The 144,179-nt window shown below is 43.7% G+C and overlaps 1 protein-coding gene across 9 annotated transcripts; it reads left to right on the forward strand.

The window, feature by feature from the left end:
- The first annotated feature begins 10,607 nt into the window (after positions 1-10,607).
- Positions 10,608-78,695, forward strand: LOC137371213 (P2Y purinoceptor 4-like). 9 transcript variants are annotated; one of them, XM_068033392.1, is made up of 5 exons: positions 10,608-10,800; positions 56,585-56,646; positions 57,838-57,967; positions 72,360-72,444; positions 74,318-78,695. In XM_068033392.1, exon 5 carries the CDS (start codon positions 74,413-74,415, stop codon positions 75,472-75,474), a length of 1,062 nt encoding a protein of 353 aa, XP_067889493.1. In that variant the 5' UTR covers positions 10,608-10,800; positions 56,585-56,646; positions 57,838-57,967; positions 72,360-72,444; positions 74,318-74,412; the 3' UTR covers positions 75,475-78,695. The 9 variants fall into 9 exon arrangements, with proteins under 9 accessions (XP_067889493.1, XP_067889494.1, XP_067889495.1 ...); XM_068033391.1 differs by lacking the exons at positions 10,608-10,800; positions 56,585-56,646 and adding exons at positions 38,441-38,665; positions 48,885-49,043; XM_068033390.1 differs by lacking the exon at positions 10,608-10,800 and adding an exon at positions 38,441-38,665.
- The last annotated feature ends 65,484 nt before the right edge of the window (positions 78,696-144,179 follow it).

The following is a 144,179-nucleotide window of genomic DNA, read 5'->3' on the forward strand; positions in this document are numbered from 1 at the left end:
TTGCTTTCATTGATCTCACCAAAGCCTTTGACCTCGTCAGCAGACGTGGTCTCTTCAGACTACTAGAAAAGATTGGATGTCCACCAAAGCTACTAAGTATCATCACCTCGTTCCATGACAATATGAAAGGCACAATTCAACATGGTGGTTCCTCATCAGAGCCCTTTCCTATCCTGAGTGGCGTGAAACAGGGCTGTGTTCTCGCACCAACACTGTTTGGGATTTTCTTCTCCCTGCTGCTTTCACATGCGTTCAAGTCCTCTGAAGAAGGAATTTTCTTCCACGCAAGATCAGGGGGCAGGTTGTTCAACCTTGTCTGTCTAAGAGCAAAGTCCAAAGTACGGAAAGTCCTCATCAGGGAACTCCTCTTTGCTGATGATGCTGCTTTAACATCCCACACTGAAGAGTGCCTGCAGAGTCTCATCGACAGGTTTGCGCTGCCTGCAATGAATTTGGCCTAACCATCAGCCTCAAGAAAACAAACATCATGGGGCAGGACGTCAGAAATGCTCCATCCATCAATATTGGCGACCACGCTCTCGAAGTGGTTCAAGAGTTCACCTACCTAGGCTCAAGTATCACCAGTAACCTGTCTCTAGATGCAGAAATCAACAAGCGCATGGGAAAGGCTTCCACTGCTATGTCCAGACTGGCCAAGAGAGTGTGGGAAAATGGCGCACTGACACGGAACACAAATGTCCGAGTGTATCAGGCCTGTGTCCTCAGTACCTTGCTCTATGGCAGTGAGGCCTGGACAACGTATGTCAGCCAAGAGCGATGTCTCAATTCATTCCATCTTCACTGCCTCCAGAGAATCCTTGGCATCAGGTGGCAGGACCGTATCTCCAACACAGAAGTCCTCGAGGCGGCCAAAATCCCCAGCTTATACACACTACTGAGTCAGCGGCGCTTGAGATGGCTTGGCCATGTGAGCCGCATGGAAGATGGCAGGATCCCCAAGGACACATTGTACAGCGAGCTCGCCACTGGTATCAGACCCACCGGCCGTCCATGTCTCCGCTTTAAAGACGTCTGCAAACGCGACATGAAATCCTGTGACATTGATCACAAGTCATGGGAGTCAGTTGCCAGTGTCCGTCAGAGCTGGCGGGCAGCCATATTGGCGGGGCTAAAGTGTGGCAAGTCGAAGAGACTTAGAAGTTGGCAGGAAAAAAGACAGAGGCGCAAGGGGAGAACCAACTGTGTAACAGCCACGACAAACAAATTTTTCTGCAGCACCTGTGGAAGAGTCTGTCACTCTCGAATTGGCCTTTCTAGCCACTCCAGGCGCTGGTTCACAAACCACTGACCACCTCCAGGCGCTTATCCATTGTCTCTCGAGATAAGGAGGCCAAAGAAGATAGTGGGAAAGGTTGTCATGCACTGTATCAATTAATAAAAGCAAAATACTGCGGATGCTGGAAATCTGAAACAAAAACAAGAAATGCTGGATTCACTCAGCAGGTCTGGCAGCATCTGTGGAAAGAGAAGCAGAGTTAACGTTTCGGGTCAGTGACCCTTCTTCGGAACTGACAAATATTAGAAAAGTCACAGATTATAAACAAGTGAGGTGGGGGTTGGGCAAGAGATAACAAAGGAGAAGGTGCAGATTGGACCAGGCCACATAGCTGACCAAAAGGTCACGGAGCAAAGGCAAACAATATGTTAATGGTGTGTTGAAAGACAAAGCATTAGTACAGACTAGGTGTGAATATACCGAATATTGAACAGCAGCAAGTGCAAACCTGAAGAAAAACAACCTGAAAAAAACAGTGGGTAAGCAAACTGAACAAACTAAGATGAAATGAAATAAATGCAAAAAAAGATTGTAAAAAATGTAAAAAGGAATGTAAAAAAAAAGAAGGAAGAAAAAATAACTAAAAATGACTAAAAATGAAAGTCAAGTGGGGGGCTGTCATGCTCTGAAATTATTGAACTCAATGTTCAGTCCGGCAGGCTGTCGTGTGCCTAATCGGTAGATGAGATGCTGTTCCTCGAGCTTGCGTTGATGTTCACTGGAACACTGCAGCAATCCCAGGACAGAGATGTGAGCATGAGAGCAGGGGGGAGTGTTGAAATGGCAAGCAACCGGAAGCTCAGGGTCCTGCTTGCGGACTGAGCGGAGATGTTCCGCAAAGCGGTCACCCAGTCTGCGCTTGGTCTCCCCAATGTAGAGGAGACCACACTGTGAGCAGCGAATACAGTATACTACATTGAAAGAAGTACAAGTAAATCGCTGCTTCACCTGAAAGGAGTGTTTGGGGCCTGGGATAGTGAGGAGAGAGGAGGTAAATGGGCAGGTATTACACCTCCTGCGAGGTGTATCAATTACCTACTTCATACATTTGTGGGCAGCATATTGGTTCATACTGCAAATGGCCCTGATGCCACGCTGAAAGGAACCAAACACATAAGGATAGTGCTAATCTGAACTATGCTGCAGGTTGCGACTTTAATGCCTTATAGTACAGCTTTGCAACTGCCTCCCTGCTGGCCTGCGAGATAGATGTGGCATGTACTATTGGTGACATAATGGTGCCAGCTGTTATGCTTCACATGTCTTTTTTCATCTTGTACCCTTTCAACATGAATTCTGTTGTTAGAGCATCTATAAAGCAATTCCCGTCATTAATTATTAAGTGTTCTGCTAACTGGCATGAGATTCTGTAGCTTAAGTTAGATGCCTTGCCACTTCCTGAACTGTCCCTCTTAATACCTCCTCACCTTGGTTAATCATCTTGCTGTCTACCAAACATCTGTAAATACAGTTGGGTCTAAGTGATGCTGCAGATAAAACTCAGCTGTTTTGATTCCACATAAACATTCCTGACACCCACACAAGAACAACATCGTAAAAATTAAAACCAAATGAATAAAAAAAATCAGCATTAAGCAAGGAAGAAAATGACAATAAAAACATTTTCTGAGTCCACATCATTTATGTATACGTGGAATTCTTTAGGCTAGGGGGGTGCAGATAAACATCCACCACAATGATTCTAATAATGTCATGATCGGGTGATCTTCTGTTCCTCTCACTAACAAAATCAAATTTCACTAAACTGTCCGCAGGAAAATTCCATTGAGCCGCCATTGTCCCCCTGCTCAGGCCTGGGTTAATATTGCAGTCAGGCCCCAATGATATCATATTGAGATGAGAACCCTGCCAGCTTCAGGCAGCTGCCCTTGTCAATTGGTCAGATCAGGATGGGCAGCCTGTTGTTTTAGTCCCATGCTCCATTTTAACTGACCCCCAACTTCAGACACTTTCTGGCCGAGTGGGGGGATTGCAGTTAAAATCCCCCACTGTATTTTTCATAAAGTGATATGAGCTCAGTGTTCTGTGCTGCTGTTTCTAAGTATAATTTGGCAGCAGCATAATTACATTTAGCATGCTTAACAGATAATTACAGAACATTTTCTGCTAAGGTCAGCCTGTTTTATATTTAACTGTTGCATGTGAATTAGGAATGGGATTAGAAGTTATAGGGGCAAGAATGGCAAGAGATTATCAAATACTCCATGAAATGTGATAGTTTCTGTGTCACAGTGTCAACAAAAAGTCACCTGTGGAAAGCCGCTAGTTAAGATGAGGTAACTATTGTAGAGTTTAGCTTGATTACCTCTTGGGACACAGAAAGGCAGTTTATCCCAGCTAGCTATTTGTCTTCTGATTCATCCTGTAGCTCTATGTGTCCCACAATCGCCCAGTTGAACTGCCTATCAAGCCAGTAAAAAACTTCCAAGTGTGGTTCCCATGGAGTAACCTCCTGCTGGGCTCATATAAATGAAACTAGTCAAACATTACACAGTTTCTTCTCTGGAATATGTTAATGAACCATCTTGTCTCAAACTGATGGGTATTTGGGAAATAGCATTCTGAACAGATGCCTTGACTGGAACTAATTTGTATTCTTAAAATGTAGAATTACCTTTTGTGAGCTTGTTATGATCATCTGGATTATGGTTTGTATTAATTTTCTAGAGGTAATTTTTAATTTTGCATTGAATTTTTAATGCAAGACAAATGAAAACACCTGGTTTGAGAAGCTGGCAAACAAACCTAGGGTGGTTACAAATCAAAGGGTTACCCATGTTTATTTATTAATGTCATAATGGGAAGCGTGTAGACCCTAAAAAATGGAACCTTCTCTGAACTTCTTGACGGAGATGGTGTGTCTGCAGCTACCTCAATCAGGGATTTAGATTATTCATATGATTTCCCAGAACAAAGAGAAGATTTAAAGTTCAAAATTCTCTCCATGAGTGCTTTCAGAGATAGAGTTAGAGAGGTGAAAGCCATAAAACCACAGATGGACTCATTTAGTTGGGCAGTTGGAACCGGAAAGTTTAGAATAAATTGCTCTGTCATTGTTAGTAATATCAATTATTCATATGGATATCAGAAATCAAAGAGATGTTTTGGGAGTTGGGGAGGTAATTAGCTTAAATTGCTATCTGGGACTTCCCGTATGTACCACTTCTTAAGGAAATAGATATTGCTTGGGAAATACCTTTTGGGTTAGGCTTTTTTTGGCTGCTTGCTAACACAGACAGGCAGTTGGCTTTTGGAAAGCTGTTGGCTCCAGACAAGCAGTTGGTATTTGGAAATGCAAGTTGGCTTTTGGAAAGCTGTTGGCTTTGGGAGCAGCTCGACTCAGGAACAAAGAGACCATCAGGAACCAGGGGTGTTTCTGTTTTGAGGTTAGCCTGTGCTCAAGCTGGCAAGTCCCAATCTAGGAGATCTGATATCTCAGAAGACAGCTGAGAAATTAAGGAAATTGAAGTGAATTCCTAAGAGCCGTGGTATACTTTGAATTGGTTCCAGGAGAAGTGAACAAATCGGCAAGATCCTGTAACTAATAAGGGACTCTTGGGGTGGAAGTAACAGTGAAATAGGGATGTTCTGTTGATAATTAGAATTTAAAGTATTTGTCTTTGTGCTCTGTTAAGGTTTTAAGTTTAAAATATAACTGTTTCCAAATTGTAGTGTTGTGTTTTGCTTTGTTTAACTCTTTTACAGTAAAGTTTTTTGTTTAAAACATGAAATCTTGTGGTGAAATTCTTTCAGTAATAACAAGGAATTCAGCTTTCTCTTTTTAGAAGTTAATGGTCCCTAATGAAATCGTAACAAATTAGGGGCTCTTGGCAGGATTTCGGATCCATAGACTGAGACCGGTACACTGGGATTTCTTTAAGTGAACAAGATTTCACAGTGACTTTTACTGTATTTATTGAGAAACAGAATGGCTTGGTCAATTGCTAAGACTTTTCTGGGATAGAAAGATATATTCCTGAGTGTTTTGCAACAATCAATGAACCTAAATTGATGACGTTAGCAGAAGAGTTGAAGACAGGGTTAAAAGCAGGAGCTAAAAAAGTGGAAATAGTGGCAGCTTTTGCACAGCATTTGGAATTTGAAGAGGAAAAGGTTGACCCATATAAAACTGAGTTAGCTAGGATTCGGTTGTAAATGAAGCAACTTGAATTGGAAAAAGAAATGAAGCAACTCAAATTGGAAAGAGATAGAGAAAAGCAAAAACTTGAATTAGAGGTTCAAAGAGAAAGGGAAGTGAGACAATTTGAATTGGAAAGAGAAAGGCTTTGTTTACATGGACAAGGAATAACTGGTAGTTTGGATGATGATTTAAGTTCAATTCTGGGTTTTGATTTAACAAGGAATATTTGCCTAGTGCCTAAAGTCAATGAAGAAGGGGTCGGAAGGAATTTTGACTCATTTGAGAAAATAGTTACCAAGTTAGCTTGGCCATGAGAAACATTGCCCATTCTTTTGCAAAGTGTCTTAATGAGAAAAGCATTGGACATTGATTCAAGTCTTGGACGAACAGTCTTCAGATTATGAGAGTTAAAAATGCAGTACTTGACGCATATGAATTGGTTCCAGAAGCTTATAGATTAAAATTTTGAAATTTGAAGAAGAGGCAGAATCAAATTTTTGTAGAATTTGCTGGAGAAAAAGAAATGATTTTTGATCGTTGGTATTGTTCAATGAAATTTGAACAAAATTTTGAAAGTGTGAGAGAGGTGTTGTTAATGGAGGAATTTTAAAGCAGTTTCCTAGTATTCCAGCAAGTATTAGGACGCACTTAGAAGACTGCAAAGCTTCTAATATAAGAGAAGCTGCTGTTTTAGCTGATGGTTATGATTTATACCATAAACAGCTAAGGGGCAGAAAATCTCCATTTGCAAATCCACGCAGGAGTTGGAAGGATAGGCAGAATAATATTGAACCAGTTTCTGAGTACAAAGAAGGAGATAGCAGATATGAGAAGACGTATGTTTTCCAAAGTGGTAAGAAACATTGTATGGAGATTAGGAGCAAGTCAAAAAGACCAACATGTTTTCATTGTCATGAGGTCAGACACGAGTGTTGGAAGTTAAAGCTGAAAGCTGTGCCTCAGTGAGCATGGGTAATGTTTCTTCAAAGTATACTGCATTAAGAAGTGAGGCTGGTGAGAAATAATGTACTTACAGTAGGTGTAAATAGGAGCATTAAAGATTTATGAGGGCTTTATATTTGAAGGAGAAGTCACTCCATTTTTGTCTAAGACCCAGAAAGGTTGTTATCCTGTGAGTCATAGAATCATAGAGTTATACAGCACAGAAACAAGCCCTTCTGCCCATCGTGTCCATGCCGGCCATCAAGCACCTATCTATTCTAATCCCATTTTCCAGCACTTGGCCTGTAGCCTTGTATGCTATGGCGTTTCAAGTACTCATCTAGATACTTCTTAAATGTTGTGAGGGTTCCTGCCTCTACCACCCCTTCAGGCAATGTGTTCCAGATTCTAATCACCCTCTGGGTGAAAAATGTTTTCCTCAAATCCTCTCTAAATCTCCTGCCCCTTACCTTAAATCTATGCCCCCTGGTTATTGACCCCTCCGCTAAGGGAAAAAGTTTCTTCCTATCTACCCTAAAAATACGGGTTCAGCTCAGAGCTTAATGTTAGAAAAAGATTTAGACTTTTCCTCAAAGGGTTAGCTGAATAAAAATGTATTGCTATGAGGTATGGATGGGGGTTGTGTGCCCATCCATTGTATAGAGTGAATTTACACTGTGATTTGATAAAGGGATCTGTTATTGTTTGTGTTGTGTCTAAACTACCTATTAATCAAGTTGATTTTATATTAGGAAATTATCTTGTGGGAGATTTTTTTTCGTTTTCTTGAATGGAGGGCAAGAGTATGAGAACTGTTCCTTTGGGTAAAGACCCCTCACCTATTTATAATCCCTTTGGGCCAGAGAGATACTGTTGTATCTACCCCATTAATGGACTTTGCAGAGGCTTCGAAAGTATCTAAAGAATTTCAAATTAAAAGTTCTCCCCAAGAAGGACTGAAACTTCAGGCTAACCCTGACAGGTTTAATGAGATCTGACACTAAATCAAAGGTACCTGCCAATGCTGAGACAACACAAGGTACAGCAGCAGGAATCCAAGAAAATGGGCAGGTTACAAAAAAGCCATTTGAAACCCCAGAGTGATTGGGATGATATTATTCAGGAGTTACATGAAAGGATCACAGTGTTGGAACAGAAAGTGGAAGTCCAAAATAAAGAAGCTATTGACGACAATCGCAGCGTTTGAAACTCGGCTTGTTCTGAGTGGGATCAAGAAAAACTAAAGGACTACAAAAATTTTAAGGACCAAATCAAACAGGATAGCAAGCATTTTTACTTAAACATCAGGACAATTTGAACAACCTTCTTAAAGTGACTGAAGAAAATTTTTTGACAAAAGAATGAATTGTTAACATATAGAAAGAAGCAATTTTAAACATGCTATCTCAAAAAGAGAATTCAAAAAATGAGCCTAGAGAATGGACTTAAAGGTAGAAATATGCTGGCAGTTAAGCAGGAGTTTAACGGTGGAATTAATTGGGACATTCTTTTTAAGCTTAAACAATGAAGAACCTGGAGAAATGGAAGAGAATAAAGTTCAGAAGATGAAATCTGAACTGGCTGATACAAAGACTGAGTTTGAAAATGAACATGTGGATAACAATGAGGAATTTTCACTTACAGAATTCACAATTACTGGTATGCAAAAGCCACAGGGACTATCCGAATCATCGTTTACCCAGGGACATGGTAAACATTTGAATTTTCATACAGTGAAGAAGACAACTTTCCGAAAACACCATGAAAAGAAACATTAAGTCTTAATTGGATCAAGGTTTCTGTTTATGAATTTGGTAAAGGAATATTATCAAGATGGACTATCTGGTGGACAATGGGGAGACTGTTATGGGTATTGCATGTGATAAGGTAGTTGTTTATGTGTATAGCATGTTATGTATGTTATTTTGTTCTTTTTGGTGTAAATGAAAACACATCACTATGGTGATGAATTTTCATTTTTCCCTGGGGGAATATGTTACCAACCAAGAACCAGGTGATTGTATTAATTTTCTAGAAGTAATTTTTAATTTGGGAATTGATTTTGTTAATGCAAGACAAATGAAAACACCTGGTTTGAGAAGCCGGAAAACAAACCTAGGGTGGCTGCAAATCAAAGGGTGGCCTATGTTTAGTAAGGTCATAATGGGAAGTGTGTAAACCCTAAACAGTGGGAACCTCTCTGAACTTCTTGAAGGAGATGGTGTGTCTTCAGGTACCTGAATCAGGGGTTTAAATTATTCAAATAATTTCCCAGAACAAAGAGAAGATCTAAAGTTCAAAATCTCTCAATGTGTGCTTTCAGAGATAGAGTTAGAGAAGTGAAAGCCATAAAACCGCAGGTGGGCTCGTTTAGTTGGGCCGTTGGAACCAGAACATTTAGAAGAAATTGCTCTGTCGTTGTTAGCAATATCAATTATTCATATGGATGTCAGAAATCAAAAAGATGTTTTGGGAGTTGGGGAGGTAATTAGCTTAAATTGCTATCTGGGACATCCCACATGTACCACCATGCTATGGAGATAGGTGTTGCTAGGGAGATACCTTTTGGGTCAGGTGTTTTTTTGGCTGCTTGCTGACACAGACAATCAGTTAGCTTTTAGAAAGCTCTTGGCTTCAGACAAGCAGTTGGCTTTTGGAAAAGCATGGTGGCTTTTGGAAAGCTGTTGACTTTGGGAGCAGCCAGACTCAGGAGCAAAGAGGCCATCAGGAACCAGAGGGGTATCTGTTTTGAGGCAGGCCTGTGCTCAAGCTGAGAACTCCAGATCCAGGAGATCTGATACCTCAGAAACAGCTGAGAAATTTAAAAAATCAAAGTGAATTCCTAAGAGCTCTGGTACTCTTTGGATTGGTCCCAGGAGAAGTGAACAAATCGGCAAAATCCTGTAATGTATAGGGGACTCTTGGGGTGGAAGTAACAGTCAAACAGGGATGTTCTGTTGAGATTTGTATTCATCTTCATGCTCTGTTAAGATTTTAAGTTTAAAATAAAAATGTTTCCAAATTATAGTGTTAAATTAACAGTGTTTTGCTTTGTTCAACTCTTGTACAGTAAAGATTTTTGTTTAAAACGTGAAATTTTGTGGCGTAATTCTTTCAGTAATTGGGAATTCAGCTTTCTCTTTTTAAAAGTTAATGGTCCCTAACAGGATCGTAACAAGCTGTATTTAACTAAATAGCAACATCTTAATATAAATTATCTGAAATTCCTCCTAGTTTAAATTGTTAAAAAAAAATCCCAAACCTTGACAGGCCATTGAGTACAACAGCAAAGAGGTCATGCTAAACATGTACAAATTGTTGGTTAGACTGCATTAGGATATTGTGTCCTGTTACGCACTAGTTTAGGAAGGCTGTCAAGGTTGTACAGAGATTGCAGAAGAGATTTATTGAGATGATACCAGGATTGATAAGCTTTATATATAAGGAGGGACTAGAGAAGGTGAGTCTCTTTCACTAGAAAGGGATGGTTAAGGGCAGATCTGATAGAAGGATTTTCATACAGCAAAAATTATTTCTACTGCTTAGTTAGCTGGTAATTGGTGTGGATAAATTTAAGGTCATAACCAAAAGAATAAAGGGAGTGGTTAGGAGAATGATTTTTCGACAGAGGGTTATTTGGACTTGAAATTTCCTATTCAAAACAGTGATGTGAGGAGAATTCAAAACAGCTTTCAAAAGGGAAGTGGAAAAATATTTGTAAAATAAAAATGGGAATGAAGAAAAGCACGATGAGCTGAATGGACTGCACCTGTGCCCGTAAAATTCTATGGGGTGAATTTTAAACCCTAAAAATGGGTGGGTAAGGATAGAGCTCAGATGTTAAAACTTTTAAATTCTTACACCTGACCTCAACCCACCCACTATAATAAAAGCAAAATACTGCGGATGCTGGAAATCTGAAATAAAAACAAGAAATGCTGGAACCACTCAGCAGGTCTGGCAGCATCTGTGAAAAGAGAAGCAGACTTAACGTTTCGGGTCAGTGACCCTTCATCAGAACTCTTATTTATCTCTTGCCCCACCCCCACCTCACTTGCTTATAACCTGTGACTTTTCTAATATTTGTCAGTTCCGATGAAGGGTCACTGACCCGAAACGTTAACTCTGCTTCTCTTTTCACAGATGCTGCCAGACCTGCTGAGTGGTTCCAGCATTTCTTGTTTTTATCTCAACCCACCCACTTCTTGGTTTAACTGAGGTGGAACAAGGGGCAGGCAGCTAACCTAATCCCAAGAAGCTGGTTGGCAATTCAAATCTTTTATTAAGGCTGGTACCTCTCTTCTAACTTGTTTTGCAGGTTTAACAGTGGCTGGCTGGTTTTCCCAGGCCTGGGGAAACTCAGTAGCTGAAAGGCGGTGAAAACAGCTTCAGGGAAAAGGTAGGTGCCTTGACAGCATTGCGTGTGGGACAGGAGGCGCAGGCATGCTTCCCCCAAGCTCCTCCCAATCAGACACCACCCCAGCCATAGAAAGAACACTGGGACCTTGGATCAGACCGTCTCACCCACCCCCCACCCCCCCACAAGGTTTGTACTCCCAACCCTCCCCCCTCCAGTCCCCATACTCCCAGTAGCAGCTACAGGCTCCATACTGTGGCGTACTCTGGAGTGCTGTTCACTCAACTGGAAGCCAAACCTGTCAATCAGGCTGACTTTTGGGCAGGGAATGTGTCAAGGTGAAAAGACACACACTGTGGAGTTAAAATTTTACGGCATGCAGGAAAACCCAGACTTTGGGTTTCCCATCCAAAACTCTCCACACCCCCACCCTACCCCCACTGCCTATGTAACCTGCCACTGTTAATATCCAGGCCTTTGGTTCAATGGCATAAGTTTTTGTCTGCACTGCTTGAGTTTAAAACACTACCTGGTATATGGAAAGCTGATCACATGCCCGTAATGGAGCCCTCCTGAGTTTCCTTCCACTTAAATTAATGGAAAGTGTTATATATTGTTATACTATCTGTAAAGTGCTAGGAACTAATTAGCTAGGAATTAGTTGTTATGTGCAAGTGTTCCAGTAGGGCCACATTTACGAGTGCACTGGAGAGTCATGTGATGTGTAACAGAAAACGAGTCTGGCCATTTCCTATCAGGCAGCATGGTGAGCTGTACTAAACACAAAGAGCTCCAGCCATTCCAAGTCCAAAGTGTGGTTATTTCTAACATCTGGGAACAGAAAACAACAAGAAGGTGTAACAGAAAAAAAATCAGTGATGCTATTTTGGGGGACATGAGATCATCTCTGGCCTATTTTCCTTTCTAAGCTCCTCACAGCAGGCCAATAGTTTACAGCTAGTGAGTACAGATAACCAGCTACCCCATGATTCTAGCTGTCATGATAGGATGATTTTCTATTGCTTCGATTTCCAAAATCAGGCTTCGCAACATTGTCCAGAAGAAAATTGGATTCAGCCACCATTTTGATAATCAGTCATTAAATTCTGTAATTAGTTTTATTAACAATTTATCTGGAAAACACGATGAAAGGGCACTGACTCATTGAGGTACTATTTTGATGGTCCAGACTGCTCACTTCTCTTTCTACACAGGAAGAAGAAACAAAAAAAAAACCTTTGCAGCAAGTGTTTAAAAACGTTACATGTTTGTTTAAACCCTTCAATGAAATGGAGTCATATCCTGCTTGACTGCCTCGTTCTTCTCATTGTGTTCTTCTCCAGCTGTTAAGATGTGGCTTGATTATTTTTTTACATAGATGTGATGGAAGTTGGAGTGCAAGTCTGTTTCTTACTCACCAAAATATTTAACAATTACACATAGGGTTGTCCAGGAGTCTCCAGGAATTAAAGATTAATCTCCGGGACACAAAAATGAGTGTTTTTTACATTTTCTTTGAACACTTTTGTTCATTATTATAAAAGTATTGGAGATGGGAGAAACGGCTATTTGAATGGCAGGGTGGTCGGAGGTGGATGGTCATGTAATGAATACATCCAACAAGAATTGGCACCCCTAGATAGCTAAGACAGGCTTTGAGTGTGTGGTGGGGGGAGGTGTCATTTAATGAACATTATTCTAACCATTGTGCTGATTTAAAATACATTGAATTCTGATGAATTGTAATTGGCTTGGTAGCATATTTTCAATAGTTTTCAAATTAAAGATTGACTCAGATATGAAGCTTCCTAAATTACAGATCAGGAACTAATACATTGTCTGTTCCAAGTTATGATGTTGTGATAGTTTGCACAATAGTTAGTAATTCAGGCCAAAAGGGACATAGGCTGGAATAAAACAAGAGTAACTGTATAATTCTCCTTCCTACCGCTTTCCCATTCAGCATTTTAGAGAGCGTTACTTTAAATAAGATTGTGAACTGGCGTACTTTCTTAATTATAGAACTAGACATTTCATTACAGCTTATCCTGTGATTTCCATCCTGATATTTCTCTCCTGAGGCTCTGAGCTTCGAGGCCACAGTTGGTTGTAAATTTTAAGAAAACACAACTATAATGGAGAGGACATAGTTTGAATTACTGTCTGAAAGCATTTTTAAAATATAATTTACAGTGCCTCCCTAAGACAGGAAACCATTCAGAGCAGCAGAATGAAAGAAAGACTTGCATTTTTATAGCGCTTTTCACTACCGCCATACGTCTCAAAGCTTTGTAGCCAATAACATACTTTTGTAATGTAGTCTGTTGTAATGTAGGAAACTCAGCAGCTAATTTGTGCACAGCAAACTCCCACAAACAGCAATGTGATAATGACCAGACAATCTGTTTTTATGATGTTGATTGAGGGATTAATATTGGCCAGGTCACTGGGGATAACTCCCCTGTTCTTCTTCAAAATAGTGCCAGGGGATCTTTTACATCCACCCAGGCAGATAGATGGGGCCTCGGTTTAACACCTCATCCGAAAGACAGCACCTCCAACAGTGCAGAATTCCCTCAGTACTGCACTGGAGTGTCAGCTTTGATTTTTGTGCTCAAGCCCTGGAGTGGGATGTGAATCCAGAATCTTCCGATTTGAGAAGTGAGATTGCTTCCAAATGAGCCACAGCTAATATTTACTGCCATTAAAAACTGTTGACAACAATCTCAGAAGAATATTTAACATATGACATTCCTCTGCTATTAATGAGTCTCCTGCAGTCGTTTCTCTTCCAGCTCCTGCACCATTACCTCTAGAATCCCTCAAGGATCTATACTTGGTCCCCTCCTATTTCTCATATATTTCTCATATGTTGCCCCTTGCAACATCATCGAAAAACGTAATGTATATGCTGGAGATACCTAGCTCTATCTCACTCCCACCTCTCTCAAACCCTCCACTGCCTCTGATTTGTTAAACTGCTTCTCTGAAATCTTTATTTGGATGAACAGCAATTTCCTCCATCTAAATAACAGGAAGACAAAAGCCATGATCTTCGATCCCCATCACAGACTCCATTCTCAACCATTGATTCCATCCCTCTCCCTGAGGCTGAATGAGACCATTTTCAGCCTTGGTGTCTTATTTGACCCTGATATGAGCTTTTAACCACATATATACTCCATAAGCAAGACCACCTACTTGCATCTCTATAACATTATGAAACTCTGCTCCTGCATCTGCTGCTGAAACCCTCATCCGTGCCTTTGTTATCTCTAGTTTCGACAATTCCAATGCTGCTCTAGTGGCCTCCCATCTTCCACCCTACATAAAATTGAACTCATCCTAAACTCTGTTGCCTATATTCTAACTCACACCAAGTCCTGTTCAACTATGATCCCTGTGCTCACTGACCTACATTGGCTTCTGGTCTGGAATGCCTCAATTTTAAAATTCTCATTTTTCCTTTCAAATCTTGAGTATCTCCTCTAATTCTGTCCTGTTGCCCATCTCTAAACTTAATCGCTTTAACATTGGCGGACCTGCCTTCAGCTGCCTAAGCCCTACGTTCTGGAATTCCCTCCCTAAACCTCTCTGCCTGTCCACTACTCTACCGCTCTCTCCTTTAAGATGCTCTTTAAAACCTACCTCTTTAACCAAGCTTGTGTTACTTGGTGTCACATTTTGTTTAATAACGCTCCTGTGAAGCACCTTGGGACATTCTACTACTTTAAACTTTGCTATATAAATGCAAGTTGTTGTTTTAATGGAGGGACGAAGCTGTTTAAAATAAATATGGTCACTCCCCTTATATAAGAGTTCCTTTAAAATACTCGGTAAATACATACCCATATCTATTGCTTCTACCAGTGCAAGTGTCTCAGCATCGAAGGCGCTTTTAACTATCCTCTTTATTTTCTTCGATTCCCAGGCTAATGGACAACATTTCTTCCCACCAAAAATATAATGAACCCTGCTGTGCTTGAAAAATGATCAGGAAGATTAGCGTGTGGGGCATCACTAAAAATGACCAATTTCATCTCTTCTGGGTCACCCAATGCTGGAAACTTAAGTGTACATTTGTCTAAACTCAATTTCTTCAATGTCTTATTTGCTTTCAGCACTTCCCCATCAGTAACATTTTTCAGCATGGTGCTCAATTCTAATACATCATAGCAAGCATCCAACCTAGTTTGTTTGCACAACCAGTTTAATTGCCCTATTAAGCTCCTTAACTGGTCTGCTTCTTCCTTTGTTGCAGAGTCTTTTTGTGAGGATCTGGCCTAATTTATCAGGATCCTATTAACATTCTCTAGGTAGGACTGTTGATTTAGGATTACTCACAACTTAGTGTGCCTAACATCCAACCCTATATATTTAAAAGCTCTGGAAGCCCAACTTCCAATTTTAAATTCCTTTAGAACTTTACCACAAATTTCTCAAAGCCACCGATCCTCCCCACAGAAAATTGTCTTTGCGCATCAAAAAAATGCCTGCTAGTTTTTCTTCATAGTACCAATAAAACATTGCTGGATCTGCTTTTAGCTGAATACAGCCAGCTTTTAGTATGATGGACCTAACTGAAAAATACCACACCATGGATGCATGGTTTAGCCCATAAACACACTTGTTTAGCTTTCATAATTTCCCCTCTATATCTCCAGCTTCTTTTGGTGGCTTTAAAAATACTTCTCTTTGAAATTTCGCCCCTTGCAAAAATGCTGCTTTGATGTCAATAGCCTTACATTTCCTGCCTTTCCTATAATGGTGGCTTCCCTCCACTCACTATCCCCTTCTGGCATACAAGTCACTCTCGTCCCAACTTTCAGTAATTGACCTTTGGGATAAATGCCCTTATCTCGATCTTCACTATCACTTTGTCCACTCTCAGTTAGCCTGGTATCTGCCACAACCTGTTGCTCGTAAAGGTCTGACATATGCATGTGCGAAGTACATGGTGTATCATCAGTTTCCATCATTTGTTCAGATTCTGACAATGTATAATCAGTGCCAATAACCGCGAGGAATGTACTCTAACGGTTTGGTTGCCATGTTGCAAAATTACCATTTTGCCACCAGTGCCTATAACTTTTCCTGGGCCTCTCCATTCTTTCTGCCCTTCTCTTTTGTAAGACACCATGTCCTTGGTATAGACATTTTTTTCTGTTGGCCTGATCCGATACCTCAAAGCTCTGGTGATTTTTTTCTGAAACCTCTGCCTTAATAAATGCTCTTCTCCCTGCATTCAAATGTTTTGCAAAAATTGGTAATTGTAGTCCCCTCTAAAGCTGGGGGATGATCCCACATTACTGCAGGCGTTTTCAGGTTCCTGCCATAAACTAATTTATATGGGCCATAGCCCCCAACCATTTGAAGTGTGTTTTTCGCATGTAATGTCCACGTCAGAGCAGTTGTCAATTTACAATTTGGTTGGTCAGCTAAAATTTTTCCGAGCATTTCATCAATCATGGCCTGATTTCTCTCAAAATCCCACAAATCACAAATAAGTACAATATTCATATTTTCACACATACTCCTGAATTCATCATTGGCAAATTCTCCTCCATTGTCAGTTAGAAATCTAGCCGGTGCTCCCAATCCCGTTCCTATCCATCTTTCCATTATCTTGTTAAAAGGTAATTGTTAGTTCTGTGACATGCAAACTCACTTACATCAGGCATAAAGATGAAAGATTAAGTTCATGGGAGACTTAGAAAGCAATGTTTTGCCATGATTCGAGCTAAAAACTGTTGAGAGATAGCTTGAATTGTGCCAGTTTTTAAGACCTGCATCAAACTGGTCTGTATATCGTGGGAATCCAAAATCCAGTCAAGCACTTTAAAAGTAGTTAGAAGCTAATTAAAATTGACAAGGGATTCTAGGATGATGATAATAAAAAAAACTAAATGAGAATATGAGAAAATAGAACAGGAAAGCTAAGAAGAAGTATGAGGAAAAGAGTTCAAAAATATTATTAGTCTATCAGTAGAGAGAGAATTATTAATAGCAAAGAGAGGATTGTCAATTTGTAGATGATGAGCAAAAATGGCAGAGGTAATTAATAAGTACTAGTACTGTGTAACGATCTCCACTGAAGAGATATTGAAGAGGAGGTAAATCCTGAAGTGGTTGACAGTGAGATGAGCGATGATATGATTGAAATAGAAGTAAAATTTTAAATACGTTTGTTGGCCTATAGGAAGACAAAGTGTCAGGACTCGATGGGTTACATCCTAGGATCCTGAGGGAGGTAATTGCAGAGGCCCTAAACATTATACTTTAGAGCTCGGCTGAGTGTGGATGTGTGCCGAATAACCAGAGAGTGGCTACTGTAGTCTCCATTTTTCATAAGGAAGGGAGAACTAATCTGGGTAACTATAGGCCAGTTAGCTTATCTGTGGTAGGAAAAATATTAGCATTTAAATTTAAGGATGAAATTACTATGTATCTAGATGGAAAGGAAAGTAGCCATCATGGATTTCAAAAAGGACAATCTTGCTTGACAAACCTCATAGAATTCTTTAGTGGAAAAGCAGTGGTTGTAGTCTACATGAACTTCAGGAAAATCTTTAACAAGGTACTACATGGAAGATTATTAGAGAAAATTAAAGGGCTTGGAATTAGGGGAAGAATAACACACTGGATTAAAATTTGATTTGAAACAAGAAAACAGAGTAAGAGTTGAACAGATTTTCAAAGTTTTTGGATGTAGGTTCAGTTCTGGGACCACTTCAGTTTGTTGTGTACATGAATGCTTTGGGTATAAACCAAGGGCGGCACAGTGGTGCAGTGGTTATAGGGTGGCACAGTGGCGCAGTGGTTAGTACCGCAGCCTGCCAGCTCCAGGAACCCGGGTTCAATTCTGGGTACTGCCTGTGCGGAGTTTGCGAGTTCTCCCTGTGACCGCGTGGGTTTTCGCCGGGTGCTCCGGTTTCCTCTCACCGCCAAAGACTTGCAGGTGATAGGTAAATTGGCCATTGTAAATTGCCCCTCGTGTAGGTAGGTGGTAGGGAATATGGGGCTACTGTAGGGTTAGTATAAATGGGTAGTTCTTTGATGGCACAGACTCTGTGGGCCGAAGGGCCTGTTTCAGTGCTGTATCTCTAAATAAATAAATAAACCTAGAGAGACTGGTGTCGAAATTTGCAGATTATATCAAAATAGGAGGTGTAATTAATTCTTTAGAAGATCAAAGGAAACTGCAAAGGTATATTGATAAGATGGGGAAATGGGCTAAAAAGAGGCAGATGGAATTCAGCATCAGTATGAGGTGTTAAATTTTGGTTTAAAAAAGCTATAAATAAATATACTTTGAATGAAAGGAGGTTTGGTACTGTAGAAGAACAGAGAGATTTGGAGGTACAGGTTCACAGGACATAAAAGGAATTTATGGTATATTTTATCATTTTGATCTTTTACATGCTGGCTTGACATATTGTAGATTATGACTCATTTTACAACATTTAATTTTATTAATAAAAATGGACAGAAAAATATCATACAAGCACGTTAAGTATTCATTATAATTGGCAACAGTAATTTCTTGCCTTTACATCGCAGGAGGACTTAAAAAGTTAAAGAAAGGAATTATTCAGTGACTGATTCCATTGGCAGGACGCAATTGGTGTGAATCCACTGCTGGCCCAATTAAATGAGTCTGAGGCCCAGACAATTTTCCTGCTTGGGCCTCATTTCAATACTATCAGTAAGATGCTTACACATTTTGAGCAGCTTGTTGATCGGAGAGGGTCAAAAATATGGTGGCTCCAGTGTGGAGTCCAGGTAATTTGAGAGAGGAATGAAAAGCATCCCATGGGAGGGCCACGGAGGGTTGGGCATTGCAGGGGTTCACATTTGAGGGGCCGGGAGGAACATTGATACTCCTGCTAACCCTTCAAAAATCACTTTAAACTTACCTGTTTTTGAGCATCCTTTAAGGGCCGCTGGTTAGGCCTATCACTGCCTAGTACCAACGGGTAAAACACACCACAAGTTCGGCCTATTGGTACGCAAAAATTTCATTGGGGTCTTATAATCAAGGTAGGACCCTGATTTGAATATTGACCTAAGGTTCATGCTTGTTTCAGTTGGGAAAGCTGGCCACCCATTTTGATGCTTGCTTGAAAATCAAATTGGGTGGGTCTCAAGCAATGAAAGGGAAATCTTTTAGAAAGTTTTTACCTGCTGACCGCACTGTTTTTGAGCAAGGATAGTAGGCAGAGGGAAATCACCTCCAAGAAATCTAAGTGGACCAGAATGTTACTGAGTGAGACCGATCGAGTAAATGGATCACTGTGTATTGGAAGAGTTTAGTAATGAGAAGGAAACATCTTACACTTTTAGTGATACAATGATTCGTTCTTGTAATATTACTAATCAGGTTACGATACTTGTGTCTCTTTTACTTTCGCTGAGTTACAAATCCGCCCACTTTTGTGCACCTACAAGTGGTAAGGATCAGAGTTTATAGAATGGCGAAATTTATTTCGTCTAATGTTGAAACTTAATAAAGGTGAACCAATTAATGTCACCAGCAAGGTGTTGAAGTGACTGATTTGTAAATGTGGTAAAATTTCTTAAGAATTGCGATAATAACTTGGATTGGAAAGCCTGAAAATTTGGCAAAATTGTTTGAGGTGGCAGAAGTGCACTGGAGCTTCTATGCATTTTTGACTCTGTACTGAACCCCAGAGACACTTCCAAAACTGGATGGGCAGGTGGGGTGGTGGGAGGTTGTGCAACTAACCTGTGATGGCAATAAACCTCCAACTCTGAAAGGGGCAGCTTCAGGCCTGGAAAGGACCAAAAAATTATAATTTTTTAATTGTGATTCCTTGCAGGGAACATAAGGCAAATGGGTGACAGTAATCGATCCTTCTGGAATTATTTGCCATTCACTTTTTCTTCACTGGGGCTTTCACCAGGATGCCTGCTCTAGCAGACAGATCCTGCTGGACTTGTTAGGGGTCCTTTGCTAGGAATATCTAGGGTATCACAGGAATTGCACCAGCCACCCCACCAAGAGGCTCTGTGATATAACAGGAATGGGTGTAAGAAGTGTCCATATCCCATGAAGTGCAATTTTTTGGTGATTTATTAATGAGGTGGAAAGCCTGTGGTTCTGAGTTATGTACTAAATTGCAGAAATAATATCCCATTTGTGTTCCCTCCCCTGATTCTCATAATTTCTAGGCTGGAATATTTTTCTGCTGATCATAGGTGGATAACATTGCACTTGTTGGAAGCTAGTGCAGAGAGGGGTGACTTGCATTTCTCCTCCTTTGCTAGTTCTTAGCAGAAAATATAATCCTTAATAGAGTATTGGAACGGTTATTTCTCTATTTAATTGCCATGGATTTTAACAGACCTCCACTGAGTTGCACACCTTACTGTGTAGCATGCTATTTGGCTGGGTCCCAGGTATTGCATCATAGTTATGGTCTGCTGTGCATTAAGGTTATAAATGGCAACATTACTTCTGACCAGTCAGTAATGAAGGCTGGTGATGCGAGACACAGATTTCAAATCGCTTCCACAATAAAGAAAATACACAGCTTTAATGTAATTGGCTACACATTTTGTTACTTAGCAACCTTCAGATCCTGCCTCAGCGTCTACAGATTTAAAAAGATTTTTTTTGTCTTACCCAGGGGGTGGCAATACTGATGGTGATTATTCTCTTTCTCTAAATTGCTGGGTAATTGATAGAAAAAGGAGGTACAGAGTCTCAGTACAAATGTAAAATGATTGTCAAGCGAGTTCTCTTCTTTTTGAGAATGTTGTTAAAGGATTCCTTTGCAAACTACAGAGCAATAGGGGATGAGGTGAGTCAATCATCCCGTGTGAAAAGGCTGAAAAATGATTTGCTTAGTAATCAAAGAATTCCTTTAACAAAGTGCAGGACATTACAGAAAACCTATTTCGTTTCCCAATAGCTTTCCTTCAAATTTACTCCTGAAGATAGCAATTTGCATTGAGGTACAGTTTCACAGACACCGACAGCCCTCTGATATCTCACTCAAGTAGCCATTCATGGTCTGCAAACCTAAACAGTGAAGCTATTGGACTGAGGATTTCAATGCGCTCAAATCCAATCCTGCCCTCGCCTGATCTCCATGTGCATGCACATTCCAATAGGAATCATCGGACATTGATTAGAAATTACACCTCTAGTTGATTTATTTATTCACTCCCTTGCCTAAAGACAATGAGACCAATTACAGTGTCCCCATTGCTGCCATAACTCACCATAGACAAAGAGCAAACCTTTTCTGGCTTTGAATGAATCAATATTGTGAGAGTGAATATCCCCTGTAGTTCTCCCACTTGTTCGTTGTCACTTTGGCAGAAAAACCGCAGAACTCTGTATATGTCGTTTTTCAGGGGTTTCTGCGAATGTAACTATGGCAGACCAGTGAGAACTGCCATGGAAATTTACCACCTCTGCCTCAAAGAGACACTTACCCACCAAGCCTTCTCCTGCCCCCCTTATATGCACATTTGAAATTTCTTGAAACTCAGCAGAATTGTACTTTCTGCCATAAGGATTGCAGAAGATGCTGTTTGATGTGCTTAAATACTTCATTACTTATTATCAAATGGAACAGAAATCAGCCAAGAAGCAGTGCTCACTTACAATTAGCTCCATGGTCTGAGGGAGGGTGGGACCATTAGCCTTGATAGTTGCAAACAATTTCAAGTTGTTCCAGTGCCTTTATACTAGTATGCTAGTGCTGGGGTAATATTGAACGTGGGACAACAAATCAAAAAAATGAATCGGATCCTCAGAATAGTAAGCTAAGTTAAATAAGATCATCCTTGGGAGTGAAATGCACTTTTTTCAAAGCTCCAAGTCTGATACTGAGGAAGTCAAAAGAGAAATTTTAAAAAGGGGGTGAAATTCAAATTCAACGGGAGCAAAACTGGCAGTAGCGGATCAATTCTCCTAGTCACCCTTTCCATTGAATTCAATGGTCATAGCGTCATAGTCATAGAGTTATACAGCACAGAAACAGGCCATTTGGCCCATCGTGTTTGTGCCGGCCATCAAGCACCTAACTATTCTAATCCCATTTTCCAGCACTTGGTCCATAGCCTTGTATGCTATGGCGTTTCAAGTGCTCATCTAAATACTTCTTAAATGTTGTGAGGGTTCCTGCCTCTACCACCTCTTCAGGTAGGATTTATAATGGGTGGTTTCCATCCATCTACACTCCACCAAAGTTGAATTTCACCCTGAATGAGTGATTAAAGGAGTTTTATTCTGAGCAATTTCATTGGGTTGAATATGTAAACATAGGATTGATTTGTGGGTGACGGTATCTTAAATGGTGTTGATAATGGAATCAGTGGGAATGTTCAGAATAAGATTTTGCACAGATAGAAATATGAGAACCAGTTTGAGAAGTCATTATTGTGAACATTTCAGCAGATTCTATTGCCATCATCGTTTTCGATGCTCCCACAGGAACATTGGAGCAGGAGTAGGCCATTCAACCCATCGAGCCTGCCCCACTATTCAATATGATCATGGCTGATCTTCCACTTCAATGTCTTTTTCCCACACTATCCTAATATCCACTTATGTCATTTGTATTTAGAAATCTGTCAATCTCTGCTTTAAACATACTCAATGACTTCCACAGCCCTCTTGGGTAGAGAATTCCAAAGATTCACAACTCTCTGAGTAAAGAAATTTCTCTTCAATTCTGTCCTAAGTGGCTTCCCTCTTATTTTGAAATTGTGTCCCCTGGTTCCAGACTCTTCAACCAGGGGAAACATCTTAACTGCTTCTACCCTGTCTATCCCTTTAAGTACTTTGTAGGTTTCAATGAGATCACCTCTCATTCTTCGAAACTTTAGAGAATACAGGCCAGTTTCCCCAATCTCTCTTCATAGGACAGTCCCGCCATTCCGGGAACAAGTCTGGTGAACCTTCCTTGCACTCCCTCTATGGCAATAATATCCTTCCTAAGGTAAGGGGACCAAAACTGCACACAGTACTCCAGGTGCGGTCTAACCAAAGTTCTATACAATTGAAGCAAGACTTCACTACTCCTGTACTCAAATCCTCTTGCAATAAAGGCTAACAAGTCATGTTCACATAAAGATTTCTCTTCTTAATAGGTGACAGTGCACTGTTAACAGAATACAGTGGCAAAGTAATTGTAAAGAAAAGTGAATCAGGTTTAACCCTGATTATGACAAGTGATTGTTGGCTAAAGGAACAAATAGGTAGCATGCTATTTAGCTTAAATAAAAGCAAAATACTGCTGATGCTGGAAATCTGAAATATAAACAAGAAATGCTGGAAATACTCAGCTATTTAGCTTGTTCAGTCTGTGTTTGATTACGGTAAATTATGTTTCCGATATTAACTGAATTCCTAAGTGGGTTACAATGCAATTGTTATTATAAGGCAATCAAACCTATGTTAATTTAACTGTGATTATTGGAACTAAACGTTCTGGATATATCTTTTGACATATGAAAGAGCACCATATGGCATTGATGCAAACCAGAAAGTTGAAAGTTTCAAGAAAGAGAGAATGATTCATGTCTGATGGATTTTCACTAAAAAAAAAGCCAAGATCCAGGAAATACTACATATAAAATTTTGTTATGGAGTAATAATTTGCGATTTCTTGATTCTTGTATTGCTTCTGTGCATTATGAAGGGTTGGGATGATACCAAGGATGAAAAGTTATAGTTATATGAGAGAAACTTCCACTGAAGCAGAGAAGGCTATGAGGAGATTTAATTGAGGATTCTAAAGTTATGAATAGTTTTGATAAAGTAACTAAGGAGAGACCATTTCCTTTGGTCAGTGAGTTAGTAATGAGAAATCAATTTAAATTTGTCACTGAGAATAAATGCAGTAAATAATAAAGAGGATAATAACAGACTTCAGCAGGATATAGACTGGTGAAATAGCCAGACTCATGGCAGATGAAATTTCACAGAGAATAATGTGAAATGATATATTTTGGTAGGTAGAATCAACTAAATGATCCAATTTTAAAGGTGGTACAGGAACAGAGAGACCTGGGGCTGGATTTTAAGAGCCTGGCAGCGAGCTCAAAAAATGGCTGTCCGCACACTAAAGAGCTGCCGCAATCTCCGGCTCGGTGTCTCATTTAAATAGATGGGGTGGGCTGTCCGTCGCCATCAATGGCGTGGGTTGCCTATGCGCAGGCACTGGCGTCATTTTTAAAGGGCAGCCAGCACTGCCGGCAAATTTTAATTTTTAAAGAGGTAAACCACCAAAATTAAATAAATAAGTTTAGAACACCCCTTTCCCACCGCCCCAATAACAATTACATTAACTATTTGCCCTTTCCCCCACCCTTTTACAGCTGACCTTCCCCCTACAAAACTGCACAAAGTTCAAGGTTCAACCTTTCCCACCATCCCCTACACCCATTACGTTTATTTGACCCGTTCCCTCCCCCCGCACCGCACTGATAAACTTACCTCCTCCCCCATCCCCACCAGTGTAGTGCCCGCATTTCCCTGGACAGCGATCTGAAGGCGCGGGAGTGCTGGCCGCCCTCCCTTAAGACTGCGGCAGTCACTCAAGATCGCAGGTAAGTCTATTTAAATGTATTCATTTTATTGATTTGAATATGTTAATTGTGGTCCCGTCGCCCAGTGGCAGGGGGGCTGCCACGGAGCCTTGCCACCGTTGGGAGAATTGGGCTGGCCCTCCCAGCATCAAGGCCCATGGCAGGCCTCATCCGGAGCCAACTTCAGACCCCACCCCGCTCCCCCCCCCGCCATGAAACCCAACGCCTGAGAAAAAACAAAATCCAGCCCATTATGTTTATTTGACCCTGTCCCTCCCTGCCACGCACTGAAAATCTTAACTCCTCCCCCGTCCCCACCAGCATTATGCCAGCTTTCCCCAGATAGGGAATTGAAGGCCTGGGAGTGCCGGCTGCTGCACTGAGGATCACGGCAGGCCCAGAAGATTAAAGGTACATTTATTTAAATTTATTCATACCGCTCATTTAAATATTGTAATTCAGTTCCCGTCGCCCAGCGGCGGCAGGGCAGCGAAGGAGCCTCGCTGATGCCCAGAGGATCGGGTCGGGCCCTCCCAGCGTCGGCCTCCGTGGCGGGCCTCTGCCGGAACAATCTTCCGCACCCCCCCCTCCACCACAGAGCCCGATGTCGTGGGCTTGGTAAATTTCAGCCCCTAGCAATGTACACAAATTTTGAAAGTAGCAGGACGAATTGTGACGATCGTTAAAGAAACATACAGGATTTGCCTTCATTAATAGAGGCATAGAGTAAAAAAAGAAGGAAGTTATTCTAAAGCTTTATAAAACACTGGTTAAGTCTCAGCTGGAGTGTTGTGTTCAATTTGGGGCACTACACTCCAGCTATCAAGGCCTTAAAGAGAACAGTTTTATGAGAATGGTACCAGGATGAGGGACTTCAGTTATGTGGAGAGACTGGAGAAGCTGGGATTGTTCTCCTTTGAGCAGAGAAGATTAAGATGAGATTTGAGAGACGCGTTCAAAATCACAAATAACTTTGATGGAGTAAATAAGGAAAAACTGTTTCCAGAAGGGCTGATAACCAGAAGATACAGATTTAAGGTCATTGGCAAAAGAACCACAAGCAAATCGAGGACTTTTTTTATAGTGAGTTGTTGTGATTTGGAATGTTCTGCCTGAGAGGGTGATTCATTAGTAACTTACAAAAAGGAATTGAATAATACTTGAAAGGAAAATTTACAGGGCTATGGGAAAAGAGCAGGGTAGTGGAACAAATTGGATAGCTGTACCAATGAGCCAGCACAGGCACCATAGGTCAAATGGCCTCCTTCTGTGCTGTATCGTTCTATTATTCTGTGGGAGGCTTTAGTTGAAGCTTTATGTCTTTTAAAGAAAGAGTGGGTCATCATTTGTAGCAGAAAAGGTACAGAGCTATTGAGAGATCATGGAAATCGGATTAGTATTGGATTTCTCTAGTTGAGAGCTGGCACAGACACAATGAGCTAAATGATCTACAATGCTGTAAAATTCTGTGGTTTTGTAGGGTAAACTGGAACTTGAGAGGGTGGGAGAGATATAAAAGATTTAAATCATATGATTTGAAAAAGTTCAGCCTTTTTCCAAAGTAACTTTATCAAAGTTACTGTAGTAACATTTGTGAAGTCCAAGGGCACAAAGTTTGGCACCCATATGGTGTGTTTCTTGAGGGCCTCCTGGCTCCCTGAGGAAACAGGGCCTCTCTTCTCCTGCCCACATTCACCAGTAAGGCCTCCAGCACTGCATCTGTGAATGTAGGAGCCCTCTCTCTTCCCTAGTGCTCCATTTGTGGAGCTCCTACATGCAACCAGTGTTAGTACAGCAGCCATCAGCAGCTCCCTTATACTGAATGCAGCTCCCTGTTAAAAGGGGCAGATTGCCTTTAGGAGGAGCAGGCTGGCTACACCACGTGCTATCAGCTAATGCCGCTTGCCCTTCTGCTGAGTGCTTAGGCAATCAGCAGCGTGAACCTGACTCAGACCAATGTTGCAATCAGGTAAATGAAGATGCAGCGCCAAATTTGCGTGTAGCCTAGCTCCACAGTGTGGGTAGGTCGTGGATCAATTTCTAGTCTCAAATTTCTTATCTCAGGAGCCTCCTGATTAATAACTGTATGGTGACATTTGAACATTTTAGTGAGAAGGTGAGATTTATTACCACAATGCTCATTACAGTTATTTATTGATGTAACTATACTATCACAGTCATGAGTAATCGCCTTTATTGATGGCCTGCTTAAGTGCGTTGCCCTCGACATACCCATGGTTAAAGTATGGCTGACATGGTTGGTCATATAAAATGGACAATAGAGGGGAAAAAAGATCTGGCCTACAATGAAATGAATACTTAAGGATTTATTCTTGTATTTTTCATTCCTCGATACTATCTTCTTGAAATGGACATTGGATTAAGGGGTTCTCTCAATTTGAGCTTTTGGAAGTGGAAGAAGAAGATGAACAGATGGATGCATAATAGTTTCTGTCCACTGTGGATGGATTGTCCTTACCCACCTTACCCATGATCAGAAACACCCACCTAGGAATGCCTGAGGACAACTACTTTTTCTAGGCTCAACTTCATCAGAAAGGCAGTGATAGAGATGAATCATCTGTTAGAAACTGGCCCACAGGCAACATTAGCAAGAGGATGAGACATGCCTCTGACTGGGAAGATTAGCAAAAGATGACTGAATTTTATGCCTCCAGTTCCTTTCAAGCTTTCTCAAAGGACACATGCAACATCAAGCATTGATACATTGTTCACAAGGGCTACCACCTTCATCACTCTTATATGGAACATTGGCAACAGAATAGAAGGGCACTGAAATTCTTCTGCATCACCGGATTCCCCAAAGTCCAGGCCATCATGGATGGTACTCTTGTGTCCAACTGTCGGAGGTGCCACCTTTCAGAGGTGATGTCTTTCAAATGAAGCGTTAAACCAAGGCCCCGTCTGCTTTCTCAGATGGATGTAAAAGATCCCACGGCACGATTTCAAAGAAGAGCAGTTATCCCCGGTATCCTGACCGATGTTGTCACTCAATCAACATAACAAAAAACAGATTACCTGGCCGTTATTACGGGCTGAACTTTACAGACACCCCGATGTCAGGGTCATGGGGGAGGGGGGAGCCGGAAAATGCCTCTGGGAGAGGCCCGCCACAGACCTCGATGCTGGGAAGACCCGACCCCATATTACCAGTGGTGGCGAGGCCTCATGACGGCACCCCCCATCACCCACCCACCCACCCCCCGTCGCTAGACAACGGGAGCCCAATTTACATATGTAAAATAATTTACATACCTAAATTAATGACCGTTGTGCTCCCACTGTCCATCAATATTGTTGCCGGCGGCCGCCACTCTGGCGCCTTCGAATCCCTGTCCGGGGATCTGAGGTGGAACACTGGTGTGGAGTGGGGAGAAGATAAGTTTTTCAGTGTGGGGGGGGCGGGGGGGGGGGGCATGGGGAGCGGCATCAGAGTGATTTCATTGGTGTAGGGGATGGTGGGAAGGGGTAAAGATTAAAGTTTATGAACTTTGGGGGTGCAGGTCAGGTGGGCAGGGGAAGTGTTTTGGCGGGGGAGAGGTCAAGTAATTAATTTTATGGTTATTGGGGGGGTAGGAGTGGGGCAATTTAAATGGATCAAAACTTTTTTATTGCATTTACCTTTAAAAATGTAAATTGAATGCAAGGACTCGAAGACTTTTAAAAATGGCATTAGCGCCTGTGCAAAGGCTGCTGACGCCATTGCCAAGGATGGACAACCTGCCCCCTCCACATCATCAGGGTGGGCAGTCTGCCCCGGCCATGTAAATGAGCCGCCCACTGAATACCGCGGCGGCTCTGCATTCTGCACCTTCGTGTAGTCCACATGGGCAGACTGCCATTGTTTATGTCCACCACCCTAAACTGCTGTTTATGGGAGCTTGCTCTGCGCAAATTGGTGGTTGCATTTCCTGAAATATCACAGTGACTACACTTCAAAAGTACTTCTTTGACTGTAAAAATACTTTGGGATGTCCTGAGGTTGTGAAAGGTGCTATATAAATGCAAGTCTTTTTTTTCTTTCTTTTATCTGTAGTTTTCAATGATGATGTTGGGCTCCAAGCATTGGAAGTGCCTCTCATTAGGAAATCACCTGTATGGGAGTGGGAAATAAAATGTTACAGCAGGTCCTGATAACTTGCAACAGTTTAAAGGGGCTATTACACAAAATACCATTTTGCTGCAACAAAAATTTCTGAATTAAAAAATGTTGACCAGGACTCCTACTTTGCAAGTAACATTCGTGTCACACAGGTGCCAGGCAATGATCATTTCCAGCAAGAGAGAATCTAACTCTGGAGAGAGTCCAGAGGAGATTTGCAAGAATGTTGCCAGAGCTCGAAAGTTGCAGCTATGAGGAAAGATTGGATAGGCTAGGGTTGTTTTCCTTAGATCAGAGGAGGCTGAGGGGTGACTTAATTGAGGTGTACAAAATTATGAGGGGCCCAGATAGAGTAGACAGGGAGGGCCTGTTTCCCCTAGTGGAGAGGTCAATTACCGGGGGCACAGATTTAAGGTGATTGGTAGAAGGATTAAAGGGGACATGAGGAAAAACTTTTTCACCCAGAGGGTCGTGGGTGTCTGGAATTCACTGCCAGGAATGGTGGTGGAGGCAGAAACCCTCACTTCTTTGAAAACGTACCTGGACATGCACCTGAAATGCTGTAACCTGCAAGGCTATGGACCAGGTGCTGGAAGGTGGGATTAGATTGGGCGGCTAATTTTTTCAGCCGGCACTGACATGACGGGCTGAATGGCCTCCTTCTGTGCCATAATTTTTCTATGGTTCTATGGTTCCCTTAACTTTCAACGGCATCACAATTGCTGAATTCCTTATCACCAACATCCTGTGAGTTACAATTGACCAGAAACTTAACTGGAATAACAATACTGTGGCTACAAGAGCAGGGTCAGGGGGTAGGAATTCTGCAGTGAGTAACTTACCTTCTGACTCCCCAAAGCCTGTCCATCATCTACAAGGCACAATTCAGGAGTATGACGGAATACACTCTACTTGCCTGAATAAGTGCAGCTCCAACAACTCTTAACATTCGATACCAACCAGGACAAAGCAGCCCGCTTGATCGGTACCCCATTTACCATGTAAAACATTCACTCCCTCCACCACCAGTTCACAGTAGCAGCAGTGTGTACCATCTACAAGCTGCACTACAGCAATTTGCCAAGGCATCATCGACACCATCTTCCAAATCCACAACCTCTACCACCTAGAAGGACAAGGCAACAGATGTGTGGAAACACCACCACCTGCAAGCTCTCCTCCAAGCCACATACTGGGCTGAATTTTACCGGCCTCTCGATGCCACGGATCATGGCACGGGGGCCAGCAAAATACAACGGGGAGAGGCCCGCCTCAACCCGCAACGTCGAGAAGGGCCCGTCACATATTACTGGCAGCGGGAGGACCTTGGTGCTGCCCACCCCACTGCCTGGCGGTGGGCCCTTCATCAGCATATGCAAATTAACATTAATAATATGTAAATAAACCTACCTGCAGGCGGCAGCTGTCCCACGCCAATATTATGGCCGTCGTTCATGACTCACGCGCGTTCAGAACTCCAAACGAGGTTCCAAGGTGGGAACCTGGTGGAGAGGGGAATGAATAAAATTTTCAGCATGGGAAGGGTGGGAGAGCGGGGAAAACAATCTTGATTGAATGTGGGAATGGTGGGAAGGGGTTGAAGGGCAAATGTTTGAAGGTTAGGGGGTAAGGTTCGGGTCGGGTAAATGGCATGTTTTTGTTATCCTGGGCAATTAAATGACCATTGCGGGGGTTGGGGAAAAGGCCTCCATCACAAAAGTTTTTATTTAATAAAAATTTATTATACCTTTAAAAATTAAAATTAACTGTAAGGGCTTAAAGCCCTTTAAAGGTGGCGCTGGATGCCGTTGCCAGGAACGCAGTGGCCCCCTCCCTATGTCATTGGGGGTAGCTGCTCCGCCCCCTTATTTAAATGAGCCCCCGCGCGTAATGTTGTGGGGTCTCAGGGATGGCGCATCCGTGCGGGATGCACGCCACCATCAGAGTTCGCCACCGCCAATTGCGGTGCACTGGTAAAATTCAGCCCACCGTCTTGATTTGGAACTATATCCCCGTTCCTTCACTATCACTAGATCAAAATCCTGGAACTCCCTCCCTAAAAACACTATGGGAGTATGTACACCATCTGGACTGCTGTGGTTCAAGAAGGCAGCTCACCAACACCTTCTCAATCTAAATTAAGGATTGGCAATGAATGCTGGCCTTGCCAGCGATGCTCACATTCCATGAATGAATATAAAAAAACACATTAATTTGCTGCTTTAGAAGTTCAGCTGCATGGAGAGCTCCAGTAGATAAGTGGAAGGAGGTTACCAATAGAGTGCAAATGCAACCATCCAGTGCATGTCACACTGTGCTATTGTGCTCGAACTGGTTACCATCAATGCCATTAGACTCAGCAGTACCCTTTACACATTCAACCTTTACCTTCAAATGTTCATTTACCCACATCCTTACATGCTTTAACCCGTAAATGCCTTACATGGAGTGTAATTGCTTGTTGCGTTCACCTTATATGGTCAAAAGATAATGGCCTATTTGCAGAGAGAAGGGGGAAGATGTAGACAGAACATCTATATTAGTGCAAAGGCCAGATGTGATAGTTAATAGTAAACTTCCTCTGTGTGTGTAACACAAATATCTCATGCCAGTTCTCCACCACATCCTCTTCACACAGCTGTCGTTCATATGCTGTTCTTCCACCTGCATTATGCAGGCTTTGAAAAAGGTTCAGAAAACTGCAAGTATGATTCCTGGCATACAGAACCTTAGTTACTCAGATAGGCTTAAAAAGCTGGCTCTATTGATTACAGATTTACTTATTTACTTTAGACTGTGGATGCTCAGTCATTGAGTATATTCAAAATAGTGATAGATAGGGTTTTGGGTACTAAGTGAATTAAGGGATATGGGAACACTACGGGAAGGTGAAGATTTTTATGTCCTTATAGACTTATAGGTGACCTGATAGAGATTTATAAAATAACGATAGGGTTTCATTGTGTGCCTATTAAAAGATTATTTCAGGTTGACACATTGGAGAGGACCACGGGACATGCATTTAAACTATATAAAAGTAGAACTAGGTTAGGTGGTTTTTCTTCTCCCAATGAGTACTGAGCCTCTGGCCTTGTTTGTGTGATGCGTGTTGACTCTCTGCATGTCTTCAAGAGAGAACTGGACCAGTTCTTGGCTGTGGCAGAGATCACATCATATCGACGAGAAGTAGATTAACACTTAATGCATGTTTGGTCAATGTGATCACCTGAACTAGTTTTGAGGAGGTCAGATGGAAGTATTTGGAGTTTGTTTTTTCTTGGCCTTGGGTTTATTTTTCTGGGTTTTTGTTGGGTGTGGAGTGGGGGGTTGGAAGTGTCCAGTCATAATGGTCCAGACATCATAAGTGTGGGGCAGGATTGATGGACCATCTGGCCTTTTCCTTTCTGCCATTTTTGTATGTTTGAATGTGTGAATGCTTTTCTCCTCTAGGGCCTCCATCGTAAGGCAAAATTATGTATCGGTCAGCACATAACTACAATTCAAGAGACCTAGCTGGACTATACTGCAGGGCAAACCCCCAGACTAATCCAGCAACCTGAACTGCACCTTCAACATTCCACTAGTCTGCTTTATAATGACTCATTACACTGATGCTAAGTTTGTATCTTGGGAAACGGCAGTTATCATCAGCCCTAATCTCACAGCAAGTACCCAAAAACTTCCTTCTCAGGGTAAATGAATGCTGGCACACAGAAGGGGGGCAGATTGCTGGGGGAGAAATCACGGGGTGGCAGAAATCTTGGTGGTGGGGGGGGTGGGGGGCGGTGTCGGCCAATTACATGGTGGTGAGATAGAGAATATAGGGAGGTGGTTGGGAGAGGTCACAGGGTGGCAATGGTCAACGAGAGGGTTGATTGATGACATGGGGGAGAGGCAGAGATTGCTGGGGGGGGGGAGCGACGTGGAGATGGTGGAGTGGAAGAGATCATTGCCGGGGGTGGGGGGGGTGGTGAGTTGGCGGATCATGTGGGGCCAGAGATGGAGATCATGGGGGCAGAGATTGCAGGGTGGCAGAGATCATGGTTGTGGAGAGGGGGGCAGTCGACGATCGTGTTGGAGAGATAGAGATCGCTTGGTGTGAGAGATTGCAGGGTTGCAGGGACCATGGGCCAACAAGCCCCGTTCCCCCCCCCACATGGGGGACATCTGGAGCTCATGGGCGTGGGGAGATTGTGGGGTAGCAGAGATAAATGGGTGGGGGTGGGGTTGGTCAATCGTGTGGGGAAAAGATCATGGGGCGAGATCCCAGCCTGCAGCTGGCAATTCAAATGGCTGTAAAAATCTGAGGAACGGAGCCTCATTAACATATTAAAGTCAGTGACCTGCCTCTCCAGGCCATGTTACTAGGCCACCCACAAACTTATCACGGTTAAACCAGAAGTAGGTGCCTTCTCAGTGGACTGGGGTCAAGTTTCACATTTTAAATAATTTAACCCTCCTGCTCCTTGTGGTGTAGCAGGGGTAGGGGGTGTGGAGGGGTGGGGCGGTGGGGGGGTGGGGGGTGCACCGTTAAAATTACCTCCATTCTATCTGTTAAACCAGGAGGAGGTAAATGGCAGCTCAGTGACAAAAGACACATGAGTCGATGGAAAAGGAGTCAACAGCAAAAAAAGCCATAAAATAGCTTGAGAAAGAATCTTACAAAGTACCTGCCTTAACTGCAGTATTCAGCAAGGATGGATAGTTATTTATACAGGTGAGAACATGTCTGGGCACAATGATGTGGTAATGATGGGAAATTGGATGTTACTCTTTTGCTTGAGTGTACTCATCCATTTTAGGATTGGCACCTGTTCACTGAAAATGACAACCAAAAGTTAATGGGATCAGGCATAATGCAACCTCTTCAGATTTCTTACCCATCCCATTTCCTGCCTCTACCCATCTGAATACTGGTTAAAATACTCAGATATTCAGGTTACTGTATGGTATAAATGAATGCCCTCTTCTGAGGTGGCAGTTAATCTTTAATATCAGGCAATCCTCTGTCCTTGGCTTATTTGAAGGAGATGATTTGCTGAAATTGTCATGACAGGATCTCATCTTTGAATACATACAAAATAATGGCCTGGAATTTGCAGTTGCAATGATGGCAAAATGGTCAGTGGTCATTATCATGAGCATGTAAAACTGACAGCAACTTCTTATAGTCACACGTGCAGTTAAATGCAAAAATCCAGAAGTTGCTGTTAGTGATATCCTGCTCCTCCAAGGGGTGTGGTGTTGAAGTCTTTGCAGGTGCAATCAGCTCAGAATCACTGATTTGAGGTGAACTTTAACTTTTTATGTATTATTCTCTTTGTAAAAACCATTGAAAAAGTTAAAACTTGCTGAATGAGGTGTAACTTAGTTTTTAACTGCATGCTAAGTCATAATTATGCTGAACAATCTCTCTGGCCCTGAAAAATTAATTTTACGAGTGTCATTCCCTCCATTACATGATAAAAATTGAACAGATTTCTAAAGTAATAAAAATTACTTTTCTTTTAATTTTTGAAGTTGATTTATGATATTTCAGTTCCAACCTTAATTTGATGTGTATGTCACAATCTTTATTTTGCTCTCTGTAAAGTGATTAAATAATGAATGGTAATCAGTGCTTTTTACTTCCTGATTTGCTGTCTATAAGAATTCTGCAATCTGATTGGCTGCCCAGCCTGCTTGATGACTTCACAGTTCCTGGCCACCAGAGATCCCCTACAGATGGTGCCAGAGTGAAATTGTCACTGTAATAAGAGAAATCAACACCACAAAGTCTACTAAATCTTTGTGGGCAGAATTCTTTTGAGGTCAGTGGCAAGCACTGTCTCTTTGCTGCTGATGCAAAATCTGGGCCATTATTGTGTACATTCTCCTTGACTCCATTATTAACCGATTTAAATGCCCTCTCCCCACATCAATCCTGTGTTGGCATCGTCATCTCAATGAGAATATTTGAATACATAGAATTTACAGTACAGGAAAAGACTGTCCCAGGAGATCAATGCCAATATTAATGCTCTGCACGAGCCTCATCCCACCTTACTTAATTTCACCGAACCACAGTCCCTTCTATTCTTTTCTCCCTCATGTACTTATCTAGCTTCCTCTTCAATGCATCTATTCTAATTGCCTCAACCACTCTATGTGGTAGTGAGTTCCACATTGTCACCACTCTGTGTAGTGTTAACAATCCTTTAATCACCCATCCTCCAATTCTTTAGAGAATTTCTGTATTGAATAAATGCATCTTTTTTGAAAGCACAGGGATTACTCCCTGTGCCACGTGCCAGTGAGGCTAGAAATAGGAAGATAGTGCAGCTAAACACGTGGCTGAGCAGCTGGTGTAGGAGGGAGGGTTTCAGATATCTGGACCATTGGGCTCTCTTCAGGGACAGATGGGACCTGTACAAGAAGGACGGGTTGCATCTAAACTGGAGGGACACTAATATCCTGGCTTCAAGGTTTGCTAGTGTCACTCGGGAGGGTTTAAACTAGTGTGGCAGGGGGGTGGGAACCACAGCAGTAGGACAGCTAGTGAAATAAATGAGGAGGACATCGTAACTAAGGCCAATAGGACTAAGAGGAAGAGTAGGCAGGGAGATGTTGCTGAGCACAGCGGGACTGGTGGTCTGAAGTGCATTTGTTTCAATGCGAGAAGTATAACAGGTAAGGCCGATGAATTTAGAGCTTGGATTAGTACTTGGAAATATGATGTTGTTGCTATTACAGAGACTTGGTTGAGGGAAGGGCAGGATTGGCAACTAAATGTTCCAGGCTGTAGAAGCTTCAGGTGGGATAGAGGGGGATGTAAAAGGGGTGGGGGAGTTGCATGACTGGTTAAGGAGATTATCACAGCTGTACTACGGGAGGACACCTCAGAGGGGTCATGCAGCAAGGCAATATGGGTGGAGCTCAGGAATAGGAAGGGTGCAGTCACGATGTTGGGGGTTTACTACAGGCCTCCCAACAGCCAGCGGGAGGTAGAGGAGCAGATATGTAGACAGATTTTGGAAAGATGTAAAGGTAACAGGGTTGTGGTGGTGGGTGATTTTAACTTCCCCTATATTGACTGGGACTCACTTAGTGCTAGGGGCTTGGATGGGGCAGAATTTGTGAGGAGCATCCAGGAGGGCTTCTTGAAACAGTATGTAGATAGTGCAACGAGGATGGGGCCATTCTGGACCTGGTATTGGGGAATGAGCCCGGGCAGGTGGTCGAAGTTTCAGTGGGGGGGCATTTCGGGAGCAGTGACCATAATTCCATAAGTTTTAAGGTACTTGTGGATAAGGATAAGAGTAGTCCTCGGGTGAAGGTGCTAAATTGGGGGAAGGCTAATTATAACAATATTAGGCAGGAACTGAAGAATTTAGATTGGGGGCGGCTGTTTGAGGGTAAATCAACATCTGACATGTGGGAGTCTTTCAAACGTCAGCTGATTAGAATCCAGGACCAGCATGTTCCTGTGAGGAAGAAAGACAAGTTTGGCAAGTTTCAGGAAGCTTGGATAAGACGGGATATTGTGAGCCTAGTCAAAAAGAAAAAGGAAGCATTTGTAAGGGCTGGAAGGCTATGAACAGATGAAGCACTTGAGGAATATAAAGACAGTAGGAAGGAACTTAAGCAAGGAGTTAGGAGGGCTAAAAGGGGTCATGAAAAGTCATTGGCAAACAGGATTAAGGAAAATATATAAAGAGCAAGAGGGTAACCAGGGAAAAGGGTTGGCCCACTCAAGGACAGAGATGGGAATCCATCTGGAGCCAGAGGAAATGGGCGAGGTGCTAAATGAGTACTTTGCATCAGTATTCACCAAAGAGAAGGACTTGGTGGATGATGAGCCTAGGGAAGGGAGTGCGGATAGTTTCAGTCATCTCATTATCAAAAAGGAGGAGGTGTTGGGTGTCTTGCAAAGCATTAAGGTAGACAAGTCCCCAGAGCCTGATGGGATCTACCCGAGAATACTGAGGGAGGCAAGGGAAGAAATTGCTGGGGCCTTGACAGAAATCTTTGCATCCTCATTGGCTACAGGTGAGGTCCCAGAGGACTGGAGAATAGCCAATGTTGTTCCTTTGTTTAAGAAGGGTGGTAAGGATAATCCAGGAAATTATAGGCTGGCGAGCCTTACATCAGTGGTAGGGAAACTATTAGAGAGGATTATTCGGGACAGGATTTACTCCCATTTGGAAACAAACAAACTTATTAGCGAGAGACAGCATGGTTTTGTGAAGGGGAGGTCGTGTCTTACTAATTTGATTGAGTTTTTTGAGGAAGTGACGAAGATGATTGATGAAGGAAGGGCAGTAGATGTTATCTATATGGACTTTAGTAATGCCTTTGACAAGGTCCTGCATGGCAGACTGGTACAAAAGGTGAAGTCACACAGGATCAGAGGTGAGCTGGCAAGATGGATACAGAACTGGCTCCGTCATAGAAGATAGAGGGTATCAGTGGATAGGTGTTTTTCTGAATGGAGGGATGTGACTAGTGGTGTTCCGCAGGGATCAGTGCTGGGACCTTTGCTGTTTGTAGTATATATAAATGATTTGGAGGAAAATGTAGCTGGTCTGATCAGTAAGTTTGCGGACAACACAAAGGTTGGTGGAGTTGCGGATAATGATGAGGATTGTCAGAGGATACAGCAAGATATAGATCGGTTGGAGACTTGGGCAGAGAAATGGCAGATGGAGTTTAATCCGGACAAATGTGAGGTAATGCATTTTGGAAGGTCTAATGCAGGTGGGAGGTATACAGTAAATGGAAGAACCCTTAGGAGTATTGACAGGCAGAGAGATCTGGGCATACAGGTCCACAGGTCACTGAAAGTGGCAATGCAGGTGGATAAGGTAGTCAAGAAGGCATACGGCATGCTTGCCTTCATCGGTCAGGGCATAGAGTACAAAAATTGGCAAGTCGTGTTGCAGCTGTACAGAACCTTAGTTAGGCCACACTTAGAATATTGCGTGCAATTCTGGTCGTCACACTACCAGAAGGACGTGGAGGCTTTGGAGAGGGTACAGAAGAGGTTTACCAGGATGTTGCCTGGTCTGGAGGGCATTAGCTGTGAGGAGAGGTTGGAAAAACTCGGATTGGTTTCACTGGAACGACGGAGGTGGAGGGGCGACATGATAGAGGTTTACAAAGTTATGAGCGGCATGGACAGAGTGGATAGTCAGAAGCTTTTTCCTAGGGTGGAAGATTCAGTTACTAGGGGACATAGGTTTAAGGTGCGAGGGGCAAAGTTTAGAGGGGATGTGCGAGGCAAGTTTTTTACACAGAGGGTGGTGAGTGCCTGGAACTTGCTGCCAGGGGAGGTGGTGGAAGCAGATACGATAGCGACGTTTAAGAGACATCTTGACAAATACATGAATAGGAAGGGAATAGAGGGATATGGGCCCCGGAAGTGCAGAAGGTGTTAGTTTAGGCAGGCATCAAGATCAGCGCAGGATTGGAGGGCCGAATGGCCTGTTCCTGTGCTGTACTGTTCTTTGTTCTTTTGTTCAATGGAAACCATCATAACAGGTGCACTTTTTTAGCTGCACATCAAAGCTGTAGGAATATCTGTTTTTAGAGAGGAACTTCCATCTTAAGTGTTCATTAAAGCGTGAAAAATGCAGGAACAACCTGACCTCGAAGTCTACCACAAAGATAAAATACAGACCACCTGAAATGTCCTGGCTCCGGCAAGTGTCATATGTGCTGTGTTGCAAACCGTTTTCAAATTATTTTAATCGGGATGCGATTCTTCTGAAATGCAAAAAAAAGCGATGGAAATAACAACTGGGAGAACGGGACGACTGAGTTTACTTTATCAGTGACCCTTTTAAAAAAATCCAAAAAGCCAAAATGCAACTCAGCTGATTACACACTTGTACAAATTTGCAGCAGGATGCCGTGAATCACTGACAAATCCATGGTGACACATCAACCTTGTAACTTTGCCACTGTTCCAGCGGTTAATACTCCGAAACCTGGCAGTCAGTGGGCAGAAAAAAGTCTGTCCAGTTTGTTGGCACGGATATCTGGAGTCCCTCCCACTGCAATACAGTTACACATTTAGACATTACTGTAGGAGGCAGGCCGGGATTACACGTTCCACCCACTGAACCCTCCAATGTGAGAAAACACAATTTCAAAAGAAATGCCGAAGGTCATTAGTCGGCTGAAATCCCTGAACTCACCAAAGGATGAACATCGGCTAGTCTGTTAGATCCTGTCCGAGTAAGTACTCAAACAGACGCTGCTTGCTTTTGTGTTTTATTTGTATGTATTGTGCTTTTGCAATTGGATTTATACAATAGGATATCAGTTTTGAGAAGTATGATAGATAACCTTTGCGTGTGCAACAACCAGGCGACCGGGGTTTAAAAGAGATGCTTTGCACTGCTCCAGACGATCTGTGATAAATCTTTGGACTAGTCCCCAAGAGATAAATTGTAGACACGTTATTAGCAACCACAAAAAGGGTTGGGGGAGGGGGCGGAGGTGATGGTGTTGGGGGATGTTGACCCAGTGGCAGACAAAAAAGAATCTGGCGAGATGATGTGCTGGAATGATCAGATGTTACAGAAAACACTTGCCACCAACCAGAGTGCAGGAGACAGAGAGGAGTGAGTGGTATTTCTGTGCAGATAATATTAAACAAAAACATTTCAGCCTTCCAAGTAAAATGGAGTTTGCTTTGCAGGATTTACAATGCAATGAGTTCAGAAATATTCCGTTCAATTATCCAATCAAAAAGGTGGAATGTTAAATGATACAGTAAAGGTATCCTTGAAAACTGAGCGTAGGAAAATTACTGGATTGACAGGATTACTGAACTGGAAGGGTTAGGAGAATGTAAGAGCGTTTCATTTTGACAAATTTTCGGCTGATAGTAGTGCATTCAGAAGTTATTTCACATTTCATATTGCTCCATAGCAATTAGAGAGACACAATCATCTACTGCAGCTTTTAAATAGATTGAAATGTTAGCAATGATGCAAACGACGTAATCTGTGGTGCAATTATATACTTCATGTAATTGCCTCTGAAAATTAGTCAAGACCCTGTCATGTTGAGCCCAGTCTGAAAGTATTTTGCAGAGGCATTGCTACAAATTTACAGACCTCCATTAGATATTCTCTCAGGCTCAATTTTCACTGTCCTTTAAAAGTTATGCTGAGACTTGGTCTTGTAATGTCTTCATTATATGGGGATGCTGAGACTGAATTAGTGGTGTTGTCAGTTACGTTGAAATCCATTTTCTGCACCTCTGCCCTCACATCTTCTCCTCCCTCCCAGAACCACGACAGGGTTCCCCTTGTCCTCACTTTCCACCCCACCAGCCTCCACATCCAAAGGATCATCCTCCGCCATTTCCGTCACATCCAGCGTGATGCCACTACCAAACGCATCTTCCCCTCCCCTGTCAGCATTCCGAAGAGATCGTTCCCTCCACGACACCCTGGTCCACTCCTCCATTATCCCCGACACCTCGTCCCCTTCCCATGGCACCTTCCCATGCTATCACAGGAGGTGTACTACCTGCCCTTTACCTCCTCTCTCCTCACTATCCAAGGCCCCAAAAGCTCGTTTCAGGTGAAGCAGCGATTTACTTCTTTCAATTTAGTATACTGTATTCGCTGCTCACAATGCGGTCTTCTCTACATTGGAGAGACCAAACGCAGATTGGGTGACCGCTTTGCAGAACACCTTCGCTCAGTCCAAAAACATGACCCCGAGCTTCCTGCCTCTTACCATTTCAGTACGCCCCCTTGCCCTCATGCCCACATCTCTGTTTATGGCTTGCTGCATTGTTCCACTGAACATCAACGCAAGCTCGTGGAACAGCATCTCATTTACCAATTAAGCATGCTACAGCCTACCGGACTGAACATTGAATTCAATAATGTCAGAACATGACTGGCCCCCCCTTTTTATTTTTAGTTTTCTTTTTTCTTTTAGTTTGTTTCATCATTCATTTTTTTACCATGTGTCTGCCCACTTTTTTTTCATGTTTGTGCTTTTGGCCAGGGCTGTTCATTATTCTAATATAAAAGCAAAATACTGCGGATGCTGGAAATCTGAAACAAAAACAAGAAATGCTGGATTCACTCAGCAGGTCTGGCAGCATCTGTGGAAAGAGAAGCAGAGTTAACGTTTCGGGTCAGTGACCCTTCGGAACGAAGAAGGGTCACTGACCCGAAACGTTAACTCTGCTTCTCTTTCCACAGATGCTGCCAGACCTGCTGAGTGAATCCAGCATTTCTTGTTTCTGTTCATTATTCTGTCATTTAACACCCTCTCTGCACTACCGCTATGTCTTTCACCACACCATTAACACACCCTTTGCCTTTGCTCCATGACGTTTTGGTCAGTTATTCTGTGTGACCCTCTGTCCTATCAACATCTTCCCTTGTGTTATCTTTTCCCCCATCCCTACTTTATTTGCTTAAAACGTATTACATTTCTAACCGTTGCCAGTTCTGATGGAAGGTCACTGACCTGAAACATTAACTCTGCTTCTCTCTCCACATATGCTGCCAGACCTGCTGAGTATTTCCAGCATTTTATGTTTTTATTACATTGAAATCCAAAATTGTAATCTGGGTTTAGTCTAAAGTAAAACGAAGATATGAACATACGAACAAGGAGCAGGAGTAGGCCAGTCGGCCATCGAGCCTGCTCCACCTTTCTATACGATCATGGCTGATCAGTTTGTGGACTCAACTCCACTTTCCTGCCTTCCCCTCATTACCTTTGACTCCCTTGTTTGTCAAGAATCCGTCTCCCTTTGCCTAAAAAACATTCAATGACTCTGCCTCTACTGCTGTCCAGGGAAGAGAGTTCCACAGACTCACGACCCTCTGAGAGAAATAATTTCTGCTCATCTTGTCCTAAATGGGAGTCCCCTTATTTTTAAACTGTGCCCCTTAGTTTTAGTCCCTCTCACAAGGGGAAGCACCCTTTCAACATTCACCCTGTCAAGTCCCCTCCGGATCTTATCTGTTTCAATAAGATCACCTCTCATCTTTTTAAATTCCAATGAATACAGACCCAACCTGTCCAACCTTTCCTCAAGATAACCCTGGATTCCATCCCAGGAATCAGTCAAGTGAACCTTCTCTGAACTGCTTCCAGTACAATTGTATCCTTTCTTAAGTAAGAAGACCAAAACTGTACACAGTACTCAAGATGTGAACATAGAACATAGAACAGTACAGCACAGTACAGGCCCTTCGGCCCACGATGTTGTGCCGAACCTTTAACCTACTCTAAGATCAAACTAACTACCTACCCTTCATTCTACTATCATCCATGTACCTATCCAAGAGTCGCTTAAATGCCCCTAACGTATCTGCTTCTACTACCACCGCTGGCAGCGCATTCCACGCACCCACCACTCTCTGTGTAAAGAACCTACCTCTGACATCTGCCCGAAACCTTCCTCCAATCACCTTAAAATTATGCCCCCTGGTGATAGCCCTTTCCACCCTGGGAAAAAGTCTCTGACTATCCACTCTATCTATGCCTCTCATCATCTTGTCTCACCAATGCCCTGTACAACTGTAGTAAAACATCTCTACTTTTATCTTCCATTCCCCTTGCAATAAATGACAACATTGCATTTGCCTTCTTAATCACTTGCTGTACCTGCATATTAACATTTTGTGTTTCGTGTACTAGGACACCCAGATCCCTCTGCATCTCAGAGTTCTGCAATGTCTCTCCATTTCAATAATATGTTGTTTTCCTATTTTTCTTGCCAAAGTGGACAAGTTTACACTTTTCCACATTATACTCCATCTGCCAAATCTTTTCCCATTCGCTTAACCTATCTATATCCCTTTGCAGACTCCTTATGTCCTCTTCACAACTTACTCTCCTACCTATCTTTATGTCATCAGCAAATTTAGCAACAATACATCTGTCCCTTCATCCAAGTCATTGATATAATTGTAAATAGTTGAGGCTCCAGCATTGATCCCCACGACACTCCACTAGTTACAGCTTGCCAACCCGAAAATGACCACTTATGCCTACTGTTTCCTGTTAGCTAACCAATCTCTATCCATTCTAATATGTTAACCCCCGCCACCTCCCCCACCCCCCCCCCCCCGCCCCCCCCAACACACACACACCAAGGGCTCTTATTTTATTCAGTAATCATTGATGTGGCACATTGTTAAATGCCTTCTGGAAATCCAAGTACACCACATCCACAGGTGCCCCTTTATCCACATTGCCGGTTACTTCCTCAAAGAGCTCTAATAAATTAGTCAAACACAATTTCCCTTTCACAAAACTATCTTAACTCTGCCTGATTGCACTGAGATTTTTTTAATGGCCTGCAATAACCTCCTTAAAAATAGATTCCAGCATTTTCCCTATGACAGGTGTTAAGCTAACTGGCCTGTAGTTTCCTGCTTTCTGTCTTCCTCCTTTCTTGAATAGTGGAGTTACATTCAGTATTTTCCAATTTGATGGGACCTTTCCAGAATCTAGGGAACTTTGGAAAATTAAAACCAATGCATCTACTATCTTAGCAGCCACTTCTTTTAAGACCTTAGGATGAAGTCCATTAGGACCTAGGAACTCTACTGACCTATCCCTTAACCTAATTTTCCAGTTTACTTTAGCCAGCTCTGTCTTCAAACCCTCATAAGTTTAAGTGGATTACTGGAGTCTGCCCTGTTATAAAGAATGCATTCAGCACATATTTGAATCAGTGCTGAAGTGCAACCATCCTTCGGGCTAGGTTACTTCATTCCTTAACTGTGATTCAGGTAGGGTAATGCACCTTAGAGAGCAGGTTATGTCCAATTTTGGAACCCATCAGACCACACCAGGACTGTGGAGTTCAGGGAGCAATTTTACTCCTCCTGCCTCCATAGAAATGTTTTCTTTTTTAAAAAAAGCTAGAAAATATTGACTCAAAAACAAAAGCAAAATACTGTAGATGCTGTAAATCTGAAATAAAAACAGGAAATGCTGGAAGTACTCAACAGGTCAGGCAGCTGATTTACCTTAAGTTGGTGGCTGCATGGGCCACTGAATAACCCTGGCCAGGCCTGTCCTGCTCATTGATAACTCATTTTGTAAAGGGATCTTTCATTAGGTGCTAGGCCCTCATTAATACATTCAAGGGGCCTGACAACTGTTGTAAATGGTGCAGATTGGGCTCAGGCCATCCTATGCTAAATTGGTATGCTTTGCACCCATTTTATGCCTGAAAATGTGTGAAACGCATACCAATTTCTATTTGAATTCTGGCCCAAGTCAAAAAAGACTCATTAAGTTCTCTAGGGCAGGATTTTCAGGCCCCGCTGGGGTTGGGAATGGGGCGTGAAAATGTTGGCCCCGGCCGGCATGCCAGTTTCCTGATGCCGTTCCCGGTGCTCTCCATTTTAGAGGAGGCGGCTTTGGGGCAGGCAGGACTACCTGCCCCCAGCCGGTGGGTGGCCGATTAGGCTTGTTAGGAGCCTTATTAAGGCCAATTAAAGGAGGCCGATTGAGATTTTCCAGTCAGTCTCCAGTTTCCCTCACCAGCAGGTTTAGGTACCTGGAGGTGGACACTTGGTGACAGGCTGGTGGACCAGTGCTCCAGGCAGCCCGAGAAGCCTTCCTTGTCTGCCTAGGTGCAGGTCCAGCTGCAGGCCGCCCTATAGAGGGGCTGCGTCCCCCACCTCCACCCCCACCACAGTGGTGGCCTGGCTGCTGTAGCTGTTTTTTAATTTAAGATTGAAAAAGTTGGTGAGAGGGCACCATTATAGAATCATCGAATGGTTACAGCACAGAAGGAGGCCATTCAGCATGTCGTGTCTGTGCTGACTCACTAAAGGTGCAATTCATCTAGTGCCACTCCCCCTCCTTCTCTCTGTAGCCCTGCATATCCTTTCAGATAATAATACAATTCCCTCTTGATTGCATCGATTGAACCTGCCTCTATGACACTCTCAAGCAACGCATTCCATATCCTAACCAGTCGCTGCATGAAAAAGCTTTTCCTCATGTCGATATTGCTTCTCTTGCCAATTACTTTAAATCTATGCCCTCTTGTTCTCGATGGGAACAATTTTTCCCTATTTACTCTGTCCAGGGCCCCTCATTATTTTGAATATCTCTATCATATCACCTCTCAACCTTCTCTTCTCCAAGGAAAACAGTCCCAACTTCTCCAATCTATTTACGTAAATGAAGTTCTTCATCCCTGGAACCATTCTTGCGAATCTTTTCCACACCCTCTCTAACGTCTTCACATCCTTCCTAAAGTGTGGTGCCCAGAACTGGGCACAATACTCCAGCTGAGGCTGAACGAGTGTTTCATACAAGTTTAACATAACTTCCTTGCCTTTGTACTCTATGCCCCTATTGATAAAGCCTCGGATGCTGTCTGCTTTACTAACCGCTCTCTCAACCTGCCCTGTCACCTTCAATGATTTATGCACATATACACCTCGGTCCCTCTGCTCCTGCCCCCCACCCCTCTTTAGAATTGAGAGATTGTTTTTGCTGGTCAAGGAATATAAACCATGGGGAAACAGTCTCAGGATAAGGAGCCGATCATTTCGGACTGAGATGAGGAGAAATTACTTAACTCAAAAGGTTGTAAATCTTTGGAATTCTCTACCTCAGAGGGTTGTGGATGCTCCATCATTGAATACATTTAAGGCTGGAATAGACAGATTTTTGGTCTCAGGAATCAAGGGATATGGCGAGTAGGCTGGAAAGTGAGTTAATGCTAAGATCAGTCAAGATTGTATTGAATGGCTGAGCAGGCTCAATGGGCCATTTGGTCTACTCCTGCATCTGTTTCTTGTGTTCCTGTGGATCTAGCCAGGGTAAAATAAAAGCAAAGGTTGACTGAAAAAACAGTGGGTGATCTATAAGAGGAGGCATTTCAGGTACAGGTTAGGCACATTCCAACAAGGGCAAAAGGTAAGGGAACCAAGGACAGGGCTCCTTGGATGACAAGGAAGGTAAAGAGTCTGATGAAACAAAAAAAGTGGGTGTATTATGCATGTCAGATGAATTCTTCAAGCAAGTACCAGCCCAAATACAACTAGTTGAGAGGGGAGGTGAAGAGGAAAATAAGTCAGGCAAAATGAGAATATGAGAATAGAATGGCAGTTAACATAAAAAGGAACACAAAAATGTTCTACTGGGATGTAAATACTAAGCGGGTAGTAAGAGGTGGGATGGGGCCTATTAGGGAAAAAGAGGGTGATATATGCTGAGGTGCAGGGCAAGGCTAGAATACTTAAAAGTAATTTGTATCGGTTTATTACTATTGCTGACAAAATATTGGTAGAAGTGGAGATGGTAGAGGTAATGGGTGGGGTGAAAATTGATAGGAAAAATATACTAGAAAAGCTGGCTATTTTTAGAGTGGATAAGTCACCTGATCCGGATGGCTTGCATCCCAGGTTGCTAAAGGAAGTGGGAGTGCAGATAATGGAAGTGCGTGCTAATATCTTCCAATCTTCCCTCAATACGAGGAAGGTGCCAGAGGATTGGAGAGTAGCAAATGTGACACCTTTATTCAAAAAAGGGTGTAAGGATATTCCAGCGAACTACAGGCCAGTCAGTTTAACAACAGTGGTGGGTAAGGTTTTAGAAAAAATAATAAGGGAAAAAAAATCAACTCGCCCCTTGAGAGGTTTGAGTTAATTAAGGAGAAGGTAGCACGAATTTGTGAAAGGTAGATTGTGCTTGACTAATCGAATTGAATTTTGTGATGAAGTAACAGAGAAGGTTGATGAAGAGAAAACAATGTATGTTGTCTCTATGGATTTTAAGAAAGCATAAAAGGATGATTAACAAAATTGAGGCTCATAGAATAGGAGGGTCACTGTCAGCTTGGATACAATATTGGCTTAAGGACAGAAAACAGCAAGCCATGATAAATGGTTGTTTTTCAGACTGGAGGTTTATAGTGGTGTTCTCCAAGGTTCAGTGTTAGGACCACTGCTTTTTGGATATATGTAAATGATTTGGATGTTGGAATACAGAGTAAAATTTCAAAATTTGCCAATGATACCAAACTTGGAGCTCTGGCAGACAGTGCAGATGATACCAATTGACTGCAACAGGACATAGACACGCTAGCAGAATGGGCAGAGAGGTAGCAGATGGAATTTAATACAGAGATGTGTGAAGTGTTTCATTTTGGCAGAAGGGATAGGGAGAGGCAATTTAGACTATATGGTACAGTTTTAAAGAGAATACAGGGAAAGAGAGACCTGAAGGTTCATGTGCATAGATCTTTGAAGGTGGAAGGACATATTGAGAGAGTAATTAGTAAAACATATGGGATCTTGGGCTTCATAAATACAGATATGAGTACCAAAGCAGGGAAATTATGCCAAATGTTTATAAAGCTCTGATTAGGCCACAACAAGAATATAGCATCCAGTTCTGGTCACCACACTTTAGGAAGGATGTAGGGTCCTTGAGAGGGTTCAGAGGAGATTTACCAGAATGGTTCTAGGGATGAGAGATTTTAGCTACAAGGTTGGTTTGGAGAATCTGGAGTTGTTCTCCTTGGAGCAAAGGAGATATAGGTGAGATTTGCTAGAGGTGTACAAGATTATGACAGGTTTAAATAAGGTAGACAAAGAAAAGCTGTTCCCATGAGCTGTGTGTACATGGACTTGGGACACATTTGTGCTTTTGGGCAGGAAATGCAGGAGGGATATGAGGAAGAACCTTTTTTACATAGCGAGTGGTAGTGACCTGGAACTCGCTGCCTTTGCGAGTGGTGGAAGCAGAGACGATCAATGATTTCAAAAGGAAATTGGATGGGCACTTGAGGGGAATAAACCTTCAGGGCTACGGAGATAGTGTCAGGAAATGGGACTGATTGGATTGCTCTACAGAGAGCCGACATGAACTCAATGGGCCAAATGGCCTCCTTCTGTGCCATAATGTCTCTATGACTCTAAGTGAATTGCAGCTGAATGGGTTTATTTGGAAAATGCATTGAGCAACTGAGCCATGGAGGTCAGGAAGGTTTCAGGTTCAATTCCTGGTCTTTGTTAATTTAATTAATCTCAGCTATAGTATTGATAATGGTGCTACTATAATCTTCATTTCCCCTGGATTAGGGTGAGGAAACATATCTAGAGTTCCCACTTCTAAACATTATCCATTGTTCAACAATGCACCTGTGTAGACACTGGGTGAGGATAGTGTTGGGCTTGTTGTGACACCCCCATTAAGTCAAGCTATTACAGAGGAGCATACAAAACCACCATAGGAAAACAGCAGCTGATCCACTGGCTCCATACAGTTAAGGTGCACTGAGCATCATGATCCCCAGTGCTCCCCACACATGTACTTTCCTGGGAGTGGCAGAAAAGCACAGATAAAAACCCCTAGGGAAAGAAAATTTGGGAAATTTCTTTCTAAGCGCCAAAGGCAACGAAAATGAGTTCTCGGAATTCCAACAGTGACCAAGAGACGTATTGCACTATACCCCTTTGCACATTATGATATCAACTATAGTGACAAAGTTGTCCAGCTCAATGTTTGCAGCAAATTGATAATCACTGCATGAGCTGGTAAATTATTCCAGAGGTCAATGACCATATTGAAAAGAAAGCCACAACTTCCGAAGAAGGGTCACTGACCCGAAACGTTAACTCTGCTTCTCTTTCCACAGATGCTGCCAGACCTGCTGAGTGAATCCAGCATTTCTTGTTTTTGCCTCTGACAACTAACATAGTTTGATGCTTATGTAATTTATACACATGTCCCTGGTTTCTCCTAACTTATCTGATTCAAATAGTCTATCCAAATCAATATAATTTAGTAATTATTTTAAAGACCTCAATCAAATCTCCCTGAAGACTATGCTTTTCTAGAATGAAAAGATTAAAGCCTATCCAAGCCTATCGTAGTAACTAAGGTCTTTGAATCTAGATATCAATCAACCTCTAAACCCTTTCCAGGACTTCAATAGTATACACCATGAAAGGACCAAAACTGGACACAGTGGCCTAGAAATTTATTGGTGACACGCCAGTTTAACAAGGCTGGAACAGGTGCCTAAGTGTCTAATATAGCAGGCGGTTTGTATCATCAGTCCGCGCTGCAAGTATGCAAGCACCCTATTGACTTGAGCTCCTCTGTAGGTGTCCAGAGTGAGCACCAGAAGGAATCAGGAAGCTCATTATAGATTTCAGCAAGGGTCTTACACTGGTCGGGCTGGGATGGGAGAAAGTTGGTCCAAAAACAGGAATGTAAACACCTACAGAAATTTGCTTCATAATTTAGCATATTTAAAAACTGGAAGCTAATTTATGTTAAAATATTGGATGTTGATTTTCTTCTCTCTGTAGATAAACTAATGAGCTTTGTTATCTGACTTCTCTGCTTTTTTCAATCAATTGATATGAGTTCTGCCTTGAATAAAAGTGCTAACTGTACATTGTCCTTTTATACATGACCACTGCAGCTATCGAGTTAAACCCAAGAGACAAGCTGCTATGTGGATATGTGAAAACAGTTACATGAAGACATGAATCAATCTGCTCAGTGTAGATGATTACTTGGTGTAAAGGATTGGAAGACACATTAATGATGCTGTGTTATGTAATATTTTAAACTGAACAGTGTAAGGATGTATCTCTATATTTTGATGAATGTATTTTTGATGTACATTATGATTTGTAATAATCTTTTGATCCCAATTACACAAACATTCTGGGTCAATTTTTTTCTACTGGTGCAAGTCATGTCTAAAAGGTCTAAAATTGCTGCTAATCCTGTTTGAGTTTTTTATATTCATTCACAGGATTTGGGTGTCAATGGCAATGCCAGCCTTTAGTGCCCATCCCTAATTGTCCTTGAGAAGATGGTGGTGAGCTGTCTTCTTGAACCTCTGCAGTCCGTATGGTGAAGGTACTACCAGAGTATTGTTGGGGGGGGGTTGGGGGGTAAGGGGGCGGGGGTAGTACCTTCACCAAATGGACTGCAATGCTTTCTAAAGAAGGTCAGCACCACCTTCCCAAGGGCATAGAATGGACAATAAATACTGGCCTTGGTAGCAAAGCAACTATTCCAAGAATGAAAAAATATAGACCTGAACAGAAGCAGGATCCCGAAATTTCAAGCCTTTGATTTCTTTTAGGAATCTACCTTTGACATTGTTGCCTATGGAGTATTAAGGGAGTTGAGCCTCTCCCAAGCTCAGCCCTAGTACCATCCTGCTCTATTACAATCTTGCCTGCCTTCTCACTTACTGACACACAGTCATGCACAATCACAAACATATCAAGCACAGTATGTTGCAGTGCAAGCCTTCTTTGAAGTTGTCTGTTGGAAGTGGTATTTTATTATTGTAGGCCTTGTCAGCAATGACAGTGGCCAAGAACAAACCGCCATCTCACAATTTCTTCCGTGACTCTGAATGATGTACACTATCATCAGCATAGCTCACACAGCCTGGAGGATGCCAACTGCAAAATTTAGAAGGTAATCCTGGGTGCTTAATAGTGCAAAGACAAGGAGTACTGAGCAGTGGTGCCAGGTTAGTGCAGGAAGCTGCTGGCTGATGGCCATTTGTATGCCAGCATTGATGTTCTATACTTGCAGCATAGATAAAGGAGAACCAGTGGATGTGGTGTATTTGGATTTTCAGAAGGCTTTTGATAAAGTCCCACACAAGAGGTTAGTAAATAAAATGGGATTGGGGATAATATACTGCTATGGATTGAGAATTGGTTAACAGACAGAAAACAGAGATTAGGAATAAACTGGTCATTCTCAGGATGGCAGGCTGTTACTAGTGGGGTACTGCAAGGATTAATGCTGGGGCCACAGCTGTTCACAATCTATATGAATGATTTGGATGTGGGGACCAATTGTAATATTTCTATATTTGCTGTTGACACAAAATTAAATGGGAATGTAAATTGTGAGGAGGATGCAAGGAAGCTTCAAGGGGTTTTGGACAGGTTAAGTGAATGGGCAAGAACATGGCAGATGAAACATAATGTGAGTAGGTGTGAACTTATCCACTTTGGTGGAAAAATCAGAAAGACAGAGTATTTCTTAAATGGTGAGAAGTTGGGAAGCGTTGATGTTCAAAGGGACCTGGGGTCCTTGTTCAGAAGTCACTGAAAGCTGGCATGCAAGTGCAGCAAGCAATTAGGAAGACAAATGGTATGTTGGCCTTCATCGCAAGGGATTTGAGTATAGGAGTAAAAATGTCTTGCTGCATTTGTATAGAGCCTTTGTGAGACTGCATCTGGAGTACTGTGTACAGTTTTGGTCTCCTTATCTAAGGAAGAATATACTTGACACAGGAGGAGTGCAATGGAGGTTCTCCAGACTAATCCTGGGATGGCCAGATTGTCTTATGAGGAGAGATTGAGGAAACCCTGTATTCTCCAGAGTTTTGAGGAATGAGAGATGATCTCATTGAAACTTACAACATTTTTACAGGGCGTGACAGGATGGATGTAGATAAGATGTTTCCCCTAGCTAGTGAGTCTAGAACCAGGAGACATAGTCTCAGAATAAGGAGTAGGCCATTTCAGACTGAGATGAGGAGGAATTTCTTCACTCAGAGTGGTGAATCTTTGGAATTCTCTACTCCAGAGGGCTGTGGAGGCTCAGTCATTGAGCATGTTCAAGACCGAAATCGGTGGATATCTGGATACTAATGTCATCAAGGGATAAGGGGATTGCGTGCGAAAGTGTCATTGATGTAGATGATCAGCCATGATCTAATTGAATGGCGAAGCAGGCTCGATGGGCTGTATGGTCTACTCCTGTTTCTTTGTTCCTATGCTGTGAAATCCAACACTACAGGAAATTCAGTCAACTGTGTCTGCCATTGGGAAAGGAGATGGAACTGCTGAACAATCAATGGTCTGACAGCTCAATGGATACAACATTGGTTGAAACAGCCGATGCAGCCTGTTGCAGCCTGGTAGGAGGAGCAGGTCTAAAAGTGATGACCTGAAATAGCACCCCTATGCAAGGGTGGCTGCCCATTTGCAACACATTGCACAATTGCCTCTCTGCTGATATTGTGCAGGCAGGTTCTCTGGGTCATTGCCAGATAGTTGTGCCTGGGCCTGCAGATCTAGTTGGTGACATAATGGCAGGTGCAGGTGTTCCAGCACTTACACTAGCTGAGCAGCTTGGCACTTTTCCTTTGACTTTCGTTCTCTTGCATAAAACCCTATATCAGCAAATCACAAATCCTGCAAAAAAACAGGCTTTTAAAAAAGGCAGTCTTGCCTTTCTGAAAGACAATAACCCTGCTGGTGTTTAAGCCACAATTTTGAAAACTTTGAGTGTGTACACGCCTGTTGCAGAGGCACAGTAATGCATGTAAACTGGGGGCTAGGCATTTCAAATATTGTGACAAAAGCTCAGTCCTTTATTTTATAAGGATGCTGACATAGGAAAACCTTGTCTAGAGAGCATAGTACACTTGTCTGGGTCTTCCAAATTCCAGCAATGGAACAGTCCTTAAAGGGCCGACACCAGCCATAAAGTTGTGGCAGTGACTAAAACGTTGCCTTATTGTCTATAATGACATAGCACAGACTGTTCTTTTTGACACCAAAGAGTTGGGCGAGGTATTGTTGCAGGAGATGCACAAAAGAGGATAGCCTAATTGTGGTTGGTAAATACACTGCTGGCAGCGACATGGAGGGAAGTCATTGAGTCAATGCAGTTACCCAGTTTTCTCCGACCTGTTTGAAAGTATCAGGAGAAAACTGAAGGTAACTGTACATAATTTATCTCACAATTCTTGTTAAATGTGCCAACAATAGCATGTAGGTTATTTCTGGCAACTACCATTTCAAACAATGTGCACAATGTGTGTATTTAGAGTAAAACTACATGAGGTCTTAACTGGGAGCAGACATGTGGAGCTTTATTAACATCTCCCAACAGAAAGGCAATATACAAAAGATATTACAATACAATAAGCCAGTTTAATACAGTATACTACATTCTCTCCCCACTTAAAAAAAATTACATTAAAATGTAAAATGGTCTTGTACATAATTTCCCAAAATACAAAAACAATACTCTGAAATTTAACAGGTTGAGTTGCATGCTTGTTACTGCAGTCACAACTAAAACATATCTAGCCATTACTTGCAGTGTAATTTAAATGTAAAAAAAAATGTCTTTCCTGAACACCAGTGTGTCTTTAACAAAATTTTCATCATTGACAAAAAGTAATGAAAAGAACATCTTATTTCTTCTTCCTTCCTACATACTTTCAATTAACCTATCTGGCTTCTTCCTCATTCTGTCTGGATATCTTCTTCTACTTTCATTAGCTTGACTCTGCTGTTCCAAAATCTCAGACAGTTTAAACTTGAACATTGACTTAGACTACCAACTCCACTTAATTATTGGGACTATGAAATTGATTGATTAGTCTTCATCACAGACCCTTGTTACGACCAGGTTAGGAAGGGGTCTCAGGCTCTCCGCATGCCCCTCTTTCCCCTTTTCTGGTTTGGCTGTAACAGGGTTTAACTATAAAACACCATGTTTTTAGATTAACCCCTCAGTGAGTCTTTGCTCCCCGCTCTCTAACTGTAATTGTAAATTAACCAACCAGACAGGTTTTTTCAGGTTTAAACAAGAAAGATGTAAGTTTATTAGCCTTATTACTCTAACTCGGTTAAAATTACTAAAATACACGACGCAACCATGTGCTGGCATGCATACGAGATAAACACACTCACAACTAGATACAGAGGGGGAGAAAGAATTAAAGGGGGAGGTTTAAGTAGGGTTGGCAATAAATAGAATTCAGTTACTGTATTTTGGTTTTAATGTAAAGTCCTTGGTTGGAGTTGAGGTCTTGCAGTTCTTGCTGGGGCCTAGTGCACACTTTCAAACTTGCTTCTCTGTTAAGGCTAAAGGGGTGCTCTGTCTTGAGACTCAAGCTGCTGCCATAGGTCCCTGGGACCTTGCTGGAGAGAGAGACAGGGAGAGACCTCGTTTGTCTTCAAATTTCAGTCTGCTTAAACCTTTCTTTGAGGCACAATTCAAACAGATCCCAGTCTGGCCAGCAGGTAAGTCATGTGACCAGCTCTTTGTTTGAAGCAGCATCTCTGCGAGGGTTGTTGATTTTCAAAGTTCTCAGGTCACACTCGGTGGGGTGTGGTGCTCTGGCTCTTCCACAGAAAAAAAGGTTGATTCTTCTGATTGCCTAGACCAATCTTGTTAATTGAATCAGTGAGCACTTCCATTGTTTCTCTATTCAACTGTCTCTCAGAATGCAAATGTGCAGCCATGTTTCAGCTGTCCATCTCTGTGGTCTTTTTTAAACAAGTTCTATGCAATGTCCAGTAAAAGGGTTCAAGTAGTGTTCCATCTGGCGAAATTAATATGTTTTCATTTGGCAGGTGTGATTTCTATCATACCGCCACACTCGCCATATGAAATGCGACATTAGGGGAGCATTTCATTATAAATTAGTAGGGAGAGAAAGTACAGGAAAGCACACATGCATTTCTCTCATTCATTCTCATTCATCTTAAAATTGGTACAGCCTGTCTTTCCTTTGTAGCAGTGCGGTTTTAAAGTGCCCTTTTTCCCTTGAGATGGGTCTGAGATAGCTAAGTGTTTCTGAAGGGGGTTAAATTATCTTTAATTTCAGCTTGCCATATGTTGGGAATAGGCATCCCAATAAAAATGTGATTTTTAGGGAGGTTTAAGGTTTGTCTAGGGTACCTTTGTTCCTGTTGGGGTCTGCAGAGGGAGAGTTAGATTTAATTAGCCCTGGTTTGGAGCTCTGATCATCCACTCTGACCTCACTTTCAGTGCTATGGTGAGTCATGCAAGTGCTGTTCACTTCAGGGTATTGTTGGTTCCCTTTCCTCCTGACTGTGTGGGGGGGGCGGGGGGACTGTTTGATAATCTTCCCTTTGTCCTCTTGAGTAAACTAAACCTTGCCCTAGGAGCACGTTTAAACACTAACTTGTAAGCTGAGCAACCTGTCGTAGACAGTGGGGTTATTTTATAAGAAAACAGAAAATTGTCTAGCCTGTGTTGAAGAGAAACATAGAAATTATGCCCAGCCTGTCACCTGGAAAATACCTCTTCACGATTTGTACACTTCTTTCTGCAGCACCATTCGGTGCTGGGTGATAGAGGTATTAGAGTATGTTTGACTCCATTCTTACTCAGAAATATTTCAAACTCTTCTGATGTTAACTGTGGACCATTATCTGACACCAACATTTCTGGTAATCCATAAATTGCAAACTAACTTCTCAAAACCTCAATAGTTTTGTTACTTGTGTTATTGGGCATAAACTCAACATTTATCCACTTGCTATAGCTATCGACCAAAACAAAATACTCTTTACATTCCACTTCAAAGAAATCAGTATGCACTCATTTCCATGGTTTTCCTGTGTTTGACCATGGAATAAAATGAATTTCAGTTGGATCATTTCTCATCCTGAGACACATTTCACAACTTTTCACCAACTCTTCAATATCTCTATCTACATTTGAATACCAAAAATAGCTTCTTGCTGCTGCTTTCATACGGACTATCCCTGTGTGCTCTTGATGACGTTCCTCTAACAATCTCTCCCTAAACTTTGGAGGAATCATGCCTCTTAAACCTTGATCTACAATTAGTTCATTTCTACATATAAAATACTCCTGCAATTTCTCATCATCACATTCTTTAGACCAGCCATTCATGACATAATTGAGTTCTTTACTGACCACCACATCCTTGAGAGTTTCTTTAGAAATTTCTCTGGCAGACAATGGTATGTCATTTGTGTATGCAAAGTAATTTATAGGTAACTCATGGGCTAAAAATGAATCAGTCTTCACTTCTTCCATGTCAGACGTACTCTTACTGATAGAAAAACAGAAAGTGCTGGAAATACGCAGCAGGTCTGGTAGCATCTGTGAAGAGAGAAGCAGAGTTAACGTTTCAGGCCTATGACCTTTCATCAGAACAGACCTGAAATGTTAACTCTGCTTCTCTCTCCACAGATGCTGCCAGACCTGCTGAGTACTTCCAGCATTTTCTGTTTTTATTTCAGATTTCCAGCATCTGCAATATTTTGCCTGTACTCTTACTGATCCCTACTGTAAATAACTTGGCCCAGTTTAAACCTGTTTCCTTAAGCCAATTTCTTCCCATCAGGAAAATTTTGTTCTCTCCTACTACTACCAATGGCAAGTAATAGGATGCATTATTGTCTTTCACCTTAACACTCACTTCACCTAATACTGGAATACTGTTATTGGAATAACTGGTCAAGCTCACACCAGTTTATTGTAAGGGAATGTGACTTTGGGACTTTTTGTACTCTCCTTCCGAGATAACAGACATTGTTGCGGCAGTATCAATGATGAAAGTAAGTTGTGGATCTTTGACTTTCATTTTTATTGTGGACGTGGATTTATATCTTCAGCCCTTTTTTTGTCAACTTACGTATGCTGTTTTTCTTGCTCTCTGACTGAGTACAACTTCCTGCTCGATAACATCAACTTCTGTTTCCATATCTATCATATGCACATTCGAGGACTTCCAGGCTCCTGAACTAGCTTTAGATCTACCATGACCTTGCCCTGGTGCATTGCTGTGACCTAGAGCTTTTCCATGATCTGGAGCATTACTGTTTCCTCTACTCCTGCATGCTGTCTGGATATGACCAACTTTCTCACAGGCATAGCACTTTGACTGGAAATAGGAGCATTTGGATGGTTGGTGGCTACCCTGGAAATAATAGCATCTAAATTTCTGACTCTGAGTCTGTGAACTTGGCTGCCTTATTCCTACTGAAACCTGGTGGACCTCCCCTGCCAGCTCAGGAAAAGAACTTCCTCGCAATCTGCAGCTTTCTCTTTCTGCCATTTCCATAGATATGGCCTTATCTCAGGCCTCCTTCCACATCAGCTTATTGCCTTTACACAATAGTTTGGCCTGGATTTTTCTGTTCTTTAGACCTCCAACAATCGTGTCCCTAAGGTTGACTTCTAAGTTGGCACCATAATCACAATGACGAAACAGTATCTTAAGAATATAATCTGCAACAGATTCATTTGGCAACTGCTTCCTTCCACGAAATGCAACTCAGAGCACAATGTTGTCCTTAATCGAGCCATAATATGTATCCTCAATCTCATCTATTTCAGAATAGTCCAAAGTCTGGGGTCTTGTGGGCAACATCGGTCAAACATCACCTCAAATTCATTTGGTGAGGGAAACATTCACTTTATCCCGATCTCTGATTTTGTTAGCTTTAAGCCAAATGTGTAACCTTTGTTCATAATTACACCACTCTTTGTTAGGGTTGAATTGCCACATTGTCCCAAAGTAAGTCTTCAGTGCCAGATTTTTTAAGACTACGTACTCACTGAGTTGAATTGAACACAAATTCCAGACACACAAAACAAACTTTCAATAAAAGCAAAATACTGCAGATGCTGGAATTCTGAAATAAAACCAGAAAATGCTGAAAATACACAGCAGATCTGGCAGCATCTGTGGAGAGAGAAACAGAGTTAACATTTCAGGTCTGTGACCTTTCAAATTGCTCAAATGTTCTCAAAATTGGGAGTTCCAAGAAGAGTGTCAGAATGTTCTTCAGACTGTAATCTCTCGAATGAAATATAAAAATATCAATCCCATCCTTTCCTCGTTGTGTTTCTGTTGTGTATTCAAAGCAAAACTACATTAGGTCTTAACTGGGAGCAGCCATTTTGAAACTTTATTTACACCTCCCAACAGAGAGGGCAGCAGAGAGTATACAAAAGATATTAAAATACAACAAGCCAGTTTAATACTGTATACTGCACACAATCTTTGTACATTTACTCACACTCTTTCATTGTGTGTAACTGCACAGCACAACTTCCTTGGAAGGTGGAGGTAGCAGCTGAGGCTCTTGAGCTGTCCAGGCCAGGCTCTGCTCTTTCCAACTTTTTATTTGGAGCCAGGGGGAGCAGAAGTGTTCCACAAAAATACCATGAGGCAGTTTTTTCCAGCTTCATCCACTGTCCGTTATCCCTCCCACCCCACCCCATTAACCTAAGACGTACCTGCTGGCTGGTTTTGCAAAGGAGCTGTCCAGAATCCCTCAGACCCCAAATTGGCAAGATGTAGCAGGACACCTGGCCTGGAGTTCACTTCTCTGATGGGAACGAGCCCCTGCCCTCTAAATAGCTTGGGTGTCTCAATGGCTGGAAAGACCAGGCGACTGGTTCACTCGGCCAGGCAGGCACCCAAATGTTAAAATCTATCCCAGTGTTTCTTCCTTTTCTTAAAAAATGCACAATGAAGTCACCATTGCTGATTGCTGCATAAAAGCCTCTGACATGCCTGATGTTACTTCTGTGATCAGACACAACCTGAAAATTAAGTGTAAATCTTTTCACAACATCCACAGACTTGATCTGAAGAGCCTTTTGCCCAGATGCCGATGTGTGACTCTTTGCACTTGAGGAAACCCTGCCATCTGCTGAAAGTTGTGTGTCCTGTCCAGCTGCTGGTTCCTTTCCACACAGAAAGTGATGAAGGTAATGCTCCTTGCAAACACAGTTTTCACTCCACTGATAGATAAATGTAATGCAGACTGACTGATGTGGCAGATATCTCACCATGGCTTGGAAGGATTTAGTGACATGAAAGCATACTGCTGTGGTCAATATCTATGGGCAGGATTGTCCCTGATTCTACTGTTGTATGTAAATTATTAAGTAGCAAATGGCACAACTCTGTCTTGTGAAGCGGAGGAAAGCAGCACACCTCTGATCTGACCAGGGGCAGGTCCTCGGGCCATAACGAATGTAGCCAACCATCTTACGGGGTCACCTGTTGGCACCTTTTGCGATTTTGTGTAGTGAGATATAAGACCTTAAAAAAGCCCATTTTCGCCTTTTTATCTGATGCCGACATATATAATGTATATTTTCTTACACTGTGGCTACACTTCTGAAATACTTCATTGCCTGTAGTGTGGTATTTGAGTTAAATGACCTTAAACACAGTCTGATTTTATTACCGTTAGTCTTTAGTAGCTAATGAGATGATAGGAAAATAATTAAACACAGAATTACTGGTCTGTACATCTTTATTGTCAATCATCAAGGAGACGGACTCTGTATTCGGGGTGTTGGAAAATTAACAGCATAATTACTTTCAAGCATCAAATTACATTTCTGGTAATAAGACTACTTTGAGCAGTTTTACAGCTTGTTGCATGTTTAAACACAGGCTTGACACAGCAGTAAATGATCGCCTCTAGTAATTTAGCAATTATTAGTTGGCAAGTTGCACTTACGTTAATTAGTAAGCCCTTTTCAGACATTTTAAAGGCTTTATGACACCTGAACTTTAAGTCAAAATTGAATCTGATTTTATTGGATCAAGGAGAGTGGGCCCTGATTTTTCCTCAGCCTAATGCTCTGTGAACACTTATTTATGGGACATTAGGCTGAGGAAAGAGGAGTGGGGACTTGTTATGCCGGGTCTTTTCCCATAAGCACTTCATGCCTATTTCCTCTGTTGTCATGGGTGGACCTACAAGATTAGTCTTCAAATTAAGTGAAAGCATTCAAATCCGTGTCAATGTTGTGGGAGCATTTTTCTGGGCCTTTTGCATCCTTCTTCTAATGCTTTACATGTTAATTCATGAAAGAAGTTATAGCAAAGGTGATCATCAGCCAGCAAAACCTGATTGGTTGCCCCACCAAGATGCTAACAACCACACTTCCAGGCATGTTTGCATCCACCTAAATACTGAAATGGAGAGGAGCTACTATCTAGACCAATGTCCCTTGACCACAAGATGAAGTTGACTAAAAGAAGGTAGTGTTAAATTTTGCCAAGTGTTCATGTACTAGTCCAATAGCATCACTGGCAAGGCTGGTATTTTATTGCCCATCCCCAGGTGCCCTTGAGAAGGTGGTGGTAATCCTACAAAAGAATTGGGTAGAGAGTTCCAGAATTTTGACCCAGTGAAGATGAAGAAATGGTGATGTATGGCTATGTCAGGATTTTTGTGTCACTTGGAGGGGAACAACATGGGGGTATTTTATGTAGGCGACAGGGTCTCGGCCACCGGAGGTCTTACCTGCTGAGAGCTGCCGGACAATCAGAAACTGGCAGGCAGCTCTTTTACTTTTTTTCCCCAAAAATATACTTTATTCATAAAACTCCGTAAAAAATATATAACAAAACAGTTCAAAACAATTCCAAGTTGACATTCCAGAAAGTGCAAAAGAAATCAATTTTCTTCAATACAGAACGTGAGTTGCCTCACAACCCTTTCATTCTATTTTACATGCAATGTACATTGGCATTACACAGTAAAACCATATTTTGATGCATACAACCCCAGCCCCTCGGTTCACTATGACAGGAGGACCTTACACCGTGGCCTTTCCCCATTGAGCCTTTGCGGAGCCTGCCCCAAGCTTCAGTGCGTCCCTCAGCATGTAGTTCTGGACCTTGGAATGTGCCGGTTTGCAACATTCAGTCGTGGACAACTCTTTGCACTGCAAGACCAGCAAGTTTTGGGCAGACCAAAGACCGTCTTTCACCGAGTAGATGGTCCTGCAGCAGCATTTGATGTTTATCTCGGTGTACGTCTCTGGAAACAGACAGTAGAGCACAGACTCCGGCATTACCGAACTGCTGGGATGAACCTCGACAAAAACCACTGCATCTCTTTCCACACCTGCTTTGCCAAGGCACATTCCAGAAGGAGGTGGGCAACAGTCTCTTCCCCACCATAGCCACCTCAAGGACAGCGTGTGGAGGCGTTGAGATTCCAGGCGTGCAGGAAGGATCTGACGGGGAGGGCCCTTCTCACCACCAGCCAAGCTACGTCTTGGTGCTTGTTTGAAAGTTCTGGTGATGGGGCATTCTGCCAAATGACTTTGGCAGTCTGCTCGGGGAACCATCAAACAGGATCTACCATCTCCTTTTCCCATAGGGCCTTGAGGACATTCTGTGCAGATCACTGCCTGATGGATTAGTGGTCAAAGTGTTTTTCTGCACAAACATTTCCAGGAAGGATAGGTAGTACGGCACGGTCCAACTGGATGGAACGTTCTGCGGCAATGTGGCCAGACCCATCCTTCGCAACACTGGGGACAGATAGAACCTCAGCACGTAGTGACACTTGGTCTTTGCATACTGGGGTTCTACGCACATCTTGATGCAGCCGCACACAAAGGTGGCCATCAGGATGAGGGCGACTTTGGGTATGTTTTTTCCCCCTTTAGCTAGAGGTTTGGACATCGTGTCCCTGCGGACACGATCCATTTTAGATCTCCAGATAAAGCGGAAGATGGCTCTGGTGACCACCACGGCACAGGAATGGAGGATGGGCCAGACCTGCGTCACGTACAGTAACAACGTGAACACCTCACACCTGATGACTAGGTTCTTACCTGCAATGGAGAGAGAATGCTGTTCCCACATGCTCAGTTTATGGTGTACCATGGCTACTTGTTCCTTCCAGGTTTTGGCCCATGCCCCGGCCCCTCTGAACCATATCCCCAGCACCTTAAGGTAGTCTGACCTGACGGTGAAGGGGACAAAGGATCAGTCAGCCCAGTTTCCAAAGAACATGGCCTCGCTCTTGCCGTGGTTTACTTTGGCTCCCGAGGCCAGTTCAAACTGGTCGCAGATGCTCATCAGCCTGCGAACGGACAGCGGATCCGAGCAGAAGATGGCGATGTCGTCCATGTACAGGGAAGCTTTGACATGAGTGCCTCCGCTGCCTGGGATTATCACCCCTCTTATGCTCGCATCCTTCCTAATGGACTCAGCAAAAGATTCAATACAGCAAACAAACAAGACAGGGGAGCGAGGACAGCTCTGCCTGACTCAAGATTTGATCGGGAAACATTCTAATTCCCACCCATTGATTGAGATTGCACTACTGATGTTTGTGTAGTGCACTTGGATCAAATTGCAGATTCCCTCCCCAAACCCCATTTTGGATAGCACGCCCATCATGTATGTGTGCGATATCCTGTAAGAAGCCTTCTCCTGGTCCAAGCTGGTGAGGCACTTCCCTGTCCACTTCCCTGTCCTGTATATAGGTGATCATAATCCCTGAGTAGTGCGAGACTATCAGAGATCTTCCTGCCGGGTACAGTACAGGTCTGGTCAGGGTGAATCACCAACTTCAGAGCAGACTTGACCTGACTGGTGATGACTTTGGACAGGATCTTGTAGTCTACATTGAGCAGTGAGATGGGCCGCCAATTTCTGATTTCCGCCCTCACCCCCTTCCGCGTGTAGATAAGGGTGATGATGTCTTTCCTCATAGATTCTGACATGCTGCAGGTCTGGGCCGATCCAGTCCCACAGAGTCGAATACAACTCAACTGGTAAGCCGTCGCTTCCGGGTGTTTTACTCGTCGCGAAGGACCTGACGGCCTTTGTCAGCTCGTCCAGAGTTAGTGGTTTGTCCAGACGCTCCCGCGTACTGTCATCTAAGACCTCCGTGATGGATGACAGGAAGGACTGGGAAGCCGTGCTGTTTGTGGGCTTCACATTGTACAGCCCAGCATAAAAGGATTTGCTGATCCTTAGTATGTCGGACTGCGATGACGTTACCGAGCTGTCCTCTTCCATCAGGCTGCTGATCACAGAGCTCTCTCTGTGTACCTTTTGGAAGAAGTAATGCGAGCACATCTCATCCTGCTCAATGGAGCGGACTCTGGACTGGAAGATGATCTTGGAGGCCTCCATGGCAAAGAGCAAGGTCTGCTCGCTCTTCACCTCTTGGAGATCCTCCTTGATCACGACCCCCATAGACTGCAACCGGAACATATTCTGCATTTTTTTCTGGAGTCGGGACATTTCCCTCTGTCTCTCTCTCTCACCAGGTGTCCTTACTAGTCCCAGTCATTGGGTATTTTCCTGCATACCCATAGTGTGCACAAGCTGTTGCACATGCGTTGGGCTCAGAAAACCCTTCTGGTCACTTACGGAGGATTTGTTCTGTTGGGGTGACATTGGGGGGTGGTGGGGGGGTGGTCTTGTAGGCAGCAAGGTTTGGACTGTCCTCTGCTGGTGGTGTCTTTCCCCTCTGTTCCTCCTCTCGGACGTTTTTGCTCCCAGCTTCCTAGAGCTGGAGTGCGCTGGACACTTTGCTGCTGTCGGTCCCCCGGAGCTGGGGTGCGCTAGGCATCTCGCTGGGTTCAGTGCTTTGGGGTTGGGGCACACTGGGCCCATTGCGGCTTCCAGTGCCACGGAGCTGGGGGGCTTTCTCTTCCAGCTCCTTTGCGTTCTGCCGCTTCTTTTGCATGTGCCGTCTTTCCGGCCCTTCCATGTCCGATGAGGAGCAGCTGCTGTAGTCCGTCTCAGATGGCAGCTTCCTCTTGCTACTGGTTTGGGTGGTGACCTGTTCCTTTTTTTGGGGCTTCATCTTTGTGGTTTTCCTTTTGACCACTTGCCACTCATACGATTGTCCCACTGCTGCCTCCTGCTCCATGGATTCTGTGTGTTGAGGAGGAGTTTCTGGGCACAGGGTAGGTGTTGGGTCGCTGGTTGCAGCTACTTCCCCTTTCCTCTCCTTCTCAGACAGATTTTCCTCGCTGCAGGGAGGGTTGCTGGTCTCCTTTGCATCACAAGGCGTGTTCACCGTTCCTTCCTCCAGTCTTACCTTGCCGCCTATGCGTAACTGAGGCAGCGTTTGGGGCAGGTTTTGTAGAGGTGGCCTGCCCCACCACACAGGTTGCAGCACTTACTCTGCTTGCAGTTCTTGGTCTGATGACCTTCCTGTTTGCAGTTCATGCAGGCGACTGTGCTGCAGTTGGCCGCCACATGACTAGATTTACCACAGGTCCGAACAAACTCTGGGCTGCCCCGCATAGACCAAGAAGCCTCGACCTCCCCTGATAGTTAAGGTAGTCATGAAGGCATACGGTATGCTTGCCTTCATCGGTCGGGGCATAGAGTATAAAAATTGGCAAGTCATGTTGCAGCTGTACAGAACCTTAGTTAGGCCACACTTAGAATATTGTGTGCAATTCTGGTCGCCACACTACCAGAAGGACGTGGAGGCTTTGGAGAGGGTACAGAGGAGGTTTACCAGGATGTTGCCTGGTCTGGAGGGCATTAGCTATGAGGAGAGGTTGGAAAAACTCGGATTGTTTTCACTGGAACGACGGAGGTGGAGGGGCGACATGATAGAGGTTTACAAAGTTATGAGCGGCATGGACAGAGTGGATAGTCAGAAGCTTTTTCCCAGGGTGGAAGAGTCAGTTACTAGGGGACATAGGTTTAAGGTGCGAGGGGCAAAGTTTAGAGGGGATGTGCGAGGCAAGTTTTTTACACAGAGGGTGTGAGTGCCTGGATCTTGCTGCCAGGGGAGGTGGTGGAAGCAGATACGATAGCGACGTTTAAGAGACATCTTGACAAATATATGAATAGGAAGGGAATAGAGGGATATGGGCCCCGGAAGTGCAGAAGGTGTTAGTTTAGGCAGGCATCAAGATCGGCGCAGGCTTGGAGGGCCGAATGGCCTGTTCCTGTGCTGTACTGTTCTTTGTTCTTGATAGCGAAGCTGGAGGGAGAATGGATGATGGCTCCATTGGCATCGACCTTCAAGGTCACCTTGACCTGCCACTTGCTGGTCCAAATCCCAAAGGGGTCCTCGATCTCAGTGATGCTGCCGGCCACCTCGACGTACCTGGCGAGGAAGGTGAGCACATCAATGACAGAAACATGGGGGTTGTAGAGGTGGATTGTCACCAGCTGGTTCCATAGCGATGGCAGCGTGAAGAGTGGATCCACTGTCAGGATCGACAGCGGCGCCTAGTTTCCTTCTCCTTGAACACCTTCAGGAACCTGATGCATCCCGCCACATTCTTGAACGTCACATAAAAATATCCACTGCTGGGGAGGTCCTGCAGGCAGAAGATGTCCGCAGCTTGGAACCCACAACATTCGATCAGGATTTTCTTAATGAAGAAGGCGCGGTCGATGGGTGCACCTCCTTCACTATCTATCACCGCCATCCATATGGTGTTACGCACCATCTGGCCTGGAGCTCTGGTGTTGATTGCAGCCATTTTTTGCTTGAAGCTTTCCTGGGACAGGTACTAAAACCCCAACTAACAGGAAAACAACCGCCACAGTAGATCTCCAATCCCAAAGGGAGAAATGCCGTAGAAACGACAATGAAAACACCCAAAAAGCTCCCAAAAAAGTACAAAAACAGCACCTGCAGGATCAAAGGCCACTGATCATGGTCTCTCCCCTGCCAGGTAAGTATGCATATGTAAGTAAGCAGGCAGCTGTTTTACTGAGCAGTGCCACCGTGGAGACAGTGGCTGTCGCCGGTAGAGCACCCACCTGCGGCCTGGGAGCATCGAGGGACCCAGGCCACAGGCAACTGATGGCGGGAGGGCTTTCGTGGGGTGGAGGAGTTTTGTGGGAGGGGGGATTGTAGGGGGGGTCGGCAGCAGGGAAAGGCGATGGCTCTCAGCCGACACCCCCATTCCCAATGCCGGGTCTCTTGATCAGGTATTACGTGCCTTTGAACGAGAGAGCCCCACCCCTGGAACTAGCAAACAACCCGCACGGTTGGGCAAAAGTATTGATCATCTTGTGATCAGAGAAGGGAGGATGTGTAAATAGCATGGGCTCAGAGAAGGAAACAAACATTTTGAATGAAATTTGAGATAGTCTGCACGCAATCCCCTGAAAGTTGTTACTTAGATGGATGACTAACATTTGTAATAGTTGAAACTGAAAAGGAAGCCATCTGGATAGTTGGATAATGAAATATATTAGTCTGCAGATATATAACATGGCAGTGTTCTGCTAAACAGATTTATTTCTTGCTCGAAGTTCCATACAATAACTAATAACACTGGGTGTCTAGAGGAGTAGAATATGAAAGTAGTGAGGTAATGTTAAATTTATTTAAAACCAGAAAAGGCTTACAAGGATGAGAGGATGAAACTATCACAACAGAATGAGTAGGCTGGGGCTCTTGCCTCAGGGTAGAAACCAGACTTTTAAAAATTCTGACTGGGTTCGATAGGGTAGATGTCGAGAAACCAGGCAGGATCTTTCTTTTGGGGATGGAAATGGAAGTTGGGACTGTTTCCAGGTCCTGAACCTGCCTCATTTTCATGGGGGTGGGCACCTCCTTAATTGGCCAAGAGACGGGTTTGGCGTCCAATTATTGGCCAAGGGGGCAGGAACAGAGGTTCGAGTGCGGACCCGATTTAAACAAACCATGACTATCATTTCACTGCTTCACCTTCAGCTTGCAAGATGTCTCAGGAGAGCCAGAGGCCTGGAACCCCGGATAGGGCAGCCCCTCAATTCGCTGATGTGGATATGGAGGTCCTCCTGGAGGCCGTAAAGGAGAGGAGGGAGGTCTTCTTCCTGGAGGGTAGCAGGGGGAGGCCACCCACATGGACTAAGTAGGCCTGGATGGAGATAGTTGACCCAGTCAGCAGAAGGAGTGTGGTGCACAGAAACTGGATCCAGTGTGGAAGAGGTTTAATGACCTGATGTGTCCCGGGCAGGTGACTGTAACCCCCAACCCTCAGGACAGGTCTCTGGGTATTCACCCTCCAACAGACACACCAGTTGAGGAGCATGCTGCTCCTGAACATGGGAGGAGCTAGTGCTCAGGGCATGCACTAACCCCTCAGAATGGCTCAGAGCCATAGTGCTGCTGAGGACCTGCCAGCACTGAAACATGCAGCTTCTAATCAATAGAGGCAACTGGCATTGGCCATAGAAGCCAGCAGTGCCATATCTCTCTCTTTTGTCCTTGCAGTAGAAATGGGCTCATAACGCCTGGGAGAGGACTGGGTGGAAGGGGTCCCTACATTCACGTTATCACCGCCATGGAGGAGGGAGCCAAGGAAATCTCCAGGGTTGCAGGCCACGAGGAAGTCAGGCATGGCGAAATGGGCATCCATGGTGGAGATGGCGATTAGAGAGTTAATGCACTTGTTAAGGGGGTGCATTGTACTCCACCCTGTCTGACATTATACCGAACACTGAATTGCAATGGGAAGTCTCAGCACTGAAGAGGCTTCTGTTCTCCAAGGCTAACTCTCAAGATCTCTTGTGTCTCCCACAGGTGCTGACGTCGAGGCAATGAGACCATTCCCTCACTATCACTGGGCCAAGAGCAGCAGCAGCAGAGCTCAGAGCAAGCACGGTCACACCTAACAAGCGCACCCTCCACCATTGCAGATACAGTCACCTCGGTAGATCCTCGCATGCAATTGGATAGGGTGGCACTGGGTAAGGAGCACGGCACTAGTGTGCAGGAGGAAATGCCAGAGGCAGAGGCAGCTGTGGGCAGTTCCCCCGGAGCAGGGAGGACAAACACAGCACTGCTCAGCTGGGCACAGATGCAGGGCCCTAGGAGTCAGTGGAAAGGAGGCTGTACCTTGACCAGCAGCAGCAGCTGCTGTGCTCCTGCATGTCGGAGTTCTCTGAGGCAGTGTGCGGTAATGGGCTGAGAAGGGAGGAGTCCATTCAGTTCATGTGCGTAACAATGGCTCAGGGCTTTGAGCGCAAGAGCTTCTCCATAGAGAGTGTGGCCAACCTCGTGGAGAGCTATGCTGCAGCACTTGGAGTGCATGCAGGAATTGAACACTGGCATACACAGGATGCTTGCCACACTATGTAGTATGACTCCCTCCTCCATGGCGCTGATGGTGCAGGGATGTCTGGAGGGGATGCCAGTTGCGCCCCAGCTGGTACTCCCCTCCAGCCATCTGGAATGGCAGCCAAGGGCTGAGGCTGGCAAAGAGGAGGATGAGGGTGTTACGCCTCACGAGACGCCATCGTCATCTTTGGCCTCCTTGGCCCCTCTGACAGAGGGAAACATCTGTGCATTTTGGCCCCACTAACAGATGCTGCCCTCTGGAAGTGCCCCATGGCCCACAACAAGGATGACTGCCATGTACATCTCAGCCGCAGGCAGAGACATGCGAGCAAGCTGCCTCCACTTCCTCTGAGGCCACAAGGGGAGCACCGCGTAGAAGTGGCCAAGTGTGGAGGCCACTGGGTCGGACAGAGCACTGAGTGGGTCACTGGAGCGTCCTCTACATGTAACTGCACACTGTTTTTCATTATGAGAACCATGTAAGTATTGACAAATGAAGCCAGACATATGAGCATCCTTTTATTAATGGCGATACATCAAAAGAGGATTGAGGTGGCGAAGGCGAGCAAGGGTCTGTCTACGGTGACGGTAAAACCTCTGGGCAGATGTGCATCCTTTGTATCCTTACATGTTCCACGCTGCATCTTCAACGGAAGCGTTAGCACAGGGCAGCTCCGAGTGAGTTCGATACCACGCTGTTGCTCCTGTGCAAGGGGCTCACTCCAAACAAGTCTGAATGAGATGATCCCTGATATTAATGGCATCTCGACGAGATCTTCAAGCCCTGCACCAGCCCTAGCCACCTTCCTGTGTGCCCTGGCACTTCGGTGTTCAGCACCCTCCCCTCTGCCTCCTCTTTCTCCTCCTCTTCCATGTTTTGCTCCTCCTCTTCTGCCAATGACTTGTGTCCTTCCAGGGCCTCACCCTCTTCAAGGGCCACACCACTCTGGAGGATCATGTTATGGAAAGTGCAGCAGAGCACCACAATGAGTGAGATCCTTGCAGGTGTGTACTGCAGGGTGCTACCCGATTGGCCCAGGCACCAGAACTGCATCTTCAGAAACCCAATGGTCTGTTTAATGGTTGTCTTATTATATAGATGTTTGCTGTTGTATTGCCTCTGTGCCTCTGTCTCTGGCTCTCATACAGGGGTGGGTAGCCATCTCTTCAAATGATATCCCTTGTCCCTTGAAATCTATCCACATGGTTTGGGGGGCTAGAGTGAACAGTTGTGACAACCTGGACTGGTGGAGGATGTAGGAGTCACGGCAGCTGCCAGGAAAGCGAATGTACACATGCAGGAAACTCTTGTTGTGATCGCAGACCAGCTGAACCTTGAGGGAGTGGAAGCCCTTCCAGTTGATGATTCTGATTGGCCGGTCACTGGGTGCCTTGATGGCCACATTGGTGCAGTTGATGATGCCTTTTACCAGAGGAAATCCAGCTATGGAGGTGAAACCTACTGCCCTCTGTGTCTGCGAGGCCCCGTTTGTCTGGAATTATCAAGTTCTCACAAATAGAACATCAGTGACTGGCAAGATGCAGTGGTTTGTAGCCATTTGCAGGATGCCACTAAGGTCCACAGCTGATCCTTTGAAGGAACCAGAAGTGACGATGTTCAAGGCCGCAGTGACTTTGACGGATACTGGCAGGGCATGGCAAGCAGTACTGCGAGGTGCAAGGTCTTTGGCGAAGAGAGTACAGACGTCTGTGACCATCTGCCTGGAGAGTTGCAGTCTCCTGCGGGACTGGCTTTCAGTTATCTCAAGGTAGCTCCAACTTCGGCACTAGATCCTATGCTGAGGGTATGGCCTCCAGGTCCTTCTGCCCCTCTTCCCTTTCCTTTGCCCTCCTGATGCCCGGGGCTCTTTCCTTTCTGCAGAGGGTGTTCCTCCTCATCATCACTGTACAAAATCTGAGAGTCAGGCCCCCATAGCCAGCTGCTGCCTTCCTTGTGCTCAGGTAGTCCCTATTTATGTGTGGCAGCCTTGCTCCATGCTTTTATGCTCCCGCGAAGCCAGGAGGGTGACTATCCCCTGCGCTGCCCGAGTGCTTAGTTCCCACTCTGTCCGCAACATGCGCTGAGCCAATGGCACCTGTTTTCCAATGGCCGAGACCCTCTCTGTGCCATTCACCCTTTCATGGGGCCCACCTAATTCTCTGAGGTGGCCGTAACTGGTACCCCTCTGTGTGTCCACCTCCACTCAGCTGGTCTGCCCCAGACAGTGCCCGCATCAAAATTAGAACGTGCCCTTAACAAGCTGTCAAAGAGTTCTTTAACAATGTTAATTAACATTCTTAATGGATCAGGCAGGATCTCGGGGTCATGTTCCTCTCACCCTGGTGAAAGTCGCCAGCGCTGCAAACATACTTTTGTCCCTCGGCGCCTCTGTTTCCTCCCCCACCACCCAGCAGACCTGAAATTTCAGCCCACTGTTTCCCACATGTGGATGAGTCTAGAACAAGGGGACAGAAATTTAAGATAACCACTAACAGATCAAATGAAAATTTAGGACAAACTGCTTCACAGTGATGGAACTGTAGCACTTTCTGCCAAATGGAGTAATTCAGGTAGCATTGACAACTGCAAGGGCGGGGGCCTTATAGAATCGAATCATAGAAAGTTTAAGGCACAGAAAGAGTCTACTTGGCCCATCGAGTCAGTGCCGGCTGAAAAATGATCCACCTATTCTAATCCCACCTTCCAGCATTTGGTCTGTAGCCCTACAGATTACGGCATTTGAGGTGCATATCCAGACTGCTTTTGAATGAGTTGAGGATCTCTGCCTCAGCTACCCTTTCAGGCAGAGAGTTCCAGACCCCCCACCACCCTTCGGGTGAAAGATTTTTTCTTCATCTTCGCTTTATTTTTTCTACCAATCACTTTCAATCTATGCCCCCTAGTCACTGACCTCTCAGCTAAGGTGAATAGGCTTGATGCATACATGAAGGAGGAGGGAATTGAGGGATGTTATGATGGGATCGGAAGAGGTAATTCGAGTCGGAGAGTTTTGTGTGGAATATAAACACTGGCATAGATCAGCTGAATCAAATGACCTGATTATGTGCTGTAGATTTTATGTAATTACTATTAATGCATAATATTCTATCCAAGAAATGGACTTTGCAAGGCAGATAGTTCAATTTTAACAATACCTTGGCCTTTGCTAGGAAATGTACTTCACTGGTCACACATGAATGCATCATGGTGGAAAGTTACACAATGCATTTCCCAACACTATTTGAATATATTGGCCCACATCTTTGCAGCTAAGAACTGGAGAATTGTTTAGCTTTCTATGAATCAGAGGGCTGAGACTGGAGGCATAGTATTCATGTTTTGCAAGTTTACATTTCTGGAGGCATGGTTAAGAAAGCAGTTCAGGGAATGAGGATGTTAGTAATTGTCTGGAATTGTTGGTGGCTGGGATTTTGGTATTTTAAAGCAAGTAATAGAACAATAGTATTTCTTTGGTCCATTTTTAGACACAACATCCTCAGTATTTTACCCTTAAATCGTTCCGTATGATTGCATCATTAATTGAAAAGTTTCATAGACCATATTTCCCCAATCCCTATATAAATGCTACAAAGTCAAACAATAAGTGCCCGGATGTACTTCCATTCAGATTCATTGTTGCACTGATTAGTATCAATAAGCAATCTTTCAATTTGCTCAGTAGGCATTGGGTGTCAAAAGCTGATGTAAACATGGAAATGTAAAGCATAGTTTAAATCTTTCTAAGGGTTATAATTTGACCTCTGGGTGGTAAAACCTTTTAGATATTGTACTGTAGTAGGGGAGGTGGGTGTCATAGTTTCTGTTCAAATATAAAATTAGCAATTCCCACAAATCTATGCCTTAGTTTACCACAGCACAGTGGTGCAGTGGTTAGCACTGCAACCTCACAGCTCCAGGGACCCGGGTTTGATTCTGGGTACTGCCTGTGCGGAGTTTGCAAGTTCTCCGTGTCTGTGTGGGTTTTTGCCGGGTAGTAGGTAAATTGGCTGTTGTAAATTGCCCCTAGTGTAGGGAGGTGATAGGGAATTTGGGATTACTGCAGGGTTAGAATAAATGGGTGGTTGTTGGTCGGCACAGACTCGGTGGGCCGAAGGGCCTGTTTCAGTGCTGTATCTGTAAAAAAAAATAAGGCTCTCACTAAAAGCCAGTTGCCATTTTTTTACATTTACTATCTCAACAAACCTTTTATAAATTACATATAATACATGCTAATAAATGGAAATTATTGTGATATTATACACTACTGGTGGTTATTCCACAAACTGGAGCTTAGAATGAAATAAGTTGTACATGGGGATTACAACCTGGAGAAGACCTCCCATCACCACCAATAATTGGCTTCATTTCTGGTTTTATTCCATCAGCATTAATATTTTACTAAATGTAAACATCCTGGTGGATACTTGCAGCAACTCTTCTTCTGGGTGGAGATCTGATGTTTCCAGCTCCCATCTTATTTGCTACCCATGCCAGGCCTCTGGAGTCTGACTTACCTCCATCTATTATACCAACAGCCCTGAGGAAGTCTGAGGCCTAATTAGCAATTTTCTGGTTTTTAGACCTTGCTGTGTGCAAATTGGCTGCTGTGTTTGCCTATATAACAACAGCGACTACACTTCAAAAGACATTCGTTGGCTGTAAAACACATTGGGATGTACTAAGGATGTGAAAAGCTCTATATAAATGCAAGTTTTTCTTCTAATATCAGTGAATTTGTGAAATTTCTGAATGCCCAGTTGGTGGAGACATATCCCACAGTAGATCTAAGACCTGATAGCCTGACCATTTTCATACATGGTGATTTCAAATTCCTAGAAAAATGCACAGCATGTCCACTGCCTGTTAATGGCCCACTTCCCCCATTGTCAGCTGAAACATATCTATTCACATATAGATTTTTAAAATTTTGTTAACTGCAAATATCTTCAGACAATTTCATCAGAGCAACCATATTAAGGAAGAAAACACTGTGCATTGTGTGCAAGCTAGTTCCTCTGACCACCACCTCTCCAACACAGCTTTCCAGCTCAATAGGACATACATGTCGGAGTGATTATAAGCTCCATTAAACCTTACATCTTATTTCAAATGTTAAATTGGATCCATACTTATGACACCATTGGAAACAATACAATACTAGTACTAACTGTACCTGGACATTAGTGCCATTTCAACCCGTACCTGTCAGTTCTGAAATGTTATTTATAAAAATAAATACAATCAAAACTGATACAAATTAGTTGTTGTGTAATGTAACTTTCTCTCTTTCTTGTCATAGTTGAATATTTAAGAAGTTGTCTCCCTCACTATCTTAATTGTTCTCTTCATGTTCCTCATGACCATCTGAAGGGCCTGATTGGCAGGTGGGTACCAGGCATTCTGTTGTACATACATTTAGATTTGAAATGTTTAGCATATAATGTCCTACATGTCAGGGTTGCCCTCTGTTCCAGTTGAACAAAGATTGAAAACATTGTTGTGGAAAACTATTATTCTAGAGATGAGTTGCAGGCAACTGTTTGGCGACCGTTGAGTTTTGTTTGCCTTTGCAAATGTTGTGAAATTATTACAAGCCAGCAAGCAGATTAAATATTAAAATGTTTGACTTAATCAAATCTCTGCCATTGACAGATGCACTGCCTTTACACACTGTAATCCTGTTAGAAGTAATGATAATATCATTTAATTACCAGTTACTAAGTCCCATCAAAGACTTGAGCACAAAATCTAGGCTGACACTCCAGTACATTACTGAGGGAGTGCTGCACTGTCGGAGGTGCAGTAAAGGTTCTAATGAGATGTTAAATCAAGGCCCTGTCTGAGGGGGACATAAAAGACCCCATGATACTATTTTGAGGAAGAGCAGGGAAATTCTGCCCAGTGTCTTACCAATAATTATCCTGAACCAACGTTACTAGAACGGTTGATCTGGTCATTATCACATTGCTGTTTGTGGAACCTTGCTGTGCCTAAATTAGCTGCTGCATTTCCTGCACTACAATAGTGACAACACTTCAAAAGTACTTCATTGACTGTAAAGCCCTATGGGACATCCTGTGGTCATGAAAGGCACTATACAAATGCAAGTCTGTCTTTTTTTTTCTATGAATGATCTACCTTCAAAATTACTTGATATTTTCTTCTCATCTTTCCTATCAGTGTCCTCCTGCCTGTGCATCACACCCTGCTCAAGCAGTCAGGCAGGTGGTCTGTTCATAGCCATTGGTACTGACTAGTTGGTATTTTCCATAATGACAGAACTCAGAAAGAGAAGGCATCATTTGGGAATAGACTCCATAGGCTGCAATTTAAGAGTTGCCGGATGTAGATAAATGTGGCCCGCCCTCACGGGGACCACATCACAGAGCCACCGCACCCCCCCGCCCCACAACGTGATGACATGGAGGGGGCGGGTGAGCTGTCGCAGGCAACGGTGACCGGCGCCATTGTGCGCTGCTGGTGCCATTTTTAAAGGGCTTACAGCCCTTAATGGACATCTAAAAATTAAAGGGCCAGATGAGTTACATTGCAACAAAATAGAATTACATGATCTTTGAATGCATTTTCTCAGCCTCCCAATGGCATTTCTGGCCATTTTTGCCCTTTTGGCCCCCAGAATGCGAATACTGAGAATTTGCCCTTTCCCCCCTCCAAAGTTTGGAAACTTTGCCTTTATCCCTTCCCATCACCCCCTCTGACCAATCCGCATCGTTTTAACCTCACTCCCCCCTCCCACACAGAGAAAAAAATCCTCCTCCCCCCGCCACAGATATCGCGCCATGTTTCCCCGAACGGGTTGTCGGCCGCCCGAATGAAGATCAGTGTGGCGATTAAGGAGGCGACGGGACCCTCATTAAATCAGGTTTGCAAATTAGTTTACGTATTTTAATGGGGGTCCCATCGCCAAGCGGGGGGCGGACACCACGAGGCCTTGACGACGCCGCCGAGATCGGCACGGGGCCTGTCGCCGTCGGGGTCAGTGGTGGGCCTCCACTGCACCGATCTTCATTCCCCTCACCCCCCCCCTCCGCCCCCCACCAACGTTCCCAATGGTGGAGGGGCTTTAAAACCAACTCCATGTATATGCATCTTTGTCCTAGTCCTGGGTTGAAGCTCCAATTTGCTTAGGTGTCCTTATTGTCAATTCATGACATTATAACATCATAAAAGATTAAATGTTAATTATAAAAAAAGATGCGATTCTAATTTTAAACTAAACCTTTCTTTGTTGTTCAGGGACTCTGCAAAGGATCGGAAATGAAGTTGGACCAGTGCTGCTTAAAACAATAAATTCAGATTAAGTTCTCCAGTCCTGGTTTGGTGACTTGAACATGACTGGAATGTATGAGAAGAATCCACACAATTGTACTTTTAATGAAGAATTTAAATATATTTTACTTCCAGTTTCTTATGGGATAGTGTTTGTGGTAGGACTTGTTCTCAATGCTCTTGCAATATGGGTCTTTGTATTTCGAATGAGACCATGGAACATTACAACCACGTACATGTTCAATCTAGCTCTCTCAGACACTATGTATGCTATATCATTGCCTCTGCTGGTCTACTACTATGCAAAACACAATGACTGGCCTTTTGGGGCAGCCTTGTGTAAAATTGTCCGATTCCTCTTTTATACCAACTTGTACTGCAGTATCCTTTTTCTCACCTGTATGAGCATCTATAGATTTCTGGGGATCTGCTTTCCAATACAGTCACTGAGGTGGTCAAACTTGCAATGTACCCGGATAGTGTGTATTGTTATTTGGGGTGTTGTGATAGTATTCCAGACACCCATATTTGTATTTGTTGACATAGAGGGTACTGGTAACACTACCCTTTGCTATGACACTTCAAACCAAATACATTTCGATCAGTTTGTGATTTACAGTACTGTACAGTTGGTGTTGCTTTTTTGTTGTCCCTTCATGGTTGTTATGATCTGCTATGGAATTACGGCTAAGAAACTCCTTCGGCCCAATGGTATACGTCCGGAATATGCCAGATCCAGGAAAAAATCAATCAAGATGATTATTATTATACTCACTGTTTTTGTCTTGTGTTTCTTACCTTTCCACATCACACGCTCCATTTACTATGCCTCAAGAAGTCTTCATGTGAGCTGTAATACACTCGATACAATTAACCTAGCCTACAAGCTGACCAGGCCCCTCGCAAGTGCAAATAGTTGCCTTGATCCAATTCTGTATGTTCTAGGAGGGGAAACATATCGAAGTAAATTGGCACTTAAAGGTCATGGTGTTGAAAATAAGAATAATCTTCCTTCAGGCAAAAAGACAATCAGTGGAGCAGACATTACGCACTCAGTTTATACCACAGAAATTGGACTTGAGGAACTAAAGCAAGCTGCTGCTGAATGTAGCGATGGGGTCTAAAATTATATAATATTCAAGCCAGTGATTTTCAACTGCTGGCTGTGTATTTTTCATGTGAAAAAACAGGCAGCCAGCACGTGAAAATCAGTGTGGGGGCACTTGGGTCACCCCATAACATCCAAGACCTAACATGTAATTTTCAGGTGGGCCTGTAAATGGCCAAGCAGACCATCCATCTGATAAACTCTGGAGGTTGTTTAAATATACAAATTGATGGCCGATGATGGTTGATCAGTGGTCCTTAAAGGGACTGTTGGTGGTCCATGGCACAATTTTCTTTTAGTGTTGAGGACAGAAGCCTGGGCCTGCAAAAGAACTCTGGTGCAATCCCGGCCTGTTCAAGACCCTCCTTGGGTCTGCGTTTCTCTCCTCCCAGGCTAAGCCTTTTGACTGGTTGAGCATGGCAGCCAGCTGATTCCCTTCCTTTCCAGAATTGGCAAGCTGCAGGGGGTGCTTGCAATTACTGGCAGTTTATTAATAAGGTCGTGACCTCAAAATAGCACTGACTCTGTGCCCGTTTTGATGCAACTTGAAAATCACCCACCAAGTATCATAAAAGTTTCAACAAAGAAGGTGGCCATTTGGCCATCATGCTTGTGCCGGTGCTAGTTCCATACAAGATCTTGCTACATCAATCCCATTTCTTTGCTCTTTTCCCCTTAATCTATTCCTTCAAATGTTATCTCACTGTCTTTGCTTGAAAGCTACTTACATTAATTCAGAGTAGCATCCATGCTTGTCGCAGGCACAGTTAATCAGACAAGGGTGATGCAGCAAATAGCACCGAAAGGTAATTCTGAGACTGATTATACCTTCAAGAAATTAATTTAATTCAAATTTGGGTCAAAAAACAGACAGAAATCTGACCCAGGATCCAGTTTCATATTGAATAGACTTTACTGAACTGTCCCTGAGTCTGACATGTCTCTGAAATCAATTTGCACACAATTGATTAGCGTACAGAATTTAGGTACATTATGAAATTATTTAATTTTGGTATCAAGATCAGAATTAGCAGTATTTAGCATACTTTTTCCATTTAGTGAGAGATATATTAAAACATTCATATTCCTTTCTCTGCTATCTTAATGACATTTCAAATGGCTTAATACTTCTGTTAAAATAGTTGAGGAGAGAATTTCATTTAAATATATTTTTATCTCATGACATAATTTTAGTCTGAAGACTTTTAAAACTACTGGTAACTTGGAGAATTTCTATTTCCTTAGACTGGCCATTAAAAAAAAAATCAGCTGAAACACAGCCTAATATCACAGTAATAAATAATATTGCAAGTAGCTTTGTTCCTGTAAAATTAGCCATAAGCTATCAATTTTATCAATTAATTTTATTTGAAAATAATCTTAAAATAATTTTGTTTCTACTGATCCTCTCATTCCTTTTTCTCATTCTTTGATCCTCCCCATGCATCCCTGTTTTTTTATTATGATACCTTCAATTTGATGTTAAGTCTAAGTATCCTTCTATTCCTTTCTCCCTTATGTGCTTATCTAGCTTCCCTTTTCTAAGCCAAAGACTCACTGCAGTCTCTTACACTAACTCATTCTGTCACAGGCCTTAAAACGGGAGAGTTCTTAACCTCCTCTGTTCCTTCTGTAATTTGATAGACCTTTAAAATGCAACCTCATCACTACCTTTGACTTACTTCATCTTCTTTCCTCCTTCAGTCTTTGTCCGCTAATATGGGGTTTGGCTTGTTATCCATGTTTCTACATTATAAAATCAATAGATTCCACCAAAGATTCCACCTGTGTTGCCACCAATGTTTGTGACTACATTTACGTCAGTATAATGAATAGTCATATTGGCAATATTTGTGAATAAAAATATTTTTACTGTGTGAATGTATATTCAGAATCATCACTTATTGCAGTGTTAAGTAGAAAATATTGAAAGGTAGGACAAGCAATTTTTTTTACAAATAAACATTTTAGCTTTTCTATCCTGAAATAGAATTTACTTGTATATTGTCAAACTATTTACTATCTGGTTTTATGACTGTCTTTCAGTTTGCTGAGTGTTTTAAGATCAGATATGTACATTAATCCCATTTGTATTTAGTGTACTTTATACACACTCCCTTTGCAATATTAGTCAGCTATGGAAAATTTAGCAGGATAGTCAGGCCTGATAGAGATATCCCAAGGTAATACAGTATCATGTGGTAAAACTAAAATACTGCAGATGCTGGAAATCTGAAACAAAACAAAAAGTGCTGGAAATATTCAACAGGTCTGGCAGCATCTGTGGAGAGAGAAGCAAAGTTAATGTTTCAGGTCTGTGACCCTTCATCAGAACTGGCAAAGGTTAGAAAAGAATTAGGTTTTAAGCAAGTGAAGGGTAGGGGAGTGGGGGAGAGAACAAAGGGGAAGGTGTTTGATAGGGCAGAGGAAGATTAAATAACAAAGCTGTCCTGGGTGTTAATGCTTGTGGTGAAAGACAAAGTCCAGAGAGAGTGTTACTAGTGGAATAATGAGCATCTCTAACTGCATGAAAAGCAGGCACATGGTTAAAAAATAAAATATTAAAAAAAGGCCAGTCATGGTCTGAAATTATTGAACTCAATGTTCAGTCCGCAAGGCTGGCGAGTGCCGAATCGAAAGATCAGGTGCTGCTCCTCGAATTTGCGTTGACTGGAACACTGGAGCAGGCCAAAGATAAATATGTTGGCATCATAGTAGGGGGTGTGTTGAAATGACAAGCAACAGGAAGCTCGGGGTCATGCTTTCGGACTGAGCGGAGGTATTCAGCAAAGTGGTCACCCAGTCTGCATTTGGTCTCCCTAGCATAGAGCATTGTGCATTGTGAGCAGCGAATACAGTATACTAAATTGAAAGAAGTACAGTTAAATCGCTGCTTCACCTGAAAGGAGTGTTTGGGGCTTTGGATAGTGAGGAGAGAGGAGGTAAAAGGGCAGGTATTACACCTCCTGCGATTGCATGGGAAGGTGCTGTGGGAAGGGGACGAGGTGTCGAGGGGTAATGGAGGAGGGGACCAGGGTGTCACAGAGGGAACGATCCCTTCGGAATGCTGACAAGGGAGGAGAAGATGCGTTTGGCGGTGGCATCATGCTGGACGTGGCAGAAATGGCGGAGGATGATCCTCTGGATGTGGAGGCTGGTGGGTGGAAAGTGAGGACAAGGGGAACCCTGTAGTGGTTCTGGGAGAGAGGGGAAGGCGTGAGGACAGAAGTGCAGGAAATGGGCCGGACACGGTTGAGTGCCCTGTCAATCACATTGGGGGTGGGGGGGGGGGGGTGGGGGAAGTCCTCGATTGAGAAAGAAGACATATCAGAGGCACTGTTGTGAAAGGTTGCATCATCAGAGCAGATGCGTCGGAGACAGAGAAACTGGGAGAATGGAATGAAGTCCTTACAGGAGGCAGGGTGTGAAGAAGTGTAGTCGAGGTAGCTGTGGGAGTCGGTGGGCTTATAATGGATATTAGTGGACAGCCTATCCCCAGAGATGGAGACAGAGAAGTCGAGTAAGGAAAGGGAAGTGTCGAAGTATCATGTGGTATTGGATAAAATCAGTGTGTCAGCAGCAGTGGATAGTTTATTTGACCTCAGGAGCGATTTAAAACAGCTGTAAAGAACAAAAATATCAAGGCAGTGGCTCAATCGGGGTTTGAATAGTAATAATGGATTATGTCTTGATGTGGGATTTGAGGACATTCGGCCATTTGAAGTTTCACCCTTCAGATTCACCAGTCTAACCTTAATCCCCAGTGCAGTGGAGGCCAGTGGCCTATATTACTTAAATATAGGATTGGTCTTTCACATGTGAAAATGGCTGCAAGTGATGACTGAAAGATTTTAAGTGGAAATGTAATTTCTCTGTATTTCAATAACATAGCTGTAATTTGATGTGGAACCAACATTGGAATAATAAAGGGCATGTTTTCATAAATAAGTCCTATTAATGCCATTGTTAAATACCATCTTAAAAGTGTAGCACTGTTTGTTGATAGCAGAATTCTGTTTAGTTGCATTGTAAAGGACTGGCCAGCACAAATGGTGTAACTCCATGGTCATTCTCCAGGTATCAACTACAAAAGAGAAAAGATTGTTCAATGTCCAGTACTCTTGTCATATTGGAACAAGTATCCAATGATGGTCATTTTTTTTTCAAGCGAATATCAAAATTTGCTGGCCTATTGTACCACTGCGCAAATCATTGGTGCCAGTATTATTTTAAAGACACAAATCTTACAAAAGGTGGTCTATGTTACAGAACAGAGCTGTGTCACTGAATGATAAGATGTGGATTTGTAACTCAGTGTCCCACGTAGTGAGATTCCTGTCATGGCCATTTCATCAGATGGAGGCACTTTCTCAGAGAGGGGGTAGTGAAAGAGTCCACAGTCTTCAACTAACAAATGTTGATGAACGGTAGACGACCAAAACCAGTGGGGTAATTTTCAATTTCACTGCCGATGCCGTAATGTAGTGGAATGCTTCATCTGCCCATTGTAGAACTTGTCCACTATTCATCTCATTGAAATGGGACATGTTGCATAACAGACAGGTTACCTGCTCTTCCCCATTACCGCCCAGATGATGAAGCCGTGTATTACCCACTGCAGAAATCTACCTGTCTTATTGGTTAAAATGTGGGAAGAAAATTAATTTAAAACATATGAATTTTTAAAAAAATTGCAGGATTTTTTTTTAAATTATAGTACGTTGCAGACACTACCCACTTTGAAATTGCCATTTTGTAGATGGTGCCTTTGGAAAATAGGGTGTTGGGTGCACAGTGAAGCTAAGTATCCAAATATCCCTGTTTTCTTTCCCTTTTCCCAGGTTTCTAATGTGAGGAGACACTTACTCTTTGGTGCTTGACTGCTCTTGTTTCAGACTGGAAATCACAAAGTGAGGAATTGGTAGTTTAGAACCCACGTCCTACCATTCTGAGATACAACATGTTGGAGAACTGTGCATTTTATGCTTATCCTGAGGTAGTACATTGCAGTAATATTAGCTTTGACCCTTAACTGTTAATAATGTAACCCATCTTGTAATCCTGTGCAGGGGAAACCAAGAATCCCAGTACAAAATACCAGTACTGTTTAGCTGCTAGTTTAATTTTTCTGCTCCAATGCAAAAATTAGAGCAGAATTTTATTACTTTTTTTATGAAGAGTTGTTAAATAAAACATTTTGCAATCATTCCTGATTCAACAGTCTTTTTTCATTAATGATGGCGGTCTGCTATTGCTCCATAATTTGAAGGAAAAACATGCAGGGTGACCCAGTATCCAGCATGGAATTGATGGACTCTTTTAGCCTCTGGCTCATGAGTTGTCTAATGCATACACATAGAAAGTAGACTTCTTTGTGACAAGTTATTGGTTTTGAAATGTTGAATAATATACTTAAAACTTGGCTAAATTGTGGAGGTTACTTTAAATCAGTTGTGCTAAGTAATGTAATTACAGTTTGTACTTTTACACTACATCTATCCTTCATAATCCCAACATTGGCAGCAGAACTGGAAAGCAAATAAGCTGAAGCTGCTGCCTTCAGAGGCATCAAAAAGTAGTTGAAGAAGTGATTTGCTTGAATGCCTCTGGAAGCAGCAATGCCAGAATAGATGCTGCTTTCGTCAGTGCCTGCCATTCGTTCTGACCACAGGTGGCCTGAACACTCATCCCACCCATGTAGGCCGGTGATGTGGTCTTCCAGCCATTGGCCATATGGACCTTGTGGACCACAGTGAACACAGCCATTGGTAAGGGTCCAGCAGGCATAATAAATACAACATGGTGAATATCAAACAACTTGCGCATGTGCCAGTCTCCACATTGCTGATACTCCTGTTGTGAAATCCACTCCACATCATAAATGGGGCTGTTTCCACAGCACCGTGAACCCTGGCATATCACTGAAACACTTCAGTTTACAACAGTTCTACAATGTAAACACAATAATCTTAAATGCATCACATATTGGATTGTCAGTAACCTTTATAGTTAGCAAGTAGATTCAAATTTAGAGGAAAGATTGTGGGCTATTTGCCACAAAACATATTTACAGAGTGGGTGGTAATAAATCCTACTTCAAATTTGACTTACATGAAGCTTGAAATACAGAAACTACAAGACTAATTTGTATTAGTAGGATCCCCTTTCAATAAGTGCCTTAATTGGCGTTTTGATCAATGTGTCATTTTTTTTAATTTGTTCATGGGACGTAGGCGTCGCTGGCTAGGCCAGCATTTGTTGCCCATCCCTAATTGCCTTTGAACTGAGTGGCTTGCTAGGCCATGTCAGAGGGCATTTAAGAGTCAACCACATTGTTGTGGGTCTGGAGTCACCATTCGAGCTTGGTTTAATATTGTATGGATAATCAACAAAACAGTAGTGGTAATCAGCATAAACATTATTTACTACTGAGTGCAGTGAATCTGCAGGAACATTTCTGTGTACAAGACAATCAGGTAAATTGGATATAATCAGACATAAAACATATAGAAAGGTGGGTTATGATTGCTGTGAGTTATACCACCTTCAGTTGCTTCAAATGACAAAAATAATGCTTGTTGCTTTAATAGAGTGATATTGTTTTGCATGGAAATTAGTTTTTTTTTAAATCAAAACAGTGTTATTTTGTTTTTTGAATTGAAAGCAGATGAATAAAAAATATGGATAACTGTACCCAAAACTCAGGAGAAATTTATATCTGAATTGAGAATTCAGAAAATAGTTAAGGTTTGAAGAGTAATCAGTATTACTGGTAGAAAGTTGGGATTTGATTTAAATTGACATCATAAACTCATTTGATGTTTCAGGTTGATGAGCTTTCATTAGTCAGTTCAGATTTACCAAAAGAAATAGCTCGCAAGGATGCAAAAGACGGAAAAGTCAGAGGTGAAGGGAGCTGTTGTACTGAATATTCCCACCTTCCTGGAAAACATTCCATGTACTGTAAGAATCTGTACCTGTGAGAACACAAGAAACAGGAGCAGGAGCAGACCATATGGCCAGTCGAGCCTGCTCTGCCATTCAATACGATCATGGTTAATCTTCTGCTTCAACTTCATTTTCCCGCCTGCTTCCAACGAAATACATGCTTTATATATATTATTACTATAAAGTTATGGTGGTTGTGCCTACACGATGTCAATGAGTGCGAACCCATAATTAGGCTGGGGCAATTGCACTAATGGTCAGACATGTGCTAATGTTGTACAATTTAATATGTCCCAGTGGAAATCTCACATGATCTCACATTAGGATTATTACTTTCTGTGAAGTGGGTAGTTAACATTGGTGTACAACACAAGCTGGTGGCATTAAGGCAAAGTCCAGATTTTCACCTGAAATTTGATTTTTGGCCTGGTCAATGTCAGGAGAATTTATCAACAAGCTTGCGATTCCAGCAGTAGTTCTTCTGCAGCAGACAGAAAACAACACAATGCAAGTTAAAAGCCCAATTAGATACATCAATGGGCTTCATAAGGGGATAAGACCAACTTTGGGCTGTGGTTAATTATCAGGCAGTGCTATGCAATTTCCAATAAGATAATTTATGTCCACCATGACACCACAAGGAATAAAATACAGTTGGTGCACAATGTGATGTTGTCAGCAGCACTTTTCTGGACTTCACTTTTGTTTGTCTGATGATACAGAAGGAAAGATCAGTAGCAGTTCAATGACTGATGGTTGGACCAGCTCGCAATCCCAACAAAGAGCTGCCAACCGCTGTCAGTGCCGACACAAGTGGATTAGTCAGAAGTGGTCAGAATGTGACCACTTTGACCATGTACTGTTATACCGGAAAACACTATGTTTAACACCATTCATTCCCTTCAGCTTTCACTTTTACATATTATTGACCCATACAAGAAAACTTCAAGGGAAGGGGAGGTATTATGACGAATTCTTTCCCCCCACCAAAAAACATTGTCTTGTTTTATGATTACTTAAAAAAATGGTGCATTAACGTTCTGCAGTAGTTCTGACCCCATTCTTCAAACCACGTAGATTAAATGAATAAACAGGTCAAATTAAAGTTTCATTGTGTGAATTACCATTGGCTGAAAATATAAATAATTACATTGAAATGCTAATAATAATTAATTGATTACTACTTGCTGTAACTGATGAATTTTGCCAAGAAGTAACTCAGCTGAAAGGCAGCAGGAGCTTTTCTAAAATAAAGATCATTGTTGCAGCACTTCCTCTGCAGGTTTAGAAACAGTACTGTTTGAGCAAAGGAAATGTTACATTTACATCAAAATTCACCAATTTCCTCTATTCTTATCAAAGTCTCAAATAGAACAAAACAAAGAAAATTACAGCACAGGAACATGCCCTTCGGCCCTCCAAGCCTGCGCCGATCCAGATCCTCTATCTAAACATGTCGCCTATTTTCTAAGTGTCTGTATCTCTTTGCTTCCTGCCCATTTATGTATCTGTCTAGATACATCTTAAAAGACGCTATCGTGCCCGCGTCTACCACCTCCGCTGGCAACGCGTTCCAGGCATCCACCACCCTCTGCGTAAAGAACTTTCTACGCATATCCCCCCCTAAACTTTTCCCCTCTCACTTTGAACTCATGACCCCTAGTAATTGAATCCCCCACTCTGGGAAAATGCTTCTTACTATCCACCCTGTCTATACCTCTCATGATTTTGTACACCTCAATCAGGTCCCCCCTTAACCTCCGTCTTTCTAATGAAAATAATCCTAATCTACTCAACCTCTCTTCATAGCTAGCGCCCTCCATACCAGGCAACATCCTGGTGAACCTCCTCTGCACCCTCTCCAAATCATCTACATCCTTTTGGTAATGTGGCGACCAGAACTGTACGCAGTATTTCAAATGCGGCCGAACCAAAGTCTTATACAACTGTAACATGACCTGCCAACCCTTGTACTCAATACCCCGTCCGATGAAGGAAAGCATGCCGTATGCCTTCTTGACCACTCTATTGACCTGCGTTGCCACCTTCAGGGAACAATGGACCTGAACACCCAAATCTCTCTGTACATCAATTTTCCCCAGGACTTTTCCATTTACTGTATAGTTCACTCTTGAATTGGATCTTCCAAAATGCATCACCTCGCATTTGCCCTGATTGAACTCCATCTGCCATTTCTCTGCCCAACTCTCCAATCTATCTATATTCTGCTGTATTCTCTGACAGTCCCCTTCACTATCTGCTACTCCACCAATCGTAGTGTCGTCTGCAAACTTGCTAATCAGACCACCTATACTTTCCTCCAAATCATTAATGACATCCTATGTGTCTGTGAGAAAGGTGAACTATCCTGCCTCGTCCTTCTCAACCTGTCTGCAGCTTTTGACACAATTGACCTCCAATATCTCTCCATCATCATCCACTGCACTCGCCTGGTTCTGTTCTTATCTGCCCAATCGCAGTCAGATATCATCTGCAATGGCTTTTCTTCCTGCTCCCACACAGTTAACTCTAGTGCTCCCCCCAGGATTTATCCTTGGCCACCTCCTATTTCTCATCTAACGTGCGACACTTCAGCGACATCATCAGAAAACACAGCGTCAGTTTCAACATTTACAACACCCAGCTCCACCTCGCCACCACCTCTCTCAATCTTTCCATTGTCTCTAAGTCGTCAGACAGTTTATCCAACATCCAGTACTGGATGAGCAGAAATTTCCACCAGCTATATACTGTGAAGACAGAAGCCATTGTGTTTGGCCACCGCGACAGACTACCTACTCCATTCCGCTCCCTGAGACTAAACCAGACTGTTCATAACCTTTGTGTCAGATTTGACCCTGAGATGAGCTCCTGACCACATATCCTTGCCATTGCTAAGACCACCTATTCCCACCTTTTTTTTAATTCATTCAGGAATGTGGGTGTCGCTGGCTAGGCCAGCATTTATTGCCCACCCCTAATTGTTCTTGAGAAGGTGATGGTGAGCTGCCTTCTTGAACCGCTGCAGTACATTTGGGGTAGGTATACCCACAGTGCTGTTAGGAAGGGAGTTCCAGGATTTTGACCCAGCGACAGTGAAGGAACGGTGATATAGTTCCAAGTCAGGATGGTGTGTGACTTGGAGGGGAACTTGCAGGTGGTGGTGTTCCCATGCATTTGCTGCCCTTGTCCTTCTAGTTGGTAGAGGTCGCGGGTTTGGAAGGTGCTGTCTAAGGAGCCGGTGCATTTCTGCAGTGCATCTTGTAGATGGTACACACTGCTGCCACTGATCGTCAGTGGTGGAGGGAGTGAATGTTTGTAGATGGGATGCCAATCAAGCGGGCTGCTTTGTCCTGGATGGTGTCGAGCTTCTTGTGTGTTGTTGGAGCTGCACCCATCCAGGCAAGTGGAGAGTATTCCATCACACTCCTGACTTGTGCCTTGTAGATGGGGAGTCAGGAGGTGAGTTACTCGCCTCAGGATTCCTAGCCTCTGACATGCCCTTGTAGCCACGGTATTTATATGGCTACTCCAGTTCAGTTTCTGGTCAATAGTAGCCCCTAGGATGTTGATAGTGGGGGATTCAGCGATGATAATGCCGTTGAATGTCAAGGGGAGATGGTTAGATTCTCTCTTGTTGGAGATGGTCATTGCCTGGCATTTATGTGGTGCGAATGTTACTTGCCACTTATCAGCCCAAGCCTGGATGTTGTCCAGGTCTTGCTGCATTTCTACACGGACTTCTTTAGTATCTGAGGAGTCACGAATGATGCTGAACATTGTGCCATCATCCGTGAACATCCCCACTTCTGACCTTATGATTGAAGGAAGGTCTGTTTGAGATGGTGAATGGATTCGGCGCCATGGCAGGATTCCTTCAGGTCCAGGGCTTCATAGACTTCACACATGTGACCATTAAGCCTCCCTCAGAGCAGCCAGGCACATTCTTGAATAGGAAGAGTTCCACTCCCTCAACGTTCAAATCGTCTGTGACCACCACAAAAGAATCCTGCAGGTGTGTGCACAGTTCCCGGAAGCTGCCATGACTCGTAAATCCTGAGGCAGTCCTACGCGCCTCAATTATTCACTGCACCTGAATACTTTTGTGGATGGATCCTGGCTGTCAAGGGGTATCCACTAAAGAAATGGCCACTCACACTACAGTGGAATCCCAACACTTAGGCAAAGGAAGCATACAACTACTGCCATGTGACTACAAGGGGGACCATCAAACAGGCAAATGGCCTTCTGAAAATGCAGTTCAGATGCTTAGACTGATCTGGGGAGCCCTCCAATACAGCCCATCAAGGATGTCCCCTATTGTGGTGGTCTTCTGAGCTCTGCACAACCTGGTGCAGCAGAGAGGAGTTGAGCTGGAGACGGACTAACATACTGAGTGTGCCACCTCCTCCGAGGTGGATGAGGGGGAAGCGCATCTAGACCTGGCAGGCAATGGCCTTGCACCTGAGGGGACAACCATTGGCATATGTTCAAGGGAAACAAGTGACTCCCTGATTCCCCTGACATTCCCTGTCACACCACTGGAGATGAGACTGGTGTCGCCCTGTGGTAGCCATGGTAACCTATCATGAAACGCCCTATCCATGTCACCGGCCCTGTGTTGAGACCATCTCGAGTCCTACACTCAACATCGGCCTACACTCAGCACCCACCATTTCATATTCTCCATCTCAATGCTTTAACATCTGGTTACAGCCCACTGGGGTAGAAATAAACACACGAGCCATCTGATTATGGATTTCACCAAATATTAAGCATTAACACAGTGCCATTCAGGAAAGAAATATCACCAGGACACCCCAAGTGCTACATGGTGCCGTTATGCAAAAGCTTCTGGGTGCTCCTGGGTTGTGCTCTCCCTGCTGCAGTAGCTGATGCAGAGGCAGGCTGCTGGACTTGCTGCTTCGGTCCATGAGATGCCCGTGGCAGACAGCCTCAGGGTGACTGAGCCCTAGAGGGCCTCGGCACAGGCTGTGCCACCTGCATCTGTGCAGGGGCCCCCTCTGTCATCGGGCTGGCTGCAGCATTCGTGTCATTGTCAAAGGGGCTGAAGCTCCATTGTCGACACACGGAACACCTTGAGCTGAGCCCTCATAGCCTTCAGGCATCTGCTACTCAACCCTTTCACGGCCCACCTGCACTCCCGTTCTTGCTTGGAATGGGACAGCACCTGGCAACAGGTCCATTCGTCTCTGGGCCATCTCACCTACCCAGCACTCAACACTGCTCAAGGATGAGGCCATACTGTGTAGACTGGAACGCATCTTCACGGCTGCTAACTTGCTCAGCCACCTCCAACTAGGCCTTCTTCGTGAGGCTTGCTGCTCTCCTCCTCCCAGCCAGTGGGAACAGAACCTCTTTCCGTTTCCTTTGCAACCTGCAGGAACACCTGAAATGTGGAGACATCCTTCCTCTCACTGTGGCCATTCCACTACAAGTTTCCTTCTGCTGCAACCTTTCCCCTGCACTCTATAGGATATAGTGGAGCCTGCAGGGCTACTGGTGCCAGGCTGAGAAGGCGGTGGGAAACCCGCCTTGGCCATTCGGAGCTCCCCCCCACTCCCTCGCCAGCTGTACTTAACGGTGCCTGGGAAAGTAACTGAACTTTAAAGACGGGGATCCCGCCTCCAAGAGCTGCTAGCCAATTAGAGTGCCAGCAGCTCAGTATTATCAGCGGTGGCCACTGCTGGTACAGCAGGAAGCCTGTGAGCTAGGCCCAGCACTGGAGACCTGAACCTGAGGTAAGTGAGGTGGGGTTGCTGGGGCCCCTCAGGCAGGTCCTGGAGATGGGAGATGGGAGAAGGGAGGGTGAGCGTTGAGTGCAGGGGAAGGGGGGGGGAGTTCAAGGAAGTGGGTTTGTTTCCGCCGGGGCCCCTCTGTGGGCCGCAGATTTCCCCCGGAGGAGGCCCACCCATCCCCCCAAGCCCACAGGGAGGTAACCTTGTTTCACAGGGTTACCTGCCCACATGGTGGAGACCCGCTTAATTCCAGCAGCAGCAGGAAGAGGCCCTTAAGTGGTTGACAATAGTCTAACCTGCGGTGTGACGAGAAGGCGACAGGCCCACCAGCCCTGCCTCCCATTGCAATTCTATGGGCACGCCCCCACCACCACTCCCCCCCCCCCGCCCCACCTCCTAGCCTGTCTTCGAGGGGGCCCATCAAATCCAGCCCTATGTGTGCAGCCTGTGTTAAAGTTGCAGACTGGCCTTTAAAAATGGCACTGTTAACCTCCCTGCCAGGACTATCTCCCGTCCGCCACCTGTTTTTGGCTGCCTACCCTGCCAGCCAGACACTAGATGGCTGCATAGTGGAAGGTTGCCGCAGAAGTCCCGCCACCTGTACATGTGGCTGCACGACCCGCAAATGAACCTGGTGTTGGGACTTTGTGTCAAAGAACAAAGAACAAAGAACAGTACAGCACAGGAACAGGCCATTTGGCCCTCCAAGCCTGTGCCGATCTTGATGCCTGCCTAAACTAACACCTTCTGCACTTCCGGGGCCCATATCCCTCTATTCCCATCCTATTCATGTATTTGTCAAGATGCCTCTGAAACATCGCTATCGTACCTGCTTCCGCCACCTTCCCTGGCAGCAAGTTCCAGGCACTCACCACCTTCTGTGTAAAAAAACTTGCCTCGCACATCCCCTCTAAACTTTGCCCCTCGCACCTTAAACCTATGTCCCCTAGTAACTGACTCTTCCACCCTGGGAAAAAACTTCTGACTATCCACTCTGTCCATGCCACTCATAACTTTGTAAACCTCTATCATGTCACCCCTCCACTTCCATCGTTCCAGTGAATACAATCAGTTTATCCAACCTCTCCTCATAGCTAATGCCCTCCAAACCAGGCAGCATCCTGGTAAACCTCCTCTGTACCCTCTCCAAAGCCTCCACATCCTTCTGGTAGTGTAGTGATCAGAATTACGCGCAATATTCTAAGTGTGGCCTAACTAAGGTTCTGTACAGCTGCAGCATGACTTGCCAATTTTTATACTCAATGCCCCAACCGAAGAAGACAAGCATGCCGTATGCCTTCTTGAATACCTTATCCACCTGCGTTGCCACTTTCAGTGAGCTGTGGACCTGTACGTCCAGATCACTCTGCCTGTCAATACTCCTAAGGGTTCTGCCATTTACTGTATACTTCCCACCTGTATTAGACCTTCCAAAATGCATTACCTCACATTTGTCCGGATTAAACTCCATCTGTCATTTCCCCGCACAAGTCTCCAACCGATCTATATCCTGCTGTATCCTGACAATCCTCATCACTATCCGCAACTCCACCAAACTTTGTGTCGTCCGCAAACTTACTCATTAGACCGGCTACATTTTCCTCCAAATCGTTTGTATATACACTACAAACAGCAAAGGTCCCAGCACTGATCCCTGCGGAACACCACTAGGCACAGCCCTCCATTCCGAAAAGCACCCTTCCATTGCTACCCTCTGTCTTCTATGACCGAGCCATTTCTGCATCCATCTTGCCAGCTCACCTCTGATCCCGTGTGACTTCACCTTTTGTACCAGTCTGCCATGAGGGACCTTGTCAAAGGCTTTACTGAAGTCCATGTAGACAACATCCACTGCCCTTCCTTCAATCATCTTCGTCATTTCCTCAAAAAACTTGATCAAGTTAGTGAGACATGACCTCCCCTTCACAAAACCATGCTGCCTCTCGCTAATAAGTTCATTTGTTTCCAAATGGGAGTAAATCCTGTCCCAAAGAATCCTCTCTAATAATTTCCCTACCACTAACGTAAGGCTCACCGGCCTATAATTTCCTGGATTATCCTTGCTACCCTTCTTAAACAAAGGAATAACATTGACTATTTTCCAGTCCTCTGGGACCTCACCTGTAGCCAGTGAGGATACAAAGATTTCTGTCAAGGCCCCAGCAATTTCCTCCCTCGCCTCCCTCAGTATTCTGGGGTAGATCCCATCACGCCCTGGGGACTTACCTACCTTAATGCTTTGCAAGACACCCAACACCTCCTCCTTTTTGACAACGACATGACCCAGACTATCTACACTCCCTTCCCTAGACTCATCATCCACCAAGTCCTTCTCTTTGGTGAATACTGATGCAAAGTACTCATTTAGTACCTCGCCCATTTCCTCTGGCTCCAGGCATAGATTCCCTCCTCTGTCTTTGAGTGGATCAACCCTTTCCCTGGTTACCCTCTTACTCTTTATATACGTTTAAAAAGCCTTGGGATTCTCCTTAATCCTGTTTGCCAATGACTTTTCATGACCTCTTTTAGCCCTCCTGACTCCTTGCTTAAGTTCCTTCCTACTTTCTTTATATTCCTCAAGGGCTTCGTCTGTTCCCAGCCTTCCAGCCCTTACGAAGGCTTCCTTTTTCTTTTCGACTCGGCTTACAATATCCCTCATTATCCAAGGTTCCCGAAACTTGCCAAACTTATCCTTTTTCCTCACTGGAACATGCCGGTCCTGGATTCTAATCAGCTGACGTCTGAAGGACTCCAACGTCAGATGTTGATTGACCCTCAAACAGCCTCCCCCAATCTAAATTCTTCAGTTCCTGCCTAATATTGTTATAATTAGCCTTCCCCCAATTTAGCACGTTCACCCGAGGACTACTCTTATCCTTATCCACAAGTATTTTACATTTTTTTTTATAACTCCAATTTATCTTTGTATTTCCGTCACTGCACTTCCCATGAGTGTGACATCACTGTTTTTCTTAACACTGCCTATCCTTAGCCATCTGTTCATTTTTCTCTATTACGTCCCTGCAGATATGGTTATAGTGCGACGTAAAAACTATAAAATGCCTTCAACCTCCCAACAGACAGCAACTATTTCCGACCCCAAACAAACACCAACTGTCCCCCAGTCCCCTAACTATCACCAGTCCCTGTCAGGACTTGCTGTTGGATGCAAGTAATAACTCAGTAATAGGAGGGTGGTGGTGGTGGTGTAGCGATATTGTCACTGGACTAACGACCCAGAGACGCAGGGTATTGCTCTGGGGACACAGGTTCGAATCCTACCATGGGAAAAGGTGGAATTTGAATTCAATTAATAAATCTGGAATTAAAAAGCTAATCTAATGATGTCAATGTTGTAAAAACCTATTTGGTTCATTAAGGTCCTTTAGGGAAGGAAATCTGCTGTCCTTACCTGGTCTGGCCTACACGTGACTCCAGATGCACAGCAATGTGGTTGTCTCCTAAATACTCTCTGAAATGGCCTAGCAAGCCACTCAGTTGTATCTGCTACGAAGTCAATAAGGAATGAAACCGGGCAGACCACCTGGCATCGACCTAGGCACCAAAAATGACAATGGCAAACTCAGCCCTGTCAATCCTGCAAAGTCCTCCTTACTAACGTCTGGGGGCTTGTGCCAAAGTTGGGAGAGCTGTCCCACAGACTAGTCAAGCAACAGCCTGACAGTCATAGTCACGGAAACATACCTTACAGACGATGTCTCAGACATCAACACAACCCTGGGTATGTCCTGTCACACCGGCAAGAAAGACCCACCAGAGGTGGTGGCACAGTGGTATACAGTCGGGAGGGAGTTGCCCTGTGAGTCCTCAACATTGACTCTGGACCTGATGAAAGCTCATGGCATCAGACCAAACGTGGGCAAGGAAACCTTCTGCTGATTGCCACCTACCACCCTCCCTCAGCTGATGAGTCAGTACTCCATGTTGAAACAGTGTCATTTGGTAAAATCCAGCCCAATATCTCCTTGTGTGGTTTAGTGTCAAATTTTGTTCTGTTATGTTTCTGTGAACTGCTTTGGTATATTTTATTACATAATGGTACAATATAAATACAAGTTGTTGTTTCCTGTTAAAGAGATTTGTGTAGTCATGTTTGCTTTTGAAAAAATCTACACAGCTTTCATTACATAGAATCTAAAGCACAGAAACAGGCCATTGGGCCTAACTGGTCTATGCTGGCGTTTATGCTTCACACGAACCTCCTTCTGCCCGTCTTCCTGTGACCGCATCAGCATATCTTTCTATTCCTAGCTCTGTCATGTGCTTATTTTGCTCTCACATGCATTGGTGTTGAGTGGCAATGAGGTTTGTGTTACATGATAAAATGGTGACTATCAGAAACATTGCAACAGAAGATAAGGTTAACTTTAATTCCTGAACAAAAGTTTGCTTCAACAATGGGATGAGATCGTCAAGTATTGATATCGTTGTCCTGTTCTCTGTCCTGGTGATGCCAAGAGTCATCAAAACATTCTTTGCCAGCCGGAAACAGCTGGGAATAATTGGGAGAGGAGGAGTAAACAAGGACTGAAATTCTGTGAATCCCAAACTGCTGACGCGAGTGCGACGGAGCAAAACTCCTGGCCACGCACACTGATGGCCATTGGCCCCCATCCCACATTTAAAAGACTGGGGTGGACTGCCTGTTTGCGGTCTGTGAAATGAGGACCAACTGTCCAGGGAGACCGCAAGGCCAATTCGGAGGACGCAGATAAAAACGCAAAATGCTTTTTAGCTCCAAAGGGAGCCATATGCCATTTAAAACAAAGGTAACAAACTCCCCTGGGATCAATCCGCTAAGCCCAAGCATGGGTCTGACACCTTTCCAAAGGTCTTAATGGCAGTCACACCAGGAGGGTAAGGTTAGCCTAATGTGCTCGGGGGGAAGTTGATGGGCCCAGATTGTCTGTTCATTTTACACTGCACCATTGACTTCAAAGGGAGGTAAAATTGGGTGGGGTGTTAAACAGGCAGCTGAATCGATCTCATCACTTCCCCACCCTAATAGTTGGGTTAAAATTACCCTCCGGCTCTCAGCTGCCTTTTAAGTGCATTCCAGAAGTATTCTGGGAACTCTTGCAGAACATACACAAGCCCTTGATGTGGGGTGAGAGACGGGGGTGTGGCAGAGGAGCAGCCAGAAGTCTCTGCTCCTCCCATCCATCAGAATCAAAGGTACCATTTGAAATGGGTTGACATTCCAGTGTGTTTGGAGTTCTTGGTGCTTGGATGGAATCTTTTTCTGCCTTCTCCCAATCCAGGAATTTTGGCCGATGGATCTTTAATGTGCCTGTGACAAAAATGTATACTGTCTACTCCACTTAGTTCATATTAATGATGCTGCAATTTTTTTTTTAGTCAAAAATGACTTTGAATTCTTAGTAGAATATTTAGTATTAGCATATTCATTTGATTTCCTTATTGGTATTAGCGCATTAAAAATTAATAACCCAGGTTCACACAGGAAATTGCCAGACTGTTCAATGCACTTTTGACTACCTGGCTAAATATCAGTGTGGACTTGTTGATGTAATGGTCAGATTGTGACTGGCTCCTATTAATATTAGTTAATTGAATGAAGAGGTTTTGGATTGTATCTGCTTTATAGTATCTTTGATGGCTTGCCAATTATCTCAGATATTTCAAATTGGTTAACAAACAAGCCCATGCAATTGACTAAGAATGGCAGCCAAGCAACAGAATCTAGTTTGTTAGTGTCTTTCGTCCTGACACATCTTTGCAGGTAGCTCCAGTTCATCTGGCATAAATCAAAGAATCAGGGCCACTCTGGAGTAGTGCTGCTTTGATTGACAGTTGAGCCGGGATGGCATAAGTGGTCATACCTGCAGTAGGGGCAGGACCAAATTTTCTTTACAGTCCTTCTGATGCACAAATCTATGTCCAGGAATTCCATTAATAGGATTATCTGCGCATAGTTAATTAATCTACAGTCTGCAACTGGCACTAGTTTGACTCCATAGTGGGGTTTCACCATATAAGAAGTGAAATTCCATTTATAACATTCAGTGAAAGAAAGAACTTGCATTTATAAAGCACTTTTCACAACTTCAGGATATCACAAAATGCTTTACAGCCAATGAAGTACTTTTGAACTGTTGTCATGTAGGAAATGCTGCAGCCAATTGCACACAGCAAGCTCCCGCAAACAGCAATGTGATAATCTGTTTCGGGTATTGGTTGAGGGATAACTGTTGGCTAGAACACCAGGAAAACGCTTCTGCTCTTCTTCAGATAGTGCCAGGATATCTTTTATATCTACTTAAAGGGATTAACGTCTCTTCCACAAGGTGGCATATCTGACAATGCAGCACTCTCTCAGTCCTGCATGGAAGTGCTTGTTTAGGCTACATGCTCAAGGCTCTGGACTGGGGTTTGAACCCCATAATCTCTTAACTCAGAGGTCAGAAGTGCTACCACTGAGCTAAGTCTTTAATTTTCGACATCACCACCAGCAATAACCTGATGGAATGGATTGCCCTTTTGTTGCAGAATCTGCCTGATTTCCATTCCATTAATTTCAATGGGTGGATTGTACAATGGAGGGGGGGGGGGGGGGGGCACAATCTGCTCCGTCAGGCCACTACCCACACAGTTAGTTGAAAATTACCTGCAATATATGTTGAAATATAAGGGAAGTGCCTATTATTATATTGATACACCGAGGAGGCTAGTAACATTTGTAATGAGGGTAAATGCACTGTTGTGCACTTTTTCTATGTTCATTTATCTTTTCTTTGTTAAATAAGAAGTCTGTCTGATAGAGTGTAGAAATGCACCAAAGATGAGGATAATCATGTTCTGGCATCAATACATTCACAGTGGCAAGGGTTTTCTGTTCAATCCCTGGCTCATCCTATCATTTACCTAGATAGGAAGATAGGCTTCGATAATGATAGAAATATTACCTGCTCTTACATAAAAAAAGAATCAAGTTTTGAAGTTTTGTACTGCAGTAGGTATTGTCTGCGATAGCTTGAGCTTACTCAACTGGAGTGAGATGGTGAACTTCAAAGCTACTCACAGGTTGTTCCATGAATTTGATGTACTGGGAAACCATAAATTCCTGATCCGTCAGTAAGTTTTCCAGAATAGTTTAGAAGGAGTGGGATCACACCTGCTGAGTGTGTCACTCCTAAGTATCCCCTCATACAACTGGAAATATTGGTGCCTATTGTTGATAAGGTAAGATTTTACTTTGCTGTATGCTGGAAAAATTGAATGCTGACGAAAGATAGTGTGAAACATCACAGAGAAAGGCCCAACAAACGACACAAATGCTTTTTAAAAGAAACTTCTGAAACTTGCTTGAATAATCACAAACATATTCAGAGAACATCCGGCACTTCATTGTCACAGTAAATAGTTATCCATTCACAGCTAGTCAGCAGAGCATTGCAAATATAGAGACACCTGGTTGAAAGTGTTTCATAAAAGCAATCAGTTCAGTAGGTGACAGGAATGTTGCTTGAAACCTCTTCAAGGCAATTCAAAATGGGCAAAAACAAGTGGAATTAAATCTTGATTTGAATTCTCCTTCACCTCTTCAATTTTTTTTTACTTCCCTCTTCTAAGTTGACTACTAACGCTTTCCCAGTTAATGAGTGTTGGGCAGACTCTATTAGCCAAGGCTAATCTGTCCTCACCTTACATCAACCAAGCGTCACTGAATAAAGTTCGGCAGTCGGATGACGTTTCTTTTATCTGGCTTAGGGGTGCTGAGACCAATTGCAGTTCTCCTGTGCTGCCCAGTTGAACGAAGAACAGATTGATCCTGGGCCCTGTCCAGTCTTTGTGCCTCAGCCCCTCACTCATTCGTAACAACAGGCCAATTTTATTCCCTTTGATTTGAGAATAATGTGTATCTAGAGAAGTCTGCATCGTACGAACAATATTTATCACCTTTCTTAATAAAATTTGATTTTCATTTGAGTGTATAAAGAAGAAAAATGGCAGCTGTCTGCCGATGAAATGTTCCCACACAGACTCAGCACCATTTCTGGCTGTCAGAAGGAAGTGTAAGAAGTGGAAAGTAGTGACTCAGTCGGAGATCTATTCATCACATGGTTAGTGTTGCTCTACTGCAAACTATATTTCAGATAAAAACTGGAAAATATAATGTAGGCTGTATATGGAACCAGGGCTGTAAAGGTAGAAGGCAAAGGAAAACATTTATGTCATCATCTTGAAGAACCCAATCTAGGTCTAGATGAAAGCCCTGCTCCTTTAAAAATGAATGTCATACAGTTATTGAAAATATTTGGCCTCACACCTAGAAAGTATGTTTCACAAAACAGGTTTGGACAAAGATTGCCTACAGCTCATTTCATCTAATTTTTCCAGAATGACAACTCTCACATTTCCCATTGCAGAGGATGAGTTTCCATGGGACTTCTGCTTGTCTGCTCTAACTTTGGCAAAGGAGGGTAAATGGCTTTTACGCTGTTTCTCCGGAATTTCTGTCTCTTCTACTGAGGTTATGGCAGAGAAGCGCCTCCCCACAATGGAAATTCAACCCTACGGTATCCAGCTATTCCTAAAATGGGACCAGTGCTGTGGCCCAAGCCACCCTTCCTGCTAATCCTTTCCAGCTGCTGATCACCCTGTGTGAAAAGAAATATTTCCTGAGATATTTCCGAAACTTGATCTTCCTAAATGTGCTGCATTGAAAATTTTGAGTCACTTTTCTCTATCCTGTAAGTAATCTTACATAAGATCCTCTTTGAAATCTCCCTTTGAGACTGAAGCAACATAGAAAACACTGGAATATAGGAAAATAGGAACAGAAGGAGGCCATTCAGCCCCTCAAGCATGTTCTACCATTCAGTTAGATCATAGCTGATCTGTCACCATTCCATTTAACCGCCATTACTCCATTTCTTTTGATACCCTTACCTAACAAAAATCTATCAGTCGCAGTCTTGAAAATTACAATTGGCCCAGCATCCACAGTGTGAGATGTTGTTAAGCTGTCCCTTCAGATTGGAGGATTTGTAAAAGGCAGTCAGTAACTTCCTGGAACTTCAGCTAAGTTTTCTTTGGATTGTTGTGATGCAGCAGGTCTGTACGGTGGGAATGGAGGCCATTTTGCTGCTGTTTCTGGCAGCAGCCAGCAGGCTTAAATCTTCCCGGAGTTTGCGCTATAACAGGTCTGTAGCACTGCACAGCTTCCCAACCTCACCTGTGATTGAATTCCCAGGCATTGGGCTTGCTGGTGCTTTACCATCTTAATTAAATGAACTGAAAAAGCAAATACAGGCAAGTTCAGCCCCGATACTTATGATATGAAGATTTGCATCACTTCTTTCATACATTGCAACAGTGCATGCGCTTCAAAAAGTGCTTAATTGGCAGTAAAGTGCTTTGTGACATCTTGAGGCAGTGAGAAATACAAGTCTTTCTTTTCAAATACAATTTAATGGCTGTATAATGTGAAATTATTTGCATGTTAAATTGAGGCAGAAGCTCTGTTTCCAAGTGACCACACTAGGTTGTTTGTGGTGACTGAGCTGTGCAGTTGAAAGGTGATCCACAAACTTGTGAAACCTACAGAATGTTGGGTGGGCTGATTCTGGGAAGCAAAGTCAAGTGCAAGCTAAGTATCTGGCTTAAGCCAGAAAGCAGCCCGCCAACAACCAATGGATCCTTGTCTCCAAAGGTATGAAAAATGCCGGAGATTGAGAAAAGAGCAATGTCATATATTAAATATATATTAATTTGCTCCATCCAAGCAAAGATAGACAAATAGCTCTTGAGTGATGTTGATGGCTTTTGTGTTATCAAACTGACAAGTGCAAATATTTATCCTGCCTCTTTGTTCGATATACGCCGTCACTAGGACAAGATCCTGGAACTCCCTTCCTAAAAGCACTGATGGTGTACCCACACTACATGGACTGCAGCGGTTAAAGAAGGCAGCTCAACACCACCTTCTCAAGGGCAATTAGGGATGGGCAATAAATGCTGGTCTAGCCAGCGATGCTTACATCCCGTGAAAGAATCAAAAAAATGCTGAGTATTTTCCTCCTCAGCCATGCCAGTTCACCCATACGGACTGGGTGGAAGACCAAACAGATTTCCCCACTAATCACTGCTGCTTTTGGGATTTGGGACTGAACATCACGACCATGGAAAGCAAAATCAGGTGGACTGTAAAAGGGGCTGGTGATTTGCTAGTGTCCAGTTTACAAGATCGCTCAAGATGAATTCCACCTCCATTAGCCTGCTCCCATCAGTTCCCACTGGCTCCTCAATCAAAGGCATTGAATTCAAAATCATTAGCATAATCTACAAATCCCAGCATGGCCTTGCACTCTGCACCTCTAAAACCTCCTCTACCTCAAATGGCCTGTCCTGTAACAACTCTGAACTCCTTTGCCTCTTCTCTCCCTCTGTTCTATATTTATTTGGCGTGGCAACAGCCAGCTCGGCCTCACATTTTGCAATTTTCTCTGCAAACCTCTTCACCCTTTCCTCTTCTGCAAAAACTATAGAACCACAGAAGTTTAAAGCACAGAAGAAAGCAATTTGGTCCATTCTCCTGTTGCCAGCTCTTTAAAAAAGCTATCCAAGTAGTCCCATTCCCCCCCTTTCCCCATAGCTCTACAAATATTTCCCTTTTAACTATTTATCCAGTCCCCGTTTGAAAGTTATTAGTGTGCCCCTGCATCTGCCACCAGAATGGGCAAGAGAGGGTTGGGGTAGGGTGAGTTACAGTGTTAAATACCAAGGACACATTGTCAATATGTAGTACACATACCCACTGCCACTTTTACAGTGGTAGATATCAGGATTACTGAATGTCCCACAATAGAGATGTAGGCCACTTAATTAACATATTTAATTGAGCTCCCATTGTGCAATTGGGAGCCTGTTTTAAAATTGTCTGTCCTTGCCCAGGTTTCTCAGGGGTTATCACAGAATCAGAATTGTTACAGCACATGAGGAGGCCATTCGGCCTGTCGTGTCTGCACTGGCTCTCCAAAAGAGCAATTTATCTAGTGCCACTTCACTGTCTTCTCCTCGTTGCCCTGTACATTCTTCCTTCAGCTAACAATCCAATTCCCTCTTGAACACCTCAGTTGAACCTGCTTACACCACACTCGCAGGCAGTGCATTCCAGATCCTAACCACTCGCTGTGTTTAAAGGTTTTCCTCGTGTCACCATTTCTTCTTTTGCCAATTACCTTAAATATGTGCCCTCTTGTTCTCGATACCTCCCCCAATGGGAACAGTTTTTCCCTACCTACTCTGTCCAGGGCCCTCCTGATTTTGAACACCTCTATCAAAACTCCTCTCAGCCTTCTCTTCTCTAAGGAAAACATATCACTTGGTTTACTGCCTCCACATCCCTTGATTCTTTTCCCACCTTGGCTTGATGTCACAGTGAAGAGTTTTGTTTACTATTTTAAAAGTGTCTGCTGTTGTTGTCAACTCATTTGAGTTAAAATTTCATGAAGGTAGGATTATTAATTTCAACGCTATTATTTCATTGCTTCATTTTAAACCTTAATATTCATATTCTTGTCAAGATTGCTAGTGCCACTGACACAGAATATGTCTGCGTGGTAAGTGGTAAGTGATCCCTGCTTTAACCAAAATCACACTGTAGTGTGTTATCCATCATCATCCTTCTTGACTTCTCTGCAGCCTTCAACACGGTCAATCATGCCATTCTCCTCCAACACCCCTCCTCGATTGTCAGCAAAAGACAAGGCTGAAGCATTTGCATCCATATTCAGCCAAAGGTGCCGAGTGAATGATCCATCTCGGCCTCCTCCTGAGGTCCCAGTATCACAGATGCCAGTCTTCAGCCAATCCAATTCACTCCATGCGATATCAAGAAATGACTGAAGGCACTGGATACTGCAAAGGTTATGGGTCCTGACAAACTTCGGCGTTAGTACTGAAGAGTTGTGCTCTAGCACTAGTGCGCCCCTAGCCAAGCTGTTCCAGTACAGCTACAACACTGGCATCTACCCGGCAAGGTGGGAAATTGCCCAGGTATGTCCTGTGCACAAAAAGCAGGACAAATCCAACCCGGCCAATTACTGCCCTATCAGTCTACTCCTGATCATCAGCAAAGTGATGGAAGGGGTTGTCGACAGTGCTATCAAGCTGCCCTTGCTCAGCAATAACTTGCTCACTGATGCTCAGTTTGGGTTCCGCCAGGGTCACTCAGCTCCTGACCTCATTACAGCTTTGGACCAAAGATGGATAAAAGAGCTGAACTCTAGAGGTGAGATGAAGGCAGTATTTGACCGAATTTGACATCAAGGAGCCCTAGCAAAACTGGAGTCAATAGGAATCAGGGGAAAACTCTCCACTGGTCGGAGTCATACCTATCGCAAAGGAAGACGTTTGTGGTTGTTGGAGGTCAATTGTCTCAGTCCGAGGACATCACTGCAGGAGTTCCTCAGGGCAGTGTCCTAGTACCAACCAACTTCAGTTACTTCATCCTTCCCTCCATCATAAAGTCAGAAGTGGGGCTGTTCTCTGATGCTTCGTGACTCCTCAGATACTGAAGCAGCCCTTGTCCATATGCAGCAAGACCTGGCCAACATCCAGGCTTGGGCTGATAAGTGGCAAATAACATTCATGCTACACAAGTGCCAGGTAATGACCATCTCAAACCAGAGAGAATCTACCCATCTCCCCTTGATGTTCAATGGCATTACCATTGCTGAATCCCCCACTATCAACATCCTGGGGGTCACCATTGGCCAGAAACTGAACTGGACCACCCACATAATTGCTGTGGCTACATGAGCAGGTCAGAAGCTGGGAATTCTGCGAAGAGTAACTCACCTCCTATTTCCCCAATGCCTGTCCACCATCTACAAGGCATAGGTCAGGAGTGTGATGGAATACTCTCCACTTGCCTGGATGGGTGTGGCTACAACAACACTCAAGAAGCTTGACACCATCCAGGACAAAGCCTTCTTGATTGGCAGCCGATCCACCACCTTAAACATTCACTCCCTCTACCACCGAAGCACAGTGGCAGCAGTGTGTACCATCAACAAGATGCACTGCGGCAATTCAACAAGGCTCCTTCGACAGCCCCTTCCAAACCTGCAACCTCAACTGCCTAGAAGGATAAGGGCAGCAGATGCATGGGAACACCACCACCTGCAAGTTCCCCTCCAAGCCACAAACCATCCTGACTTGGAACTATATCGCCGTTCCTTCACTGTCACTGGGTCAAAATCCTGGAATGCCCTTCCTAACAGCACTGTTAGTGTACCCACCCCCCAAGGATTGCAGTGGTTCAAGAAGGCAGCTCACCACCACCTTCTCAAGGGCAATTAGGGATGGAAAATAAATGCTAGCCTAGCCAGTGACACCCACATCCCTTGAACGAATTTTAAAAAAAGCTGATTGGGACTGTCCTCATTTAGCTGCACTCTTATCATCCAAAGAGAAGAAGACCATCTCCAGCAATGAATCATTGCAAAGAAAATCAAGCAGGGTTGTAAAATGGGTGGTTGATTTGCTTGCTAAAGGCAGAGAAAAAACTTTTTTACACAGCGAGTGGTTAGGATCTGGAATGCACTACCTGAGAGTATGATGGAGGCCGATTTAATCCTTGTTTTTAAAAGGGAATTGTATAATTATCTGAAGAGAAAAGATTCACAGGGCAACGGGGAAAAGGTGGAGGAGTGTGACTAGCTGAGTTGCTCTTGCAGAGAGCCAGCACGGACAGAACGGCCCGAATGGCCTCTTTCTCTGCTGTAACTAATCTATGATTCCAAATAAACTTTCCAGATATTTCAAACCTCACAAACTTCTTACTTCTCCCTTGGTCAAGTGATTAAGGCAGCTACTGGGCCTCATTTATCTCAGTCTAAGTGACTCAGAATCACACTGTAAAACAAGATATCTACAATGTTACTCGGCTCTTGCACTGTCATATTCAAATTAACGCACCAGGTGGGCAGATCGCAGGTGTCAAAAAGCAACTTCCACCCGAATTGTTCTGAAAAACCTTCCATTACGGTTTTTGCATTGCTAGTACCAAAAATGGGGGAAGGAAGGTTGCAGAAGCTGGGCTACAGTGTTATTTCTCTGACCTGAACTTGAATCTAGTGAGATTCCACATGGTCAGCAGAGTCACACAAGTTTACCCATATAAAGTGTGACCATTAAGGTGAGGTACCAGGTTTAAACCATGCTTTGAGGGAGAAATGTCAACTTACCACTTAAATATAACTAGCTACCTCTTCAACAGCTGAGCAGCACCATCCTGTGGGAGAATTGTGTCATTTACATATTTTTTAAGTTGAATTTTTGTACTGGTATGTTGTTGGTAGATACGAAGGTCATGGGTTCAAGCCTCATTTGAGAGAATTGAGCACATAACCAAATTTGACACTTTAGTGCACTATTGAGGGAGTGCTGCACTATCGGAGATGCCATCTTTCAGATGAAATGTTAAACAAGGCCCCATCTAAAAGAAAGACTAACATTTATATAGCGCCTTTCATGACTACCGAACATCTCAAAGCGTTTTACAACTAATGAAGTACTTTTGAAGTGTATTCACAGTTGTAATATAGGAAATGTGGCGGCCAATTTGTGCATAGCAAGCTCCCACAAACAGCAATGTGATAATGACCAGATAATCTGTTTTTTGGGAGGTTAATTGAGGGATAAATATAGGCCAGGACACCAGGGATAACTCCCCTGCTTTTCTTCGAAATAGTGCCGTGGGATCTTTTATATCCACCTAAGAGGGCAGATGGGGCCTCAGTTTAATTTGAAAGTCGCGCCTCCAACAGTGCAGCACTCTCTCAGTACTGCACGAGCGTGTCAGCCTTGATTTTTGTGCTCAAGTCCTAGGGCTGTATTTTCAAAAGATGCAGATGGCAGTTTTCTGCGGAAACTCGCCCTCTTGGCCGGGTTGCTGCGTTCCTGATGCAAGACGGTACACCCGGATTTTTAATAAGGCGGAAAATGAAGCTAGTTAAGGCCCTTGTTAACGGCTTGCTCCAGAGGCAGAGTGTAATCTTTGACCAGGGTGTGGGGAGGGGGGATGAGGATGAGGGAGGAGGCATGTCATTGTGGGAAGCACTCATTGGTGACAGGACAGAGGCAAATGGCAGCCACTAATATGGAAGATGGTGAGATGGCCCTCACTGTGCTGGTAGCAGAAAGAATGCAAAGTAGGCAGCAGCAAATTGCAGGGGAGCATTGGAGCAGGAAGACATAGTACTGACCAAGATCAAGGCAGAAAGTCATGGTCCAACACTGGCAAGTCTATCAGAATAGTAAAATAGAAAGGACAGGCTGACATTTAAATTGCAGACCATTTTTATATTTTTATGGCCACCTTCCCTTATCTCTCCTTCCTTGGCTTACAGTTAACCTCTCATGACGTGACTGGGTAGGAGGTGTCTCCACACTTAAAGGGGTTGTACAATTTGAAGCTTTTGTCACTGTCCTAACTCTGCAGATCTGCACCGGAGGAGTTTGGCTGACTTTTCCCTTTGGGGGAGTTAATGGAACTTCCTCCGAACTTTTTCTGTCACCATTGCACTGCCAATATGCCCATCTTGCACTTCTCATTGCTCATTGAGAAGAAGTTTCTTTCAAAAACATGAGTTAGCGACAAGAACCTTTTTTGAACGGGTTCAGGGAGTAGTGGCTCGTACCTAGTGCACATTCCTTTGCCAACTTCCAGCATGACCTGAAGTGACTTACCTGGCACACGGCCCTCCCTCACCTCCAGAACGTTGATGAACAACAGCCTCAGCAATGGCAGCCGTTCATCCATTAAATCAGGCCTGCTCCCACCTCCAATTGGACAGCAAACACGACTTTTGTCCAATTAGTAAATTTGCATCTTGAAATTGCATTGGATGTGCATTCTCCTGTCTGTGTGTGGTCAGGACCCAGCAGTCTTCATGACATCAGGGTCCCAGCCTGGGAGTTGAAATCCTACCCCTGGAGTGGGAGTTGAACCCACAATTGCCTACCTCAGAAGTGAGCGGACAACTGACTGAGCCATGGCTGGATGTCTACCTTCCAGCTTGATGTGAAAGATCCCATGGCATTGCTTGAAAAAGAGCAGGGGCGTTCTCCCCACTGTCCCGGCCAACATTTATCCCTCAACTAGCAGCCATAACTGATGATCTAGTTATTTATATTACTGCTGTTTGTGGGACCTTGTATACAAATTGGCTACTGGGTTGCCTCCTTTTCAACAGTGACTACATTTCAAAAAGTACTGTATTGGCTGTAAAGGACTCCTTAAGGTTATGAAATGTGCTATCCAAATGCACGTTCTTTCTTTCTTACTTGCTTTCTCCTGCACCTGTGCATGAAAGAGGTGTCATAATGCAGAGTCAGCTCATTATAACATTGCTCCTGCCTTATATCATGCTGGATTTCATAGGGGAGGGATTCTGAGCACCAGCAGCACATAACAGTCTGGAGAACATTGGTCTTGTGAGGCCCAATGGTGAAAGCTGGGTAGCCCTGATTCAAGATCAGGGCCTCCCCTTCACAGCCCATCGTAAACAGATGCTGAACGATTGGAACACTGTTCACCTGCTCCAGGTGCATGTGAGTCTCATTTATATACATTCTGAGCCCTGTGCACGGTTTATGCACAGGCTTTGTGCACTGACAGAACTTTGGGGACAAACAAGAAGACACGAGCACACTGGGCACTTTGACTGCTCTCCTTTTTTATATTTAAAGAAGCAAGAAAATCTAGGGAGATGACTTTCTGTGCCATGTACATTCCTCATCATTCTCTGTTGCCTCCCAGCTACTAGAGGCCTATTCTTGGACTGTTGAGCTTCAAGGATGTTTACAGAGATTCAGGTTTTCAGGGTTTTTAACTAATCAATGGCAGTGATAAATTATCTTTCTCTTATGAACATAAAAACACTCTTATTTGCAGCAAGGTTTTAAATGTGGTGGTAAGAAACACAATTATGGTTTTGCTACAAATAGTGAACACAGGAAACATTCCTCGCCGCACCCCCACCCGACCCCCCGCAAAAAAAGTCAGACCAATAGACAATATTATCAATTTTGTGCTATAATTTTGTCCTTAAGGAAAATGCAATTTTTTTGTCTCGGCTCCTGTGACATATTTGAGGAAATAACCACAGGTCTCTTGAAGGAGCTCCAGTAGTTTCAATGAAACTCCTGTTTTAAACAGGCGTGGAGCCAAGTTGGAGTTGTTTAATCTTGAAAAAGGGAGCACAGGACTCTTTGAGTGTAAAGCAATTCAGGCAGTACTGGTGTTACTCACACCCTGTCCCAAAGCACTAGCTCCCAGCCAAACTCAATGGAGCCTGTTGTAGCCTATATCACAAGAGTAGCTCAGCTGTAGGAGCTGAGGCTTTCAATAGCATGTTCTCAGAAGAAGCAATATCCGGCGCAAAGCAATGGTATGTCATAAAAGATGAGAAATGTTACAATTTTCTGAAATGGAGACAGACAGGAGTGTCATTTAAACAGAAAATATTCCTCCAGCCTTTTCCTTTTTATTTCAACAATTAAGCATAAGTTTGTGAAAACACTTCCTGTCATTTTTGTGATGTAAATATGAATCTGACTTAAATTGCTGTCTTCAGTATCTCTTCTCAGAAGACTGAGTGTCCTTAGCCCCTCAGGAGGAAGGGTTATTTTCTGACTCCACGTTCCTGGTAGAGAGCCTCGGCATGTCAGAAACCCAGGTATACATTGTGCACAATTTTCCAGACATTCATTTAATTGATCAGAAACCTATAGACAGTTTGTACCTGAATTCCCCCTATGGGTGAGGCTCCCCTTTGGGAGCGTGATGTTGGAAAATGATTCCTATTGTCTTTTTGATTGTCAAATAAAATGGGAATGTACTAACTATTGTATCTTGGACTTTTCAGAGTAATGTGACACTGCAGTTACTTTAAGTTATTTGTTACTTGCTGATATCTGGTGAGAGGAGGGAAAATTGGGCCATGAGTCAACCCACACCATTAAACTCCTTTGTACCTCCTTGTGAGCAGTTATCCAATTTGGTGACGGAGATCCCGGAGTAAAAAAAAGGAATAGGGAGAGGCAACATACACTTAATGGCTGTAATTTTATGGTCACCCACAGGAGCGGGCTGGTGATGGCGGGGGTGGGGGGGGGGTGGGGGGGTTTGAGTGGGAGGTAGTTACTGCAATTTCTTGGGGGGCGGCGGCAATGAGAAATGGCCCACCACCTCAGGCCAATTAGCTGCCACTTAAGGTCTTCGTCCCATCGCCACTGGGGCGGGCGGCTGAGTTCCCCAGGAGGCCGCCTGGTAAAACCCTCCTGTGGGCTGTGAGGGGCCCTCCTGATTGGGCACCCTGTGCCCCATAGAGGGCTCCCCCATGGTCCAACAGCCCCCACTGCACAGCACTTCCCCCAGCCCCCAAACTGATCACCCCTTGCCTCATTGGGGCCCAGCCGATTGTCCCCGGTGAGGCCCCAAAACTTACCTCTCATCTGGGCCGACATCCATGATCCTGCTGCTGGCTGGGTGCATTCCCAACAGTGGCCACCACTCCCGGCTCAGTCCCCTGCTGGGAGTGAGAGCTGCTGGCCCGCTCATTGGCTGGCAGCTCTTGGAGGTGGGACTGCTTGCCTCAGAGAGGTGGAAGACCCACCCAAGTCCAATTAAGGGCCTGGACCATGTAAAATCTTTGCGTGAATCCGAGGCCCTGTGGAGGCGGGCTCGCTCCGGATGTTTTGGCTGGTGTGTGGGGCCTCCCAACCAATGCAAAATTCCAGAAAATGACGGTTCTAAAAAGTATGCAGGAATAGAGGGACCTGGGGGTTGTCATGGAAATAGTTTTTTCCTCTGTTTAAAACAGTGTGCCTTTAAGACTCTGTTTAAAAGCTGTTTGCCTTCAAGACTGAGAGAAGCTTTTATATTCTCTGGGCAAGCAGCAAGTCTGTTTCCTAGGCAACAGCAGGGGAGGAGAGGCCATGTGCCGTATTGTATCAATTTGACTCTGTGTAAAGACTGGCTAAAACCAGTTTGAAGAATTTTGTTTCTCAGCAGAAAAATCTACATTGACCCACATTGTGTTATTGCCTAAGGAGAAATAAAACCTTGGAAAAGAACATTTGCATTGTTGGTGGTAGCAAATTCCTTTTTATTTCCAAACTCTAAGAAGTGTCTGCTTCGGGAGTGACTCTCTGTTGCCTGTTTGTGTTTTCTGGAATTCTCAGTAAAGTATCTACTGAAAGACTACCAATTTTAAAATCCAAATAGACCTGTTGCTATACTCCTTGTTGAAAGAACTGTGTGACGCCTGCTGCAACTGAAGTGCTTTAAACGCCTAACCCTGAAAGACTTTGTCGAATTCGCCTGGAGACTTGGAGTGGCATCTGACTATTCTACTCTGGGACACGTCACCAACTGGGAAAGTAAATCACTAGGACTTATAACCCAGCTACTTATTTATTCCTAAGAAACAGCTTTAATTTTTAAACATAATTTTTAAACTGGTTAACCATTGGTTTTTGAATGTATGTGTGTGTGCATTAGGGTTGGGAGAAATAAGAAGCTATAAGGTTTTTAGATATAGGTTTATCGCAATAGGATTTAAGATTTAGTTTATTAATAAATAATTAATTTGTTGTTTCTTAAAGATACCTGGTTTAGTCTGTTTTATTTTTGGGGTTACTAAAGTGCTTAATTTGGCTAATTTATGGTAGGTGGGAAACTTTAATAATATGCTGCGACCTGTGGAGTAATGGGACTGAATTGACAGTGCACTACTCCTGCCACAGTCATAACAGGGTGCATGTGCATCAACCTTTGAAGATGGCAGGATATATTGAGAGACTGATTAGCACAGCAGATGGGATCTTGGGCTTCATAAACAGGCATTGAGAATAAAAGTAGGGAAATTATGCTGAACATTTATAAGGCTCTGTTTAGGCCCCAACTAGAGTATTGCATCCCATTCTGGCCACCACACTTTAGGAAGGATGTGAGGGTCCTTGAGAGGGGATGCAAAGGAGATTCACCAGAATGGTTCCGGGTTAGTGACAAGGTTAGGTTGGAAAAACTGGGGTAGTTGTCGTTAGAACTAAGGAGATTGAGGGGAGATTGAATAGAAGTGTACAAGATTATGACAGGCTTAGATAAGTTATACAAGGAAAAAACGTTCCATTAATGAATGGTACAAGGATTAGGGGACACAGTTTGAAGGTTTTAGGCAAGAGATGCAGGGAAAATATGAAGAACAGCTTTTTTACGCAGCAGGTGGTAATGACCTGGAACTCATTGCCCACAATGGGGGTGGAAGTGGAGACAATCAATGACTTTAAAAGGAAATTGGATGGGCACTTAAAGGAAATAGACGAGCAGGGCTACGGGGATTGATTGGGGGAGTGGGACTGACTGAATAGTTCTGTGGAGAAGCAGCATGGAGCCGATGAGCTGAATGTGTCATAAGTGACTCTATGGCTGCAGTCTTATGGGCTGGCCTGAGGCGGGGAAGGAGGTCGGGGGGACATGGAGTATCATAACAGCTGACGAGAGGGACAGCAGAGCAGAAGTCCCTTCGCCTCCCCATCACCAAGTGATCTTCCCAGGATCAGGATAGGCCAATGACGGCTTTCCTGCCCAGAGGCCAATTGAGGCTCTTAAGTGGTCCATTAACGGTCTGGTCCTGCCGTAGCTGGAATCTTACCAACAGTGAGGGGGTGTGGGGGGGGTGTTCAGGGGCCTCCATCGCACTGGGACGATGCCTTGCAGCACGAGGCAGCCTCCCTGCGAGCTTGGGGTGGGGCTCTCCTATGTGGGCAATTTGTGGCCCGTGGAGGACCCCCACCAGGAACAACTTTACCCTCCTGGGATCACGACCAACCCCCACCCCCTCGCCGGGGTCTTCCGAACTTGCCTCGGTGACCCTGCTTCACCTACCTTTTTTCTGGGGTGCCAGCACTGGGCCTGGGTCTGAAGCCTCTGCAGTACTGGCAGTGGCCACCATTCCCTGTGGCGATAATGCTGAGCTGCCGGCTCTCTGATTGGCCGGTAGCTCTTGGAGGCGGGATCACTGTCTTTAAAGGGATGGGGATCCCGGCTTGTGAATCTTTAATTGAAAAACACCGAATCACTCCAAGGAGTAGTGAAAATGCGGGGATCCCTCCACCTTTTTGGCGGGGTGCTGAAAGCCCCGCCTCCGACACAAACTCCAGCCCTATGACGCTATGACTTGCATTTATATAGCACATTCTACAACTTCAAGACTTCCCAAAGTGCTTTACAGTCAATTAAGTACTTTTGAAGTGTCATCATGTTGTGACATAAGAAATGAGGCAATCAATTTGTGCAGAGCAAGATAATGTCACTGCCACTTCTCTTCCAGGAAAGGCCACCTTGAACATGTTCTGCTCTTTTCTCACTTACTTTGTTTCCTGCCTCTAAAGTTAGTTAAAAACTGTTACATCTCTAACTTCTTCCAGCTCTGCCGAAAGGCCATTGACATGAAACGTTTGGGGGAATTTGCTTGCCGTCCAGTGGGAGTGGGGGTGGGGATGGCAGTAGCATACAGGAAATTCAGAAATCTGGCTTTCCCCCATGCCGTGGAGATATAATTCCACAGCGTGTGATTCTTGGTCCAGACAGGTTCCCTATCTGGAAGTCAGCCCATTTAGTAGGCTTGGCTTCCAGTAAGTTGGGGAGCACTCCAGAGCAGGCTGCAACCACAGGACCAGGTAGGCCCGATCCCTGACTTCAGGGGAGGGGAAGATCCAATCCAATGTGGAGATTGGGATTTGTATGGGGAGTGGAGTCTGAAGGTGCGGGAGCTTGAGGGTCCAGGAGCAAGCACTCTCGCCCCTCCTGGCCTACAAGGAGTGCTCCTAGAGGCTGTCCTCGCCTCACTGCTGCTGCCAGGTTCCTTGAGGCCTGGGAAACCTGGCTGGCCATTGTTAAACAAGGCATGTTAAATCCGAGGCTTCCAGCCTCATTAACATGTCACCCCGCCTCCTGGCCCCTTGTCTCACCTTAGTAAAACCCAGAAATCGGTGAATTGGAGCCAGCTTATGATGTTTTCAGAACTTTTGCCCATTTAAATGCCCTACCTGAACCCAATTCCACCTGTTCATCCAAGTTAAAATTCCCCCTGTTAACTTTGCTTCTCTCTCCATTGATGCTTCCTAATCTGCTGAGTATTTCCAATATTTTCTGCTTTTGGGATGCTGGTTGAGGGATAAATATTTACCAGGACAAAATAGGGCCATGGGATCTTTTATGTCCACCTGACAGGGCAGGCAGGGCTTTGGTTTGATGTCTCATCTGCAATACAACTACCCGGCATCTCAATTAAGAGAGACAACAGAAATAAACAATGAGTTTGACCTGTGCTACCCTGTGTAAATTTTCACAGAATTCAACCTCATGAACAAAATGTAACTGTTTCTTACTCTTCGTATCAACCAAAGTTTTAGAATGATGTATACGTTACTATGACTCTCTGACTGCAATGTAGATTATTATCAGTCAAAATTAACCATTCCTACTCAATGTAAAGTGGGAAAGGTGTATAATTGGGAAAGGTGTATCATTGGGAAAGGTGTATCAGTGGGAAAGGTGTATCGGTCGGAAAGGTGTATCGGTGGGAAAGGTGTATCGGTGGGAAAGGTGAATCAAAATGCAATGTGATGAACCAGATTTTTCCATAACACAACAGCAAATTGTACAGAATACTAGAAAGCTCAATTTGTTTTGGACTAAACTTGGAATTTATCAGTTATTTTTGTTCCTACTTGTTCCTTCATTTTAATTTTCCTTGATGTCCCATTAAGAAATTAGATGGTTCTGCCTCATCAAGGTAAGGAACTTTTCAAAGAATCACGAACAATTATGCACAGAATGTCATTCTTGGCAATGCTAACCCCATCCGCCTTTTCCGGGGCTCCAATATCCTTTCTGTATTAAACCGTCAAAAACTAATCACAGTGTTGCAACTGGCCTACACAGATTCATCATCACTTTCTTGGTTTGGTATTCATTGTCCTTATATCTGAAATCCAGAATTCCAATTGCCCGTTTAATGTGTTTACCACCTGCAATCTTGCCTTTAACTATCTGCACCCCCAAACCTCTCTGGATCCAGCCCATCATGCAGGGAAACTGAAGCACAAACTCACATCCTACGACTTTGTTACAAAGCATTGTCACATCAGTGTTCTACCCAGCTGGATCAGGATGCTGGTTCTCTGTAATACTTATGGAGATTATGGTCTGTGTTCTACGAGGAACTCCATAATATCATTAGTAGAATTCCCAATACCGAACATTTGTTCCTGCTGGGGGACTTCAACGCCAGGGTTGGGGCCAACCATGACTCATGGCCCTCCTTCCTTGGGCGCTATGGCATTGGAAGGATGAATGAGAATGGACAGAGACTGCTTGAATTGTGTACCTATCACAACCTCTGCATCACCAACTCGTTCTTTCATACGAAACCCTGTCACCAGGTTTTATGGAGGCACCCAAGATCACGTCGTTAGCACTAGCTGGACCTCATCATCACAAGGCGAGCCTCTTTAAACAGTGTTCAAATTACACGCAGCTTCCACAGTGCGGACTGCGACACGACCACTCCCTGGTGTGCAGCAAGGTTACACTCAAACCAAAGAAGCTGCATCAGTCCAAGCAGAAGGGCCGCCCGTGCATCAACACTAACAGAATTTCTTATCCACAGCTGTTACATAAGTTTCTAAATTCACTTGAAAAAGCCCTTCAAAACACTCCTACAGGGGATGCAGAGACCAAGTGGGCCCACATCAGAGACGCCATCTATGACTCAGCAAAGGCCACCTATGGCAAACGTGTGAAGCAGAATGCAGACTGGTTTCCATCCCACTTTGAAGAGCTGGAGCCTGTCATAGCCGCTAAGCGCATTGCACTGTTGAACAACAAGAAAGCCCCCAGCGAGTTAACATCCGTAGCACTTAAAGTAACCAGATGCACTGCACAAAGAACAGCCAGGCGCTGCGCAAATGACTACTGGCAACAACAATGCAGTCATATTCAGCTGGCCTCCGACACTGGAAACATCAGAGGAATGTATGATGGCATTAAGAGAGCTTTTGGGCCAAACATCAGGACGATCGCCCCCCTCAAGTCTAAATCAGGGGACACGATCACTGACAATTGCAAGCAAATGGACCACTGGGTGGAGCACTACCTAGAACTGTACTCCAGGGAAAATATTGTCACTGAGACCGCCCTCAATGCAGCCCTGTCTCTGCCAGTCATGGATGAGCTGGACGAACAGCCAACAAAATCGGAACTCAGTGATGCCATTGATTCTCTAGCCAGTGGAAAGGCCCCTGGGAAGGATCCTGAAATAATCAAGAGTGCCAAGCCTGCTATATTTTCAGCACTCCATGAACTGCTTTGCCTGTGCTGGGATGAGGGAGCAGTACCACAGGACATGCGCGATGCCAATATCATCACCCTCTATAAGAACAAGGGTGACCGCGGTGACTGCAAAAACTACCGTGGAATCTGCCTGCTCAGCATAGTGGGGAAAGTCTTCGCTCGAGTCGTTTTAAACAGACTCCAGAAGCTGGCTGAGCGTGTCTACCCTGAGGCACAGTGTGGCTTTCGAGCAGAGACATCCACCATTGACATGCTGTTCTCTCTTCGCCAGCTACAGGAGAAAAGCCGCGAACAACAGATGCCCCTCTACGTTGCTTTCATTGATCTCACCAAAGCCTTTGACTTCATCAGCAGACGTGGTCTCTTCAGACTACTAACAAAGATCGGATGTCCACCAAAGCTACTAAGTATCATCACCTCATTCCATGATAATATGAAAGGCACAATTCAGCATAGTGCCGCCTCATCAGACCCCTTTCCTATCGTGAGTGGTGTGAAACAGGGCTGTGTTCTCACACCTACACTGTTTGGGATCTTCTCACTGCTGCTCTCACATGCGTTCAAGTCTTCAGAAGAAGGAATTTTCCTCCACACAAGATCAGATGGCAAGTTGTTCAATCTTGCCCATCTAAGAGCGAAGACCAAAGTATGGAAGGTCCTCATCAGGGAACTCCTCTTTGCTGACGATGCTGCATTAACATCCCACACTGAAGAGTGTCTGCAGAGACTCATCAACAGGATTGCGGCTGCCTGCAATGAATTTGGCCTAACTATCAGCCTCAAGAAAACGGACATCATGGGACAGGATGTCAGAAATGCTCCATCCATCAATATTGTCGACCATGCTCTGGAAGTGGTTCAAGAGTTCATGTACCTAGACTCAACTATCACCAGTAACCTGCTCTCAATGCAGGAATCAAAAAGTGCGTGGGAAAGGCGTCCGCTGCTATGTCCAGACTGGCCAAGAGAGTGTGGGAAAATGGCACACTGACACGGAACACAAAAGTCCGAGTGTATCAAACCTGTGTCCTCAGTACCTTGCTCTACGGCAGCGAGGCCTGGACAACGTATGTCAGCCAAGAGCGACGTCTCAATTCATTCCATCTTCGCTGCCTCCAGAGAATCCTTGGCATCATGTGGCAGGACCGTATCTCCAACGCAGAAGTCCTCAAGGCGGGCAACATCCCCAGCATATACACCCTACTGAGCCAGCGGCGCTTGAGATGGCTTGGCCATGTGAGCCGCATGGAAGATGGCAGGATCCCCAAGGACACATTGTACAGCGAGCTCGTCATTGGTATCAGACGCACCGGCCGTCCATGTCTCCATTTTAAAGACGTCTGCAAACGCGCCATGAAGTCCTGTGATATTGACCACAAATTGTGGGAGTCAGTTGCCAGTGATCGCCAGAGCTGGCTGGCAGCCATAAAGACGGGGCTAAAGAGTGGCGAGTTGAAGAGACTTAGCAGTTGGCAGAAAAAAAGACAGAAGCGCAAGGAGAGAGCCAATTGTGTAACAGCCCCGACAACCAATTTTATCTGCAGCACCTGTAGAAGAGTCTGTCACTCTAGAATTGGCCTTTATAGCCACTCCAGGCGCTGCTCCACAGACAACTGACCACCTCTAGTAGCTTACCCATTGTCTCTCGAGACAAGGAGGCCAAAGAAGAGATCTGTGAATAAAGGAGCTTCGCACAAATGCTGACCACTGTGCAAGCAAGCTTTGCTTAGAATTTCAAAATGAGTTTATGTTTTACCTTAGGGAGGATTCACTCTTAATGCAGAGCCTTGTTAACATGACAGCAGGGTTAGGGCTGAAACAATGGAAGTAATTTCAATCTAAATTGCAAGAAACCCATGGGATCAGGTGGTACGCTGGTTTTACAACTAATAGTATTCGCCATTGAATTCAAAGGAGAATAAAATCAGGTGGGGTGTAAAATCTTGTACCCCATCCTGTGGGCTGGATTTTCTTCTCCCACTGCCGGGAGCGGCAGCGGCAGCGGGCGAAATAAATGGCAGCCTGCACTTGCGGGCTGTGTGCCGCCATGCCGTCGCGATTTTCCTCATGGCAGCCCGTGCTAATGACCCGGTCGGGCTGCCCCCCCTTCCTCACCCATCACGTGGAGGGGGTGGGCACCATAGGCGCGCAGGCGCTGGGACCATTTTTAAAGTGCAGCCTGCCACTCTACATTTTAAAAGTTAAACCCCTCCCCCCACGGTTCTGATCAAAAATCTATCGTCCCTTTCCCATCCCCCAATAACACTAAAATTAAGTATTTGCCCTCACCCCACTTCACCCCCGCAAACACTTACCTTTCAAACATGACTTTCCCCACCACCACCTCCACACCCCCAGAAACTGAACAAAGTGCAGAGGTCACCCCTTCCCACCATCCCCTACACTAGTGATGAAATATAAACCCTGTTCCCCCTCCCGGCACTAAAAATCTTACGTTTACCCCCTTCCCCACCACTGTGGTGCCTACTTTCCTCAGACGATAAAGTGAAGGCATGTGAGTGCCGGCTGCCGCTCAGTAGATCGCTGCCTGGTGGTAGGATTGGAGGTAAGTTTGATTTACATGTATTCATGTCATTAATTTAAATATTTAAAGCTGGGTCCATTCGCCCAGCGGCGGGGAGGGGGCGGGGGGTGGCTACCACAGAGCTTCGCTACTGCCGGGAAGATTGGGCCTGGCCCTCCCGACATTGGGCTTCGTGGCGACCCGCTGCCGGAATGATCTTCCAGCCCACCACCCCCCCTGCCCCACCCCACCCCCGTCAAGAAGCCTGACGTCGAGAGCTCTGTAAAACCCCCGCCTGTGAGTTTCCCCATGGTCAGATTATTTTAAAATTGCCCCCAAAATCTCCAAACCTCTGACTTGTGTTTTCCACTAGTGAATTATCCCCAAAATGCCACAGATGAAAATTATACACACACATTCAAGCTAGTCGTAGCATAACAAGAATCACTAACAAAGGGCAAATTATATGGCAAGATTGATCTTCATGTTCAGCTGTGTTGAAGGATCTCCCTTTTTATAGGACTGTGGACTACCTTTTTTATTCGTTCTTGGGATGTGGGGGTCGCTGGTTAGGTCAGCATTTATTGCCCATCCCTAATTGCCCTTGAGAAGGTGGTGGTGAGCTGCCTTGTTGAACCGCTGCAGTCCTTGGGGTGTAGGTATACCAACAGTGCTGTTAGCAAGGGAGTTCCAGGATTTTGACCCAGCGACAGTGAAGGAACGGCGATATAGTTCCAAGTCAGGATGGTGTGTGACTTGGAGGAGAACTTGCAGGTGGTGGTGTTCCCAGGCATCTGCTGCCCTTGTCCTTCTAGGTGGTAGAGATCACGAGTTTGAAAGGTGCTGTCCAAGGAGCCTTGGTGAGTTGCTGCAATACATCATGTATATGGTACACACTGCTGCCACTGTGTGCCTGTGGTGGAGGGAGTGAATGTTGAAGGTGGTGGATGGGGTGCCAATGTAATGGGCTGCTTTGTCCTGGATGGTGTCGAGCTTCTTGAGTGTTGTTGAAGCTGCACCCATCTAGGCAAGTGGAGTATGTTCCATCATACTTCTGATTTGCACCTTGTAGATGGTGGACAGGCTTTGGGGAGACAGGAGGTGAGTTACTTGCCGCAGAATTCCCAGCCTCTGACCTCTCTTGTAGTCACAGCATTTATTTGACTGATCCACTTCAGTTTCTGGTCAATGGTGACTTCCAGAATGTTGATAGTGGGGGATTCAGTGATGATAATGCCATTGAAAGTCAAGGGGAGATGGTTAGATCCTCTCTTGTTTGAGATGACATTGCCTGGCATTTGTATGGTGCGAATGTTATTTGCCACTTATCAGCCCAAGCCTGGATGTTGTCCAGGTCTTGCTACATATGGACACAGACTGCTTCAGTATCTGAGGAGGTGCTGAACATTGTGCAATCATCAGCAAACATCTCCACTTCTGATCTTATGATGGACGGATGTTCATTGATGAAGCAGCTGAAGATGGTTAGCCCTAGGACACTACCCTGAAGAACTCCTGCAGTGATGTCCTGGGACTGAGATGATTGACCTCCAACAACCACAACCATCTTCCTTTGTGCTAGGTATGACTCCAACCAGTCGAGAGTTTTGCCCTGATTCCCATTGACTCCAGTTTTGCTAGGGCTCCTTGATGCCATACTCAATCAAATGCTGTCTTGATGTCAAGGGCAGTCACTGTCACCACACCTCTGGAGTTCAGCTCTTTTGTCGATGTTTGGACCAAGGCTGTAATGGGTTTGGGAGCTGAGTGGCCCTGGTGGAACCCAAACTGAGTGTCAGTGAGCAAGTTATTGCTGAGTAAGTGCCAGTTCGTAGCACTGTTGAAGACCCCTTCCAGCACTTTGCTGATGATCGGGAGTAGACTAATATCGTGGAAGACAGAGGGGCCTGCCACAAGCTGGGCGTGGCGGGGGGTGGCTTGTGGGGGGGGGCCTCCTCAGGGGGCAATTCATGGCCCCCGGAGGGCCCCCCACAAACCTCACCAACCCCTACCCCCCAACCCACCGCCGGGGTCTGCCTGACTGGCCCTAGCGGCCCCAACCTTACTTAGCTATGTCCCAGGGTCTCCTCCATCTTTGGCACTGCAGGCCTCCTGCAATACTGGCAGTGGCCACAGCTCCCAGTTGCCCTGCCGGTACTGCAGAGATGCCACCTCTCCAATTGGCATGTCAATTGTCCAAGGCTGAACTGGACTGTTTGCAACCTTGGTGTCATATTTAACCCTGAGATGAGCTTCTGACCACATATCGGCACCATTACTAAGACTGCCCATTTCCACCTCTGTAACATTGCCCGACTACGCTCCTGCCTCAGCTCACCTGCTGCTGAAACCCTCATCTGTGGAGTATGGTTTTGAAGTAGTAGATCAGTCATGATCTCATTGAATGGTGGAGTGGGCTCAAAGGGCTGAATGGCCTACTCCTATATTTCTTGTGTTCTTGTGAGAGGAACAGAGTTAATGTTACAGATCAATGTTCAGAACTTTTAAAATTATATGATGAACCTTTTCACTGTACTGTAATAATTTTAAATTTCATTTATTGAAATATGGTGATGAAAGTAAATGAGGCTTGAGAGTCCACGCAAAAAAAAAGAAATAAAACAACCCATTAAGCTCTGTTTAAATTGCAATTTTTTAAAATTTCAAACTGCATCTTTTAATGATGCTTTTATAATGTTTTCCAAGAATAGCAGTTGAGGAAAAAGTTACATTATTCTAGACACTAGCTACAAAGAGGAATATCCTTTAGATTTGTCGAGCTGAAGGGTGAGTGAAAATGTCTAACTAAATGCCGTGAGTTGCTCCATTCCACCAAATTCTGGGTTAGTCTCACACAACATTTGCAAAAGATGTGAAGAAACCTTAAAAGCTGCTTAAACTTAATTTATAATCATCATAATATTAGAGATCATTGGCTTAACTCTCTGCTACATTAAAATTTACCCAGGATTTAGATTTTGGATAAACAGAGCTCCATATGTAAGCACATAAGCACATGGGATTACCACCTGCCAGTTCCCCTCCAAGTTCCACACAATCCTGACTTGGAAATATATCACTGTTCCTTCACTGTTGCTGGGTCAAAAACCTAGAGTTCCCTCCCTAACAGCACTTCGGGTGTCTTCCACTGCATGGACTGCAGCGGTTCAAGAAGATAGCTCATCACCACACTCGCAAGGGCAATGAGGGATGGGCCATAAATGCAGGTTTTGCCAGCAACGCCCAAATCCCATGAACAAATGAAAAAAAAAGATTCTCTTTGGCTTGTCAGTGTGACTCATGGCATGACTCCAGCTGTCAGTGCACATTGATCTCGAACGGTATCAGTTTCAGTCCTAAGCCTGTGGTATAACAATACCGTAAATGTTTATTGCAAAGCATTCGTTTTGTTTTTGACCATTTCTTATATGCTTTGTTTTCGTCAGATGGGCATCTAAGCCTGACAAAAACTCATCACCTTGGTTAAGCATCTCTAAGCCAAACCACTGAAAAATCCACATCAGTTTATATTTGTCCAATACCCACTCACTGTAGAGACACCCACATTTACCTGAATCTAGGAAGCTTAGGAGCTGGTTGGCAAGAACCAAGACCTCGGGAGCCCACAATAACAACAACAACACCAACAACAACAGCTTATATTTGTGTTGCACTTTTAGTGTAATAAATAGTCCCAAGGCGCTTTATAGGAGCATATAAAACAATGTATGACACCAAGTCACAAAAGGAGATATTAGGTCAAATGACCAAATACTTGGTCAAAGAGGTAGGTTATAAGGAGTGTCTTAAAGGAGGAAAGCAAGATGGAGAGGCTGAGAGGGAATTCCAGAGCTTGGGGCACCAGTAGTTCACAATATTCTCTTTTTGTAACCTGGTTCCCAGTTTCCTATCTTAGTTTTCAACTTCTCACAGTTCTGGGTGTTATATTTCTGTCACTCAATAGCTCAAGATGTGGATGGAGCATTGCTGATATTACTGATTATATATATTACTGCCTCCAAAAGCAGGTACGATGCAGCCGACTTAACAATTCCAATGTGCTCAATGGGAAAGAATGAAGCTAAATCAAAAATATAAATTTCAAAGGAATTTAAAATTTTGTTGGTGTTCGTGCTAAATTCAAACAGACATGTGTTCTTATTTCAGCTAAGGTTAAGGCAAGTTATGCATGAGCTGATCTCCCATCAATGAATAGGAGATGAATGTGGTGCAGATGGAGGAGGTTGTGCATTTGTTTTATTTTAGGTTAAGGAATCACCATTCATAGTGGCTGCTTTGTCCTGATTATTAAGGAGTACAGTTGTATCCAGAGGTGCTGAGCAAACTGACAGGCCTCTAAAATCTGACAAGCAAATCGGGAGAAAAATTCTACTCCTTAATAAGGTATTGCATTGAAAATCCACCAGATGGCAGTGATTCCTGACATTTCCAAAAACTGAAATACAAACACAAATACTGGAAATACTCAGCAGGTCTGGCAGCATTTGTGGAGCGAGAAACAGAGTTAATGGGCTGGGTTTAATGTAGGCGGCAGGGTCCAGCTGCTAGGAACAAAAGCGGGGATAACCCTGATATGGTGGGGCAGCGGGACCTGGGGCTGCATTTTGCTGGCGGCAGCCAATTAAGTTAAGGATGGCAACCGCCCCTATCAGAGGGCCTGCAATTCAGCAGCCTCAGCAGCGCCACTGCTAGTGGTGACCACTGCAAAAGGCTGCATATGGAGGATGCGGGCGCATCGATGGCTGTGTGCTTTCAAAGTCAGCCAAGTGGGGTTTGGGGGGATGCCGGGCCCAGTCTGGCAGGCCCTGGCGAGGATGGAGAATTGCGGAGGGCAGGCAGTGCCATTGCTGTGGGAGTGGCCATTGCTGTCATGGGGGGTGGGGGTGGGGGAGGGGGGATCCCTCCATGGGGCAAAGAGTGCCTAAAAAGGGGTCAGCTGGGAGGCTGCCAAGCTTTCCCTGACAGTCACCCCATGTGGTGTCAGGTCTGTCAGCAGCTGGTAAAATGCAAGCAGAGGTGGGAAGAGGCCCTTAATTGGCCACTTAAGTGGCTCAATTGAGCCCATCAGAACTGGAGGCTCCATCCCCCAAAGAGCAGGTCGCCAACAGCAAAGGCCACACATGAGGCCCAAACGCTGCCGCTGGAGGCATTTCCACTCAGATCAGAGGGGCTTCCTGCTTGGTAATTATTTTGACACCTCTGAGGGCGCCTCCATTTTGAGGCGCCCTTGTGTTCTCCTTCCGGTCTCAGTAGTGCCCAGCTCTCTTGGAGGGGCTACTGAGGCTCCAGAGCTGCAGGCCCTTTGATTGGGCCGGCAGCATCGGAAGCCCACCTGCTATCCTTAATTGGATAGCGAGCTTGGAGGCGGCCAATTAGAAGGGTGCCTCCAGGAAATTAGCTCCCCCGGTCTGGTACCCGGCAAGTGCAGGCTCAGGACCCCCATTTGTCCAGAATTCAGGGGTCCCAAAACCCACGGCAAAATCCTCCCCATAACTCTGTTTCTCTCTCTACAGACGCTGCCTGACTTGCTGAGTATTTCCAGAATTCTCTGTTTTTATTTCAGATTTCCAGCATCCAGAGTAATTTCCTTTTGTATTTCTACAAACTGTTGATGCATGCTTTTAGCAAATGACGCATGAAAATATTCCAACATAGAATGTAGATACTAATAGAATATGAACTGAAGATCAGCAGTCCCAATGAATCTGACTGGCATTTTTGATTTACTAACTTAAATCAATGTGGTGCCGGATTCGCCAACATATGACTGAGAAAATTGATTAGCAATAGTCTGTGTTCCATTTATAATGGTGTAGAAATAATTTATTTAAATAACTGTCTCACTGTTCTCCATTTTTAATATTATAAGATACTTATGCAATATTCTTTTAAGAAATATATTTTTAGCTTTTCCTTTTTTCCTCTCCTCAATTAAAAGTGTCCGTTTTATGCTACCTACAGATAAGCACATAAGAGAGAAGGGAATAGAAGGATATGTTGATAGGAAGAAATGGTGGATGGGAGAAGGCTCCTGTGGAGTATAAACATCCACATCGACCAGTTGGGCCAAATGGCCCATTTCGGTGGGATAAATTCTGTGTAATTCTATGTAAATATATATGATTTAGCAACCAGGTTGGTCCAGTCCCAGACACTTTATGGGTGGAATTTTATACTCTCCCCCTGCGGTGAGTTTGGAGGCCGCCACTATCCCACCTCCACCAAAGTTTAGTCTGGTAAGGGAAGGCCTGTGAATGGCCTTCTCATCCAGCCGCCAATTGAGCTCTTGACTGGGTAATTAACCCCAACTAAGAGCCTCTTCCTGCCACAGCTGTAATTTCCCGTGCAGTGGGCAGCCCTGTCTTAGTGCCTGAACGAGGGACCTGGCATCGGGAAGGGAGGGGGCCACTAAGGGCCACCCCTCTGCCCATGCTGCTGACCTCTTCCCCCCAGGCCCCCACCCCACAAGATCCCTCCCGCTCTGACCTACCAGAGGCCTGGTTCCAACGATGCTCCTTGGCCTCCAGTCAGTGCACCTGTAGCCGCAGCCAATGCCTCCGTGGTGGTGCTGCAGCTGCCGGCCTCTGATTGGCTGACAGTTCTGCAAGGGTGGGACTTCTGTCGATGGGGTCCTAAATCCTATGGAAGGCCCACCGCTGTCCACTTAAATGCCTGAATGGCACTAAATTCTGTGGGCCTTCTGGAAAAGAGGCAGTGCAGGGATCTCAGCGTTGGCCTCCCCCAACGTCGAGATCCCCGCTGCCAGCATAAATTTCCCCCCTACATCTTTTGTTAATGCCCCTCTTTAGTTCCTTCGCTAAAAGGTATGTTTGAAGAATGTAAGAAGTACCCCTTCCCTTCAATTCCCACCACAACATTTAGCTTCTTCTCACAGATGACCTGACCCATGTTGGTGCAAAACAAACCCTCTAGGAAGAAGCTCCAATGCAAATATCAGGCAAAGCTGAGATTCACAATAAAGTCAATGCTACCTCAGCTTCCTTTCTAATTGAGAGGGTAAATACAGCATGTGGAATGGTACTGAGGAGATACAGGCAGCAAGGTTCCAGGTGTCATCTGAGCTAAATTAGCTTGTCTGATTTGGGAAGGCAGTGGTTTACTATAACTAGCCATAGGATTCCTGGGCTGAGGAAGGATAAAATGAGATAGGATTCCCCATTCTGCTTGTTAGCAATTTGACTCCTGATAGATGTGTGGGACTGAAAACCCACAGACCAGCATATTCCAGTATAAACGGCAAATTATCCACAACTAAATTGCTGCCTGACTCACTGGTCCTGAAATTTACTGTGGGCCATGAAGAGAGCAAAGGGTAGGATTACTGGGTGGGATACCTGGAAGTAAAGGTTTCCTGGATATCCTGCAGAAATTCACCTCAGGATGTCTTTTCAGTTTTTTTAGTAGGTTTCCCAACGAACAGTCAGGCTGATTGACAGATCGGCTGCCTGCTTGGTGGGTGGAGTCAGAAATGGGGGGAGTCGGAGATTGGGGGTTGAGAAGTCAGAGATTGGGAGTGGGGGAGTCATCGGCAGGGTGTGGAAAGAGGTTCCTCCTGGCCCACAAGCAGTGCTGTAAATATACTCACCTCATAGATCAGGTCCTCCTCGCCTCCTATTATCATGGCCTATGTGGATTAAAAAATAAAAATCTCCCACCCCTCCAAAATGCCTCCATGGGCAGTTTGGGAGGGAGGTTAGGGTTGGGTTTGAGATCTAAATTCTTTTATTTTCCACCCACTCCCAACCTACCCATCGTTGAGGGTTAAAATTGCCCCAAATGAGATTCATCTCAGTTTTAGTGTGCAAGTGGAGGAATTCACAATGCCTCCTGCACAGGAGAGCAGACTGCTGTTAAGAGATTTGAAACATGTAACATTACTTTCCAAAGTGCCCAGGTTCATCAAGTTGCCCTGCAGTATAAACGAGAGAGCTCCATTAAGCAGCCTGCACCAGTTTCCAGAGCTGAGCCAGATGACAGATGTATAAGTGAAACATCAGTGGGGAGCTGACATTCCCGTGATAGCTACAGTTCAGGGTGGCCATTCAGTCCATCCTAGCTCATCCTTCCACACAAAAGATCTTCCTTCCCTCTAACATTTCATCTGACTGCCTCTTGGATGAGTCTAAGGTTTTTCTCCACAATAAAGACCATTCCACGTGTTGATCATTCTTTACATAAAGATGTTCTTCCTAACATCATTCCTAACCTTCATTTATCCAGTTTTAACCTGATCCTAATATCCTGGCACATCTGGACTAGTGATCCAGATGCACCATATTTATAATGTTTCATTTCTGTTCTCCTTTTATAAAGTTCCTTCTTAGTCAAGGTTAAAGAATGCCGATTTATTCTCCATTCCAGTACGTTAGCTCATAAAGGCTTTAGATAGCACATCTCACAACTTCAGCATGTTTCAGAGTGCTTCAAAATGAATGAAATACTTTTGAAGTGCAGTTGCTGTTGTTATGGAGGCAAAGGCATCAGTCAGTGTGTACACAGCAAGGTCTCACAAACAACAATGAGATAGATGATTCGTTTCACTAGTAATGGTCGAGGAATAAATATTAGGTGGGTTAGCAAAGGTTGAAACTATTAGCATGGAACAGCAGAGTTGCTGCTCCACCTTATGTTGTTCAATTAAATTGTAATAATATCCAAAAGCTGCTCTTTTACCAGTGCTCAACAGCAATTCAGCTTATATTGTGCTTGGAACTTTGCCCTTCTCATGTCAATCAAATAGTGAAGTAATCTTCCCACATCAGTAAATGAGTTAAACAATTTGATTAGATTGTTAAATTCCCACAAACGCACACAAAGGGCTGTGTACATTAATCGCTAATCAGGAAACATGATTAATAGAAAGGGAGCCAGAAAAACAAGGGTTGCTGATAATACTGAGGATTCAATCAGACACACACAAGCTGGAGTGAACATACCCTGTATTCAACAGGCATGGGCTTCCCCCACCACTAAGGATGAAAGTCACTACAAAAACTATTTTCTTTCTATGGAATTCCTTGTGTGTAGGAAGATGTCTCAAAGCATCTTTTCTGACACCAAGCAGGAGGAAGAAATGGTGACAGAAAGTTGTGGGAAAGAGAGTGGATCTTCTGCATTCCCTCATCAACTGAAGGGTATGCCTTGGGGGCAGGGGTGGTGGGGGAGGGTGTACGGAGGCTAGTTTCTGGGTTTCCCCTGGAAATTCCACCCAGTCCTTCAGCTGCTAACATTGCAGGTGTTACCTGTGGCTCAGTTGGTGGCACTCTCACCTCTCAGTCAAGAGATTATGGGTTTAAGCCCCACTTGGGTGACAAAGTCTACACTGAAGTACTGAGGGGGTGCTGCAAAGCCAATATTTATCCCTCAACCAACATTCCTAACACAGATTATCTTGTCGTTATCACATTGTTGTTTGTGGGAACTTGCTGTGCACAAAATAGCAGTGGTGTTTTCAAATTACGACAGTGTCTACACTTCAAAAGTAAAGTGTTTTGGGATATCTTGAGGTTGTGAAAAGTGCTATATAAATTGAAGTGTCTTTCTAATGGGACAAATTAACTCATGCCTGCAGGCATACATTCCATAAAGGCTGTAGAAGGGATCAATTAATTGAGAGGCCTTCTCTGATACCTCTATAGGACAACCATGAATAATTTCTCACTTAACCTGCCTCTTCTCCTATAAAGGATTTCCTCATTGGCATGATAGAGTGCCTTTTCAATTTTCTGTGACTCTTCCAGGCTGGGCGATGCTGTCCCACCCTCATCATGTAAGCTTCCTGTCCCAAATGTGCAGATTGTCCACATCCCTGAGATTTGGAACCGTTTTGCACATGGTTGCACTTCCTCACTTCTGCTGATCAGAGTTTCGGGCCCAAAGAGTTTTATGGTTTATGCTGCATTGTTAGTAATTTTGAAGCCTCACCTTAGGACCCAATGCCAAACTCCTTCCCTTAAGTTATGGTGCAGAAATACATACAGGAAGGAGGAGCTGCGCAAGAATTGAGTCAGAGGTAAATAGAGATGATGGATAGCTGGTTTCAAAATGATTAAGAAATTGGAACTAATGACATCAAGATAATCAGGGGTATATTTCATGCAATGTGAAGGAAAACCATCCCCAGTTTAGTGAAAACAAATCCTTTAACTTTACACACTGGCGTCAAATGTAACCCCTGAAGCTTTGGAATTCTATTATATTAAGTAACATAATGGCTGCAGCAGTAGTTTGACACAAGGTTGTAATGTGATTGAGGACCACTCCAATCACGCCAAGTGCAAAAATAAGGATCATAAAGTTATCTGAACCATGGGATTATTTTACAATCTTGTAATACACTTCATGTCAGTGGCTATATTTTAAAACGTATATCAGCATTTTTTAGTCGACCATTTTAGTTTACTTTCTTCTACCATCGCTGTTTCTCATTTAGATTCATGTCGTGTGGTATTTTGTACGGTCAAGGTTCTGAGACTCTGCTACTGATGGTGGAACTGCATCAAAAGGCAAGAAGAGAAAGAAAAGAACAAACTATTTTGAGCCTGTATTGCCAGATTACTTCTTATTTTATAAATTATATTGGGAGAGGTTAGAAGGTAGTAATCTGACTGAGGAGTTCAGTTTTACAGATTTTTATAGACTGCAGTCAACCAGAAAGAAGCATTTAACTCTCGTTGGTAGTTCGAAAGCAATGGCTTAGAGTGCCATCATGTCGAGAACTGTGGTAACTACAGATTTAAATCTTGCTCAATCCACGATCGAGAATACTGAGTTTGACTCAGATGATTTAAAGCTTTGCTGTGTGATAGTAGTTAGGCCTTGTTAACCCTCTTGTGTGCAACTCTTCTGTCCTTCCTTTAACAAAGGCATTAACCTGTTTAATAACATGAAGTTTCCCTACATTGTGACAGTGACTACACTTCAAAAGCACTTTATCGGCTGTAAAGCACTTTGGGAGGTCCTGAGGTGAGAGGTGCTATATAAATGCAAGCTCTTTCTTTCTATCCCTTCATTAGAATCGTGGACAAAGGAATATAATGCTGTGTACAGAGCAGTATGTTCAAAGTCAGTTCTGTACTTCTGTGGTGAAAGGGTCAAAGCCAATAATGTGAAAACATATTAATGGTAGGAAACATAAATGTAAACTTCATGGGGCCAAGGGAAGGGAGGGTCACCAGTAGGGTCAGTGCAAGTCTGTGAAGAAGTTTGGTAAATTTCTGCTGATTCTCGTCAGTGAAATCTGTTGGGATGCCTAATGAAATCAATCTGGACATGTTACATTTTATTAATAGTAAGAGATAATTGGAGACAATGAAAACACTCGCCTCATTTACTGTTAGTCAGCTAAGGCAAATTAAACTGCAACTTTAGTGTGGTTGTGGTGATTTCCACTGTGCAGCAATGCAGAAGTTACATGACTCCAGAGTTAACTCTGGCTAGGGTCAATTTAAACCCTCAGGGCAGGCCATCTCACGCTACGTGAGGTTGAGACTGCAAGGAGTAGAAGTTCCTGTGAAGTGTCAAACTAGGTTTACAAAGTGTTCAGGCATCCACTGGCCTCCTGTATCAATGCACCTGGAGCTGATTAGAATGTGCCGAGACTGTGGGTGATCCAGCCAGTGCTCTCAAACAACAACAACTTGCATTTATGTAGTGCCTTTAATGTAGTAAAACACCCCAAGGTGACCCATGGGAGCTATTACGGAACAAAATGTGACAGAAAGCCACATAAGGAGATATTAGGATAGGCGACCAAAAGCCAAAGAGGTAACTTTTAAGGAGGGTCTTAAAGAAGGAGAGAGAGGTAGTGAGGTGGAAAGGTTTAGGGAGTGAATTCCAGAGCTTAGACAAAAGCTACAATGTTCCCTTGCGGCCGCACAGCAACCCAAAAGTTCCCGCGCAGGCTGCACAGAAGTCGTCCCCATTAAGTTATTGTGTGTGTGGTGGTGCAAATAAATTTTAAAGGGGCTGTGTACTTAAAGAAATTGTCCACGGACTCCAAAAAGATTTAGAGGGTATGTTGCTAGGCGGCTGAAGCACCGAAAGTGTAATATCTGAGAGCAGAGCTCTGCTTGTATGTGTAAGCAAGGCGTTATTGGTTGTAAATAGAATATTTTAGCTACTGATCTCAACTCTGCAACTATAGTGTAACTGCATCTAAAAGCTTCACAAATGCTTACATTTATCCAATTTCATTCCTTCAGTGAAGTATTTGGGTCCCTTGATTGAATGTCAGTATTACAAGTTTCCCGAGAAATGCAGCTTCTGGGCTTGCTACTAAATTGTACAGTTCAGGATGGCCCCAGCTTTGTGTTGAGTTATCTGATCTCAGCCATAGCTGTATTAGGGGCACCACAGGTAGTTTCACTCACTGGCCTGGTGCTTATCCAGACTTCTGTACCTGATGACGATCCATTAACACCTGCTGGAAATAGTGCACATGTGACAGAGTGATGCCTTTCAGCGTTGGATAGCCTGTGGTTGCTCACAGTCTAGGTTAAGTGACGAGTGGCTATTTGGTGAGGTGTGAGAATTCCACTGTGGAATTTTAACTCAGGCTCTTTAGGGAAGTAATGGTGAATATTAGAGAAACATGTATCAAGATTACCAGCTTGTCACTCAGTAAGAGTGGAACACGTTTCCCACTGGATGGGAGTGAGAATTGGAGGATTAGATAAACTGGAAGGCTCTGAACATAGGGTGAGGAGGCTGTGGGTTACGAATCATCAAAATAAATACAGATGAGGGAAATGATTTAGTCCATCCTTCTATAGATACCTACAATTTCCTCCATCACGGCATCTAACTGTATCTTGAGTTACTCCAGAGGTTTTCCTTCACTGCCCTACTCTGAGATCATTCCAAGTAGTGATCTTTCTTTGTGTGAACATGTGCTTCCCAACACCTGTTCTGATCTCCTCTTCAACCAATTTGCCATACACTCATGGTTTAATTTGAAATTGTGCTCAGGATTAACCTTTTCTATCTTTCTCAGTACCTTGTATAACTCAGCGAGGTCCCCATGCATTGGCCTGCTTTCAAGGCTGAATAGTCTAACTCAGTTCTGTGACAGTAGGAATCAACATTTGAATCTTTCCCATCCACCTTGGTGAGCAAAGCTGAATACAATATGCAAGGTGCAGCCGAACCAGAGCACTGTATGTCCTTAAAACAGGCACAATGATGTTATTTTTAGACCCGTCGGTGAGCAGCTTGTTTATAAAACATCCATCAATAAATCTGACCCTTAATAATTTTGCTTTGATCATTTTGGCACAGGGATGTGGTGGCTGCTCTTGTCTGTGGAACAAGTCCCCAATGGGAATCAGAAGCTTCAGGATTGATGTGGAGGAACTTGGGAAAAGATCCCAGAATGAAGTAGAAAGGAGGTGAAGAGGAAACAAAAATCAGTCAAAACCCCTGCAGAGGCCACTGTGAGAAAAAGCAAATGCTCATGGCACTGACACAACAACACTGGATGGATGTAAAGAGGTCTCAAAATATGTGATAGTAGGCAGAAAGTCAAGATATAAAAAATTATAAAAATACTTGACAGATTTGATTGGTAGGTTCACTGTATTAGATTGCTATTTCACGCATCTCAAAGCTCACACTGATAATTCCCAGGTGGAAAATAGCACTTACTGGTCAACAACAGAGCTCATTTAAAGAGGCATCTACAGAGTAAATCTCACTGCTGCCAGTGAGTGCCAGGCATTCTGTCAATAGAACAAAGAACAAAGAACAGTACAGCACAGGAACAGGCCATTCGGCCCTCCAAACTTGCGCCGATCTTGATGCCTGCCTAAACTAACACCTTCTGCACTTCCGGGGCCCATATCCCTCTATTCCCTTCCTATTCATATATTTGTCAAGATGTCTCTTAAACGTCGCTATCGTATCTGCTTCCACCACCTCCCCTGGCAGCAAGTTCCAGGCACTCACCACCCTCTGTGTAAAAAACTTGCCTCGCACATCCCCTCTAAACTTTGCCCCTCGCACCTTAAACCTATGTCCCCTAGTAACTGACTCTTCCACCCTGGGAAAAAGCTTCTGACTATCCACTCTGTCCATGCCGCTCATAACTTTGTAAACCTCTATCATGTCGCCCCTCCACCTCCATCGTTCCAGTGAAAACAATCCGAGTTTTTCCAACCTCTCCTCATAGCTAATGCCTTCCAGACCAGGCAACATCCTGGTAAACCTCTTCTGTACCCTCTCCAAAGCCTCCACGTCCTTCCGGTAGTGTGGCGACCAGAATTGCACGCAATATTCTAAGTGTGGCCTAACTAAGGTTCTGTACAGCTGCAACATGACTTGCCAACTTTTATACTCAATGCCCCGACTGATGAAGGCAAGCATGCCGTATGCCTTCTTGACTACCTTATCCACCTGCGTTGCCACTTTCAATGACCTGTGGACCTGTACGCCCAGATCTCTCTGCTTGTCAATACTCCTAAGGGTTCTTCCATTTACTGTATACCTCCCACCTGCATTAGACCTTCCAAAATGCATTACCTCACATTTGTCCGGATTAAACTCCATCTGCCATTTCTCCACCCAAGTCTCCAACCGATCTATATCCTGCTGTATCCTCTGACAATCCTCACCATTATCCGCAACTCCACCAACCTTTGTGTCATCCGCAAACTTACTAATCAGACCAGCTACATTTTCTTCCAAATCATTTACATATACTACAAACAGCAAAGGTCCCAGCACTGATCCCTGCGGAACACCACTAGTCACATCCCTCCATTCAGAAAAACACCCATCCACTGTTACCCTCTGTCTTCTGTGACTGAGCCAGTTCTGTATCCATCTTGCCAGCTCACCTCTGATCCCGTGTGACTTCACCTTTTGCACCAGTCTGCCATGCGGGACCTTGTCAAAGGCTTTACTAAAGTCCATATAGACAACATCCACTGCCCTTCCCTCATCAATCATCTTCGTCACTTCCTCAAAAAGCTCAATCAAATTAGTAAAACACGACCTCCCCTTCACAAAACCATGCTGTCTCTCGCTAATAAGTTTGTTTGTTTCCAAATGGGAGTAAATCCTGTCCCGAATAATCCTCTCTAATAGTTTCCCTACCACTGACGTAAGGCTCACCGGCCTATAATTTCCTGGATTATCCTTACCACCCTTCTTAAACAAAGGAACAACATTGGCTATTCTCCAGTCCTCTGGGACCTCACCTGTAGCCAATGAGGATGCAAAGATTTCTGTCAAGGCCCCAGCAATTTCTTCCCTTGCCTCCCTCAGTATTCTCGGGTAGATCCCATCAGGCCCTGAGGACTTATCTACCTTAATGCTTTGCAAGACACCCAGCACCTCCTCCTTTTTGATAATGAGATGACTGAGACTATCTGCACTCCCTTCCCTAGGCTCATCATCCACCAAGTCCTTCTCCTTGGTGAATACGGATGCAAAGTACTCATTTAGCACCTCACCCATTTCCTTTGGCTCCACACATAGATTCCCATCTCTGTCCTTGAGTGGGCCAACCCTTTCCCTGGTTACCCTCTTGCTCTTTATATATGTATAAAAAGCCTTGGGATTTTCCTTAATCCTGTTTGCCAATGACTTTTCATGACCCCTTTTAGCCCTCCTAACTCCTTGCTTAAGTTCCTTCCTACTGTCTTTATATTCCTCAAGTGCTTCATCTGTTCCTAGCCTTCCAGCCCTTACAAATGCTTCCTTTTTCTTTTTGACTAGGCTCACAATATCCCGTGTTATCCAAGCTTCCCGAAACTTGCCAAACTTGTCTTTCTTCCTCACAGGAACATGCTGGTCCTGGATTCTAATCAGCTGACGTTTGAAAGACTCCCACATGTCAGATGTCGATTTACCCTCAAACAGCCGCCCCCAATCTAAATTCTTCAGTTCCTGCCTAATATTGTTATAATTAGCGTTCCTCCAGTTTAGCACCTTCGCCCGAGGACTACTCTTATCCTTATCCACAAGTACCTTAAAACTTATGGAATTATGGTCACTGCTCCAGAAATGCTCCCCCACTGAAACTTCGACCACCTGGACGGGCTCATTCCCCAATACCACGTCCAGAATGGCCCTGGTATAATAGTGTGGAAGACCATCATAACTCTTGTTCTTGGGTTATAAGTTCCCAATTTCTATTGAGAAAACTATTGTAATTCACCAACACTTGCTTATTTCAGCATCAGTCAATCGTATCCTTATGAGTTACCTCTGCTTAGGATTACAGAATTCTTCATTCATTGGGAGAGTCTGTCAGTCATGCAGTACATGTCATCCATATTTGACTTGGGTTACTTTTAATAAAGATAATGGAATATCAAAAGAGTGTCAACTGTCTCCAGACCTTGAATGTCTTTTCATTTGGTAGAGGTTATAACGTCTCTAATATTGGTCAATTTAATCTTTTTGTTTATTAAGGCGTGAACTGGAATCCATCCTGAAATAGTTTCTCACTCGTGAAACGAGCAGTTCTCATTTTGTTCGCAAACAGCAGCAGAACAAAATACATTACCACAATGAAACAAGGAGAAGCGACCTATTTTTCAGAAAGTCTGTAACGTGTAACAAGTGCCCTTGACATCTTTTTTTCAAGCAAAAAATGATTGCGTTTTCCACCGAAATGTTTTCAGCAATATTGTAACAGAACATTTAGGTTGTTTTGTCATATTTTGCAATGAAAATATATTTCTTCAGCAATATTGTTATACAGTAAGTCTTTTGGAATATAAACATAATCACCTAGATTTTCTGCTTTGCCCAAAATTGGCCAAACCAGCGCAAAGGTTTGAGGAATTTCAAGCACACATTACTTCCAGTGCAAATCGAGTTTCCGCCATCTTTTGTGTTGGTTTTAAAAAATATTGTGCTGGATGCTGGCTTAGCCAACAAAAACAGGCCATACCCTCATATTGAATTAATTACCATGGTGAGGTTTTGCTAATTGTGTTCAATTGCAGGTCTTTGAAGAGCTCTTAAAATTAAGGATTTTATAGGTGGAAGGGCACTAATAGGTACCTCTTAAAAGTTTTAAAAAGAGTTACAACTTACTCAGAGACAGACCACTGTACACCAATGTAACTCATAAATGGTTCTCTATAGTTGATTAAAGCCATGTTCACTTATTTAAATTCAGATCAGGTGGTGGGAACTAGACACTGATTAAAACTGCCCATTTTTTGTGATAAACCATTTTCAGCTGCAGTAATAAAACTGCACCAGGTTACCACTCTGAAATATATCATGGAATCTTTTTAAATGCAAAATTTAAAAATAAATTGTGTTCTAACACACTGCCCGATTTGCAGGCTTCAAGGAAGATTTTACGTTCAGGGATATGCATGTTAGTTTCAGCAGAAAATTGAACAAAAAATTCACTCTGCAAAACTGGAACAATTTTGAGTTCAGTTTGAGCCTGGATTGCCAATTGTGCCAAAAGCAGAAACTCTTGGCCAATATATTATTCATGAAATATTCACATAGATTATTTATTGCAATCAAACTAATCCCCATGAAATAATAAGGGTTCTGAGTGCACCAGAACTACAGCGTGCACACCAGTCAGTGCCAGGCCACATAATATACAGAGCTCTGTTGTTAATTGTAAAATCATTAAAATGCTATATATTCTAGTTCTGGCTACATGCGACTTATATTCAGTTCAGGGATCAAGGTTCCACATACAAGAGTAGCTTCGAGATGACATTTCTTCCTTTCTTGTTTGAAACAATTGGCCTTTGCTTGGTGCCCCTTCACGTAGGCTCAAGTGTGATCAAGGACTATATGCAGAATTGAGGGCAAAACCCATCTCTCATGGTTATGTGGCATGGTCCTTTGTGGGATACCCATTCTCTTTCCTCACACGGTTCAGGGACTGTTGCAAGCAAATGCCAATGTTTCAATATTAGAGAAACAAGAGAGAGCCCAGTGATGTTGTGGGATGCGAAACAGGCCTTTCACATCTGGGACCTAGATTCAACTGCAGCTGATTGGATAAAGCTTATACTAATCAGTTGGAGCAACTTCAATTCAGTTCTCAATTAACATGAAACTGTTCGTTATAAATATTAGGGCTGATCAAGGTGAAAGATGTAAATCCCGGTGAAAGGAACTCTTTAATTTCGGACATTCAGAACAGCATCAATCTCCACCGATCCGAGATCAACAGCTGCAGCTCTTTCCAATCTGCCTCAACCCTAGCATCAGAAGAACAAGCCCTTTCTGCAACAGTGTGAGATTTTGTCCCATTTTCTACACCAGGTATCCTGCCTCTCTGAATTATTGCCAAATTCTGGATTGTTTTGTGTTAGTTCCATGCCAACAAAGAACTGGACTGAGATTCCCCTAACTCAGTTCACATAGGATTCTAATAGGCATTAGAGTGAGAAATTTTGAATCTGGTCCCAAAGGTTAAAGGTCAGCCTGTAACAGACTGCCCCATTTAGGTCCCAATATGAATCCATTTAACAAAACTCTTCATCATCTTACTTCAATGTAAAGGCCACCAGAATGTTTGATGCATGAAAGAGGAATGAAACGATGTTGTATGACATCTCTTCCAAGAATGAGCTTGACACATTGTTGGAACAATGTTGAGTGATCTTTTTATTTAATCTGATCTGGTGGTACCTGATGCTGACACTGCGTGCAAAATATAGGGAAATAAAACAAGCATTTGCACACAGATGCTTCACACTAGCACACTTGCACACACAAAGATACATAAGAGAAGACAGGCTAGGTCAGAATGATGCCACTGCTAATGCATTGATGGTAGAGAATTACAGGTCAGGTTCTCACTTGCATTAAAGCCACAATGTTGCAAGTCAACTGTTTGCATCTATTTGGGTTTTTCGGGTTGGCCTATCCTCACACTGACCAGAATAAGAAAATGTAAGAAGTTATTAAAATTAACTGAACTGTTCACATCCCAGAAAAAAATATACAGCAAGAATGCTGTGATATTTACTTTACAACATACATATATATGTTCCTGCTGTAAAAGGTTGTTACTCCAGATTTTTTCCCCTTCATTTGACCACACATTGGTTCTAATTATTTCTAGCAATGATAATATCAACCAGTTAAGAAGTGTGAAAATAATATTGGATCAGACTTTTAATATGTTCCTTGTATAGTGGCATTTCAGATATTCAAAACAGTGTTTAAAATTTTCATCATATGTTTCTAAGTTAGACACAACACATATCTTTGACTCCATATGATCTTAATCCTCTTGAAAATAATAAGATTTCCAATTCATCCCCACTACTTTGAAAGACAACAAACTTGTGCTGTTGTTCCTAAGACTGTAGTAATTGGTGTGTAATTAGTAAAAAATGATATAAATATGGTTAGAAACTCTTCAACATCAAACCCTTTCTACCAAAAATGAAATTTATAATCAGAGGTAGGAATTTTAAATCACTGCTGTTTAAAATCTAGGCCTTTGTTACATCATTTGAAGCATTTTGTCCAATTAAATTTATAAATGTCAATTTGAATTATTTTACAACCTGAACTTCCTCAATTGATACTGCAATAGGATTATGCCCTGGTTAGGGTGGCACAATAACACTACACAATACTACCATTCAAACCTACAGAGTGAGGAGCGAGTGTAAGTTTGATCCCTGCTCTGCTCAATTCCCAAGAGAGCTGCGTGCTGCAGAGGTGTCTCCTGCAGAAGGAAGGCAAAATGAAAGGGTTGAGTCAAGACTTGGTGGGGGGGAAAGGGAGGGCAGAGTTGTACTTTGGCCGCTGACTCTTGATGGCAGACTACCTGCCCTTGCAACCGCACAGATGTTGAGGGCAGGCAGTCTGAAGATGAAAGATAAAAGAGAGTATTTCAAAAATGGATTTTGCTGCTGTTAATAGTGATTTAGGTAATAGGTAAGAAAGGTTTGGTCTTGAGATTATGCTATACAAATATTTGTGCACGAACCGCTTTTATATTCAATGTTTCAGTAAAAATGTAAGCCTTAAAATTATGCTGTACGAATATTAGAATTTGACATTAATTAAAATAGCAAACAAAGGAAGTTCAAATGCTCACATTCATACTAGCATTCCCAAATTCTGAATTTGAGTGGTTCAATCTGTTTATATTATATTGATTATAGTGTAGACTTTATTATATATATTTATATATATATACATATATAGAAAAATCTTTCTATTATGACATTTATAATGAAGGTTCATTTCATCTGCATAACAATTACTGCTGTTGATTATTATAGAATGAAGGAATTCTGTAAAATGTTGCTGTAGTACAGTTCACATTGTGAAAAATATATTGTAATACTTATCTAAGCTGTACATACCATACAAGAGATGTACAGTATTAGTCCAGGTGTGGTGTTCATGCGTGAGATGTACACTATGAACCCAGCTGCTGTATCTGCCTATTATGTTAAGCAAAATAATATTGGTACCTCCATCAACAGCACAGCTTCTCCAGATTTCATATATCAAACCTTCCACTATGATGGGCTTACAATGTAGCCAGTTTACAGTTTACATTGCATCAGAGTTGACGTTATAAACTAAATGACACTACAGCCCCGGATGCATAATTAAAAGTGAATGAAGTCAGAATGCACATTTGTTTAACTATAACTAATGAACTGTCAAATACTGAGCATTGTGATCACCTTCAGCCATGCTAGTTAACAAAGCAGAATGTCAGAATCAAATCAAAGGGATAAAATGATTTGCTTGCCTTTTTAGCAGGTCTGTAAATGAGGGGCTGGGCCTGGATAAGGGGGTGGGGGGACAGAAGATGGTTCCGGCAGAGGCCCGCCACGGACCCTGACACTGGGAGGGCCCAGGCCGATCCTTCTGGCAGCGGCGAAGCTCTGTGGCGCACACCCACCACCCCCCACCCAACCACCCACCCCCCCCTCCCCCCACTGGGCGACGGGGCATACATTTAAATTTTAAAAAAATGTAAGTAAATAAAATGAATAGGTGTAAATAAATTTATTTCGGATCTTCTGGGCCCACTGCAATGTTCAGTACGGCGGCCGGCACTCCTGCATCTTCACTTCCCCGTCTGGGGAAAGCAGGCATGACGCTGGTGGGGAGGGGAGAGCAGTTAAGATTGTTAGTGTGGGGTGGGTGTGGGAATGGGGTCAAATAATCATCATCAGTATAGGGGATGGTGGGAAGGGGTGAACTTTAAACTTTGTACAGTTTGCAGGGGGGGGGGAGTAAGTGTTTTGGGGGGGAAGGGCAGATACTTAATGTAATTGTTATTGGGGCTGGGAAAGGGGCTTTACAATTTTATTTGGTAAATTTTGGTGGAGATATTTCTTTAAAAATTCAAATTGACCGGCAGAGCTGGTTGCCCTTTAAAAATGGCGGCAGCTCCTGCACAAAGGCAGCTGATGCCATTGCTGGTGTTGGACAGCTCGCCCCCTCCATGTGACTGGGGGAGGTGGTGTGGGCCAACCTGGCTATTTAAATGAGCTGCCATGTGGGAGATCGCAGGGGCTCTGTGGAGTGCAGCCTGCACGTGTGGGCTGTCATTTTCTTCGCACGCTGCCAGGAGCGGCGGTGTGCTCTTAAAATCCAGCCCAAGTGGTGTCACTCAGAACATTTCTGTAATACAAAAAGACCACGTCCCGTCTTTGCGATCTCTGCCTTGTTATGTTCTGGGTGGAATCCCTGGCGCCAAATGGCAAAAGACAAACAATTATTGATGACTGCTGAACTCCCAAATGACAGTGCTTAGCTAACCAGGAAAATAGCTAGAAAAAAAACCCATTATAGCTGGAACTTATAGAATCAGAGAATCATACAGCGCAGAAGGAGGCCATTCAGCCCATTGTGCCTATGTTGGCTCTTTGAAAGAGCTGTTCGCATATTGTTGGCAGCGCTATTGTTTGTAGTGGTACCAGGGAAAGACCTATTACCTCACCATCTCTGGAGATAGTAGCATCATTTTGTACACCTTATTGTGCAGCTTTCAGTCTGCGCTGTACCACAAAGGGCCACATATCACTGTATTAGTGTTCACCTCTACTGCTAAAATAATTCTTGAAAGTTTTCTTTCTGGTAAATATATAAAACAGAGCAGAATGCAACAATTTTTTTAAATCTACTGTGATGAGCTGAGAACTGGACTTGAAATTCCCAAACTTGGGTGGTTAATTATGTTTTTTAAAAATTACTATTGATGATGAGAAAGCCCTGGTGAAGGGTCTTTACCCATGGTTTAAAAGTTTGAAAAGAGCAGGAAGGAAAATAAGATAAATTCAAAAGGAATGCTTTGAGTTTAAAATGTTTCTGCCTAATCTCATGTGCATAACCACAAGTGTAAAATCTTCCATGCGGCAGTGCAATTGGTCAGCGCAATTGGTAACCTGGTGCAGTTTTATTAATACAGCCGAAAATGGGTTTATCACAAGAAACATTTGTATTAAGTGTATAGATCACTAACTGTGAGTAACCTGGTTTTAAATCACTGAAAATGACATAAAAGAACGATACTAAATCATTTACTAGTTACACCCCTGCAGACTAATCAACGTTTTAGTAAATTGAATATATTTTAGCCTCTAAAAACTTTAAAAATGTTCCGATTACTGAAATGTGCATCGAAGAAAATGAGTGAAATTTGAAGACTCTCCTCGAACGATAACAAATGGGTGCAAAGGGCGGAACTGCGCTATCCTCATTATTTGGACTGGGCCGTACCACCTATCCTTCGTGGAAAAGTTTCTGCGGAAAAACACCTTTGACCACCAATCTATCAGGCAGTGGTCTTCATGGAACATCTTCAAGGCCCTATGAGAAAAGGAGATGGTGGATCCTGTCGGATGGCTCCCTGAGCAGACTGCCAAAGTCATTTGGCGGAATGCCTCATCACCAGAACTTTCAAACAAGGACCAAGATGTAGCTTGGCTGGTGGTGAGAAGAGCCCTCCCGGTCAGATCCTTCCTGCACGACTGAAGTCTCACCCCCTCCGCACAATGCCCTCAAGGGGCTGTGGTGGGCAAGAGACGGTTGCCCACCTCCTTCTGGAATGTGTCTTTGCAAAGCAGGTGTGGAAAGAGACGCAGTGTTTTTTGTCGAGGTTCATCCCAAGCAGCTCTGTAACACAGGAGTCTGTGCTCTACGGGCTGTTCCCAGAGATGCACACCGAGCCAAACATCAACTGCTGCTGGAGGACTATCAATTTGGTGAAAGATGCCCTTTGATCTGCCCGAAATTTGCTGGTCTTCCAGCGCAAAGAGTTGTCCACGACCGAATGTTGCAGACTGGCACATTCCAAGGTCCAGGACTACGTGCTGAGGGACGCACTAAAGCTTGGGGCAGCAGCAGCAAAGGCTCAATGGGGAAAGACCACAGTGTAAGGTCCCCCCCACCAAGCTGAACTGAGTGGCTGGATCTATGGAAAACCCTTCAAACTGTATCCGGGAAATATGTGTTTGCTGTAAAATGTACATGGCATGAAAAATGATGCGGAAGCGTTGTGAGGCAACTCACTCCTGTAATGAAGGAAACTGATCTCCTTTGCACTCTTTGTATTTTTTGACATGGTGCTGTTTGGAACTGTTTTGTAATTTTTTTTTACAGATTTTTATGAATAAAATGTATTTTGGAAGTAAAAAAAAATTATTTTGATGTAGGGAGTGTCTAATTTTTTGGGCAGGGCTGGCTGCGGGTGAAAGGAGTTTTTAAACCAGTGTTAAAGATTAAGGAAACTCATTTTATGCTTGATGTAACTTATGTTTAAAATGCCCCAGTCTTTTGTATTGGTTCGGCCGATTTCAACTATTATACGCTAATAATATTAGCAGAAGATCTACCCCAAAGTTTTTGTTCAGTTTGTGTTCACTAAAATGTGGGATGATAGGGTTGGAGACTTGTTTTCCTTTTTTGGCCCCTTCAAATCTGATGGAGAATGAGTCAGCTGAGAATGAGTCCATTGCAATATATGTCCCTTTTACTTGCTTTAAAAGGCACTTTGACCCCAAGCTCAGCAAAATTCCTATCAAACCCATTTGAATTTTTCAGTGTTCTACACCACCTGTTCTTGTGGCCTCTCTGGATGAGATTGCCAATTTGTACCAAATTATATGCAATTTTTTTTTTGTGTGGGTCTATGCCCAAACTCAGTTCATTTAGTACTCTTAAGGATGGCAAAAGGAAGAAGCTATTATTCTTCAATAGCAGCTGGATTAAAATCATGTTTCTAAGGTCAGTTTCCTTGAAATTCCTGGGTTCCTGGTGGAATTGGTGATATCTGCCTCGGGCCTGGGAGAGGTACATAAAATTTGGGTCGGAAACTGGTTATGCTGGGATTTTGTCCCATGAGTAGAAGTCCTATAAATGCAAGTGAGTGGGCGTTGACGTAGCATATGCGGATTCTTCGATCAAGGGGCATATCTCAAGGAGTTCACAGCCCCAGGAGTTCCACTCTTTTGGTCCTCCAAAGGTCTTAGTTGAACTGTTGTAGTCTCACTGTTGACTTCAACTAAAAGGCAATTGATCCTGGAAATGTTTGACAAACTTCCCCAAGTGCACAATTAGTCCATTGTAAGCATGGCGATTGAAGCAATGAAGATTTCCCTAAGGTTCTTGTTGGGCGTCTTCTCTGCCATTGAAACGGTCTGATATTGTTTTGACCAGGGGGTCAAGGTGAGGGCCACTGAAGTCCTCTTGCATTTAGTGATGGCTGGGGTGTGGAGGGGAGGTCTGCTCTACTATACGTCTGCTGGCAGATCAGCTGCCAGATATTTCAGAGCTAGTGTACTTATCTGCTGTGCTACCCATTTCTTGGGTAATTTTACTCATCATGTGACATTCCAAAATGTGGTGCTAAAATGAAAGTGTGTTTGCAGGAATGGATTTCTGCCACCAGGTAACAGAGCATTGGGCAATTGCCAGGCAAAATCTTGTCCCATTGTCCAGAGAATTGAAGAACCAGAAAGACCTTATGCATTATCTAGGGAACCATGAATATCCAAAAGGAAACGCTTAAACATTGATGTAATCCCATCAAAAGCACATAACAATCCCAAAGTCAGAGAAAGCCCAGGAATATGGATCATGTGATGGAAAATGCTGAGATATCACCTGAGACAATAGAATATTTTAATTAAGGACAATATGAATTTTGGACATTGTAAGACCTTGCATTAGGAATGATTCATTATATTGCATTAGCATTAATGGTTTAGTTCACTGGTTTGTTGAGGCAGTTTGGGGTAATGTGGTTGATAAATATTTAGTCTAGTCTTATATTCAATTAGAGTTTTCGATGCAAACTCAGACAAAACCAAACCTCCGACCTTGAATCAATTTTTAAATTTCTATTATGTATGTTATTGTTTTAGACCTGATTTGAAGATCAGTTAACCAGACTTGTTGTGAATTACGTTTCACACTTTTAATCAATAATATTTTTATGAAAGATTATCAGTTGCATCTCTGGTTTTGCTGTAAGAAACATTTTGCATCAGATTGATGTAAATGATGAGGGGGCGGTATAAAGTTCACACCGGCCTAAATAAAAATCAAGATTTCCTGTTTGAAATGGTTCTGAGCTTGCTTTGAGTGGCGAGCTGCACTGTGTAAATAATCAAGTGTCAGACTATTGCCTGGATAAGGGCCAGTTCCCATTGATCAGTGAATGTCATAACGAAGGTTTGCAACATTGGCAGTGCTCTTAAAATCAGAGTGGGTCAGCAATTCTATAGAAAAGACCTCACAAGGGTTTAATATTACCCACAGCGGTTTGGTTGACCTTGTGCTTCTGGTAACATAATGTTTAAATATCAGATTTCGGAAAACACGTAGATTAAATCACATTCTATAGAAAGAAAAGCTGGCTGTTAACTTTCAGCTGCACGTGTCTGTTCATTATGTATATCAATATAAACAGTACTTATTAAAAGTGATTCTTTCACGTATGTCTCCATGCCAAAAGCACTAAAATCTTTTTAAAAAGTCTTTCAGAATTACAGTTATGACGTCTTGCATCTCCTTTTGTCTCCACTTTTTAACAAAGCTTTTTATCATCATGTTATTTCTTATTATTTTGCTCATCAAACTGTTTCCAATTAATTTTGAAATAATTTGTCCCATTTCATGTTATGTTTGAAGCTGTACTTGTCTCTCCCTTAAAGCCCAGTATCCTAGCTCACCACAACTGACCTAAAACTAAAATACAAACCAAGTTACCCCCTTTTCACAAGAGCAAAGTACTGCAGTTGCTGGAAATCTGAAATAAAAACAGAAGATGCTGGAAAGACGCAGCAGGTCTGGGAGCATCTATGGGGAGAGAAACAGAATTCGCCTTTCAGATCGATGACCTTTCAGCAGTTTTGGCCTAAAACGTTAACTCTGTTTCTCTCGCCACAGATTCTGCCAGACCTGATGAGAATTTCCAGCATTTTCTGGTTTATCTTCTTATTACTTCCTTTCACATTGCTTTTTCAATAATTGAACAAGTTGCCTTTCCTCCAATGTTATTTATCTCTTTACAGCATTCCCTGTAGTGCTGGTGCAAAATTAGTTTTAAGTGGCACTTTTGCAATGCGACATATGATGTGCAAATACAATATAACATTAAAAATTTAAATGCGAGGGGAAAGCAAATGCACTAAGATGAAGCAGTGTCTTGAATGCGATACAGGTATTGCTTTATTGTTAACAAATCTTGTTGGTTTGAGTACATTTGTTTAATGCTCTGGCTGCATTTGCAACCTTTTCTCCCCAATGTAATGTTAGTGTAAAGATTCAGTAGAAGTACAATTTTTATGAATCTATGCATGTTTGTTCAGTAATGCATGCCTTTGTTTCACACTGCCAAATAGAACGGATTCTTTTGTTTCATCTGTGAGATTCTAAATTGCATTTAGCATTAGCAGTATTGTAAGGTGCACTGAGGAGCTCCTGTAATGCTTCATCTTGATTGTATTTTTTTTATCATGTGGGTGATGTTCCCTCTTTAGAATATTTTCATTTCTCCTTTCTTTTTGGCTTCTGTGTGCCTTGCACCCTTCATCACTGAGGGAGCAGGAAAGCAACCTTTCTCCAGCACTCCACCTATGCTACTTTGAAATCAGCCATTGCGACTTCTGGCAAAACAGCCTGGTGAAGATCTCCCTCTGATTTTCTCTCCCTGCCTCCCTTCTCCTGTTCCCCTCTTCACAGCATGCCTAAATTTGGAAGCCAATCAAATGCTGATTAGAAACCATTGTTTCCAATTCTTTTATAAGCTCATATGTGTTATATGGGGAGTGGTCAGCAGCATGTTCTTTCCTGTAGTTCATGATATACTGGTCATCTATTAGCGAATTACTTTAAATAAGTGATGGAAGGCTCCAGTATCAGCAAACTGATTAAATAGCAGCAGAGATAAAGGGGTAAATTTAGTGAGGCTTTGTTCCTAATATTGATGGTCGATAAGTCACTTAATACGAAAGAGTCCGATATGAAAGAGTGCGGCACCATGGAGCCCTAGCAAAACTGGAGTCGATGGGAATAAGGAGGATAACTCACCATTGCTTGGAGTCGTATATAGCACAAAGGAAGATAGTTGTGGTTGTTGGAGGTCAATTATCTCAGTCCCAGGACATCACTGCAGGAGTTCCTCAGGGTAGTGTCCTAGGCCCAACCATCTTCAGCTGCTTCATCAATGACCATTCCTCCATCATAAGGTCAGAAATGGGGATGTTCGCTGATGATTACACAATGTTCAGCACCATTCATGACTCCTCAAATACTGAAGCAGCCCGTGTCCATATGCAGCAAGACCTGGACAACATTCAGACTTGGGTCGATAAGTGGCAAGTTACATTCATGCCACACAAGTGCCAGGCAATGACCATTCCCAACAAGAGAGAATTCAACCATCTTCCTTTGACATTCAATGGCATTACCATCACTGAATCCCCCACTATCAACATCCTGGGGGGTCACCATTGACCAGAAACTGAACTGGACTAGCCACATAAATACTGTGGCTACAAGAGTAGATCAGAGGCTGGGAATTCTGCAGTGAATAACTCACCTCCTGTCTCCCCAGTGCCTGTCCACCGTCTACAAGGCACAAGTCAGAAGTGTGATGGAATACTCTTCATTTGCTTGGATGGGTGCAGCTCCAACAACACTCAAGAAGCTCGACACCATCGAGGATAAAACAGACTATTTGATTGGGACCTCATCCACCACCTTCAACATTCACTCCCTCCACCACACTGCAGTCTGTACCATCTACCAGATACACTGCAGCAACTCACTAAGGCTCCTTTGACAGCACCTTCCAAACCCACTACCTCTACCACCTGGAAGGACAAGGGCAGCAGATGCATGGAAATAACACCACCTACAAGTTCCCCTCCAAGCCACAAACCATCCTGACTTGGAACTATATCGCCGTTCCTTCACTGCAGCTGGGTCAAAATCCTGGAATACCGTTCCTAACAGCACTGTAGGTGTACCTGCACCCCATGGACTGCAGCGATTCAAGAAAGCGGCTCACCTCAATGGCAATTAGGAATGGGTGAGAAATGCTGACATAGCCAGTGACACCCGCATCTGTGAAAGAATAAAAAAAACAGAGCTCTGTGCCACAGTCACTAACCAAAGAATGTTTTGGTATAAATGGTACGTTTGGTGGATGAACCACATCAGTGAACCTCAGTGATGCATTCGAACTGCAACCGCAATTGCATCATCCATCGTGTGACTTAAACAAGAAATGCACCAAATTTACCAGTAATAGAAAACATATTCATCATAGTTTTTTTTTAAAGTGGGTCCTGACCATAAGCTGTCAGCTCTGAAAGTCCTGTAGGGCCACTCCATTCATGGAAAAGTGATCGAGTGGACCCTAAGGTCATATGAGCAGACAGTGTCAGACCCAATTTCAAATCCCATGGATGGGGTCAATTCAATGGATGGGGTGGGCTGTCGGTGCCTGTAAAGGGGCATCAGCAGCATCTACCCCGACATTTCCTTTAAGACAGAATGGCCCAAAGCTGCTCTGCTTGAAGTCCTCTCAGTCTCTTTCAGGCCAA

This window comes from Heterodontus francisci, chromosome 6 (assembly GCF_036365525.1).
Source record: "Heterodontus francisci isolate sHetFra1 chromosome 6, sHetFra1.hap1, whole genome shotgun sequence".
Classification (NCBI taxonomy): Eukaryota; Metazoa; Chordata; class Chondrichthyes; order Heterodontiformes; family Heterodontidae; genus Heterodontus; species Heterodontus francisci.

Excerpts from the sequence above, each read along its gene's own strand:
- LOC137371213 (XM_068033392.1), top strand. The coding sequence starts at position 74,413 with ATGACTGGAATGTATGAGAAGAATCCACACAATTGTACTTTTAATGAA.